Below are 130,096 nucleotides of genomic sequence, written 5' to 3'. Positions count from 1 at the left end.
TGCTCACATTGCATCAGCCTATGCAGCGATCGGGGCCACAGCGTTGGATTCTAAATTTAAGAACAGTGAATGGACTAGACTGGCAGCTAAGACTCTCAAGACATGGATTCTATAAGTATAAGTCTTAGGAATAGTTATTACGAAATTGTATAATAATTTCTTTTTTTAATGCCAATCAGGAATATATACACTCTATGGGATCTGAGGTGTCTCTGTCACTGCTTCGTAAACTTCTGACGGATGTTATAATACCCTCGGCAAGGGTATAATGAATGCGATCAAGAGTTTCCAAGAGCCTGTTGGCTGAAGGCAAGCGGACTTGCAACCCGAAAATGTTGCCCGAGTTGGCAAAGTTTCGCGTTCGAGCGGCACTCGAAAAGCGCTGCGTTTCCGTCGCCGATTCACCTGTTCTCTTCCGTTCCCGTCCGCTGCTCACCTGTCGTCCCGCCTCGCACCTTAGTTGGTCACACACACACACACACACATACACACGCACACTCGGCAGTTCTGCAGTTGGCAGTTGGCTTTTGGCCGAAGCAGAATTGAAGGAGGAGGGGGTGTCTGCTCCGGCAAACATTTTGTTGCCTTTGTTGGGTGGAATGTTGCTGCTGCACTGCAACAATATATTATGCGCTAAGCTCCTCAACTATGCAGCCGGCGGATGGGTGGCCATTTGGCTTTGGCTTTGGCTCTGGTTAACCGACTACCGTTTTGTAATTTATTTAAGTAATAAAATAAATATACGTACGTTATATGGTACGTACGTTGCGCACCTGCCCGTCTGGTTATCCGTGTGCATGTGGATGTGGATGCTACATGGCTATATGTGGACGTGGATGCCACCGGTCGGTCGGTCGGTCGGTCGGTCGGTTGGTGGGTTTGTTGTCAAGCGAAAGTGCGCTTCAAGTGCACCAAGCACCCACTTGGCCAAAGTGAATTTAGTGTCAAGTGCAGGAAAATGTGAAAAGCAGCTGCGAGTTAGTTTTTCATATTTAAGCAGCACTTCACCCAGCAACAACAACAACTACAACAAAACGAAGGGAGCGGTTCACACTGGTCGGTTGTCTATGCAAAACGGGACTTATGGTTTATCTGCCCATTAGTCGAAAACCCAACTGTTGGGTATAATTTTAGAGCACTTTACTTCGAATTATATATTAAAAATTATATTAAAAACAAAAGTAATTGTTTACTTGGAAAAAAATAAACAAGTTTTTAGGTTTTTAACACTAGTTCTTTCTTACGCAGCCTTCTACTTTGTGAAGCTAGATTTCATTTTCCACTTAGGAAACGTATTCCTATTATTAAGTGTATCCCTTAATATATTTGTATATCAATATCGCATGAATATTTATTAATTTATGATAGGCTGTTTGTTTATGTTATTGTTTAATTGTATAAAGCTTAAGCTGCACCACTGTGCACCACCCAAAAGCAGCGAGTGGTGGGTGGCAGATCGAGGACCAGGACTTCTGGGCCGGGATTTCAGCTGGCAGCTCCTTCAGGCCAAAACAATGACGCGCCGCATTTAGAAGCCTTTCGCTCTCGGTGCCCCACATGCCACTCCCCCTTCCCCTCTATCCCCCTCTCCCTCTCCCTCTTCCCTTAACCCTTCGGTGGTGCTGGCCCCCCCTTAACCCATGGCTGCCGCACGGTGTTCGTTCCGCAGCGGATGTCGTTGACTTTTCAAGTCGCATTAGATGCGACACGGCGGCGTCGTCATCGCGGTGGTTGGGTGGTTTCTAGTTGGGTGTTGGGGTGGCAGGGTGGCCGGGTGGCAGGGTGGCTGGGCTGAGTGGGTGGGGCATAAAAATACATGTAAGAGGCTTTCAGCTTATTGTTTGGCACTGTCGCGTTTTTATGATTGCACGCAAGCCTCTCTCTTCTCTGGCCATCGCAACTCCTCGTTGCCTTTGGCGTCTGGCTTTGGGCCCTTGTCTCGGCTTAATTTTATTGATATTACACGTACTTGAAGTCGACGACCAGGTCGAAAACAGCCATACCAGTACTCATTCCCATTCGCATTCCCATTCGCATTCCCATTCTCATTCCCATTCCCAGCGTCTGGCTATTAATTTTTACGGCTTACGACTTACGGCTTTTGGGAGAAGCGCATAAACGCCCGGTGGAAGTTGGTACCGCGAGGTTGATCAATTTTTTATATCTATTGGCACTTACTTGCCGCGATATATTACGTATTTATGCCGCCGCTCTGCTTCAGGCAAATCCAATTACCATTTCATAATCAACAATCAAGTGTCTTCACTCCATTCACTTCCTTTTTATGTTAAAAACAAAGTTATATTTAGAGGAGCTTTCAACACGTTTTCATGGAGAAGACGGCGAATGTGTCATTCCTTTGGGTATCTATAGTAAGTTTTTTTCTAAGAGAAAAACATTCCGCTTACTTTTGAAGATTTTTAAAGTTATTCTCTGTAATTTCTCGCGAAATCTTACTGAAATTCTTTTTGGACAAATGTTTCTTGCGGGCATTTTCTCGATTGGCTCATTCATTGTGTATTCTAACAACAACTATTCTTTAACATGTGTATTATATAGTTGTTGTTGTTGTGGGGCAATAAAAATGCTACAACTTAATTAATTAAGTGCAAATGATAAAAATGACCAAACAGCACGAAACACATACAAACAAACAGACACACACACACACAATGAAACACTCAAACACATATACAAATACACACTCGCCAAACAGAGAGAGAAAAAACTAATTAAGTTTTATGTGCAATTTTCGTGGCTGAAAAGTTTCGTTTGTGTGGCAATCGTGTGGTGGGCGAAAGGGGGAAAGGGGGCGTGGCTGGGCAAGGGGAACCGTTTGGCCAGAGAACGTGGCACGTTACGTTGCCGTCACGTTCCGTTATTTATTTTGATAGTTTGTTGTAGCTGCATTGTCTGCCCATTTCCCTCTTTGCCATTTTCCACTCTCGCACTCCTGGCCGTTCTATGTTTTTCCATCTCTTTTGGCGGGAAATCTGTGCGCTGACATTTGCCGCGATTAATGAAAGTTAAGCTTTTGTCCGAAGTCTTTAATTTGTGGCCATTAGAGGATGGCCAACACACAATCACATACGCTGTTTGGGGAAAATAGTGGAAAGGCAGAAATGGGAGTGGTACACTCACAAAGAAAGTAACAAAACTAATAATTAAAAAATAATAAACTTAAGGAGTTTATTTTGCCAAAAATTGTAATCGGGAAGCCCATAAAAATTTCAAAAAAAAATGTATTTTCCGAAATTTTAAAAAAGCTGGTATGCAACTATTTTATAAGCCTGGGAACATAAAAGAAAATGTCATCTCCGTTGATATAAATTGATTTTTGACCATTTTATGATGTTTTACTAAAAAAATGTCAACAAAATAAAAAATCAGATTTTGTAAAAATTGTAAGAAAAAATGTATTTTCCGAAATTTAAAAAAGCTGGTATGCAACTACTAACTAAATTTGCTCGTTATTACAAACCATTTCTCCCAGTGATCACCGCAAAACATTCGCCGATTGGGAAGCTCGAGTAGGGAAAAATCTATTGCCTACTTATGTGGGAAGCATCAGAGGGCCCCGTTGCCAAATTGAGTAGCACATTATGGCGCGCGGGTGGCTGACTGTTCGGGCTTTTCCGGCTGGGGGCTCTCCATCGGGTCTGCTGGAAAAACACATGCTTGCCCGGGCGCTTGTTTACATGCGTTTGGCGCACTCGCCAGATAAATCAGCAGCAACAACAGAAGAGCATCACAGCGGCGGCAGCAGCAACATCACAACATCACAACAGCTAGCTGCAACAACTGCAGCTGCAGCATCGAAAAACCAGCTCTGATTTAGTCAGCACTGATTGTTAAAGTAAGAACTGCAACCACGACACGGGTAAATTTGCAAAACAAACTCCTCCTTTGCGTTTTCACCCCACAGGTGTGGTCAGGATAATAGTGGCAGTGAAATGTAAAATAAATGTTTTTGCTGCTTGTCGGAATTCAGAAACGACTCCTATCCAAAGTGATCAATTCCAATATTCTTAGCTCAAAGAGCTCTATATACTCCTTTGTAATTAAAGAGAGAATGCCTTGTTATTTACTATTATTTCAACCGCAACTGTTTGTGCTTCTCGCATTCAAAGTCTCCGATTGCAGCCTGAATTTAGTTGCATTCAAAGCCCACTGGCAACATTGAGAAGTTGTTGAAAAATATTTGTCCTCTGCCATGCAGAACTTGCAGTTCACCCCTCGCTTTCCCAGCTTTTCCAGCTTTTCCTGCTTTCCCTCGGATGTGTGCGAAAACTTTCGACTTCAGTACACAACTTACCTCAACTTCTGCTGTGGCACAAAAAATTTGTTAACTTTGGCCGAAAGAAGGACGAAGGGACGAAAACTTTTGCATTCGCCTGCAGTTGAAGTTGGCCAGAGAGTAATTGAGGCACTCGAGGGCGAAAGGAGTCTTATTCTCGCAAATCGTCCGCTTTTGCAGGTGATAAATTTTGAAAGGCATTTTAATTGATTTCGACAAATGAAATTAAATTCGGTAGCGTCTTCTCAGGTGTGAGACTACATCAAATATTAAACGTTCTGCCATTTGAATTATCAAATTTTGTGTGCACCCCCTGTTTCCATGTGAGTTTCAATTAAAAATTTACTTATTTGCTCGACAAAGTTTTTGTGTGGCATTTAGCAGGAGGGCCAAGTAGCGGGGGCGGGGGGGCGTGGCATTCGGGGCGGAACTCAAATACCGAATTGCTCAAATACAAAACGACAGACAAATGAAGACAGACGGAGAATGCAGATGGCAAAGGACGAACGACGAAGGACGAAGGACGAAGGAATGGGAATGAATAAATTTCCAAGCAGTTGAAATGTTGAACCAAGCGAAGTTTCTGCTTTGTTTTGGCGCCTCAGCTCAAGAAACACGCAAAATGAGCAGGGGACAAGGCTGCACAGAAAAGAAAGGGATCTCTTACAGAACCAAAAGCCAATTAAAAACACAAGCTAAATTCAGATTTACAGAAGAGAAACATAATTGAGAAAACTAGAACAATACAAATGTAATTTAGGTAATAAAATGTTGCTGGAAATCAAGACCTGTGTCCATCAATTATTTTGATTTGTATTCAGGGCACAAATTTCCGAGTTTTTTTTCAAGTGCACTCGCATCTGAGGAAGATGCAATAGTTGGGAACGACTGGAGCTGCATGCGGCTTGCGGTGGCATCTTGCCTGCTGCAATAAAGTGGTAATAGGAATACGGGGGCGTAGCACGGAGAGCTTGGGAACTGGGCCTCTGTTCAAGTTGTGCAGCGAAAGCCACAAAAATAAGAAACGACGACAGAGTATGGCCTCTTCTTCCTCCTTTCAGCCCCCTTTCAGCCCCCTTTTCCAGCCGCCTCTGTGCGAAAAATTAGAACCGCAAATCATTTTGAAAACAATGCATATGCCATGTCATATAAGTGGGGGGAAAACGGGAGGAAAAGGGGAGTGGAGGGTCGGAAAATGACGGAGAGTTTTCCTGGGCGTTTCCAGGAAAGTGCACAAAATGCTCATCTATCTGGGAGCGAGCCGCAAAACAAGTCGGATATCCGAGATTCCCCCAATGCTAATTAGTCGGGCTGCGGTTTCTAATTGGGATTAGGACTTGCCGAAGGAGCAACTTTCAGGTAATCGCGAGAAATGCTCCTTGCCATAATCTCATTAGGCCAACCAAAAGAAGAAAACAATTATTCAGTCTTGCTAATGGTTATGACAGTGGGTTTTATATTAAGTTATTTCGGGTTCCAATTGGGCTGACTTCTTCAATTGCAAACTTTGAAAGCTTTCTTTAAAAAATAATCAAACCTATATTATATAGTTATATATAAAATATATATATTTACAATAGTTAACATATTAACATGAAGAGAGATCTTTAAACTAGTGCTTTCATTTTATCATACGCCTAACTTCCAATAAATAAGCCCAAAGAAGTTGGCAAAACCAACACCCTTTTGTGCTGTCAGATTTCCCAGTTTGGCAATCACGGCTATAATCATATTCACATTGTCCACAAAAGAAATGGGCTGAAAATGAATATGCGAGAAGGCCGAGTGAGAATCAAAGCCCGCAAAGAGTTTCTAAGCCAAGCCGTTGGAGGGTTCGACTTCGGTTTCGGTTTGGGCCATGTTAATGTCGGCTCAGACATGTCTAACACTCTTTGGCTAAGCCGGTTCCCCCTCCCCCCTTCCCCTTACCCTTCCCCTTACCCTTCCCCCTCCCTTGTTTCGCCACCACGCCTGTTGCCTTTTCCTTTACCCCACTTGCAATTTAATATTCATTTTGTGAAAAGCCCATTTACATTTTGCGTTTGCCCTTTTCCGTTTTTGTCCTGCCTTTCCACTTCCACCTCCACTTCCAACTGAAGCTCCAACTCCTTCTGCCGTTCCCCATTATGTTGCTGCTTCTGTTGCCGTGCATGTGTGTTGCACTTTCTTTTCTCGACCCCATTTTCCCGTACCCCCCAAGGACCCTCTGCTCAACACGGCGTATGCGTAATCTAAGCAGAGTTCTCCAGTTCCCCAACTTCCAGTTCCCAGTTCCCAGTTCGCAGTTCTCAGTCCCCATTTTCTGCCAGTGCCTTTTGTTTGTCTTAATTCAACCGCAAAGGCACAAGGATGCGGGATGTTGGGATGCCGGGATGTTGGGACAGGGATTTGCGTCCGTTGACCACTTGAAAAGATTTTTAACCCGCTGCCAGCCGCTGTCCCCGTTTTAACCCCCTAGTTGCCAACTCCTCTGCCTCGTCCTTTTTGTGGGCCGGAAAACCTGCTGCAGCTGTTGATTTATACGCACTGGACCATGTCAATGTCGATGCCGAGCGCCCTGAGGGAAGCAATCATCGCCGGGTGCCATAACCAGATGCCCATGGAGTCACTACACTGGCAGAAATACGCGGCTGATTTCTTACAAGAAACACGAAGGTCCTGGAAGACTGAAGGTATTCCTTGACTGTTTTAGTAAACTGCAAGTTATGGAATAAGTTAATCAACAACTTATATGTATTTAAGCCTTCTTAATATTGTATATAAATGCAATTTTTCTCTCTCTGTAAATCTAAACCCAATCCAAGCCGGCTCTATGTTTCCGTTTGGCTGGTTTTCGGTTGGTTTGAGAACGGCCAACTAAACTCCTACAATTAGCCGCTGGGAAATTGTTTTTCGGGGTGCCGAAATAGTTATTAAAATACTTACGGACAGCTAAATGTTTAATCAATGTCCCGCCATATGTGATAATTGGGGCGTGGCAGAGGGCGGTGGCACTATTTGCCCGCTGGCCACAAAAACCGGTTTTACTGCCGGCCAGCGCAAATGCAATTGAAATGCAAATATTAATTACAATCAAATGGGCAGAGCCAGGTGCAATCGAACGGTTAGTGTTTGTCAAAGGTTTTTCGATGGAGAAACTTGTGAGGCGACCCTCGCATTTTGCGCCTCATGAACCGTTCACGCAACGTGTCGCGTTGTAAATAGAATTTGTGCATAATAAAATTATGCATTCATAAAGCAGTCGCACTCGGAGTGCCGAACATGGCCATAAAACACTCACTGAATGCAATTTTCACCAGCATATACAGTGATACCTCCCTAACCTCACATTTGTGTGCATTGTGCCATGGCAACGAGGGGAAGCCTCTGTCTGATTTCCAGCCATTCATACGTAGTATAGAATAGTGCGGAGTCCTTTTCAAAGGCAGCGTCATCGACCGTGAGTCCATTTGGCCGAACTGACGAAGAAGCGACCCCCCGATGGTGTGCAAACCAAACCGCATGTGCCTTTGCAGCCATCATCATCATCGCCATCGCCATCATCATAATCGTCTTCCTGGCCCGAAGCATCTTTCCAATGCTCCACCGAATGATGGCTTTAACTTCAGTGGAACAACTGCATCCTGTCCGGGAAGACTTGATGGAGTTGTGGCAAGCGAAATTTAGTTTTGACCTCAGTACATGACATACACTTATATAATAAACAACAAGTTATTAATGATGTAAGTACATTTATTAAATCCTTTAAAAACATTTCAAAACAATTAATAAATACTTTGAAATACTAAATATCAATCAGCTGTTGTTAACATTAAAAGAAAAGGGCTTCAAAGGACACTTCTCGCAAATACTTCTATGTATGTTCGGATATTCACAAAGATAAAAGAATCGTGAGTCAAAGACCCTTAAAGCTCGCTTTCTGGGGCACCTGGATCTCCATTTCCTGGCTATCGGACACTCTAGACTAATTCCAGAATTCTGAGGGACGGCTAAGTCGGGTTCTCTTTCGGAACGGGTCTCGTTTCCTTGGATTTCAACGGGGATTTCGGATGGGGGAGACGTCCATAAACGGATTATAATGCGTGAGCCCCGCCCACTTTCCAACCGACCGACCGACGCCTACTTATGCCTACCCATTGCCGAGCAGTTAAACCGCTTACGGAAATTCTGCTCCCTGAACCCCAGATTTACTTTAAACGGTGCACTCAAAAAAATAACTAAATAATTTATTTTTGGAATTGAAAACATCTTTGCATCACAAATATTTCTTTTTTTTTGTAAACTTTTAAATGTTTTACAAGTTCTTGGGCTTTTATTTTTAAATATTTTTTTAAGCTAAAATTTAATTAAAAATGCACTTAACACAAAACAAAAAGAGTATCCTTTTGGCCAGTGTACGATCCTGCCGCCCAGCCGCGGTGCTTTCTGAGCTTTGTCGAGGCAAAAGTCCATTCTGTCACGTTTTATATTGATATTTAAAAAAACAAGACGGGAGTGGTGGGGCAAAGGGAGGGAAAGGGGGCGGCGGAAAGGGCGGACCGCCACAGCAACAACTAACAACTAAACAAAATGGCAAAACAAATTTCTGCGCGTTTTGCGCCGCTCAGCACGTAGGCAGAGGCGTGGCAGAGGGGATGGCAGAGGGGATGGCAGAGGGGATGGCAGAGGGGGTGGCAAAGGGAGCGGATAGGGGGTGCCAGAGGCATGGCAGGAGGGGGGCTGAAAGGGCGGTCGGGCACGATGGCTTTTCACGTGGCAGCCACGTAGCAAATGGCAGCGGCGAACGGAAATTGCAATTGAGTGCAAATTGCAAGAAGAAAAGGCTTTCTCCTTTCCCACTTCTCTCTTCTCTTTCTGTCCACCTCCCTTCCCCCTCCCCCTCCCGTTTGCTCCACTGCATTCTCTGCCCAATTTTCACCCACTTCCTGTCGCCGTTTCCCCTTCTCTCCCCTTTCCCCGCGCCGCCTTCTACTCCGATTTTCGTGTACTTCCTGCCGAGAGCTCACTAAATTTTTAATGCCCCCTCCCCTTTTCTTCTCCCCCTTTTCGCCACCACCCCCTTTCAGCCCCTCACCTTTAGCCCCCAGTGATTCGGCAGCCCCAAAACGCCGGGCTAATGAATAAATCTGACCATCTTGAGCCACCGCCTGAGGGGGCGGCTTTAATGATTAACCACTGGCAAGGCTCCGTTGCACCCACCAACCACCACCCACCACCCACTAAGCCCCACACACACACACACATAGCACCACCGCCCACTCTTCATAACACCCACATCATCGGTGGCTTGTACACATGGCTTGTTTGCTTACGGCGCCTTTAACTTCATCGTCGTTTGTCACGTTTTGCCTGCGATTTTTATCGCCCGCAAAGTTTAGCAGGAAAACAGGAGGCTTTAATTAATTTACACACCGAAAATAAGAAACAGTTTTGATCACACCAACATGTTATTGGACTACGTTTTAGCATCATAGAACTATATCCAATATATAAAAAAAGGAACTTGAGGTTCTATTCGGCCATCGGTAAACAAAATTAAACTTAAGGCTTCAGTTTATCACACAGTGTTTATTGTGTTTTGTGAAGTGTTTAGAGTAACTTTGTTCAATGTGCATTAGGACATTCTCACTATTTGTATTTGTTGTGTAGCATGTTGTTAAAATCGAAGTTTTAACTAAAACCAAAACTAAACGTAATCAAATGTAAATAAAATGGTATAGGGAAGATTTGATGATCCAGATTGTTTCCATTATTTCCTTCCTGTTGTCCGTTTTTTTAAAGCAACAGCATTCTTCGTCTGACGATTCAGACAACGAATGTTTAGGCGAGAACGATTTTCGGTCGACATCTAATTCCACATGGCGAAACCTGTCATTTAGCAGTACCAAGCTGTCCACCATTTCCTCCAGGGCTTCTTCCGACACCTGCCTGGAATGCTCCGATTGCACTTCCTCGAGCAACCTGAAGAAGTCATCCTTTAGCATGATCCCTGCGGCGAATAGCACGTGTGCGCGGCAGATCCGCGGCTGAGCGTCCAGCCAAAATAGGAAGGCCTGCCACGCTTTTGGCAAAACGAATCCCAGGCAGTAGGCTGTGAAAAAAAAAGGGAAAACAATAATTTAGCTAACTAAAATTTGATAGCGGAATCACACTGACCGAACTTCACGAAAGCGGAAAATCCCGCCCAGGAGAGCGAGCAGCGGATCTCCATGAGTGCGATGACCACCAGCAAGCTGGTCAGCAAGTGCGGCCCAAAGAGGACGAACTGGGCAGTGGCCACGCATCGATTGATGCAATTCGTCAGGCGGTGGCACACCCCGACGACACCTTGGGTCGACAAGGTCACATTGAAGCTGCAGTCCATCAGGTTCTCGTAGGGCTCGACCAGCACAAACGGGCGGATGATGACGGTGTAAAACAGTCCGTGGAAAAGGATCATCAGGCCGGCCATCAGCACCAGATTGAGGAGGGCATAGGTGGCCAGGATGTCGAAGAGGCACAGACCCAGACCCAGGATCAGCCAGATGACGCAGAGCGCTGGCTCGCGGCTCAGGAACATCTGGAGCACGAATCTTGGTATAGGTATTCCCGTTAAAGCCCGATATATCTCGCCCACTGTGTATATTGGTGGACTATTTGTCGGTTTGTTCTCTATGTCTTCCATAACAAATTTTTTTAACACTACTGTTTTTTTTGGCTTAATTTATCACACACTGTTGAAATTCTTAGGCACAAAACTAAAATATGAGTAAATTTCGTTTTCGTTGTTGAGCCGACGGAGTTTTAGTTACAACTGAATGGAATAGCGAGTTTAAACTGAGCAGTACTGGATTTATGAGTGAAGTATAACTAGAGGCATTCTTGATGACTTAAATCTTTCTTGTGATTGGATTTTGATAAAACTTTCCTTTGAGTTCTTCCGATTATGGCCCACAGAAAATGATGTTTTCTTGACAAGCTGCTGGCTGATTTGGGGCTGGCCAACTAATTTATTCATGGCCCTGGCGAGACGAGGCTTATCGCTTATCAAGGGAGCCGTGCTCCCGCTTTTCACTGGCAAATATTTGCCCAGTTAGACAAACAAAGGGAATTCACGCCTAAAACCAAATTTCGTCAAACGCCAGTACTTTTGGCAGGTAAAATGTAAAATTTTTGAACTACAACACTAGGCAAACAGAACCGCTTAGTAGGTAAAAATCGATCAGCTGATCAGCTTAAACTTGGCTTGTTCAGTGATGAACGCGTGACAAGTTATTCTTGTAAGGCCAACAACAACCACAAGGAAATTTATTAATTACTCGTGCCCGGCGTGCCACTTTCGTGACACGCACAAAGAATCAGCGTGGTTTCGCATCTCTGGTCTGATACGTACTTTAAAATAACGGAACCTTCCAGCGAGATGGCTTTCTTATTGGTCAAAAGCGTGCCCAGGGCAGCATCTTAAAAAAAGTACAGTTATTTGAGTAAATTCAGATTTACCAGCTGCAACCAGCTATGAGTTATGTTTGCCTGGTGCATAAAATCGATTTGGAAAGCAAAACAGGCTGTTTTAAACCAGGCAAATAGAAATTCAAAGAAGGTGACTACGCAGCAGCGCTTTATGTGCATATGAAAAGAAAAACACTTTCAGCAAGCGAAGTGTGACGATCTGTATCACAAACACCGTTTATTACGTTAGAAATAAATTCCAAATGGAAGCTGGATTAGAAGGGGGAGGAGAAATTCGAAGGGTGGCAGTGCGAAATTGTAAATGCCAGCGAAAAACTAAATGGAAACGGGAAATTGGAAATTGGAATCGCTGTTGCCGCTAATGAAATGCGATAAAATGAACCGAATTCGAATCGAAATAATGCACCCATTTCAAAGGCAAAAGAGGCGGCGACCACCGATCCTGTTTTTAACATTTTGAGCGAATTGTGCGGAAATTAGTAAAACTTTGGGGTCCCACAAAATTCAGGGGAGGGAAAAGGCGATGGTTGCATTTCCCTGGCTAATTCCCAGTGGCAGTTCGAAATGTAAATCAAAACTGCAGCTCCAAGTGGCTCACTAATTAGATTAACTTGGAACAGCAGCAAAAAACCGACGCACACACAGTGAGTCACAAAAAGCTGTTGACAATTTCAGGATTGTTTTTGCAGCCTGATGGGGAGATACGCACACTAAAAAAAATTAAACGAAAAGGCATTAAACTTTAACTGGCCTTTAAATGCTTTAAAACACTTTTTACAATCATGAATTCCATTTTATTATATTTATAACATACATTTTTTTACATGTTGCTACCATTTAATAAGCGTAAAATTATTTTTTGCTGTGCTTGAAATTTTTGACTTGGCGCCAACGAAATATGCTCGAGTTTCTTGCCCGTGTCTCCGTTGCTGCCATGTCTTGCTTAATTATTTCCTTGGCTAGAGCAAACAATCAACATAATTTCTGACACGCCTCCCACGCCCCTCCGGCCACTCGGGTTTTTCCATTTTCCAGCTCCTTTTCATTTGCGCCTTGTCTGCGACATAATGAAAAATGTGGAAAGTTCCAAGTTGTCGACACGAAAAGCGGATGGTGGACCCTTGTTATGTGCATTTGAAAAGCAATCTCTGATAAATCATGGCCTTTAATCACTAGCTATTTTCCTATTATAGATTTCCCATAACTAAATTCATACACAAACGTTTTGAGAAAACTCACCTGCGTCAGAAAGCGGGGTAAGAAAAGCTGACTTTCCCAACACTTTCCCTTGTTTGCATTTAAATTTCGTTTTCAATATTACCGAAAGCTGTATAAATTATCTACACAACCTCAGCTGTTTTTCCGACTTTTTCCGCATGTGGCCCCGTGTGTCTGTGTGCCCAACTATAACTATCGATCTCACTTAAGCCTCCTGGGTCCTGACTCTCCGTCTGTCCGACTGTCTGGCCCATATGCAAACTGGCAATAAAATTTAAATATTTTGCATATAAATCAAATCGATGGAAATTTTCGGGACAAAGCAAAGGTGCCATGTGTGAGTGCCACAAGCGGGGGCAGGAGACAGGGGCGAGTTAAAGGGGCAGTAAAGGACCCCTTTAGATTTGCCAATGCAGCTGGACGAGTGGGTGGCAACAGCAATTCCCAGTGCTGCCAACTTTAAATTGGGAAGAGTACATTGGCAAACCGTTCTTAATCTAGAAAAAATCTAATATCTCGTCAAACAAAAAATGGTTTCCAAATTTTATTGCAAAAATCCAAAACAAATTTTCAAAAATAATTCGGAAAAAATTTTTAAACCTGGTATGCAAAGTGTCAAATAACGAAAGAAAAACCTGGCAAAATAAAAGGATTTTCGACTGCTTTATGGTCATCTTATTGCTAAAAACAGTCATTAAAAAAATTATAACCTGGTATGCAGCATTTTTTAGTGTCACCAAAAAACGAAAGAACCTGCTCTTAAAGTAGCCATTTTTAACTAATTCCTAGCCAAGTGGCCAACTGCGACTGTGGGTGGTATTTCCGAGTGTTTTTGGGTCGTGGCGGCCACACTCCTGGATGCGGATATATATACAGATGCAAATGTCCCGACACAAATTGCGAGGAGTCGCGTCGAGTCGTCTTTTATATTTACCCTTCTAACTGGGCGATCACGTAGCCAGAAGCATGCATAACTCCCAATCTGTCGGGTCGATCATACGAAATGGTAGCACACAGTGCTTTTGGCAGGTCCTCGAAATGTCCTGCGACTACGTTCGGTAATCACGCGTGACGTCTCAATTTTGTACTGGATTATTTGCTTACATCAGCACGTATTGATTGATTGATGGATGGGGTAGTATTTTATTTTCACCGATTAAGCTCGAGGAAGCCCTGAAGCTTAGCGTTATTTCTTAAAGCCTTTGAAGAAGGCGAAATCCCTTAAAAATAAACTATCGATTCTTCAAGCAAATACTTTATTTGTGGGTCAACACTGCGTATGAGTTATCCGCTTATTAAAATAACGCATACGCCACAGTGTACGTTAAGTCGGCCCACTATACATTTTGAAATATTTTATAATCCTTTTGTATATTTTTTACTCTAAAATTAATTTGAACTACTTTAGGGTCAACACTGTGTATGAGTTATCGGCTTTGAAAAATTACTCATACGCCTCAGTGTCCGTGAAGAAAACGTATTTCTAATAGTTGCACTTTGCAACGTGCTCAAATTGGAGTAATTATTGGCTCCCTGACTTCCACAAGATTGTTTATAAACAGAACAATCTTAAAGCATATACAAAGCCATTCACTAAACAAATACTATAATAAACATATAATAAATAAAATAACCTCCTCTTCTGATGAATTTAAAATTTATTTGGTTTTTTTTTTTTTGAGCTACCTTTAAAGTCTTGGCCAAAAAGTAGTACAGGTCGGAGGATAATGAAGATCTCTGGCCAGAGAAGATATCCTGACAGACAACACCTCAGGCTTATAGCGCTAAAAGCCCACATGCACGTGCAAAAGCATAATGGATAATGGTCATAAGTTCGGGCTGCTGGTCCACCTTCATTTGCATCATTTGGTGGCTCCTAATGCAACGGACAGTCCTGGAAGCCCCACAATGGAAGGACTTTCAGGAAAAGGCAGATGGACGCACCGAGTAGATGTGGCATGCAACATTTTGTTTACGTCGAGTGCACTTTCGGTCACATTTATTACACAATTCCAATAAATAACATTTTGGAGGGCTTCCTGCTTGCTGGCTGCTGGCTGCTGGTTGCTAGTTGCTGTTGCGCCTTTTTTTGGCCAACTCCTTCCAGACGGCAATACACAAACACATGCAGAGTCGAAGGACTCGCAGGACACACGGACACGGACACCGCACGTCGGCAACGATTTTCTTTATGGTATTTACAACGACATCGTCAGCTCGTCATCGTTTTGCCGCTGGGCCAACCGAAGGAAAATCGGAGGCGGCGGGAAAGTACGGAAAGAAAAGCCAAAATCGGGGTGGAGACAAGAAGAGCATTTTATTTACGAGTATTTTCCAACACTCACACGCTCCAGCGCAAATAAAAAGGAACTCAAATTTGGGAGCATATTTGATTATGCCCTTCAAGTTAACTTTAAGTACTTCAACGCATATTACTATTTATATTATATTAGTAATTTTTTAAAGAAACAGAAATATAGATGTTGGTTTCACTTACTAAAACCCTTGCAGAGGGTATTATTTTTATATGTTCAAAAATAAATTAAATCAAAATCTTATGTTTAACCATACTGAAATCATCATTGATGTGAGGACGATTCCTGGAAGGGTATAAACAAACGGGAAGTGGAAAAGGAGATTTCACATCCGAAGGCTCCTGCAGGATGCTCAACTCCTCCGTTATCCCGAGTATGTTTCTGCAATAAATTTGTGTGCTTTATTGATATTTTATATGATTTTATTTTATGCTCATTCCATTCGGATATCGGAGCACTCTGCCCCGCATTTCGATTCAAATTGTGGTGCTCGTGCTGCTGCCACTGCTGCACTTGAAGTGCTGTAAACTTGCCATTTAATTGACAGCCGAATCATAATTGCATTGTTCTGCCTTGGCCGGCATTAAATCCAACTTTCGAATTTAAATTCAACAGCTATTTCTGCTGCAGTCTGCAGACTGCCGACTGCCGACTGCACTGCATATTTATGAAGTTATTGCAATGCCAACTGGCATAAACATATTCATCGGGTGATGTGGGGGACTGTTTGATTTGCCACTCTAACGAGCCGGCAGTGTGTGTGGGTGTATGTGTGTGTGTGTGTGTGTGAGGAGGGTGTGCACTGTACAGGGTGTGCTGCCAGAAGTGCACATTGTTTGCTATGCAAACTTTGCCAGTCGCTGCTGCTTCGGTGGCTTCTGCGACTCCTCTTTCTCCTCCGTCTTCTCCTCCACCACCACCTCCTCTTCCTCCTCTACCCCCTCCTCTTCCTCCTCCTCTTCCTCCTCCTCTACCTCCTCTTTCCCCTCCAACCCACCGCTTTTGGCCAAATATCAATAGCACGACGGGATGTGGAGAGCCAAACGGCGAGCCGCACTTCACTTGCATATTTATGTTGCACATGATTATGTTTAATTTTCAACCGATTCACCAATCCCCTCGCCGCTCCCGAGGCTAACGAATTTTCCCCCAGTCAGGACATGAATACAAAGTTTTCCCGCAGACAATGTCCGGAAAAGTCAGATGGAAAAATAAAGCTAAGACTGTATTAAGCTAAGTTAAAAAGCCGTTTGTAGTTTTCCATTTTTGACTACCGAAATACGTAAGTTATTATTCTTGGTAAAACTTGTTTAAACAGTTGTAAAACATGCCATCGATTCGCGATTTAACAATCTTAAAAATGTATTTTAAGTTTGCTACATCAAAGCGGTTTAAACACCTGTAATAAAAAATCGCAAACATTGGCTGCAAAAAAATATTTTTCGTGCAGCGACAACTGGCCAACAATCGAGTGAGTACGAGTGCACTACAGAATGGCAATCAAGAAGCTAACCGATTTCCCTGGCAGTTAAGTAATTGACCAATTCCAGAGCACCTCTCGATTGTCAGGCATTCGAGTTTGCGACAATATCGATAACCTGTCACAATATCGTTAGCCTTGATGGGCGTTGCAGTGCTTCCTCCATTTTTATGCTCTTTTGTTAACTGCCCGGCCCTCTGGCCATCGCCATCGCCATCGTTATCCTTGTGGCCATTGGCCGTATCGAATCGTTCAATCCATTTTCGCCAGCGCCATTGCCAATGTCACAAATTAAAATTTATTCCCTGACAATTTTTATTTAAAGGCTAGGCCAGCCAGCCATCCACCCACTTCGCTCTTGAATATTTAAAACTGGAGTGTAGGCAGCAGATGGCAACCTGCACCACTGGCGAATAAACAAATGCAAGCCGATGCAGTTCGGGCTTATTTCCAATCCGCTGAAGCTGATTTAAGCCCAGCTAAATGTTAACTGCTCTTTATTATGGTTTCAAGTTTGTTGCTAAAAATATTTTGCTGTCAATTTGCAATCCTTTCGATCGGGCGTTCCATTCTATCTAACAATATCTACACAACAAAGATGCTAAACTGTAAAAGCTTCTCGGTGAAAGAAAGTAACTAAATTGTAAGTCCTACACAATGTTTCTTTGTGAACACGATTTCGAGCTGAAATATGAGGTAAAATGTTATTTTCATAACACCAACAGGTTATTTATTCGATGGCCGATTGAAAGAATGGAAAATAAATTGGCATTTAAGTGATAACAGATTTAAATAGCAACTAAGTATAAGGATGCTATTATTACACAAATATCACTCACTTTTTCGACACAAATACCACACACTTTTCGCAGAGAAAGAGCATATCGAACTCGACTTGATCCTTTCTGAACATCCACACCCGTTGTTATCCTTTTTATTGTTGTTCTTGTCACATTTATGCACACTTAATGGCAGCGACAATCGACCTATGAATGTTCTTAGCCTTGGCCATTCTGTGAGTGTGTGTGTGTGGGCGTGTGTGGATGGGAAAGTGTGGGCGTGTGGTGGAAAAATGAGCGGGAAAAGGCGTCGGAAGGAGGAACAGGATCAGCCGGAGCGAGCAGAAGCTGCTGCAGCTCCACAATCCGCAATAATGGCAAGCAGGGGGAAATAATGGATGGAACAAATCGAGCAGAAGATACCCATTAATAAGTTTATCTGAAAAAAAGTTCTTTAGCAGATTTGACTATTAAAGGCAGATTAGGTGTCTTCGAGTGTTCCTTATAAATTAATTGTAATTAACACTTTTAAACAATTTCCGCCTTTTAAACTGGAGATACCCTGCGATTTTCCCCACCCACTGGGTATGCAAACAATAACGGCGGGAGCGACACTCTACCCACAAACCCGCTGAGCTACCCTTTTCCGGGTATTTTTTGGGCTCGATTTTCGGGGGAGGCTCTTTTGGTCATTTTGGGTTGGAGCATATTGAAAAATTGTTGTTGTAGGAAAAACCCATTTGGCTATTGTTTGTCATACTTTGGACGGCAGCCGTTGCCGTCGCTTTTCCTGCTTTTCCTGCCGTTCCTGTTTTTCCAGCTTTTCCTGCTGCAGTGGATTTTCAATAAATGACTTATGTGTATACACCGCGGGGCTAACTGTTTTCCATGTCCGTATATATGTGTGTATGTGTATGTGTGTGCGGGGGAGGGGGAGGGGGAGGGGGAGTGGGGTATGTAACGCAGCCCCTTTACCAATGCCACCCATGTTTTTCCGATCCCCCACCACCTTTCCGCCGCCCCATCTTTTAGTTGTTTGTGCTTTTAACGAGCCCAGCTGCGTGCCGGTTGCGAAAATCGCTTTTAAAAATAATAACAATGTTGTTTGCAACCACCGCAACCAGTTAACCCAACGTCGTCCTTACCACCGAATTTTAGAGAAAACTCGGCTAAGAGAGGTTAATAAAATTGGTCAAGGCATTTAGCGGCGTCTAATGGGGCTTTCTGGTTTCGTTGTGGGTCAGGGTTAAAATCGACTTGAGAAAGGAATAATATTTTAAAGTGTTTGAGTTTAAGAAGTATTGACAACTAGTATGGAATTCGGTGTACCATAATATATTTAATTGCATAAAATCATTATATATTTATAGTTCAACTTTATGTTGTATTTCTATTTATTTAAAAACTTAACTTTTAAAGAAAAACTAGTCAAGCTTGTTTTGTTTAAAAAAATGTAAACTCGTGTTGAATGTAGACCTCCATACCATTTTAGATGTTTGAGACTTTATGCGAATTGACTTTAGTTTTTAGAGTCTAAGCCTTCCGGTTGCCAACATGTTTATGTGGCTTTACGACTCCCAAAAGATCAATAGAAAGTGCCTTGTCTCTTTGGCCTTAATGGCAAAAGTGCAGGAAACTGAATCAGAATTCGAATCTGTTTTTCTTGGCCTTAAAGTCGTGCAATTATTTGTGGACTTACTCGAGGACCTTGCTCTCTCTTCAGCCTAATTGACTGGCTTCCCAGAAGTTTCCATTCATTTGGCTTTTTTTCCTGCTTTGCTCTTTAGTTTTTCTCGTCTGTGCTCTTTTATGTTTTCCCTCTGTTTTTCCAGCTAATGAAAACATTTGCCGGAGCAGAACGAATACGAGCAGTAGTTATTAAAATATTTTCGTCTGTGTCTGCCAATGACATTTACAGGCTCTGAAACTAGCAGTCCGTACAGGACACTCCAACACACACACCAACACACCAACACACACACACACAAGCATAACCACGTGTGCCGGGGACAGAAGCCATTTTGTTTGGCTGATGTTGATGTCGCCACAGGGGCGTGGGCCAAAAAGGGGGCTCCATATTTGGAGCCTGTTTGCTTTAAAGTGCAACTTATTTACCTGAGCCGGGAAAACTGAAAGCCCAGCTCATAGGCCCGCATAAATGACGCACTGCATGGTGCCCTTCTGCCACAATGTCCTGCCGCTCCCTCCGCTTTCCATGCCCTCCCTCCTTTCGCTCCCCCTCGGTTTTCCTTGCCGTTTGACATACCCTTTGATCTGCAGAGCTTATGGGTCCTACGTCAGATTTTCAAATATATATTATAGCATGTAGAGTAACACAACAAGATAATTAGGCATTATTTTTTAACGATTTATTTGTGTTCACATAAATGAAAAATAAATGCCATTTATACCATTTCATATTATTGTCACATCTTGCTGGGTATTTTCCAGTCGATTCAGCACACTTTGTTTGGCATAATTTTAGCCATTTGGCCCGCCTTCGCCGCCTGTTGCCATTTTAGCCTTTGTCCTGTGTGTGTTTATACTGATTTTAATCAACGATTTTAACGTGCGCATTTGTTTGTCATTTACAGTTATTGCTGCATAAACACACACACACACACACAAACACCCATGCACACTCGCAACACACACAAACACACGGGTAGTCCTTTATTGGCTCGCATAAACAGGTGAGAAAAGGAAGAGACTTTCGTTTGCATATTGCAAATTTTCACACAGGCATTTTTTTGATCGACATTTTTCATTGCTCAATATTAAACAGAAAAACGAGGGAAAATGTTTCGCTATTTTTTTTCCGCCCATCGAATTAAATAAAATTATTAAACAAATAAAGGGAAAACAAATTAAAACGCATTTAAAATGGGTTCCGCCAAATGAAATTAAGTACAAATTTAATAATAACTTTATATTTAATTGAAATGAAATTGGTAAGAGTGAATGATGTTGTTTTTTTTCTCTCCGACCAATTCGTGCATTTCCCGGTTCCGGCACCATAAACATAATTTACATGAACTGCCATAAAACGCAGACCCGGTTTTTCCCAGCGATTTCCATTTTCCAATAGTAAAATTTAAGTTGTTCCTTTGAGGGGAGTGTGGAACAAATGACTGCCAGCACAAGTAAATCAATTGGCTGCCATTTGTATGCGTAACATGGGCGGAGGGGCCGCCCCCCTCATTTTTGCTCCCATATTCTTCTTCTTTTTTTTCAACATTTTTCCGAACAGCTGCTGCCATAAATATGGCTGGGAAAAAGCGTTGGAAAAGCGGAAAGTGGGAAACCGGAACCGAAGGAGACCCGCACATGAGGGGGTCTTCAAGGTGTAAGTCAAACTAGTGGGCGTGGCCCCCTGCCAACGCCCATGCTCGCTAGTGATGTAGCAGCATTTTATGCGCAAATGCAAATTAAATTTTCACCAAATTGCAAAAGGAAAATCGCCGCGGACAGTCGCAAGAATGTGGGCGTAACAGAAAATCGGCTCTCAAGGCTCCCAAGTTGATTTTGAGAGGCAAAAATTTGATAAAAGGATATTAAAACATTGTATTATTTATAAGAAATAAAATCATGACTCTTTTTAAAATACACATTTTTTTACAATTTTTTTTTATATTTAAGTAAAGCAGAGAATCTATTAGTTAGTATTTCTAGCTTCCGTTTTTCACTACTTTCTTTTTCTTGCCGGATTCGTCGGCTTGTTTTTCGTTAGATGTTATTGAGGCTGACTCACGTTTTTGTGGCTGTGTTCTTGGGCTTTTCTTGGCCACCGCCGCCTATACGTTTTATTGTTGCTTAAAATTTACGCCAAGAGCAATAAAATATTTTAATGGCCACATAAAATGGTGCAGCATTTGTAAATAAATCGGGGAGCGAAACGAAAAAAGGGGGCAGCGGAGGGTTGTTGTCTTTGTAGCAGATTTTACATTCCCTCCTACATTTTTTATGGCCGCCGGAGCAATTTGCCAAATGAAAATCGCATACGCGCTTATAAACGCACCGAGCAGTGAATCTCGCTTCAAACACTTTCAGTTATTTTCGTTGTTGTTTATTTGATTGTTTGCCTGCTTGCTTTGTTGCAGCAACAATGGGGGATGTAATTAAAAAGTTTCCTCAAGAAATTCAATCAGCCAAACTCGCGACGCCCCAAAGGACTCGCCCACAATGTAAACAATGAAGCCAATTAAACGCTCATTAAGTGCGCAGTCCCAAGGATAAAAAGTCCTGGGTCGAGCCACATCCGCATCCGCATCCTCATCCGCATCCGCATCCGCATCCTCATCCTCAGCGCCATCATCATCATCATGAGCGTCTCAAGTTAATTTTTTAAAGCACAGCTTTGGTCGCTCAGGTGGATGAAATACAAAAACAACAGGTGAAAGCCAAGAGGGAAAAGGGTGATAAAAGCAGCAGCTAAAGTGCAGTGAAAGGTAAAAGTTTGCGCCGAAAACTTGTTCTTATCCCGCCGCTTTCTTTTCAGTCCCGTAAATTCGCTACCTACTCTCTCAGTTTTCCACCGTTTTCCAACCGAACTGCTCGGCGAAATGCAAACCGTTCTTGCTGCTTAAACACAAATGAAGTTAATAAACACACTCGCTGGTTGGCAAACAACAACGGCGACCGGAAACGGATATCGCAACCCCCCAAGATTCACCACGAAATTCGGTGCCTGGAGCGCTTTGATTCGGTTGCAATTTCAAATTTGCCAACGGTTCAATTTCAGGATGTGACTCATGCATTTAATTGAGCTGTTCGCAAGGCAGGTCAGATTGAGTTTAAGGAGAGAGCTAAAGTTGGCTTAAATATTACGTAATAATTACAAGCGAAATATTAATTTCATTCTTTCATTCATTAAAAAATGATAATCGAAAACAGTAAATTATGTTTAAAGAATAAGTTCAAGTTTAAATTTATTTTCATCTACCGCTAAGAACTATAACACTTCTGAAAACATTACCTTTCCTTTCGTATTAGCTGATGGGAAATGCTCATGCATTAAAGACAAAGGAATGTTCCAGCCATTTGGATACCGCCATTGTCATCCATTGTCGATGTATTACCTTCGATGCAGATTAGCATATGTCTTCATCGCTAACTCCATCTCCATCTCCATCCGCATCCTCATCCGCATCCTCATCCTCATCCACATCCTCATCTCCATCTGCATCTCATTCGCCAACTGAATCCGCCAGCGGATTCTATCAGCCATCCATTTGCACCCTGTCCCAAGTGCCACGCCCCCTTTGTGTCGCCTTGTTTGGCATTTAAAGGTAAGCAGCTAAGTGGCAAGTCACCCACTTCGACTTCCCTTATGGCTTTTCACACTCCCAAAAATGTTGATTAAATTGGGGACACCTTTGGGGAAATATTGTAATTTAAATGGTTTTTCCGCCTTGGGTAAGATTTGTGGGAATGGATTTAAATTTAAAGCCAAGGATCACAACTAATTTTTGGGAGCGCTTAAAACTGATGTTAAATATTTACTGTTATAGAATTGAGTGGTTTTTTAGAGCTTTAAGAAATGGATTAGGCAATGTTATATTTACTTAAAGCATTTAATAAAAAATTATTTTAAAATTGAGAATTTTCTCTCAAGAAAGCATTACATTATGAGGCAGGCAGGTTAAGGTAGATCTGTTCATTTTTAAGAAATTTCCATCAAACAATCTATGAAAAGGACATGGATTTTATTCAATTAAGATGAAAATTTCTTAGGTTGGTAGAACGTAATTGCCAGTTTTTTAAGTGCACTCCCCGAAGCGACTTGTCACTGACTTTGATGTACACTCTGCGAGTGAAGAAGCTGGCTTAAAGTGGGCGGAAAAACAGGGGGTTGGGGAACGGGAAAGCGGGAAAAAAGGGGGAAAGAGAGAGTGGGGGGGGGGGGTCGGCTGAAGAGGGTAGCAACTTACAAAGCGACGTCGTCAGCGTTGTCAAGTTGCATTTGGCTCAATTGAAATCGAAGTTGCATCTTCTGGCATTTCTTTTGTCTACGCGAGCATTCTATAGCTAGAAACCCCCATTCAAAGGAAGGGGCATCTTAGCCCCCCCCCTCCCCCACACACACATATCCAAAAAGAGGCGGATAAAGGTGGAAATGAAGGCGTGGCCGCGTGTGTGCAAACATTTTGACGCGACATCGCACGGATTTCTGCTGGCATCAATGCGCATATGGCGGGCGGAAAATGTGGAAAATGCGGAGCGAGGGGATCGGGGAAACTAAGGAAAAACCGAAAGTGGGAGGAGCCGAAGGAAGCATCCTTTTTATTTAAAAGTCGCAACGCGTAAAACGAAATTGACAAAATCGCATGGAAGTGGCTAAGATGCGGAGGGGGGAGGGCCTGAAAGTGGATAAAGGGGGGTGAAGGGCGGTTTCGGGAGGGCTGTACAATGGCAGTCACTTAAATTTAACTGTAACTGTTCCTTATGATAAGTAAGCAAGCTTATGCCACGCCAACACACACTGAAGCTGAGAAAAATATACTCCTATAAATGTATATACATCAAATATTTCTCGGGACTTAAACGGGGAAGGGGTGCTGCTCAGTGGGGGACTCTTAGGCCCCCGCAAAAAAAGAGGGGATTTGACGGGAGGCGTGGCCGGGGCTAAAGAGATTTGAAAGTATCCCGATTTGACATATTGATTGGTAGCTATCTATGGATGTGTAACAGCAGGATGACTTTGTAGAAACGACAGCAAATGGCAAGCAGGAAAATCGATACAAAAACAAGAAATATTTTGGCAGTTTATAGCAACAGCCGATCAACAAAATATATATATTAATTAAAATTCAGCATTGGTTGGTCAACAACAAAATATTTTGCCGAAAATGTGGAAAAGCTCTAAAGTCCCTGCGAATGAAAAATAAAATAAATTGATGTGGTGATTAAACAAGAGGCTCAATTAGTTAGCATATTTAGAATATTTTTTGAAAACAAAGACTTCATTACAAATAGCACAAATGTTATTGGCAATAAATCGAAATAAATTGTATATTTATTAAACAAATATTATTGCAACGAAATATTTCCTCATAAATTAAAGTAGTTGTATTTTTTTTTTGCCAACATGGTTTCAGATTTCTGTGCGGAAACTTTGCCAGACTTTCGAAAGAATGCCTATTTGGAGAAGGAGGTTCTGAGGGCCTTCGCCACTTTCCACTTTCAGATTTCTGTTCTCAGTTTGTTTGCCAGTTGAAAGTCGCCCGCTGAATGATTGCCATTTAGTCTGCCACTTGCGACTAATTCGAGATCGCTGAGAGCTGCAGACAGATTTCATTATTTATGCACTTGTGTCTGTGTGCGGGAAATCGGGGAGAAAACCAGGGGAAAACGGAGGGAAAACGGGTAGGGGTAGCAGAGCGGGAAAATCGGGGGTGGCAGCCGACAATTAACTTTGTTTTTCGCTTACATTTTCACGCTATTTTTTGGGCCAAGTTCCGGCGCGCTTTTATGCTCTTATTTATTTGCAAACTGCAGCTGAAGTGAAAATCAGAAGGTTGGCGCGCAGGCGGGAATATTTCCCTCGGGTTTTTCCACGGCGTTGAGTTTGCTTTTTGTTAGTTGTTTGTTCCCGGTGCTCCAGCACCTAGCACCTAGCATCCAGCACCCAGCTCCTTGTTCCTTGTTCGTTGGTCCTTGGTCCATGTCCTTTTCGTGTCCTTCGCACCTTGCTGCACTTCTTCATCAACGCGCCCGCTGCCGTGAAAAGTTTTGGATCGAAGAAACGAAGTTAGCGCCGGGCGAAACTGCCCCATTGGTCAGTAAAGAGAAAAAAAGAGGGAAAAAGGAGCGATTTGGGGGAAAGGAAAATTCTGGCAGCTCTAATTGAGTTATTTGTGCAGCTTGGCCCGCAGCGAGTAAGCAGCAATTAACCTGCCTCGCCCACTCGAAATAGTTGTTTAAATGTATACAATATAATTGAGTATTTGCAGGCTTTTTAAAAAGCAAGGAAAACAAGTTAATGATTTAAGGGCCACAAATACGTTTTTCGGCACACAAACAGGCTTAAATTGATTTTAGCTGTTAATACCTGCAAATCCCTGGCATTAAATCAAAATTTGCCGTCATAATTGCTTTTTGTTTTTCGTAAATCGTTGCTGTCACAATTAATTTGAATTTATGAAAACACCAATAACTATTTAGGTTCTGTTTGTAAAGCTCTCATCACGTTAAATAATCAGATTGATATGAGCAAAAACCAGATGAATTTATGAATTAACCTTTTTGTGCTCTTTTCTATAAAAAACTAGCAGATTAGGGTCACAAAGTATTGGGTGAACAGATTTGCAGGGCAATTTAATTGCAAAATCAAAAATTGTCTTAATTGTCAGGAGGAAATCAATTGAAAATTCAATGCAATCAGTGCTAAAAATGTGCAATAATCTTTGACCCGGATTGAAACTCCCCAGACTCATTAACCCTTATCAGGCGACCGCCTGGATCGACCTTGACCCCCTCCCCTGGCGTCATTTTAATTTTCCGTTTTCCATTTTCCGTTTTTTTTTTTTTTTGCATCGTAGATCCAGTTCCATCGCTCCTTAGCCCCATTACCAATTAGTCCGAATGCCAGCGCTGCCAAGGTCAATGGCCCGTACTGTTGATGTTCGGAAAAAAATGGAAACGGGACAGGGATTGGGATTAGGGATCGGGGATTGGGATAAGGACGTAATGGCATCGGACAGGGAGTCCTGCTCGTTGGCCATTAGGCGTGCGCTGCAGGCTTAATTAATCATGGCTAAGTGAGTCCGGGACGCAAAAAAAACTATTAGACATAAATGTGATTTTTCCGTTGCTTTTTCGTTTATCGGTTTCCTTGCCATCCAGTCTGCCTTTGTCTGCGTTTCCGGCCTACACTGGAAAACAACTCTACTTATTACTTAAATCGAATTTATTATAGTTCAGTTCCAACTAATAAATCTTTCCAGTGCTTTCGTTTGCATATTTGAAGTTAAACAATTTTACTAAAATATTGTTTAAAACTTCCAATTAAATGGAATATATTTTTGGGTGTAGCCAGCAGCGAAGGACAGCGCACAAATTACTTAAAGATAGATAGAGCGACCGGATGAGGTGAAGGATGTGGCTGGAGTCAAGGGACAAGGGGCGGAGGTTGGAGGTTGGAGGTTTGAGGGCGGGGCAACGACGCGTTATTTCCGTTTCCGGTCCAGCATTCAACACTCGCATCGAGCCGCATTGAGTGATGAAGTTCCAGAGGCGCCGTATCTGCCCCCCCGCCCTTTGTCACGCCCCCTTTCCCACCCCCATCCCTCCCCTTTTAGCCTGGCCTATTCCCAGGCATAATCATTTTTTCTTTCCTCTTTGGCGCTCGCCACCTTTCCCCCCTTTCTTTCTTTGGTTTTTTTTTTTGCACCCTGTTTTGTTCGGGGCAAGTGATAAAATGTTTTATGTGCTCGAGTGTCTGATAACAATAAATAACGCCATCAGGACGAAAAAGGACCCGAAAAAGGGGGGGGCGTCGGTTGGCATGTAAACAAATTGGTGTTGAAGGCATTTAGCCCTTTGTTGGTTAGAGTTCAGTGGCCAGTTCGTTTGTTTAGGCCTCGCAGTGCGACCCCATCGCTTGATGAATTGTAATCAGCCCCAAATTGGCAACAAGGCCAAGGACAGCGGCCCAAAAGGGGCTTTCGTATTAATCATCGAAGTTTCAATGGCCCGAATCTGATTTGATTAGTTGGCACAATATGTTTGAACAGCCAACGCAACAGTTTATCCCGAAAATCGATTTTGTGGTGATTATAATTTTATAATACCATCAAAATTGCGCCGAAATGGAAAATGGTCTTTAACAAAAGAAGAGGGTTTCAAAAATAATTGGATAATAAATTGTTGTCTCTTCAATGTAAAGATATATCCTGTTTTATTTTTTTGGTATATAATATTTTTCATACTCGTTGAAGTTACTTAGATTATGTTTTCTGGTTTTTAAAACAATTTGCATATCCGATGTCTGCGCATAATTAAAGCGGAAGAACAAACAAATAATTGCTTATTAATTTATTAGCATTTTCATTAGGGCCGCAATTAAATTGGTTTGCATTTTTTTCCATTTCCTTTTTTTACGCCACTCCGAACTTAATAAACGCATAATTGAATAATTATGAACAGAAAAAAAAACGATTTAATGAGAGGGCATAAATTATGCAGGAGGCTTTGATGATATATATATGTGGTTTGTTTAAATGCTAGATTTTGGAATAAATGTTCATCGTTGTCTTTGGCCTGTGGCATGGATTCTCCAAGGTGAAAATCCCGAAAAAAAAACAATAAAAGCTCACACGAACATTTTTAATTTGGTTATGCATCGTTTCGTTTTCTGCCTTTTGAAACGTGAAAATGGAAAAACGAGAAAATGTGTGTGAAATGGACAAATGAAAATACAGAGGGGGTAAAGCACCCCCGAACGCTTTTAATTATGTTGATTTTTCGCTGATTTAATTTTTACCTGCGTTCGTTAAGTTTGCAGCACAAACCAAATGGAATTTAATTTAATCCTTTTGCCCGAAAAAAACACCTTTTTTTTTTTTGTTTAAACTGACCAGCAAAGGCAACCGAAAGGCAAACGAGGGGAAAAAGAAAATCCAAATTATAAAAGCGCTTTGGCCGACGAATTTTTCCAGCACTGCCATGGAAAAAATACTTCAAAAGCGTCTATTCAAATGCCAAACTGTGATAGCGAAAATGGCGAGGGGTTTTCCGGCGGCACGTTTTGGTTAATGTTACACCATTTTGGTTTAATTACTTTTTGGCTTTTGACCCGGCAACTGCACTTTTTTTGCTCACTTCCAGAGCCATTTTGAAACGGCTTAATTAAATGCGGGGAACACGGCGAACTCGCTCTGTCTCTCGGATTTGCAACGATTGCAGCTTTTGTCGATAATTTAATAATTGCTCCAGGCTGATAAGCCGATTCAGTTGCATTATGCAGCTTTAACCGCATTTGAGCATATTATTTACCTAGCAAATTTGGCTTTTGATTCAATTTTGGTCGGCTGAATATTGCGCGTTTGCAAACGATTCCTTAAGCTTTAGCTGTCAAAGAGATTTAAGGCATCAATAATTATATTAACTACCTTTCAGCAATTAATAATTGACCAACATACATATTTATATACAGTATTTATTTAATCATTTAATTGCAATACAAAACTCCAGGTGGACAAGAACTCCGCCTTGACATATACACGTTTCTATATAGTTGTTTATATACAAGCTAGATTGTCTTACACTTCAAGCAGTACATATATTTTAAAGCTCTAGGGGAATAGTATTATAATATTTTTTGGGGCAAGGGAAGGTCTCTTACAGTCTAAACAGAACACCCGGAATTAAGTGAATTATTGCACCACAAGCACAAACTTATCACATCTTATCACAAAAACTTCTCTACTCGTTAAAAAAAAATTGAAAATGTAATAAAGTGTATAGGCCTGTGTCGGATAATTTAACAAATTTTTAAATGCTTACAATCTAACATCCACGACAATATAGTTATGTTTAAAAATTAACTGTAAAGCTACCGATATTATAATCACACAATTGTCTAAATAAGTAAAAACCGGAACAAGCCCTAATAAATGTCTACTTAGCCATATTCTCAATTCGATTTCAAAGTATTATTTTTGAAGGAAAAAAAACTTCAAATATCATTTCCAATTGAAATAATATTTGTTGAAATAACTACTTTCATTTTGAACATTTAAGAAAGATGTTTGTTATAAGTTTTTAAAATGTCACGAATAAAATCTTTTATTACAAAAAAAAAAAAAGAAGAAACCTTGGGGGTTTTGAATTTAGTACTTTTTGGTTTTAAAATGAGAACATGGCTGTGTCGCTCAGGTTCTTGTCTCCTCGTAGCCACAGTGAATGTATCCAGTTTCCAGAGAGCCACCCACTGCGGGCGACTTGCTGGGCAGATCCTTGCCGGCATCCTGATGCTGATTCTGCTGCTCCTTGTTGTGGACGCCATTAGTGCCATTCGCCTCGCAGCTGTCGAGGATTCGCTCGAAAACAGTTTCGAAACGGCAGCGACTCAGCGAAAAGCGCGCCACATCCACGCAAATATCCCGCAGGATGGCGAAGAGTTCAGAGAGCAGTGGGCCATCCGGCGATGATGGAGCTCCCGCCGATCGGGTTCTCACGAGGAACCTCAAGCTGTGTCCGTGGTGCTGCAGATCCCGCACGCCCGGCAATCGCTGGCCCAGGCTCCTAGCCAAAACGGCCTGCTGGGCGGGACCACAGAAGCAGGTGACGGCATAGTAGCCACCGTACTCGGTCTTCAGTCGCTCCGGAGTGTCGCTGGCGACGACCTGACCCGCCCGGAGCACCGCAACGCGCTGGCAGAGGTGCTCGATCTCCGACACCGAGTGGGAGGTCAGCACCACAGCGCGACGGGCGAGAAGCAGCTGTTCGATGGTGGCGTAGACCATGTCCCGCGTCACCGGGTCCATGTCGCTGGTGGGCTCGTCCATCAGCACGGTGGGCGTGCAGCCGCAGCAGGTGACGGCCACCGTCAGCTTCCGCCTGTTGCCGCCACTCAGGTTCCGCACCTGGACGTCCTTGTACGGACGCAGCTCGTACGTGTCCAGCACGCGGTCGAGGAACTGCTCCAAGTCGCGGATGCCGCGCAGGCGGGCATAGAACCGGATGCACTCGCTCGTCGTGAGCAGCGGGTCCAGCGGATTGCTCTGCGGGCAGTACGAGACTCCGGGCTGCAAGACCAGTATAAGATTGGCAATCAGAACACTTGACAAATATTTGAAAAAGAAATAAACTTATCTGAAGCAACACTGCGTATGAGTAATGTACCAAAACAGGATAGAACTCATTGGAAAAATTAAAAATTTAATTTAAGACATTTAACATAATGAATGAAAGAAATTTACTTCCGAATTTAAAAGCTAACATTTATTTATGCCTCAGAAAAAGGCAACCGTGCGTATGCGTGATATAAAAGTTAAGAGAAATAAAATCTCATTTCGAGATTTAAGAAAATGAGCAAAATGTAAGCAAGTGAAATTCCCTTTAGTAAATTGTAAGAAAAAACATTTTGAAAAACCAATCGAATGACTTACGAATACCAATTTAAAACTTTCGTTTAAAATGTATTCAAAATTACACCAAATTAATTTAAACTAAAATTGAATTTTGAATGGAATCAGTTGTTAAGGGATTAGAGACGCACCTGCTCGAAGTAGATGTGTCCCACGTTGGGCTGCAGCTGTCCGGTGAGCAGCTTGAAGATGGTGGACTTCCCTGCCCCGTTCTTGCCGAGCAGCCCGAAGCACTCGCCGCGTTGCACGCTGAAGTGCACCTGCCGCACCGCGTAGCGTCCTCGGCGGTAGGCCAGCCAGAGATTCTCCGCCCGCACCGCTTCGCCACTGGCCACGCAGCTCTTGAAGATGCTCTGGATGTTGACCAGCTTGAGCTGGCCCAGCTTGTCCAGCTCCCTTCGATAGGTGCAGTCGAGCATTCGCTCGACTCGCTGCCACAGTTTCCTCAGCAAGTGCCACTCGATGAGCACGTTGAGGATCAGTCCGAGCACTCCCACCACCAAAAGAGCGGTGAAGTGGCGCCCGAGGAGATCGCTCGCCAAGGGATGCTTGTAGGAATCGATGTCGTAGCGACGGAAGACCAGGGCCACCATGTAGTTCTTGCACAGCTCCAGGAAGCCGTCGCCCAGCGCGTGAATGGGAAAGATGAGGAAGGCGTGGTTGAGGGCGTGGCGCCAGCTGTCCCACGCCGGACCCTCGCCCACCACGCCCAGGATCAGGATGACGCCCATGGTGACCAGCGGGATGATGAGGTTGGCGCAGAAGATCGAAACGATGGCGATGCTCGAGTCCCTGAAGATCTTCTCCGCCACATGGACAGCAGGAACGCAGGCGAAACTAAGGGAACAACAAATTCAACTGAAGTAGCTCATGGAGGTAATCCAATTAGAAACTCACCTGAAGGCCAAAGAGAGACCTATGATCCCCACCAGCTGCTGGCGATCCACAAATACGGGCATTCCAAACATGAGGATCACGGCTAGGCAAACAATCAGACCGAGAACCATCACCAGGTAATCCCAGACGAAGGCCACCAGCCAGTAGGTCACCGCACTCACTCCGCACAACCGCTGTTGCAACTTCTCGCCGTTGACCCGCTCGTTGACCAAGTAAACCGAACCGGCGGCCACCACCAAACCGAAGGCAATCAGCAGGATAAAGACCATGGATCCATCGGCCGCCTGCCGCAGAATCGAACTGGTACTCAGTTCCAAGTAGCCCAGCTTCCAGGGTTCGTTCAGCGTGAGTATACTGTACTCCGAATCGTTGAGCGTGGTGCGCAGCAAGTCCGAGTTGAGATCGTTCAGCCAGGCCATCATGGCGTGGTAGCCCTTGTTGTTGTACCACACGGTCGCTCCGGAGCCATTCAGCCCGTAGCCGCCGTATCTCCGCTCGCGATACTCGTCCCAGGTGCCCAGCACCCAGTCGTAGGCCTTCTCGGAACCCTCGAACTCCTTGCACTCGTCCACGGCATCGCAGGAGCTCCTCAGCTGGGGATACAGTCGCCCGGTGAAGTTGGTCGCCTGCTCCTGCGACAGGAACTGCGCGCTCTTCGGGTAGAGCGATCGAGTCAGGGGCAGGACCGTATCGAAGTCGTCCTCCAGGCGATAGCTAACGAACCACATGGCGCACAGCTCGAAGAGGGCGGGCAGCAGGAGAACGTACAGCAGGAGGCGGTAGTTGCGGGACAGGTGCCGCAGCCGCTTGCCCATCAGGAGTCGGAATTGCTGGTAGGCCGTCGGTGGATCCTCGCTGATCATCGCAGGACCGGCGACCACGCCACTCCGATCGCTCATGGGTCGTCGGGATGAGGTCTCCTCGCCTCCGCTCCTGTTCAGCTGCTCGAACTCCTGCTCCAAACTGGCGCTGCTCGAGAGCTCCACATCGCTGATGGCCCCCGAAGCTTCTTGGGATTGCAAGAGTTCCAGAAACTCCACGGCTCCCGGTGTCAAATGGTCCGAATAACTGGCGCTGATCGTCAGGTTGTGCGGATGATCTGCCAGTCCCGATTGGAGCACCTGGCTTTGCGGCAGGAGCTGCTGGGCCCGCTGCACAATGTAGGTCAGTCCTGTGGCATCGGCACAACGCATCTTCACACTGTAGTCCGAGGTGCAGAGACGCTGCAGGGAGTCCCGACTGTGCTGGGCAATAATGCGACCCTAGAAGTGCGTACATAATTAATATATCATACATAGTATGACAGCATTAATTAGTTTGTAAATCAAATATTATTGTACTCACATTACGCATGATGACCAGCGAATCGCTGAGGTACTTGGCCTCGTCGAGGAAGTGGGTGGCGAAGATGACGGCTCTCCCCTGGCGCAGTCGCTCGATCAGCTGCCAGATGTCCTTCCTGGCCTTCGCATCCACCCCGTTGCAGGGTTCGTCCAGGATGACCACGCTGGGCGAGGCGATGAAGGCGATGGCCACGCACAGGCGTCGTCTATAGCCTCCCGAGAGTTGCCATGCGGGATACGATTCGTGCTGTCCGAAGTTCAGGCTCTGCAGGGTTCGGGCCACCTCCGATCGGATCTCCTCGGAGCCGCCACTCTCGCCCTCCGGCATCTTGATCCTGGCATACAAGTGCAGGTGCTCGCGAGCGGACAGAGTGGGAATGAGGATGTTGTCCTGCCAGCAGACGCCCACTTGATGTTTGCCAGCCAAAATCACCTTGCCGCTGCTCTGCCTGATTTGGCCGGTGAGCAACTTGATCACCGTGCTCTTGCCAGCTCCGTTGCGACCCAGGAGACAGCTCACCTGGTTGCGGGCAAAGTCAAGGCTCAGATTCGAAACGGCGCACTTGCTGCCATACAACTTGGTGACGTTTGCCAGCGAGGCGCCCAATTTGTCGTCTAATTGCGATCGGGTTACCTTCACAAAGCTGTAGTTATCTGGGGAAAGGGGAGGAGAGCCTCTTGTTTCATTTAATTGTGATATTTAATCGTTGCACTTACTCTTCTTAAACCTCTGATAGGCCAGTCCAATAACCGCATAGAGCAGAAAGTCGAGCAGGAACATCAATAGCGCCATTGCACACTCGCTCCTCGCCGGACCAATTTGGATGAGATGGCCCAGTGTTAGGCCCTCCTGCTGCAGCTCCATTCGCATCAGCTCACCCCAGCCCTTGGCAAAGGCCGTGGTCAAGGAGAGGTCCACCAAAAAGCTCTCGAAAACACTCAACTTGGCATCGAACATCAGAACAATTATAAAGGGACACAAGCTGATGAAAAATAGAAGCGCAGAAGCCACAGCTCCAATGTTCGCGGAGTTGAAGAAGTTTGAGCACATATAACTAACGTGGGGATTGCAGTTTTAATCTTTAATTGAATAATTCAATAACGAAATGCTTACCAAAACGAAATCAGACAAATGCCAAAGCTCAGGCAGTAGAACATCATGAAGAACCAGTTTGTAAAGGCCAGAATGCCGCCACTGTACAGAACTGCACTGATCAAAGCGAATATCGCACAGAGTTCGAGGAAACTGATCAAAGCCCAGGCCACCAGCTCGGATTGCGCCTTCAGGCCCATTGATCTCATTAGCTGTGGAGATGATATATTAGTTATATATGTTTCATTCCCTAACTGTAAGGGTATAGACTTTGGCAATAGGGGGTTTTTTGCTTAGGAGGATTTTAGGTATCGGAAATCTACTAAAAGATTGAAAATAAAATTCTTTATGGGAATAGAGAATTTCAAATGTCTTTTTTTAAGATCTTAGCTTCACTCACCATACTATTACGGCTTTCCCGCATCCAGATGCGTTCCCTCACACAAAGAGCGACGAAAACCACAAGACCCAATAAGTAAGCCACCTGAACACCTTGGGCCAAATACACGCCACGTTTAAAGCTAAAAATACAAAATGAAATAATAGGTAAAAATCAAATTCAGTTATAAACTATTACCACTTACACATCGTTAAGAAAAGCGGGATAGGGAAACTGTTTGGTGTAGAACTGCATGTTGTCCACTTCGAACTTGTTCTTTTTACTGGCATCAGAGCCTCCCAATCCCCCAAGCAAATCAAAAAGTCCCTGACGCTTCGAACGCTTGAGGACATCTTCGTTGTTGAGCAGCAGTAGATCGGGGTCACCATCTGCCGCTGGCTGAACCGTGGTGACTCCTTCCTCCGTGGCGACCTCAACCTCTTCTTCTTTTGCGGAAGGAGGAATCGTGGTGGAGTCTTTTTCAACTGCAGTTGAAGATGGCTTATGAGTGGCCTGCGCCTCTCCCTCCTCAAGGCTGAGATCCAGGTCATCGTCGTCATCCTCATCGGAAGAGTCGTTATCCACGTGCTTGATACTGAACAGACCGGCTAAGGATCGTCCACTTTCCAGGGGATCCTCCTCCGGGAAGCCAGCCTCCTCCCGTTTGCTCTTGATGATGCCCAAGTCGACCATCTGTTTCAGCTGAACGAATCCGCGATGGTACTTGAGATCGATGACCATTCGGTCGGCGGGTCCGGGGAACCAGAATCTGTTGCGGTTCTCGAAGGTCGGCTGCGTGTTATCCGTGTCCATGTGAATGCGATAGGACGACTGCTTCAGCGCCACATCCTCCAGATTCAGGGCGGCCAAGAAGAACTTGTTCTGGTTCAGTTCGTAGGCCCTCCTTCGCAGCTCCTCCACACTGTCCACCGCCTCAAAACGATCTGCCGAAACGCAGTCCATAAGATCCGCCACGGTGGTTAGAATGTCATAAATCAGCTGGTTGGTGCGGATGTACGTAAAAACCCTTTCGATCTCCCCAATATCGAAGTCGTCGCCAACCAAACTCTTGACCAACGGCGACTTGGCCAACTTGAGCAGACTGTCGAAGGCCTCCTGAAAGGTGGCATTCGTGTGCAGTTTGGTGACAATTGTGGCTGCCGCTCGGGAAAGTTGTTTAAGTCGGTCAACCTCTTCAAAGGTGGCATTACTCTGGGGTAAAATGGCATATTTCAACATGGTCTTTAGGGATTTTCAATGTATAACTTACAAACTTCACTACGCTTTCGGTCGCCGCATTTGCTGGCGTGTAAAGTATTTTACCCTGGATGATCGGCTTAATGGTGTTCCAGGTGAGTTTGCCCTGGTTCGTAGAAGTCACATCCAGATAAAGACGCTTGCAGTATTTGGCTAGAGGTTAAAAGGGATAAACATTTTTTAAATCAGCACCAAGATTAGGTTTTTGGCAGAAGCATTAATAGCCAAGCGCCTTTGCAAGTTAAAAGCGAATCACCGGATAACCGGATTACCCTTGTTGTTATCACATATACGAGTATATCACTTTTAGCAAAATTGGGATTTATGATACCAGCAATATAAGCAAATAGCACTTAAAATTCATACAAGCCATGCGCTTACGAAAGATTTTTAAATACATCAGCAATTAATAACTAGTATTTCGAAAGCTATTGAATATATATTTCTCTGATTATGCTCACTTGGCCTCCAGTCCGTGGGGAGATTTTCGGATCGACGACGACGACGGTCTGGAGGCAGAGCAAGGTAGGCAATTTGCAATTACTGGGTTTCAACTTGGGGATCTGTTCGTCAAAGGACACTACTCACTCGGCATGGCATCGAGTTCCGCGTCGTTGATCTCGCTAAAGTCCTCAGATTCCAGGATTTCGTTCACCAACGGTATCGTATCCGTGTTGGGAAATGGATGGCCACACAGCAGGACGCCCAACTTGACAAAGGTCTCGCGATCTGTGTGAGGATTCGATTGGGATTAACATATAATAGATATCACGGGGTTTGCTTTCAACATACTTGAAAACAAATGCTTGATGTCGAAACTGTAGTTCATCCGTCGCTCAATGTCGGGCACCAGAGATATTATTTCACTTATGTTACCTGTATAAAAGAAAATCAAAGAGTTATTAGTTGTTATTCCTCGGAACATAAATACACAAAATTACTATACAGAAAGTGTACAATGCAAAGGTCAATGATAGTTTATTGGATCAAGGGAAAACCAGGATCATGGTCACGCTTGCTGTATTTTATTTGAACCCCCCCGTTAATTGTGTTCTATGTTAACTGTTTATCGCTGCCACTTATAAATAATTATAAGCAAACGATATGTAAAGCCCACTACTTACTTCGTATTATGTCGAGTCGGTCGCTGGTAATCAGCGTGGTGATGGCCGACACAAAGTTGGCCTTCTCGGCCAATTCGACGACGGCCTTGTGGAGTCGCTCATCGGTCACGAAGGCGTTGACCACATCGATAACGGCGTGCAGTCTGAAATGTATATAGTGTTTCTAACTGGCTTATCGGACAATAAGGGATCAATGGAGGATGATCTTACGGGGCCTCCTCCCAGTCGGAGTACTCCTCGTAGGGATGCGCCTTCTGGCAGCGGTTCTCAATGCTGCAGATGTAGGAGAAGGCGGCGGGAACCACCTGGTTCTTGGTGGGCAGCAGACGGGTGGGATACTGGCAGGCGGCCACCTCCTCCGATCCGTACTTCAGACGGATCAGGTAGAGCAGCATGAAGACCAACACCGGCCAGGCCAGCAGGGTCAGGCTGAGTCCCTTTTGGCGCCATCGCACCAAGAGATCCTTGCGCAACAGCTCCCGCACCTCGCGACCACTCAGGTGCATCCGCATCCTCTCCGATTCGTTGAACTTTTCCCTCTGGCGATCGCTGATTCGACTCGATCACTCGGTCATCTTTGTCGTCTGCGCAAGAAAAACCAAAAACACTGTCAATTTTTACCATAGTTCCTCATAGCTGATCCGAAAGCCAATGATTAAAACGTAAAAAAGCCAAAACTTAATAAATATGTTTATCCAAATGTCAATTTGTTAGGGATTTTCTTTGACTTTAAATGCCTAGCAGAATATTTCATTTATTGAACTCTATTTAAGATCTTGTATAAATAGTTCCAAATTCCAAGAACACTTTTTGAAAAATTCTTTGGAATTCCGGTGCACTCTATAAAGCTCTAACATTATTAAAATGAAAACTTATTCAATTGACCATTTTTGGTGATATTTTTCTTGTTTTTCCAGCGGAAGAGAGTCGAGTGCTAATTGTGGAGGCAGATGGGTTCGAAAATCAACGGATATCGCTTCCTCAGCATAATTAACCCCTGTTCGCTTTGTTAACCGCCTTTGTCCCGTTTTGCCGCTTTGCTAATTCAGGCTATTTAGTGGTTCGCCTTGTCGGCAAAAATGCTTCCCGGTGGCAATCGAAGATTTAAGCACAGCCTGCAGTCCCCCGAATCCCGCAGTTCCACCTGGCGAATTAAATGCTATTTGTTGACAATTACTTTAAAGCGTGCTTCTGTAATTTGAATTAAATTATTCAGCGGCTAACTTTGAGTCACTTTTAAAACAGAAAAAACAACTTAAGTCGCATTCAATCAGTAAGCAAAAGCTAAACGCTTTAAATAAAAATGAGTAAATTTCTTTGTTTTATTTAAATGTGTATAAAAAGTATTTACAAATTGTAGAAGTAAGTCATTTCCGAAATCGTGTAAAAATAGGAACAATAGTTTTAAAAATTAAGCAACTTCGAAAACAGACTAACTAGAATTATAATTTACTTAAAATACATACATACTTGTTTCTAGTTTTCCGGAAAAACAAAGTCAACATAAAAACAAAAATATAAGATTTTATTTAATTTTTCAGAATAGTTAATCTCTGAGCAGTTTCCAAGTCTAAGCTGGAAGATCGGCCAGAGATTTACGGCTCGAACAGGAGCTCGACGTGGCCGAGGTAAAGGTGAATGAGATCGTAATAGCGTTATGGCGCCCAGCTGTCCATTTGAGTCGAGTGCGGATGAAAGATGAGCCGCATCCATTACCCGCCGGGCAATTGGCCGGCCAATTTATGACCCGGACAATGTCGAACTTCGCAAAACCAGTTACAAATCAAATAGACAGTCAGTCGGGCCGGGCAATAAAAGAGCGTTTATTCATCTTGGTTGCTCGTGTTTGGTATGCAAAGCTCGGACTGTGACTTTTGATTAACGCCACCCGCTGATCTTGCCAACTGGCTGACAAGTTGCCAAGATGCCAATCAAATCAACTCCGGCTCGATTGAATACACACAATCTGTTTATATAGACACGTAGAGAGCCGCTGAGAACCTCTGACTTATGACTTTTGGCTGGGCACTTCAATCAAAGTGGGAAAATCTCGAGAGGCGAGACAAAAGAATATTAAGATGTGGGGAAATACAAGCAGAAACTAAAATCTGGCTCAGGGTACTTCGAAACTTAATAAGCTAACGCATCTGATGAAAAAGCCCTAGGAGAGATACATATAAGAGCACGATTCTATGCAATAAAAAAACAAGTTTTACTGTGCATAAAGTAAAATATACTGACAGAATATACAAAGTCCAGGAAGCAAAAAATAAAAAGTATTTTAATCATCAAAAAGTAATGATATTTAAAGAGTTTTGAATTGTTTCTTAACAATAAAGGCAATTACAATTCGTTTCTAAGCATACCAAATTGAAAGACAACTCGACGACCGGCAACTTGTTTGGCAAATGCTACGGAACCAGATCTAGCAAACTACCCGATTCGGTTCCAGTTCAACATCCACATCCACATCCACTCTCAATTGCATTTGCTGATTAGTCAATGGCCTATAGCATAATGTTGCAGTCGTGCCAATGTCATCATCGCCGGGAATTATCTAATACTCGATTGATCCCCGGCTAATGTTGCGTGAACCGATCGCTCCAGTTTCCCGCCGTTTGGAAAACTGGGCCATATACCATATAGTATATGGTATATAGTATATATGATGTTTACGAGCTTATCAGCTGCATTCCCGCCCGGCAAGTGAGCCCGGCAAATTCGAACTGATAATTACAAGGTAGCCTCTGCGAAATGCAAATGAAAGTGACGGATTGCAGATGCTTTAATTAACAGGTAAAACCACCCACAACTATGGCACTCGATTCCAGTTTAAGGAAGATATCGGCCGTATGCAAATGGCAGGCAATTAGACACTTTCGGCACGTAATTCCCCCCAGTAACCAGTTACCAGTAATCAGTTACCGGCGGGTATTATGCCCCCTGGCCATTATAACCAGATGTTTCTCTCGTACTTTTAAGTTACCTGCAAACCGAAACTAATACCCGCTTTTGGGCTAATTAAAATAAAGCTGCGAAAATAAGCTGCGAATCTGAGATGCAGTTGCGAAACGGGTTGCCTCCCCTTTATATCAAACTCGTTTAGATCACGTTCAGTTACTCAAGATGCAAATGAATTCCTGGAATTACCCCAGACAGCACTTAACAGCCGCTCAGTCGAAAGTTCGTTCTAAGACTTCGCAGAGATTCCCGATTTCTATTCGAAAACCATCAGTCCGATTACAAATGTTTTATAACATCACGGCTAGCCGCATTCGAAATCAAGAATATTCGTTTCAACAGGTTTGCTTTGACGCTTTATTAATTAATGAATTTAAACTTGAAATGTTCAATTGAAACAAGACAGCTAACATTTTAGATCAGCACTTAATTCTTCTCAACATGAAACAAATGTTTAATATTCTATTGCATATTATTAACTTTTACTGTCTTCTAGTTCCTTCCAGTTCTACTTGTTCAACGATTTTTGAATACATTGTGTTAAGTTCTCTTCTATTGGCTTAAGTTTTACTACTGGCCTCAACTGACAGACGTACTAATTTAAATGAGATCTTGACCCACCTAGGTCAACTTAAGTGCTTCTACTCCCGCAAATGCAGTAATAACCAATCACATGAACACAGACAAAAATTTACAAATTTCTTTTTAATAAGAAAAAACAAAAACAAAAATAATAAAAGTTAAGTTAACCTTTTATACATATATTTGTATTTTTTTTAATAAAATAGATTTTAAAATGCATTAAGAAAAAAAACAAGTTTTTCTCCCTGTGTTTCTCAATCAGCATAGACATAAAACTCCGTCTGGGGGTCCGAGTGGATTCTAGCCGCAATATATCATCGATCTATTGGCAAGCTCGGCTTTCAGCGCGACCTTGACCATGAGTCTTCACTAATAGCTTAAACTAGCAAATCGCGCTAACGAAACGAAAATAGTGGTATCAAAGTAAATATAAATAAGGCGAAACAAGTTTGTCAAGAGATCGCCGGCGTGATCCCCTCACCCTTTAATTCGTTTTGTGTAATGCATTTTGTTTTGATGATTATCCCACTTAAATTTTACATGGAAATCTTTTAGCATTTAGTCCCCCTGGCGCCCTTTTTCCAGCCAAGCTGATTAATTCGCGTGTGGCCAAGCGTTTAAAATCGCACGCGTTTTGCCGGGTTGTAGTGCAATTTATGCACCAATTTACTTCTAGGTATTTTAACTGCATTCCAACTCATAAATAAATTTATTGCTTTTTTTCTTATTATTTAATTTATTTCCTGGCGTCTCTTTCATTAATTTCAATCGAATTAATTGTAGGATTTTCATGTATTGTATATAATTTGTATCAACTTCTTTAATTTTATCAACGTTTCCCCACCACTCTAACTGCATTTTGTCGATTTAACTCATTTATTAACAACTAATTGGCTTTTAATAAGCTGTCTTTTCAGGCTTAAAAGTCGCGGTTTTGTCAACCGTTTAAAGTCGCAAGCGTTTGGTGTTTAATTTATTTAACCGTTTACGAATTTAATTTGCTATTAAAGTGATTTTTGATTACTGTGCTTTAGCTACTTATATAATACCAAAAATAAAGGCAACTGTATTTCCTTTTCAAAGTATAAGGTAATATTTGCATTTAAAACACAAAATTAACAATAATATTTTATCAAATGTAACGGTAGTTTCTCTCCCACTAACAAAAAACGCGATTGACGCCAGTGAAGCGTTTAAAAACGCACGCGTTTTCCTGCTCAGACTTCTGATTTCTGATTCCACTTCAACTTTAACTCAAACTTCAACTTCAGCTCGGATTCGATCGTATCGAATCACATAGAATCGGTTGATCAACCGGTCAGCATGAGTTGGCAAGAACCGACGCAGACTTGGCTATAATTATATTCTCAGTCGCATGTAGATTCTGCCGCATATTTTATTTATAAAACCCATTCAGCTGGCCATAGGAAACGCTGCTCACTTTTTATTTATTTATTTATTTATATGCGGCAACTTGTTGCTGTTTCGCTTTTTAAGCCTGATCAGCAGCCAGCAAGGTCGCTGCTTACATGTGCAAAAACTTGCAATGCAATTAAGTCTGGATAAATAACCAGTCTGATAATAGCGTTCTGGGCCTTGGCAAGCGGTATGCTAAAAGATTTTATGGTAATGCCAGCGATAATGACCAGACGCTCAGGAAACGGAAGACGAACTAAGAATTCTAAGCGAAATTCTAGGTAACTTGTTTCTTTATGTTTTATAAAATTTTACAAAATGTATAAAATAAATTTAAGTTCCAAGGTTTCATTTATATATACCAAGTAATTATCTATGTGCACCTGAAACGCTAATGCATCTTATCTTGATTCTTTACCTTCCCTATTTCGCATGGCTAATTGTCAGAAATCTCACACTTCAAGTATTTGCAACTTTTAAACCTAACATTTGCCGCAAAAAAAAACTATGACGGATATCCCCTAGAGGAAAATCTCCGTATAGCACTCACACGTGATAATTACTTGGCTATGGAAATTATAGATTTCATGCGTTAGCTATACTCCATATCTCATACATAAATTGATCAGAATTGTTTTTAAGTCAATTTAGCAATTTAAAGTTTAAGCACTTTCAAACAGAAATAGATAATAACAGAGAGTACAAAAAAATTTTAGGATTTATTTTTTAAATGGTATAGCATTTAAAAATTGTAATTTCACATACTTTTTCTCTGCTTTCCGAGCAATTTATTTAAATTTAGGGTATTAACACTTCCTTTTGTTCGATTTGATTTCTTGGTGTTTTCACTTTCATTGGCTTTTGTTGCTGTTGCTTTTGCCACCTTTTTTAAAGCTCATTGGGCTTTAAACTACATAAATTAACAAATTTTGTTGCTGTGTCAAACATGGTATTTCGTATGGACAATTTGTCCAACGCTTTTGTTTTGCTACGCACTTTTTGTTTTGGACAGCCCTTTGTTAACAGCATTTACCAACAACAAAAACGTCAAAAAACGTGCCGAGCAAACCCCAAAACCAGAAACGTCAGGTACCAAGCAAAACACAAAAACTACACTATTAAAAATGTTCTGTGTTTTAAATTTTAAATGCAATAATCTGAAATCCTACCTCTTAAACAAAATGCATTAGAAAAGTTTTTACGAGGAAGTACCATTAATTTAATTGAAACCCCATGAACAAACATATGTATACTTAAGAGAAACAACTGTAGTTTTTTTCAGTGCACCAAAAATTGAAAGCGCCAATGACTGAAAACAGCTGTTGCTGATTTGGTGTTGCAAGTTGCAGCAGTGCAAATCAAATATTTGGGAAGGTGGTTAATCAAGTAAAAGAAAACAAAAGGGAAAATAACTTGGTGACTTACTAACCCGCTAAACTTGTTGTTTTTCTCGCTTCGCTTCTGGTTCTACTTCTTCGCTGGTATTTCTTGTGATCTTTCTGCTTTTAAAGGTTTTTCGGTCACTGCAATTGTTTACCTCACTCACGCTTCTTTTTTGTTTTTAATTTTTCTCTTTACTTCTTTTGCAGCTTTTCTCGCTGTTTCCCTCTCGTTCGCACAGTTAGCACAGGTAAAAAAAAATATAGTAGTGAGCTCAAGATGATTTCGGTTTAGTATTTGTTATAGTAAATGCCGCCTGAGACGTCCGCCAACAAAGCTGGCCGCAATTGAACTGAGCTTGACTAAACGCGCTTACGGAAAATTATTTAATTCCGCTCGCAGTTTGCCGCCGCTGCCGACTTTGCCGTCGATCGGCGACGTCGATCGCCAACTTCCAACTTCGTTGTTGTTGCGTGTGGGCGGCAACATGTTGCTGCCGGCCGTCACACCAGCAACATGTTGCTTCCCATGGGGATGGGCGTGCCCAAAAGGGGCTAGGACTTGTCCCCCCTTGAGAACATTTGTTCACATACCAACATGTCAGGCAAAAATGACATTTAAAACGATTAGTAAAAGCAAAAAGTGGTTATTGTCGTTGAATATACATAATATAATTATACTAAGAACTTTATTTTATGTAGTGTATCATGTATATTTATGTATAATGTATCTTTATAAGCAACTAAGAGTTCTGATGATCGAATTTTGGGGTATTGAGTTGGCAAAACATTTTACTAAGTAAGTCCATTACTATAATCTAAGATTCAAAAACCCCCCTTTAAGAAAAAAACCCATACGAACCTGATCTAACTGTTCTTTTGTTTCCGACAATGTTTTTAAGTTGCGTTTGCGTGACACGCAGCAAAAAACTAAGCCGAGCTTAATTAGCCTCTCTTTTCGGGAAGTACTAATTGCAGCCCTGCGCCGGCAGACAACTGTACTTATATTCAATGAAATGCCGAAATTCATGAAACCCTTTCCGAAACTCGAGCTCCACGAATTAGTGACAATTTGGAGAACCAGTCATCCGTGTAAAGAGGGCTATATCGTGCGTACTTTGTACCTAGACTGGAGCGATTCCGGGGCTTAGCTAATGGATCGGAACCCAAGAGTGAAATAAAAAATAAAAAGTGTCAGGATAAAATTTTAGATACAAGAAACACTTGAATTTGAAAACAAATCTTTAGAAGTAAGGTCATCAATAGTAAGGGTAATTAATCAAAACGCATTATTAAAATGAATATATATTTTATTATTAAATTTATTTTATCGTAAAATGCAATTTGAAGGGTAACAGAAAAAAGAGCAATAAAATATAAACAACAATTTCCATATGAATAACCTGCATTTATTTCGATAATAAGAATTAACTTTGCAAAAAATGGCAAGCAATCAAAAATAATTGATTGCACTTAATAATAAATGGGTGATTAAAACTCTAATTAAAAATTCAGACTATTAAGGCATTTTTAGGTAATTTTGTATCCATAAAAAACTAAAATTATTGATAAGAAACCAGACTTAACTTTAAGTTTTGGTATGAATAAAAGAAGAACCTTTATTATTACAGAATTGTAGCGAAACCGGATACCGGAAGGCAAATGCGAAGAATTCTTGTGGGCAGTACAAACAATTGTCAAGTGGTTTTTGATTTAAAATCAAGAGCCCCAGTGATCTGCGTCATCACGCACTCATTTTGGACCAAGTCCAAGTCCTCCCGCTCCTCCCCCGAAAATTTGCCAACCAGAACCGTTCTCATTCTCAGCCAGCTCTCCATGTCCACGTCCACGGATCTGAGCCACGTTGAAATGTCCAAAAGTTTCGCTTGGCTGCGTATCAGTTGCGCATAATGCCCAAAGTCATTATGGCAAAAATCATAAAAAAAAAACTAAACGCTTAAAATGCTGAAATTAAAATTATATATCTGAACTATGAAATTGTTTATCGGAATAAAAGCGAGGCGCAGAAACGGCCAACTAGCGATGACAATCACAAAATTAAATTGGCAAAAAGTTAAGCCGTAGTAATTATAAATTACAAACTAGCACGAAACAAAAGAACTATGAACCCATAGCAAAACCTTCGACATAACATTAACCACTTTAAGTAGAATAAAGAACATAAAGTGTATACTATAAATACGATCAATTTTTTTTAATTTATTCAATTTTAGAGATGTCTACCTGTAAGTCTCCTTGAAATTATTCCGGGTTCAATCTTTTAGGTTCATTCACAGCCAATTTCCATTAAGCCGCATCCATTATTATAGACTGCTCCGAAATAAATATAGATAGCAAGTCGGTTGACTCAGCTCCTGGTTTCCACGTGTTACCGCAACGCCCGACGTCACCTCCCACTTACAACACGCATCCAACCCCCTTGGAATAGAGAAGGGTTAATGGGGAAATGGGAGGTTCAAGTGTCGCTCACTTACTTCAACCTCTACTTAGCTGCTTTCCAATCAAGAAAAGCTTAAAACATTTTGAAATTGCCTTTTTATACTCGTATATAATTTATTCAAAGTAAAAAATTCTGAAACATCATTTCTTTGGACATGTCACTGGCCCTAGAATTATTCTTCTTTATACATTGTATCACAGGCCTAAACCTAAATCATGAAAACATAAGTTTAACAGCCATTAAAACAAGTTGTGAACTGTGATCCTAAAAGTATGAATGACTAATTTTTCACATCTGCTCTCTTTTCATTTCGAAGAAGCAAAGGTTTCCTTAAACCGGTTCGAACACAAATATCAAAGGTCTTATCCTGCAATGACCTTCAATTTTATACCCATGTATAGTTAAAAAATAAAAGGTATTCCTGTAATTGTGCTGGAAAGTAGTTTTCTTGTTGATGCTACTTTTTCTTTAGAAAATTGTGCGGTTGAGAAGCTGTTTGGTGTTAAAGATTAGTTTTAGAGAAGACCAATCCTATTTCACTTAATTTGTCAAGGGGATGAGCTTAGTGGGCGGCGCCCTTTGGCCTCGGCAAGGTCACGACTGGAGCCAATCAAGCGCTGCCGCTCGAGCCGGGTCGAGAGTCAAACGACATAAAAAAAACAACAAAATAAAAAATGAAAATAGGTAATTGCTGGAGGCGCTAACAAGTTTCAGGTGGTTCGGAAAGGTGGATTCTACCTCGGCTGTCTCGGCGTAATCACATTTCGCAGTTGTCAATAGAAGGGGCAGGCACGTACTTATAAATCTTTATATGTTACTATTTGCCGAGCTGGACAAACAACGACGAGCGGGGGGCGGGGAACTGGATGCCACTTAAGTGCCATTATAAGACTACGATTTGCGATATAGACAAGTCATGATTACAGTTATCTCCACAACCGGTTTCACGTTTATCTGCTTTGAGTGGAGATAGTGAAAAGTTAAGGCGAGTGCATATGTCACTGCTGCAGCAGGTTGAGATACTCGTTCAGGACCATCTCCTCCTGGACGAGCGGCAAGTCCAGGTAGTCCTGATCGTTCTGGCTGAGGTCGGAATTGAAGCGCTCGTAAGCCTTGTTGGTCTCCATTTCGGAGCGGGCGTGCTTCAGCACCGCTTCAATGATCGGCGACGGGGGAGCAGCCTGCATCTGACCGGCGGAGGTCGAGGTGGAAGGCCCATCCGAGTCGAGGCCCTCGATCATACGGCTAGCACGCTCCATGGTCTGCTTGAGCTCATCCTCGCTCTGGAAGGCGCGCAGCAAACACTCGATGGCCCGCTCGACGTCGTTCGATGTGGTCTCGAGGGCCACGCGTACGTTCTCCTCCTTGAATCCTAGCTGAAGGAGATGGCCCAGCTTGACCAGGTCGACGGAGGCATGCGTAGGTGGCACAGCGGAGCGCAGCTCATCCGGCTCGTTCTGCAGCAGTTCCACCTAAAAGAAATTCAACAGTGTTTTACTTTAAAGCAACAGTATTACACTTTAAAATAATTAAGAAATAACAAATAACAATTCGGCAATTTAATTACCAACAGTAGTAATTAATAAACATAACCTTTTTCTCAAAATGTACTTTTTCAAACGTAAAAATCGAATCGCCTTTAAAGTTAGTCAATCATAGCTTAATTTCACGTTTTTGGTTTCATAATCTTTTATAATACATTTTTGCTGGACTTACCGCTTTGGCAAGATCATTTTTGGAGCGCTTCAAGGCCACTGTAGCCAGAGCAACTTCAAATCCCATTTCGTTAAGAGTGCAGACACTGCGAGGATTCACCCAATTGCTATCGTTGGCATCGGACCGCATCAAACGACGTTGCAGTGCCCGCTCCGCTTTCGACTGCTTTCGAGCATCTTTGAGCTGCTGGCGACGCTCCTGGATGAACTGCACTGCCAGCTCAACGTTGCCTTCGCCGGAACAGGAGCGCAGGGCCAGACGAGCCTCGGTCACGTCGAAGCCCATCTCCACCAGCAGTGTCAGTTGGTCCTCGTTGATCTTGAGCTCCCGCAGCAGCATGTTGGCCGCCTCGAATCGCTCGAAGGCCTCGTCGCGACGGTTTTGGTGGAACATAACCACGCCCTGGAGCAGCTGAAGGCGCATGATCAAGGCTCGCTCTGGACAAGCCTTGCCCTTCAGGGAGTACAGTCTCTCGAAGTTCTCGCCGTAGCTGCGACGAAAGTTGCGTCCGCAAATGGCCAAACGACGCTCGGCATCAGGCAGTTGGGTTACGTTCTTTAGGCACAGATAGCACCACACTATGTCCAAGTTGAGCAGCGCGTAGTTGTCCACCGACTCGAGGAACTGCGAGTCACAGGTGGCAAACGCTTCGTCGGCCTCCAAAAGCAGGAGCAGAGCTTCGTCATAATCCTCACGCAGCACGGCTGCACGGGCCTTCTCGCAGAAGCCCAGACCGACGAGCAGGGCGCGATTCTCAGCGGGTGGCAAAAACACTGGGCTGCCATTTTGGTCCTCCATCTATGGGATAAATACCATTACCATCTGCCCAATAGTTATAGTATTGGCAGTTAACAATAAACCTACCTCTACGAGATTATTTTCCGAGGAGACCACAGCCTCCACATCGGCCTTGATGCGATTGATCCTTTCATATAGAGCCTCGCTACGATTATCCCCATCGCCCACGATCACAAGCAACTGCTGGTTATTCTTTAGCTGCTGGGAAGCGAGAGTGGCGTCGGTGGCCACCATTCTTCCGGCAGCAATGCATTTAACGTGATCAGCATTCGGCAGTTGAAGTTTGTCGGCTATGGCCATCTGAAGATCGGAGCCCAGGGAGTTCAGGTCGCACTTTATGTCCAGAATATTGGTGGTGCCGCTGCGATTGTCAATGCGGCGAACCTTGAACGTGGCCATTCCGGTGGCGGTGAACTCTCGACGAGCGGCCAGCTTACGGAGTGCATTCTCCTGCAGCTCCGTCAAAATGAACTTGCAACGAGTAACATCGAGACTTAGTTTCCGGGAGTACTCATTGGCCAGATTCTGCAAGCAAAAACGATTGTTTGTTAACACACTAAATGCATCTAGACTGAATTCTGGGAAGTATACTGATTTTACAGGTTAATATAAACTTTACATTAACATGCAAAGGTATTCAACCATCGGACTACTGAAATTTGTTTAATGCGTGTTTGAACTCGAACCTCTAAAGCTCCTTCAATGCTGCCGAGATCCTCGGAGTAGTACGGTTCCTCCCAGAGTTTTACGCCCTCAGATTGGAGGCGTGCCCGCACCTGGATTAAGATATTGTCTAGATGCGACATTCCCGCGATGACGATGCAAGTGAAGTGCTTCTGGTGAAATATACAAACGAATCTATAGATCTTCCGAGATACGACACAAAGAAAGCCATAATATTTACCAATGATGTTATTGTTCTTCTTCTTCCTCAACGGCGCACATGTGTTTTTGGGCGCTACACAAAGAAAGATGGGCAGCCAGCGATTTCAGCTTGTTTTGGCCTTTTATTGTAAATAAAAGAAAACAGTAACAAATCGAACTGCACCGAAAACTATTAGAAACTAATGCTTGAAAAAACCAGTTTCTTTCGGATGCTGAACAAAATTAGTTTATTTTGGAAAAGAAATTTCAACAACGCAACAGAGGGTGCCCGCGAATCGGACTTGGCCGAAAAATTCTCTCAGTGACTCTCTCTTTTTTAAATCGCCTATTGGCTATCGATAACCAAGAACAACTTTTGTACCAGTCAGCAAAGTGTCAGCTAACAACTGCACAAGGCTTAATCTTGCATAAGCTAACTGATGCAAAATAATCAAGGCATTTCGTGTTTTCAACTTGTTTACTTGTTTTTACATTTAATTAGTTTATTAAATTTAAATCGTTTGCCTAACTCAAATGTCTCAGAATGGCAGTTTCTTATTTTTTAGCTGGTGAAGATGTTAATCTGTTATAGCACTTAGTTTTTTGTTTGCCCAAAATCGATAGTCTGAACCGATTTAATTTAAATTTAAATTTAAATTCAAGTTCGAGCAAAGTTTCCACCAATAAGTTTGTAAAGACATTTCAATGATGGATTCCCTTATATCATAACTACATAATGGCTTAACAGTGAGTAACAGTTTGATAATTAGATAAGAGCTTTTTTCGCATTCGTCGAGTGCTTCCATGCAATTTTTTTTTTATTTTCTTGTAAAATAGGCTATCAGCTCGGAAAGGATCACCAACTGACGTTGTAAAGGACCCGGACCAACCCCTTTTTGGTCGACCCCCTCCCTCGTTTTCCAGGTGGCACGGGGCATGCCTCGTCGCACCTGTCACATTTCGCCGGTGGTGAGTGTTTCTCGCGCTCGCCTCACCTGGAAATTTCAGTTACTCGCACACGGCGAACGCACGCGGCCGTCGAAGGATATATCCCCGATATATGTAAAAATAGAGAGATCCGATTCTGAGAACCGATCGAACTCCCGTCGACATGAAAACCCGCCAGTTGCCGGCGACCACGATGACGGCCTCGTTCCGGGCGAAACAACGGGATGTGGTGGCAGGCGGTAGGCTGGGCGGGATTCCCTGCGAGCGGGAGCGGAAGCACGAGGCCGCCAAGCGGGAGCGGGAGGAGCAACTGAAGCGAGAACGGGCGACGGCGGCGGCGGCAGCGGCGGCACAGCGGGTGCGACAGCATCGCAGGATGAGCACCGACAGGGATATCTCCAAGCGGAGGTTACCAAATCCCAAGGAGCGTCCACAATCAGCGGGAGTTGGCAGGACAACCGGAGGTGTAATTGGAGGTGGAACCCTTAATTTCCAACAAATCTTCACCGAAATAATACAATTTCCCTTTTTCGCAGCTTCACGAGGATCATCAGCAACCGGAGCTCGCACAACAAGAAGACCTAGAAGAACAGAACCACCAACTCCCTTAGAGAAAGCGCAGGATCCAGAACAGAGTAAGATAGTCGAGAAGGACGACTACGATGCCAAGGCCGAGCGGCTGAAGGAACAGCTCGAGGAATTGGCCGCCATGTCGGAACAGGAATTCGAGGTGAAGTTCCGGCAGTGGTTGGATCAGGAGGGAATTGCTCGGGAAATGCACTCCCACCTGCGGGTGGAGCTCATCCACTGCTTCAATAACACGGCTCTGGGTAAGGTTTAAAAAAATAACTATAGCCATATCGTGATGATCGTACAAATTTAACAAGAATACTTAAAATTAGATACTTATTTTTTCTAAAGGAATGATTGTATTTTAATATAGTTTCCTTAATAAAAATTTCTCGTTTTTCTTGACGAAATGGTTTTAAATATTTTTGAAAATGCTTGTAGATATATTTTCCACTCCTTTATTTTGTTTTTAATATTTGATCTAAAATGTTTTTGATAATCTAATCAAAGATAAATAAAAACAGTTGTTTTTTTCACTAATTACAATATCCACTTTTATTTTCCAGGTCAGCTTCTAAGCAAAGCGGCTGCGGTGCAGATGGCCCACTCCCACGCGCTGCTCCTTTCTCCTTTGGCGATGATCCTGCACACACTGGTGGCGGAGTTCCTTCACTCCCAGAACTGCCACTTCACCTTGTCGGTGTTCTGCAGCGAGACGCCGCACCGCCACAAATTGCCCGATTTCGGCAAGCGACCGGAGTTCCGATTCCAGCCGGAGGAACTGCAGCAAGTCCTCACCGCGGTGGTGGGCGGCGAGGAGGCGCCACAGGACGTGGAACTGCACCGCATAGTGGATGCCCACTACGCGGAGGACTTGGCGGGTCAGACGCAGTGTTTGCTGTTGGCTCTCATGCGATCGCTGGTGGAGATTCGAAGAACAATTCCTGTGGCGAAAGAGGAGCCGCCTGCAGTGACCCTGCAAGACTCCGGCTGCCAAACGGAGCCGTCTGCCTGCCTGGAAGCCCGCCCCGAGGTGGACACCAGTGGTCTCTATCAGGCGGAGGAGCACGAGTTGATTTTGGGCGCCGACGGAAGGAGTGTTTTTGTGGGCGCCCGCGTTTCACAATCGCTGCACTCCGTGGAGCAGCAACTGAATCAGCTGATGAGGAATCTGCGCCACTTGGCCAAGTCTTGTGCGCCGCCCATCGAGGTGATCAACGCCTCAGGGTTCGAGGATCTCCTAAAGAAGGAGCTGCGCGAAAGGGAGCGTCTTACGAAGGCTGGTCAGTCTTTCAATCCCAGCGAGGCGGTGATCAAACTTCCATCCGAAGAGAAGAAAGCTGAGCCGGTGGCTAGTAGGGGGGTCAGGAAGACGTGGTCCACTCGGACCTGGGACCCATCCAACTGCCCGCTCTGGACGTGCCTGTTCCCCGGCTGCCACGCCTCCACCCAGAGCAACTGGCCAGCTTGGCTGTGGTGCGGCAATCCCTGGAAAAAGTGCAGAAGAAGGCTCGCCGGCCGCAGGGCAGGATGTACGTGTCCGTGGAGCGAATGGAGCACCTCATGACCGACGTCTGTGGATGTGTCCAGCTGCTGGGCAACGTGCTCAACCTTTCCATGGAGCAGGAGCACTCGGTGGGCGAGCACAAGGGCTTCAAGGCGGGCTATCGCGAGGGATTCGGACATGGTCACTTCATGGGCGTGCAGGAGGGCCAAAAGCAGGAGCAGTTCGACAGGCGGAAGCGGGAGAAGCCACCGCCCGAAAAGCAGGATACCGCTAGTCAAGTGGAGAACCCCAAGACCAGTAGAGCAACCCAAACCACAAGGAAGTCGGCTGGCAAGGTGAATGTGCACACGCAAACGGATGAGAAGATCCTGCTGGATGCTGGCAATCAGACCGTCTCACAGTTGGGGGCCGCAAAGAGATCCTACGAACAGTGGATCCACGAGATGCTGCACAGCTCCAGTGGCCAGGTGTTCCTCGAGCGGGTGGAGCTCTCCCTGAACAAGGCACTCGAACTGCAGAAGGCGCGGCTGGACGAGCTCTACCAGGTGAAGCTGCGACACCAGGCGGAGATGCTGCGACTCAGCAGGCGGCAGAACTCCTGGCGGGTGAGTCTCGTGCCAAGTACCACAACTTTAATTACTTCAACATATAATATTGTGTACATCATTTTTATTTGCAATTTCCAACTCAGACTCTCTGCAAACGAGTGGAGCGAGACTCGCAATCTTCGGTGGAGGCGAAGGATCTGGTGCAGAAGATCTTCCGGCTGCTGGACCACTACGAATCACACCACCAGCAGCTGGCGGAGAAGATCCAGCAGACGGAGCTCGCGGCGGAGCAGGCGGCCCGCATCCTGCCCTTGTGGACGGATGGATCGGCAGGCGAAGGTGGAGCACCTGGCAACTGGAACTCGGCGGAGACCTCCGAAGTTACCTCCAGCGAGACTTGCTCCCCTCTTCCTGGGAGGAATGCCATTGGAGAGCATCCTGCCGATGGAAATCCTGGTGCCGTGAACTTGGACAAGTCCTTTGTGGAACAACACTCGTATTCCGGAATCAGTTATCCCTTTCAACTGTTGGCCATCGCACCGCCAGGAGAAGTTCCGGTTGCAGGTGCCCTTGTGGCCGTGAATCCTCGAGTTTGCAGCAATCCCTTGCCATTGGTTACTACGACGACCACCACCAGAACCAGAACCTATCTTAATCCAACGCCTACTGTACTTCCTGGTAATAATCCTAAGGCACCCAGCGATTCTAAAGTTCATGCTGTGAAAGGAAGTAGTAAGAATCGCACTTCTCCTCCTGGCGGTCCTCCACCAAGGTGGGTTATTTACCTGATCCTAGTTTTTGATCTGCAACTAAGTATATGCATTCTTTTCAGTATTTCCAGAGATGCTGCTACTGCAAGTGGCAGCCTCAGTGCTCCAAAAGAAGATTCCGTTCCCGAAGGAGGTGGACCACCTGTGGAAAATGTTTTACCATCCGCCACTGCAGCCATCTCACTGCCAACTCAACCAGCCGAAAAGAGCACCACTTCACCAGAACCCGCTCCGCTTCCTCCCGATCCTGCAAAGCCTTCCATGCACTCGGTGGCCACCAACACGATAGCACCACTTCCAATACAACTTACTGCAGTCAATAAATCAGCAATCAAATCCTCAAAGGGTCCCAGTTTCGAGGAGGCATTACTGAGTGCTAAGTAATTCTTTAACAATTTTAACAGCAGTTCTAGGTATAATGGTTTAATTGTTTCCTCCAACAGAACGCGCATGTTGCAGCTGGAACAGGAGAGCGACCTACTCGAGCAGAGCTTTCTCAGCTACCTGGAGAAGGCCAAGTCGAAGACCTCCGGGCAGAAAGCGACGGAGGAGCCCTCGAAGGCCCGGCGAATCCGCTCCAGCTGCCTGCGAGAACGTGAGCAAATGAATCGCACGTTGGACAATTTCCGGGATTGGCATCGACGGGTTCGCAAGGAGGATGCAGCCAGCCTGGCGCAACTGGAGGAGCTTCAAGTCCAACGCGTTATCCCAGGCTCCATGCTGGACTCCAAGGTCTCGTCTCCATTGGGATTATCGGAACAGGAGGAGGAAAGCTATCCCTTTACGAATGCCATTTCCGAGGCGAGAAACAAACTGCTGGGCGAGATTATTCCGGAGAGAAGGAGGGAAACTGAGGAGCTCCCGACGAAGATGCAGAAGGATTGGCAGGCTATCGCCCCGCCGGAGATCCCAGAAGCCCTAAATCCCGTTAAGCCACCGGAACTGGAACGCCTGCTAACCGATATTACTCCCGACATGACGAGGAGCAGCAGCAATGGCGAAATGAGCTTGCTCCTCCAGAAGGCCAAGGAAGCCCTCGGCGTGAGGACGCCGCATCCGCTCCTGGACTCAAGCAGCAGCAGCTCCAGCATGGAGTTGCCCCCCGTGGAAGCGAACAAAGCCAGGAGCTCGAAGCTCCAGCAATCCATGGCCAAAATGCAATTGCTCTTCGGTGGCGGAGAACCAGCGAAACCAAGCGTTGACCCACCGATTCCCGCCAAGCGAACTAGCAGACCTCTGAGTGCACCCAACCCAGGATCGGGATCGGGAACGAAGACGAGGCTGCAACCGCCTCGTCCCCACACGGCGCCCACTCTGCAGACGATCTGCGAAAAGGAGCCACCTGTCCTCCACCTGGACATCTCCACTTCCAGCTCGTCGCAGAGCACCACCTTGCCCGGAAGATCTCCAGTTGAAGCTTTCGAGGATCTGGTCACGGGCGCGGTGGTCGGTGGCCACCACCGGGATTCCACTCCGGAGACCTCCTACAGCCAGGCGTTCTGGAAACGCATGAACCTGTGAAACGAATAACGCAAAACCTCAATAAATACTTGTAAAAAGAAAACAAATCTAATCGTTTTTCGTATTTCATTGCTTTACTAATTGCGTTTAGAGTTGCACTTTTTAAAGAAGGTTTCGAGAAATGTGACCCATTACTGAACATAAGTTAGAATAAAAGTTTTTTTTTGGCCAAAAGTGCGCATTTATTTAATTTCAATGACCTATTTTCATTTAAACTACGGTTTACACCTGCGTGTACTTTTGATAAATTTGATGAGACCAAAATTGTGCGCTTACATTTAACAATTTATGTAGACCTGTTGAGACCATCTATATCTTGATTGTATAAGTATACCCTTGCAGAAGATATAGGAATGAAAAAATCTGAACAATTTTAGAATTTAGTGATGACTTCTTTGTCGTTTAACATAAAATACATAGTTATGGAATTATTGAATGTATAATTTTTGAATTATTTAGACGGACGACTATTCCATTAAAAATTGTAAATTCCCCTTGTTCTTTAAAGATATATATTTCATAAGCATCATATGTGATCAAGAAGATTTAGTTTTAGCTGCAAGGGTATAATAACTTCGGTTACCCGAAGAATACTTCCTTTCCACTTCTCAATGGTTATTTTTTCTCATTTTTGCAATAGACATATATATTCCTTAATTTCTGTCACCTTCATCCAAAAAAAAAAGTACTTGCTCTCGGTTTCATTGGCCGATTGATGAGATAATGACTTAGACGGCGGTGCCATTGATGAGATCGTAGGGATCCCTGGATCCCGGAGCACCCAACCCAAAGAGGCTGGCGTGGGATCGCCGGCGCTCCCTCTCAATCTCGTCCAGATCGAAGGCGTCGCTCACGAAGCTGGATCTCCGCTGCTGATCGTCGAAGGCATAGCCGCGCTGGAACTTCGGCGGACCGGAAATCGAGACCGGCACTCCTCCGGTTCCCCCAGTTGCAGGGACAGTGGCAGTTTGGCTCCCCGGGGCGGGATAAATGGGCTGCGGATGCTGCTGGTAGCCATTCGAGTAGTTCGATGGGGAAGAGGGAATCGCCGGGGGCCACTGCACCTGGGCCTGGTTTGGCTTGGTAGCCGATGCCACCAGTGGCAAGGTCAGCGTGGAGGAGACGAAGCGATTATGCGGCTGCGGCTGCGGCTGCTGCTGTTGGTTGAGCATCAACTGGGAGAACCTCTGCTGGCTGGCACCCAATGGATAGCCCTGGGAGGCCAGCGAGTCGGACGACTGCCGCAGGAAGCAGCGCGGCAGGGTGCGACTCTGGCCGAGATCGGCGGCGAGTGGCAGGGGCATCCGCATCCCCGGATAGCCGCCCACTCCGGGGAAGCCCCCATTGGTGTCCGTGTGCAGCGACAGGTTCGAGTTGAGCCTGCGCAGCGGCTGGCCCAAGGAGTCCACGCACATGGACGACCGCCGCGGCACCACCAACTGGGCGTGGTCTGCAAATAGGGATAAAAACAATAAAAAAAAAAATAGAATACCATTAAAAAATGTTATTTTTCAATTTAAAAATATAACTTATTAAATAGAAAATTTAAAGAGGTTTAATCTCACCTCCCACCACGTAGAGGTGGTCCTCCTCCATGCGGAAGTGCCTGAAACCGTGATCATCCCCGTCGGCGTCGTCGTCATCATCGCGATTGGGAATCTCCGGGGGCTCCTCCCGCTTTCCCTGATCCTCCGGCTGCTCCTCCTCCTCGTCCGCCTCCTCATCCTCGCCGCCACTGATGTAGTAGATGTTCTTGGGCTTACTGCGCATCCCGGCCCGTCGGCAGAACTCCTGGAAGAGCTCATCCTTGGTCTTCCTTAGGCCCCTCTTCAGGCCACAGAGTCGCGACTGCTCCTCCAGCTGGGAGTGGGACTGCGGATTGTTGGACATCTTCGTGTTCGTATTGGTGGCCATGTTCCGCTGCTGTTTGCGCTTCATTTGGCCGGAGGCCGGATATATATCGGTGGCCGTGGACACGGATCGGGTGAGCGGAAACTCCTGTGGCAAGTCGGCGAAGAGCGGGGGAGCCGGCAGGGGGTCGGGTTCCAAGGGAAGAGCGGGCAAGGGGGCAGGAGCGGGTAGGGAAAGGGGAACAGGACAGGGAACGGGAACGGGAACAGGAGCGGACGCAACCGTTGCCTCTGGACAGAGCTCATTCAGCGACTTGGCGAAACTGCGCGAGTGAAGATTGCATTTCGACACCGCCGGCTTCTCGAAGTAAAAGCTAAAATGATGGTTCCACAAACAATTTTATTTATAAATAAAAAAAAAAACAATATATTTTAATATTGTATTGAAAAAGTATAAAAATGTATAGAACTTAAGGAAAAGAATTTGTTTCATCGAAGTAGGAATAGAATTTATTTATTATTTGACCATCTAAAGTAGATAGTGCTTTTTATATCATAAGTTGATTCTTAAAATGCAGAACAATTTATTCTCAATAAATAAAAACAAATAGTTAAATTCTGATTTCTGATTTAATTTGTGTAAGTGTGAATAAAAATAATTCATTAAAATTGTAACTGAATAAAATTTAGTTTCATTCTATTTTAACACGAAAATGGTATAACCGAACTCACCGCGTTTCCAGATCGTTGTGCAGATAGAGATTCAAGTTCGAGCCGGCATTGGGATGCTTGCGACAGGCTCCTGGAAGGGTCTGAGTCTGGCCGGGATGACCCATTAGACCGGGATTGCCATGGAGTCCACGACCCGCATCGTGGACCTGATGGAGTCGCGAGTTGGCGGTCCTGAGGATTCCGTGGGTGGGCTGGACCCCCGACTGCGGCTGGTGGTGACCCCGTCCCTGTCCCTGTCCCTGACCCGCACCACCGAGTCCTTCCTGGCTGGCGGCGGTGGTGCTGGTGGTGGTGGTGGTGCTGTTGGTGGTGCCGGGCTGCTTGTAGCGCTTGTAGGAATCGCTCAGCGGGCGCTGGCCCTCCTTGAACTTGGCATGGATGTTCGCCACACTGAAGCAGGGCAGGCGCTAAAGGAAGACGTATATATGCGGATATATATACTATGTACTATATGTATAGTAAGTTAAGTGGATAGAGTAGACAGGGAGCGGCGGATAAGTTGCAGATAGTCCCGGCGGACTCATCCGGCGACGCATGCATTTAACTTGAAAGGTTTCTGCAGTCAAGCGAGAGAATTGCGAATCAAGAGGTGGCCAATGTCATGGGGGATTCAAGGATGCACTAACCGAAAGCTAATTCACTGACAAATCAAGGTTACTTCAAAGGTTGTTACAAAAAAAAAAGGTGTTTTCATGATAATTGCAAGATGATAACTTGAATGGCAAAAAGAAAAAAAGTATCTTAATATCGCTTGTTGATTAATAATATTTTATACACCTAATTATTCATGGTTTATTTCTATTAGATTAGTCCATGGATTTATTTAAATCACTTACACTGTAGTAGCTAATCTCCTGCAAGTTGATGAATAGAAATATGTTCAGGACACCAACGAATTCCGTGACAATAAATCCAAAGACAAAGAGAAAGAAACTTTGGCCATAGGAAACCTTGATGAGAGCAGGCTGCAAAGTGGAGCGGGGTCTCAACTTCGAGCCGATTTCGGCCTTTAGTATAGATATATAGGCAATCAGGCCAATCAGCATCACCAGACCTAAAATCGAGTTAACTAAAGTGTGTTAATTTTTGTGAACTTTAACGTACTCACCGCTAACAATAAAGAGAATTCCGGCGCTGAAATAATACAGATTGTTCTGGTGCGAGCACGTCGGGATGAGGAAAACTATAAAGCTGATCACCAAAAAGATACCGGCAGCCAGGAAAATTGGGCAAGACTTTGTGACCGTATCTGTCAAATAATAATCAAGGAGTATTGCGTTTTTTACTTGCTTTTGAAAGAAATGTTAATAAAATATTGGTCCCCTGTTTGGTGTCCGTTTTTTAAGCCCTATAATTGTCTTTTGACTTTCAAACTTTTGTGATTTTAACAATTTTTTCCCCTTTGTCCTTTCGGTGAGTGGCAAAATATCCTGCGGCGAAACAAAAACTCGCAGAGATAAAGAAGGTACCTTTTAAAAACAAGAAAACCAAAAAAAAAATACTCGCACTCGGAGAGCATCGCCCTTTTTGGCCGACTGTTTAATAGTTTTATTTTCGAAATTGTTACCCGCGGCCAGTTTGAAATTAGTTTGACCGCTGGAACAAAACAAAATTAATGGGAATATTTGAAATCGATGGGGACAATTGTGTGAAAATTAATGGAATTTCAACTGGCCTTCGATATTGGTGTTTTGGCCGAGAAGAGAAAAGTGTTTGTGTGTTGTTTGGGGGAAGTTCATTTGGCCAGCTATGAAATGTGGGCAAAAATCTTATAATGGTTATTGAAAATGCTCAACTGTTGTCACCGCCTGACCCCGATACACATTTCGTTTCATTCTCGGCGAGACCACAAATCATTGGAACAAAACTTTGCCGACGAAGCCAAAGGCCTTTAATTAAAATTCATCCAACTAAAGTTGTATTATGTACATGTGCGTTTGTGGGCCAACTAACAACAATAAATCAATTTCAATTTGCTCTAGTCATCGAAGGGGAAAGTGCGGGAAATGAGGAAAGGAGGGGGACATTCACCTGGTTAAATGGCAAATGCCTGTTAAGCCCATTAGGATTTAGTTGAGTCTTAAAACGGGGCAGTTAAGATGGATTCATCAAGCGGAGGCCTTGGCAGCAGGCCAATTATTGAAATTGCACACGGAGGAAAATAATATTTTGTGCGCAGGGTCTTTAAAAATATACTCCTTTGTTTATGGAGCATATATTGGTTTCGAAGAAAAGCTGCTGATAGTGGCTACTTACAGGGTATCGCAGCTGTCGAGTCGTGCGGATCCGGTTGGTATCCCTCCTTGGGAAAATAGTCAATCTTAACGCAGTTGTACGAGTCAACATCCAGGCCTAAAAGTAAATATTAAATAAAAATACAAAAACATAAACAATCTTTGTATTCCTCACACTTTGAACCCATTTGAATTTTGTATAACCTCCCTCCTTTCCAAATTAGCAAAATATGGATTTCCAATAACTTTTTTAATTTTTCTCCGATTTACAAGTTGCATACATCCCAACAATACAATCCCAACACTCCTATAACCATAACTTTTCTAATTTTTATCCGATTTATATCTCTATGAATTTGTTATTCAAATATCTATCAAGTTGCATCATTAGTTTATTTTTGGTTTAATTATCGATGCTGCATCATTAGTTTACTTTTGGTTTTTTTTTTATCGATGTTTTGTCATTTTTTATTATGTCCCAAATCCGAACATTCCTGTGCCCATAACTTTTCTGATTTTATTCCGATTTACAAGTGGCACATCTCTATCAATTTGTTACTTAAATATAAAACATTGTCATTAGTTTGCTTTGGAACATGGTAATCCTTGAGTTTATAATCCCAATACAAATGTAGACAAAACAAAAAACACTTGCACTTAGAAAAGAGTATATGAAACCGGACTCCCGAGGAATCCCCCTAAAAACAGGATGCTGTTGGCCAGGAAGAAGCTCAAAGCGAAGGACCCATCGAAGCTCCACGAGGAGCCAACTCCTTCAAAGAAGCCAAAAGCTAAGGCCAAGCTACAATCGAAGGTAAAGAGCAAAGGAAAGGGAAAGGGGAAGGAAAAGGAAAAGGGGAAGGAGAAGGAGAAGAAGAAGGCAAAGGAGTTCGGATCGAGCAGCTCCTTGGTGGAACGAGGCAGTGGCGACGGACCCCGTCAGGTGGCGGAGCAGCCCAGCTTGGTGGCGCTCCACTTCATGGACATCTCGCTGCGCCACTCGGACATCCAGCTGCTCCAATCGCCGAAGGAGGGCGTCAATGAGCGCCTGGTTGGCTTCTACTTTGCGTATCTCCAGCAGCGGCGTTACCGCTCCGAGACGGACCTGTACTTCCTCAATCCGGCTGTGACCGCCCGACTGCGCCACATGGACATGCGGCAACTGTGGGCACTCGTCCGCGAACGGCGCCTCCACGAGCGGCAGTTCATCCTCCTGCCGCTGGCCACCCATCCGAGGTGGGTTCTTAGCTTTTCCAATTAATGTTTGCATGATTAATGATTGATTGGGTCTCTGAGCATTTAGCTAAGTGAAGTTCCTTTAATTAACACTACTTTATAATTATTTGGATTTGTATCAACCTAAAACTTTGATTTTCCAATACAGACATACATATTGGTGTTGATCTGTATTTAAATTTTTATTTAACTGCGCTTTTAATTTATTTTCTCCATATTTCCCTTCATTTGTTTAATATCTTTAATTTAATGGGGAAACAATTTAAATTAAATATTTAATATATATATTTGTTATCTTTCAAATATTATTTTTCAAATTTAACTAGAGCCCACGGACACTGGTCTCTGTTGTTGATTTCCCGGCCGGACGGCAAGTTCTACCACTTTGATTCGCTGGACAACTGCCACTCGCCTTTGGCCGCCGCGGTTTCGGAAACTTTGCGAGCGCCCCTCCAAGCCTGGAAGTTCGTCCTAGTGACCGGTCGCTGTCTACAGCAGCAGCAGGAGCAGTCGTCCCCCAACAAGGATCCGACCTCCGGCATCCACCTGATGTGCATGGCCGACCACGTGGCCGACTACGTTGCCCGCTGCGGATATGCCACCAGTTCGCTGCTCATCTCCTGGGATCAAATCGCCGCAATGCGCAGCCACCTGCTCGAGCTGATCCTCTCGCTCGGAGGCATCCTGCCCCCCAAAAAGGGACGCTAAAGCGGGATTTCTAACCCCAAGACGCCCCAAGTTCAGTTGACTTTTATTTGTTGCAGCAAAAATTAACGAGAATCGATTAAAGCCATTGCAAATTGTAGAGAAATGGTTCTTAATACGCCACCAACTAATACATAAATTAAATTGATTTTAAATCGGATAAGTTCAACAACTTATTATAATTTCTTGTTTAACCCACAAACATCATAAAAACCAGCTCAGTTCACCTGCATCTTTTCAAAAAAAAAAAAAAACAAGCATTAAGAAGACAACTGCCGGAATGCGCCTTATTTAAGCGAATGATTGATTGATTGTTTGATTGACTGGGTGACCGGGTGACCGGGTGACTGGGTGACTGGTTGACTGGTTGACTGGATGACTGGATGGCCAATTGACTGACTGCAGTTTAATTTGGTCAAATCCGGAGCCTTCGGTTATTTTAACCGCAAAAATCCAGGCGATGCGCACACGTCATTGTTCGTTCGTCGCCCAAGCGACCAAAATGGAGAACCGCAAGCCGTTCTCCCGGAAAAACATAAAGGCAAACCGGGAATGGGAATACCAAAAAATCGGACCACTCTGAACGAAAACGAAATCCCCGGAGATGGCACATCTGTCTTCATTTCGCCATGTGTGGCTCCACCATCATTGCATCGAGGGCTGGCGAGGAATGTGCGAGAGGAACTCACTCACCTGGCAGCGTGGTGCACAATATCCAGAGACTGGACTTTGTGTACTTGGTGATGTAGGCGCCATCGTCCAGGGCATTGAAGTTGGCCGTTCCATTGTAGTTGGCATTGGGCAGCTTCTCCTCCGTAAAGAGCCACTGGGGTCCTGCCAAAGCGGCGATGACAATGGCAACCGATATGCTGCAGGAACGAAACGAACGGAGTGCGAATTATACACTTGACAAAAAGTCGACTCGAGTTATGAATTTAGTAATCTCCTTTGCAACAAATGTAAATAAAAAAAACTTGAATCTTCAAAAGTTAACGATAAAAATCAAAAAAAGAACTGAAGCGATTAGGAAGACTTGGTTTTGTTTAAATAAAACTAATCTTTTGATATCCTAAGAAAAATTCTAGAAAAATATTGCCCATATTTTAATTTAAAAAAAATTTCATAAAAGTTATCATAAAAATATATACTTTTTGTTTTATTGAATTTATCTATTGTTGTTTTTATTGCAAATTGATTAGAAGAAATTTTATTAAAAAGTATTGCATTCAAAATTTCTCTTGATTTAGAAGACAGCGTTTTTCCAATTTTTTTTAGTGCTTTTTGAGAGAGAAGAAAGTTGCATTCTCTAAATCAAAATCGATGTGGGCGTCGAGTTTTGGGGTCGTGGTGTAATCAAGGGAAATGCCTATTCCAGGTTCTCCGGTCGCACCAAAAATTGTGTGAGGCTGCTGATTAAAAAATACTTCAACCTGTTTTGTGGTCGGGGGGGGCACTGCCAAAAACGAGGCCAAAAATCCACAAAAACAAAAAAAGTTAATGTGAGCGAGTTCAACCCACACACCCACCCACCCACACAGACGCTAACACACACGCACACACATACATCCACCCGTAGTGATATGCAAATAAATGTCGCCACCCAAAACGAGGAGCACAAATAAAAATGTTGGCGCTGAAAAATGTAAAAAAAAAATTGAAGCATTGGAAATGCGAAAAAAAGGTCAGTTTTTTTTTTAGAGGGATCGCAGTAGGAAGTCGTCGCCTCGTCACCCAGGTATTCGTAAATACATTCATGAGTGCACTCGAACGCCAATATTTGCTCAGTTCGACAGCGAGTGTAGTCAGAAGTGCAAAGATGGATTTTATGTGTTGTTATAGTACTCAATATTGTTTTAAAAAATTGCCAATTGATTTATTCAGCAAGCTGCGGGGATGTTCAACACATTTTTTTAATTGAATAAAAATCAGAGCATTTGCATTATTCCAATTAAGTTTCCATAAGGAGATAAATGGAAAAATATATTTGAATTTTTAGTAAAAAAAAGAGTTTTTTTTATTATAATAAAGAAATCATTTCGCTGTTTTCTCTGTTAAGTTAACAGCCTTAAAACTGTTAAATACTTTTACCACACTAATTTTTTTATGCGATTAATTTTCACCGAATAGGCCATGCCGAATGCAAAGCAAGTGTCAAAAACGCAAGTCACGCTAATCACCTGATTCTGCCCACTTTCATTCGGTCCTTTGAACCCGATAGAACAAATTCGGTTTAATTTGCAATTTTTTTGCAGCCACCTTTTTTTTAATAATTTTTAAAAAATAATCTATAATAGTATTAGTCATGCGCAGCCTACTTTCGCATCGGTATGACAACAAGCGCGAGGAATTCTACGAGCGTTACGAAGGTGAGTAAGCAAAAAAATAAGGGGAATAAAAAAAGGGGTAATTAGCATTAGTATTTGTAAGCGATGTATTTGTATTTGTATTTGTATTCGATGTTTGCAGAGGCTAGGAAACGTCACCCGAATTTGCCACTTTACGAACGTCCGTTGGAGCCGACGAAGCTGCAGGTTTTCAACGCCAGCAGTCGGCGCTTTCAATCGTATCGGCAATTTTCGAATTTGTCACGCGAGCAGTTGGAAAGCGATTCCTGGCTGTCGAGCAACCAGCTCTCGATTGTTTTAAGAAGTGAAATCGAACAGATAACCGGCACGCCGACAATGCCGCGCTACGATCCGTCGACGGCCACCCATGAATTTAGCCACAATGGCAAGCCCCGTCGTGGTCGTCCTCCATCGGCCGCCACTGTGGCCAAATCCATTTCGGATTTTGCCGTTCAGGTTGGCGGATTGCCTGTTCCCGTTCCGGTTTTCGACTCCGATGAGAGCGGCGAATCGCAGGAGGAGGAGGAAGAGGAGGAGACCGGCGAGTCGAAGGAATCGGAGGAGGAGGAGTCCGGTGTATCGAAGGAGGAGGAGTCCGGTGAGTCGAAGGAGTCGGAAGAGGAGGAAATAACCATTGATCTCGACTTCGACGATCCCGAGCTGAAATTGGAGCCAGAGCCAGAGATTGAGTATACTTTGGCCAAGTTTCAGTCGATTCAAGAGGTGACGAAGAAGAACAAGCCAGTTGAGAAGAAATCAAAAAAGAACTTGATGTTCGAAAACGAGGAAAACAAATTTGTGGACGAAAATAAGCCACCATTGGGCACTTACCCATGCCCAAAGCCAAACTGTCAGCAAGTCTTCAAGGGTCGGTAAGTGCAAGTCATACGTAAAAAAAAATTCATAAAAAAATATGAAAACTTGGCCTACATTAAAGGTTATGTATATATGCATATCTAAAATTTCGTAGAGTATGTAGTATGTAACGTAGGCATACATTGAAGGTTATGTACACATTCTGATCAAAATGTTCATAGAGAGTATGAAACCTAGGCATACATTCTTGTTTATACGTTTACATATTCATAACAGTGTTGCCACACATGTGAGCTTTTTACGTACGTGTGTGTTGCACTGCAGCGCTTTATTTGAAAGTGTGTGTGCCATTTGCCGTTTCTGCTGTGTGCGTGTGACAGCACGGCGAACTGCTTTGCCGACCACTGATTTATTACATTCATCATGGCGGCATTCAATTATTTATACACATTTTTTTTTATTATCATTTCAGCCGCGGATTGTACAAGCACCAGCGCGAGTCTGGGCACCACAGCTGGTCACACAAGTGCGTGGAGTGTGGCCAGGTCTTCCGCACAGCGGGCTTCAAACGCATGCACTCGAACAAAGCCTGCGAGCGCAATCTGCACAAGTTGCGAAGCTCAAAACCGAATGAATTCAAACAACTTGTGCTGGGAACAATCCAGAAATAAATCCGCCATACCTCTCTCACTTATTCCCCATTTGTGCCACACATCGAGAAATAATTTGATATTTGAATAAAGGCCTTTTTTTCATTTCAAAGAGTATTTTGTTTTGTCTATACATAACCAACACAAATACCACTTTCAAACAAAATAATTTTAATTAATATTAAATAAATATTTTCCTTCGTTATTTTAAAGCAAATTGCAATACACAAAACATATACAATAAAATTGTAAGAAAAATGTGTTTTTAGTATTTTTTTGCAGTGCACTTTCGTGCAAAATAGTTTGCGAACAAATTAAGCCCACTTTGCAGTGATTTGTGTCGCTAACACAATTATTTGTCAAGCAACAAGGATGAAGAAGGCGGCAAGATGTCGGAGTGTCCTCATGTCCTGATGTCCTGATGTCCTGGCTGCTCCTGTGACAGAAACGGGCTGCCTTTTCCAGTTGCGGAGCACGTGAAACCAGCTTTCCTTAGCTTCTTTAAAAATAAACCGAATGGGCGGAAATTGTGTGTGCGTCCTCTGCTGGAATTCAAGCTGCTGGCATTCATGTTGTTCGCCATTGCTTTAAAGGATTCTACTACTTAGTTCTCTCCCTATCGGAATTTCATGCATTTTCCTTCACAAAAAAAATCTGTGACATTGGATCCTTGAAAAAAATCACAATAGGAAGTAGCGTACAAAGTCGGATAAAGCTGTGCTGACTAAAAGAAACAACACTTGAAACTTGGCTAAAAATAAAGTAGAACAACTGGGACAAGCCCTGAGCAGAAAAAAGGTATAAACATATTTATAACACGAAATAAACCCAAATTAACCTTTTGTTGAGATATAATTAATATTTTATTTGAAGATCAAAAATTTTCAGGAATTTAATTAGCAAAACAAAAATGAATATATTTTAGATATATTTCATATTATTATTTTTTAAGGGTATCTTTTCTTTATAAGTTATATTTCAATATTTCCAATTCAATATATGGCAATGTTCTGTTTTTCTATTATATAGAGCCCTGATTCCGTACTAACCTTGCTGCAACAGGTGTGAGGAGCCACAGGTAACCTCCGTGGACACTGGTTATATCGGTGATGCCACCCTGTGGATCCGGAGCACCTGCAACACCACTGGCCAGGCGATGCTGCTGCCGTCGCTGGACATGTTGCTGCTTCGTCTGTTGCAGTTGCACCTCTCTAACCGACTGGTGGCGACTTGAAAAGGCCACCTGTCGCTGCTGTTGATTTTGGTGTTGCTGTTGCTGCTGTTGTTGCTGTTGTTGATGTTGCTGTTGCTGTTGTTGTCGCCTGCTGTTGTTGTTGCTCCTGCTGATGCTGTTGCTGACGTGATTGCTAATGTTGCTTATGTTGTTCAGCTGGAGATCACTGAAGCTGCCAGCCAGGGAATCAAATCCCGTCGCTGGAATGCTGCCAGAGATAGTGTTGATCAAACCAGCTTGCTGATGTTGCTGCGTTGCAAATCGCTGGCCTCGGGGCAATGTTGCATACGGTGAGTGTTGCTGGTGTTGTTGCTGTTGATGGTGCAGCAACTGTTGCTGCTGCGGCTGCTGCAGTTGCTGTTTCTGCTGTTGCTGCTGCGATGGATGACTGTGCTCGATGGATGCACTGGTGGTCAACTGGTGAATGGCCATCGGCTGGCGTTCGATGGTGTTGCTGTTGGCATTTGCTGGCCGGATGTTGTTGTAGGGATTCTCACTGTTGATGCTGTGCGTGGAGGCCACGCGAAACACATTGGGCACCGATGGATAATCCCTCATTTTCACTTTCAACTTTCCACTCCACAGAGAAACGAAACAACGAAAAAAAAAATGCAAAAAAAAGAAACTTAAATAAATTCAACACTTTGAAAGCGCGCCAAAAAAAGGATTTAGGTTTGAATTCCTGGCTGGCACGTCCGCTGTGCTGAAGAACTTTCACTCGACTAAGGGAAACTTTGGTCCTGTCCAAAAGGACTCGACTCGGAAGCGTCAACCGAACCGAAACGAGTCGCTTCGGCTGCTCCGGATGATGATGTTGCTGACGTGATAATCGTATTGGTGTTGCTGCTGTTGCTGCTGTTGCTGTTGCTTTAGCTGCTGCTCACAGGCACTGATTATAAAACAAAGCAGCCATATTTTATCTCAGCCTTTGATGGTCACCATCCAACAGCAATCCACAACACAACGATGTCCATCGCCAATCCCTGATTCGTCGCTTTCTTGGCAGACTTAAATTAAGTGGTTATGGCCAATAGAATATTAACTTTCACATTATCACGGACAGAAAGTTACGAATATCTTGGACATCAATTATTCCAAATATTAAAAACACAAGCATTACACAACCGAAATGTGTGCACTGAAATTATGAGAGTATTAAAATTAAAAAAAATCACTTGTGTAATTATAACAAATCAAATAAAATATTAATTTGGGAATTAGTTTTAACGGTTTTAAAAAATATTTTCAAATTAGTTATGACCAATCTTAACTATAGGGAATCTACTTGAATTACCACTCCTTTTTATTTTTTTATAAGCAAAGAAATTAATATTCTTTCTTCTTAATAATAAATGTTGAACGAATTTATAGCAGTGTGGTCCTGCGGCAACCAGGAGTGGCAACAACAACAACCAGCAGACGTTTGCAACTTCCGTTGTTAGCTAAAAGTGACTTCCGGTCGCTAGGGGATTCCCACTGTCTGTCTGTGTGCGTGCATGTGTGCAAGTGTTGGTTGGTGTGTGTCTGTGTGTGTGGCCATATGTGGGGATACGGATATGGGATATAGCAATCGGAGTTGTTGCTGCACTCGCCAGCAAATCCAAGCATTATTGCAAACCGCCCAAAAGCACAGCCCTCTCATCTCATCTCATCTCGTTTCGCTGCAGCTCTCGTTTATTTAATTGAATTCCCACATGTGATTGAGGTAAGTTCGTGCCATGATTGTGCCACATTAAAAGGGTACGGCCAACAAAGCTACCCCAAACCCCCCCCAAGCCCCAAGCCCCACCCCCTTTTGCCCCAAAAATAATACGCCCACTTCGTCACCCACATCTGCCTCAGTGAACCTGGTTAAGTGCACCTTGTGAAAGTGTGGAATTGCTGAGTGCAGGCACAAGAGCAGTCCGGCACAAAAGCTGAAGATTAAGCGCAAAAATCCGCACTTGGGAAAATTCCTAAGCTCATTTGGGCTTTTCTTTAATTTTTAAATTTCCATTAACCAATAAAATTCGAACGTAAGCTTTCTTAGAAAATGTTTACTTGGATTAAACATGATTTAAAATCAAAAAGAGCGAAACTAACGAAAGCTGAAATCGCATTAACTGCAAAAATGCAAACCCAAGTCTTCTTATTAAGCTCTTATTCTCCATTAGCCAAGCTAAAATGTAAAACAAAGATCAGAATCTCTTTCTCAGTGCACCTTATCGTACCATTCTCGAAGTCCAATCATATTGCATATAGACGGATTCGGAGGAAGCGTATTTCATCAAAATTGGATTGGATAATGGCGTAAATGGCAGATGCATATGGGAGACACGTGTAATCGACTGAATGGAAAACAAAAGCCTCCGATTATTGGACACACAAAGGGCGTGCCAGCTTATTGGCCAAATAAGTCGAAAAACCATTGACAAAGACAATTAAGCCACCAGCCGACAGCCTGCAACTTCTGAAACATATGATTAGATTCTGATGAAAAAGTTGATGAAAAATCTGACAAAGGGATTGTCGTCGGTCAGCTCAGCAAATAGCGTTGAAAAACTATGGGCCAAATTCGATTTGCCTTGCGTAAATAGACTCAAATATTTGCCTAGCATTTCCGTTTGACAAGCAAACAAATTAATTAAAACCTTAATTAAATGGAAATCAGTTAGCAAACGAAATGTGCTCATTTAATGACAACAAGTTGTTGGACGCGGCTTTAATTTGCCGTAGAATTAAGCCTTCTGCAATCTCTACTTCAGCATTTAAATACATAGAGCCCAGTTTACAACAGAGTTTGTAAAAGTTTTCATCTGAATGCGCTGCAAATGTTGGCAACACTTTTCTCGTTTTCTTTTATTTTTCCCCCTCGTTTCCCCTGTTTTTTTTTTTTTTTTTTGTTTTTTTTGTAGAGCAAGAGAGGACTAACAAAATTTTCGTTTTTTGTTTGTGTTGTGCCTTTTGGCAGTTTACTTTGCCCTTTTTTCTAGTTTATTTTCCCTTTTTTTTGTTGTTAATTTTTTGTTATTTTTTGAGTATCATTTTGTTGCTGTTGCAACTGTCAAATGTTTGCCAATGCACACAGACACACCCGCGTCCATGTTGTTAATATTGTTGGCGGTATGTAAATGGTCGCGTGTGTGTGTGTGTGTGCGTATGAGTGCTGGAGTGTATGTGTGGGTTGCTAATTTTACTCAGTTGTCGGCGAATATATTGCAGTTGTCTACTTTAATTTTGCCACCACTTTATTGCATTCTGTGTCTTACATTCATATGAAAATTCCTTAGAAAACAGTGGTTTTCCCTTTAATTAATTGCGTCGCCAAGGGAACTCGTGAAAATGCTTTTCACCACACACCAACACAAAGCTGCAGATTATTAATTTTTAATTTTAAACCTAATTTAGCATATCAGTGCTGGTCAACGCAAAATAGATTGAATAATAAGCTTCTTTCATTTAATTTGGGGTTGGATTTAAAAAGTGAATAATCGTTTATTTCTAAGCTACTTATTTTGCTGCGAAGGCAAAACTAATTCGCAAAACTTTTACTCGCAATCAAAGCTAAAAATAAATGTAGTTGCTATTCCTAAATGGTATTAATTATGGTACACAGCAAAACGTGGGTGTAGTTAAGCTACTTAAAGTGGTTTTTTGATGAATTTAGTTGCATACATTAATTGGTATGGGATGTTTTCCTAATTCCACGTAATCTTGTTACACAGCTGCAATGTGACCTATTATTTTTTGTGCTGCTGTGTTGCAAGGGCCTCTTGTTGCCCGTTGCAAGTTGAGCGGCTCAGTTTCTTAGCACTCTTTGCTGCGGTCGTCCATTGTTTGCGAAAGTGGACCCCTAAATCCTATTTTGGCCACGGCAACAGTAACATCAACATCAACATCTGACAAGGCCAAGGCAAAACTTTGCCCACTCCACTATTTGCTTTCACAACAAGATGGTGCGGGGCATAAGTTCTATATTCCATATCCCTAAATTGATGCTTTAAAGTTGTCCGCTTTTTGGACATTTTTGCGACACTTTGTCAGCTTCAATTTACGCCGGGATTAGTTCGTGTTGCTATTGGTGTTGCTGCTGTTGTTGGTGGTGCTGCTACTGTTGCCATTTACCAAATATTGATTAAATGCACAAGACCCAAAGACTCGGATATCGGATAGGAGGATATCTAACATAGTGACACACATCGACCGCAGGGACAGATTTGTTGCTGTTCTGCTGACTGATTAGCGCTTTGGCGATGTTTCTGTTGTCGCCGGTGTTGCTTGAGTTGCTACTGTTGCCACTCTTGCCACTGTTGCCGTTGTGAAAATTGATGAGCAATTAAGGTTATTGACCAATCGCTTGGCGAAGGGTTGCTGCCTTCCAGGGGGCGGGCCTCAACGCTCCGCTGCCTTCCCGACTGACCCAATCACATATATATACGAGTACGTATACCTAGTATGTGAAACACCACTGAGAAAAATCCGCTCCATATAAGTAAGAAGGAATATCATACTCATTAGGTAAATGTTAAACTCTTTAGCATTACATATAAACTTAATTTGTATTATCATTATTACAATTATGTATTATGTGTTCATATTGTGATTTATTGTTATTGTTAAAATTTAATTGTCAAGTGTTGCCTTTCGATTAATTGGATGTTTTTTTATTGATTGGTGATAGTCGATTATTTTTATTTATTGTCAGTGTTGCATGTTAAACAGAAATTGTTTATATAGTTAAGTTTTAGTTTGTTTATTTAGCTTCAGCTAAATGCATGATTTTGAAAATTAATTTTTGTTTGTATAACTACGTAATCTTTTCGCTCAGTGCAGCTGTAGTCGCAGATCCATCGAAGCGACAACAATGCCGACAGCCTGCCGAGGAGCAGCCATAACCAGACCACTTGCTCATCCTGCGCCGGATGGGAAGCGTCAAACGGAAACGGAAGCAATTGACTGAGTGACAGGTTCTCCGACCCCTCATCCTCTCATCATCTCTCACCCCTCGCTCCTTAAAACACCACCAACTGAAAGCACCCTGATTAACATTAACTGATTTAAGGTGAACGACTAACCTAAATCCACAGCAACTCCGGTGGCAACAGCGGCAACTTCAGGAGCAAGTGGAGCGGAAGGAGAATGTGGCCAACAAACGAAATGAGCAAAGGACCCGCAATTAATTTTGCACATGCATTTGCCACGCCCACCGCTACCCGCTCACCGCTCACCGCCCGCACGCCTACATCCATTGCCACCTTCGCCTGTCCGCAGGATGGCTCCCGGCTGGCTCATAAATTAAGTCAACAAAATTGAGTATTTAATTGACGGCTCACAATCCAATAAAAAGGTAGCTTGTGGTGGCCAAAAGGGAAGCGATTTATTTGATTTGCATTTCGTTAAAAATATGAAAAAATCCAATTTCATTGCGAATAATATCGAGCGAAAACATGAGTCAATATTTGCCCGACTTCGGGACTCAATCATTCGGCCGTGTTTTCCATTAAATAAGGCCTGGAACATATAGACAGTGCAGCCTGCCTCTATTGAAATCGTGAAGCCTTTGGCTAATTTTTCTTTAAACAAGAAAAAACCTATATTCATTTTAGTTTGTGTTCTATTTATTTATAAAATATGGCTTTATTTTCGTAGAGAACAAATTAAATATTCATTCACTTAAGCTGTACTGTATGTGTGCAGACCCCAGGGCACGTGACCAGGCGTCGGGTTAAAAATAAAGCAAGGACCTGTTAAATTGGGATTAAATCCTTCTGTTTGTGTGCCATACTTACAAACACACACACACACACACATACACGTAGGCAGCACTTTACACAAGGCTTTGAAGTCCCGCTTAGTTAATTAACCCTTTGGCCCCCCTAAATATGCAACAGTTTTCCACGCGACCTGCAATTGACTGCTTTTCGCACTGCTTGACAACTGCTTGTCTGAGTGATACACGTAATTAAAGTTTGTAGCGAATATTCTATGAAAAAAGAACTCTTCCACCCACACAAGTTGGCCAACCAGCGGTGGAAAGATGAAAAAAGTTAGAAGGCCTTTAAAAGCAGCACCGCACAATTTGAATACATGTATAAATAACGTGATGAGCAAGTAAGAGGCACTGAGGAAAATATTTGTTTTAAAATCCTAAAATAATAAATGAAAACTGAAACCATTGATATTGCTTTCTGCTTATTAACTAACAATCTTCATTAAATGTTATTAGTTTATTTTTGATATAATTATCATATCATCAAACCACTTTTTATTAAAATCCAAAACCTAAGTGTACACTTTTACTGAGTTTGGTAGTGAAACAACCCGTTGGAATCGCAGACAGCAGAGAAACCGCATCAAATATTAAAAATGTCGTTTGGTCAACCTTCCGAGAGTTTTGTCCTGGCCCACGGCTTCGAGCTGGCCAACTGAACATTGTCCTCGGCTGTTGGTCAAAAGTTAGGTCCGGATCTGTGGCCACTTGCATGCATTAATTGCACTCCCTTCGCTCCCTTCAATCCTCAGGCTTCTGTTTACCCACGAAGGCCGAAACTGAATATTCCCTCTACTTAGCCTAGAACTGACTATTTTCAACAGCCAATGTCTGTCGGGGAAACCTTAGTGGTCGGTAACTGCATACGGCTTTAATTGGCATAAATATGCCATCACGGAGGGTCAAAACCGAGCAAATCGTTCTACATGTAGCCAAAAGTATTGAGTTTCATTGGCGAAATTCTAATTAGTTATGCACTACAAGCGATAAACTCGCTTAACATAATTGTAATGGAATTTCTGCATTGAATATTATATGTATATAAAAGAAAGCACTTACCTTCTTGAATTACCACTTTAGATTTCATTTCTAAATATTAACAATTTCTTCTTCGTTTTTATTTCATTTCCAGTTTACTTTATTTTTAATTATGCTCAAAGGTACGAAATACATTGAACTATTTGTTTTGGTTTTGTTTAGTTCTGTTTGGTTTGGTTGTAGTTAGTGTATGATCTATGTGGATCTGGGAATCTGTCTCTCTGACCATTAGCATACATGAGACAAACGTTGGGATCGATACAATACAATGCGTTGCAATTAGGGGCGAAGTTCTGTGGGTGTGAAACCAAATTCCTGCTCTACGCATAATGGCAACGATTCTAATTAGTGGGGAATATCAGCTTGAAACCTCCTTGGGCGGTGGCTGATTGGGGTTTAAAGTTTTAGCCAGGTCGAGTGTATTATATTTCGCATTTTGCATTTAATTAAGTTTTTCTTTTGCAGGCGCTCACTTTTTTGTTATGTTGGATTGTGTTTTATTTCTACCTAGCTAATGTTTAGGGTTCAACAACGTTCATTTTCGGGACTTCAAGTTATTTAACTTTTGATTGATGCACATGCACAACTTGAGGCAAAGACACAAAATCAACGGGGTCTATCAAATATATATGGGAAAAGTAAACGAACTCTGCCTCTTTTTTAAACAGGAAGTGGTAATGTTTGAGGTGACAATTCAGGCGGGAACTGTATGTCAAATTTGTAATGACTGCTATCGGTTTTAATAGGTTGAAATAACGATGGAATGTTTTCTTGCCTTGCATCTAACGGGAGTAGCCACAAACACGTTATTTCGTTAACTACTATATATTCATGTACATATCGTGTATTTATACCAGTATATTGCACACTCAACGATTTTTGCGTTTTTTTTCACTTGTAATCACTTAACTTTAGGGTAATAAAAAAATACATTTTTTCTTCATTTAATTAATAAACATTTCACTTCAGTTGTTCTCCTTCTAATTCGCGTTTTGTTTCGTCGTTCGTCTAATCCATAGTTATAGCGTAATACAATTTGCAACTAGACTAGATTTAATTAATATATAATTTGTGTATATATATATTTTCATTCACTTTCTGCGGTATCCTTCTCATGTGGCGTTGAAAACTTTCAAATTAAATAAAGCTAGCTCTTTGTAAAAAAAAACCAATAAAACTTGACCATGCCGAATGTAATACTTAACAATTTTGGCTTCAATGTGACCCTAAAATTGTTTTTTTTTTTTTTTTGAAAACGCAAATCATCCTAAAATAATTTCCACATATGAGAAAAAGGAATACCCTTAATCATGTTGCTATTATCTCCGTATAGTAAATATAAATAATTCTGTATAACGACTCATGGCATTTGGTTTCGTTAGATCCTTTCTGTTTCTTTTTACGCCGTTTTCGTTCCTCAGTATTGCCTAAAATATACATCTAATAATACTCAAAAACACAAGTCTAAACATTCCGTCTCGATCCCTCTCAAACCGCCGTTTCGTGGTCCGTTTCGTCGATCCTTCCAAGGCGCCAAGAGTTAGGATCCCCAGCTATAAGATAAATGTAGAAAAATCGAAAGAGAACAAAGAGGAATGTTTAAAACATTAGTCTAAAAGGGTTTAAATGATATGAAGAAGGGCAAAGGCTAAAATTCCCAACTTTAACAAACACTCTATAAAAACAAATTGCTAAATGTATCCTAGAATATGGAAAACAATTTAAAAGTTTTGCATGCACAAATCTAAAAGCAGGCACACGGAACGATCACACTACAGAAATTTAAACACCGACTGAGAGAGAGAGCGAGATAGCTGTATAGACAGAGAAAGAGACGGGGACACACACAGACTAGCATACATACGCAGTGAGCTGTTGTCGTTGTTTCTAGACTCTAGACTCTAGACCCTTGCAGATAGAATTTTTATGATTGGAACACTCGTAAGGTCGGACCATAAAATAAATATATTTATCTCTCAGTTTTATAAATGTATTTCTGTATTTAAGAGCATACTTTTATGCTCATTTAAAAGTGATTTTAAATCTACAAATTTATTTTCTCGGTTTTAAGTTTTAAACGGACCAGCAATTCAAGCAAATTCCTAGACATCATCGGTCTGCAAGGGCTTTTGAGGTCTCGGTTTCCGAGACTCAAGATCCATTTCCATTTAGGACTTTCAACTTACCGCAATCGTAGTACTTCGATATCCTGGGCAGGGCTGTTTTCGTGGTTGTTGTTGTTGGTTTTGATTGTAGGTGTTGTTGTTGTAGTTTTGTTGTTGTTGATTAACGTTTATGATGAAGTTTTGGTTTGGAACGTTTACGTTAGACATACAACAAAATTATAGTCACCGAAAAAATAGAAAATCAAATACATAAATTTCATCACAAATCAAACGTAGATATATAACTTTTGTCGTTGTTGGTGAGAAATCAGTAGAACGTGATTAGCATAAAAGGGGGTGGAAAATCAGGCACATATATTTATATGTAACATTTGTAACACACAGAAACAATACAAGGGAGAACTATCAAAAAGATTTTGTGATAACTCCACCACGTAATTAAATATTTTACTAGTTAATATATACGCTATCTCAAAACTAGAACAGGTAACGCTCGGCATCTAAAAAAAGCCGAACGCTATTTTCAGACTCTCTAATCAAATGATGAGTATTTTTAGGTTCCAAGTTTACTTTTGCACTGCGAAGTAAAATTAAAACAGCAAATACTTAATTCCTAATACCTTCCTAAATGACAAAATAAAAAAAAAGTTTTCTTTGTTTTTAAAATTAAGCACTTTATTAACCCATATTTAGTTTTCTATTCGAAAGCAGTTACAACACTTAACAATTCCTTCTTTTGACTGCAATTCAATACGCGTTTCGTTCGTCGCCTTTAAACGGGTATTGCAAATGGGCGGAAGTGAGCGGGCAGGGGGCGTGACCGGGCGGAGGGGCGTGGCATGTGCATACTGCTGTCGGCTGCACTTTGTGTGTAAGCTTATGGGCATGCTGCTACTTTGTTTCCCTTTTTTTTTTGTTTATTGTTGTTTGCAAAGCCGTTCGATCAAGGCATGCCCTGCTAAAAAAAAAAAAAACATACCCTATACAAAAACGATCGCAATCAACACGCGGCGATCGCGACAACAGCCAAATTGTTTAATTAAATAACAAATATTGTTTTGTTTTTCCTCGTGGCGGCAGGCCAAATAATGCGAGTTAAAATAAAAAAACAAATCAATGCCATTAATGATGTCAAATGGCCGAACGCTCTTAGAAACAAAAATCGCCTCCCGAACAATTTAGTGTTCTAATCTCGAATACATCATATTGGTATTATATGTGTTTTTTTTTATTAGCTTTCGTTTTTGGCTTGTTTACATTCACATTGATTCCTTTTGTTTATTACACTTTCTTGGGGGAGCATTGGATTAGGGGTTCTCGGATTTATGGACAATTGGGGTTATGTACAGAAAATATGTATATATATATATATATACATATATATATATGTATGTAGATGTATATAGTGTATGTACAACGACTTAGGCTATGTATTGCTTAACATTATCAAATATTATTCGATATTAATTCTAATTAGTTTTCACGCTTTCTTCAAGCTCAATTTGTATGCAAATCAATCAACAAATCAACGAAAAAAAAAAACATATGCATATGGAAGTACAAAAAAAATAATGTGTTAATGGAAGATTTAGCGAATTGATGGATGTGCCAGCACAGTAAAATTCCATTAAATGCCAAGCGGTATCAAATCAATTTAATCAAATTAAGCCAAGAAAACTTTTGCACCAGCGGAAAAGTTAATTTATCGCCTGTCACTAGATCGATCGATCTTGAGATCTTAAATCTGTAACTGAAACTCAAGTGCTGTTGATCAAACCAGTTCCCTTGCCATTCATTATGATTACAATCATGTCAGAAGTCATCAAATACTCATTACTCAATTTAAAAAAAAATCTGTAAACCTATACTTTTTGTTTGCTTAACAATAACAACAAGTTTAAATAATAATATAGCATTTGCTCGTGGCTAACCATAAATCTTTGATCAACAGATCGCGTTAATTGTCCTCACATTAAATATATTTTCAATTTTTAATCAATTATAAATCTTTTTAATATAAACAATTATGAGAAAATAACACTAAAATTAATTTCAAATCGAAAACCATAATCAAGTAATCATAGAATTAAACCTTGGTTAATCGTGTTCAATCGAGAAACCCACTCAAACTAAAACTAATTCATGAGCAATCAGGTGTCTTGTTTGACTACAACTCAACATACAACCATGATCAGTCAAAATAAATAACATCTACAACTGGTTTGACTACAGCTAACGTTAGTTTTTTGCCAAGGATCCGGGGTACATATGGAATAATTTTGAATAGTGTTGCCAAGTTGATAAGTTTTCGGTTAGATTTCGCAGCCTTAAAATGTTTTGAGGTTTTTTAGTGGATAGAATTATTGAAATGAAATTACATAAGCTAGCTAATATATGATTGGGATTTAGGTTATTTTTTTTAGACCTTGACCTGGCAACACTGATTTGAAGTAGATTTCCGCTGGATGGAAAGTTTAGGTTGCCCAAGACGAAAAGTTTACACAAAAACTGAAAAGGCTGGCTGTTTGTTTAGGTTTCTGGGTGATACAAAGTTGGCTATTAGAACGATTAGATGTGTTAGATGTGTTTGTTCAGCTAGTGCTAGTTGCTATGCTAGATATGAGATGATGGTAGTATATATGGGGTTCAAGATGCGGATTAAGATGGATAGTTTCCAGATCTCTTCGACAGCTCCTTCTTGGATGATCGTGGTGTTGACTTTTGTTGTCTTGCTGCTTTGCTTGCTTGTGATTAATGACTTGACTGATGACTGATGACTGATGATATTGTCTGCTTGTGTGGGTGTTGTTCTAGTTGTTGTTGTTGTTGTTGTGCAGGTCAAAGGTGAAGGGACGGAGGAGTGCTCTGATTTTTCGTGGCAAGTTGAGCAGGAGCGGGCGGTTGCATAATTTCAGATTGCACTTTGCTCGATGTTGTTGGCGCTTGTTGTTGCCTCTTGTACGGATTGTTGTTGTTGTTGTTGTTGTTCTAGTTGTTGTTGCAGTAGTTGTTGTTGTTTGTACGTGCGACCAAGTAAAGGAACATGCTCTTCTAAAATTAGAGTTTTGGCGTAGAAAAGGTAAAAAGAAAACGAAACCAAAAATCAAAAATGCACAGAAAATTCTCAAAAATACAATAAAAATCAAAAATCAATATGTTAATTAAACTATATTACGGGTTTAACTCAAACAATGTTAGGTTTCTTGGCCATGCAGAAAGCGTGCAAACTGGGAGAGATAGAGACAAGGGGGAGTGGCACACAAAGGTCAAAGGTGAAGAAACCAAAAACCCCAAACACTAAGAAGTTTAATGAAAGCATAGGGAAGAGCTAACCACAGCAGCGGTTAAATAACTTGACGAATTCTTCGTTTAATTGATAAGAGGTTATTTGGTTTTCAACCAAATACAATCTCCAAATTATTATTTTTGATTACTTTGCTATTTACAGAGCCTTAAAACGGAAACAAATTTGAACATGTAAATCCAAATCTTGATGTGCTTTTTCGACATACAAATATGTAGGTATTTTCAATAAGGTAATTAATATTTTTTTTTAATTAATATGAAACCAGAAATGTTGTAGTTTATTGATAGATCCTAAAGTTAACCCAATTTAACTTTGTTGAAAAACGTGACAAAAATTGCTTGTGCCAGGGTGTTACTACATATTTTGTTAACCGCCACTGTACGAAATTAGGTAGGTAGGGTGTACATAGATAGTAGAGAAAGAAGGGCGGGTCAGGGGTCACTCACCCTGTAGCTGCCGGTTGATCAGGGCCGTCAGTCCGTGGCCCACATCCACACTCTTCTTGAGTATCAACATGGGCTTGTCCTCCGCATCCTCAGCATATCCTCCCGATGGCAGGAAGCCATTGCTGGCTATCGATTCGCTCACCTAAAAACAATAAAAATCGTTTTAATGATTAAATTACGTGTTTAAAATTCCATTTGCGAGATAGAAATTGATTGATTCGATTGAACTTTACAGACCTGGGTGACCTGCATCAGCTTCTTGACCACATCCCGGCCGAGAATGTGATCGAAGACGGTCTGCAAGAAGGGCTCGGCCATAATTGACAATTTGAGCTTGTCGCGATGCCAGATCAGCACTCGCGACTCCTCCATGGCCATAATGGAGACCTGATGAAATATACAAATTAGTATATAAGTTGGAAAAGTGAGTAGAGGATGTGCAAACTTACCTGAAAGTAGTCGTCGGTCGAGACGCCAAACCATTCCGGCGAGTCTAGGAACTGATGGGGAAACACAATGTGCAGCGCTCGCTGATGCTGCGACACCACCAATCTGCAGATAAAGCGACCATTATTACTATCCATCAGATATGCGGAAATTCCCTTTTAGCCACACTCACTTGCCACTCAGCACCAACGAGAGGCTGTCCACCTTGGTGACCTTCTCCTGGGCATAGACTTCCTGGTATTTCAGGGCGCGTATCACCTTCATGCAGTTGAGCACCTTTTTGAACTGATGGCGCGTCACGTGCAGCGGCTGGAAAAGTGCCAGGTAAACCTGCAAATGCAGTCCACAAAGGGGCATAAAGTTAATGATAATTGTGACAGCTATAGATCGATTAAATATATATTTATTCGCACTCCACAAATTAAATGTATCTATTGTATACGATAGCGTGTTTATCAAGGGTGAATGTACGATTGCTTAACTTCCGTTCCTAGCTAATGACCCATTTCTTATTAATCACTTAATGCCTCTGTGTTTGTTCGCCCATCCAAGGGAATTAAATGCACTTCAAATCGTTTACACAATGAATGTTTACAGATAGTTAAAAATATATAACGAATGGAAAATCAAAATGTTATTGGTCTATAAATAGCTTGAATGGCTTTAATGGGTTAGAAGCTTTATAAAATCTGCAATATTGACACCACAAAAAAAAACTTATCAGCTTCTACTCTTCTTCCCCTGAAAGACAATACTTTCAGTCCGATCATTGAGTTCTACCTGGTGAACATATCCAATATCAAGTTTATTTGCGCATAATTTACAAGTCTGTGTGCCCAATGAAATAAATTGGATAAGCAAATATACGATACAGAGTATCGGAAACTCACAAGATTCTCGGGCAAACGATTCCCATGGAGTTCAATCGCTTAACAAATCTCTGTTGCCAAGTAGACGTTACACTCAACGCTGGACAAACAAACAAACAACCAAACAAACAACAGAAATGGGCAAATATTATCGCTGATCGAGAGTGTTAACTACTTTGCATTGCGTCAAGTATAACAAAAGCACGCCCCCGTTTTCCACCTGTTTATCTGTTCTTATTTTTATTAGGGCCACACAATAAATAAAATAATCATTTCTAATGATTATTTTTTTATCAAAAAAGAAATTTTTTAAAACCAATAAAAACATTTATAAAATAAGGCATATAGACTTGATTCAAAATAATTTTTTCAATGTCTTCAACTAGCGTGGGCGTGGATGAGCTGTAGGCCACCAAGAAGATAATTTTGCGACCAGTTTTTTTGGGGCATTCGCTGGGGCCACCCTCCGCACCCCCTCAAAAGCCGAAAAGCCAAGACCGCGATCACATGGCCAAAATGTAAGACTCGTGGTGGCAATAACCAAGCGACAACAAAGTTGTTGCCATGCAAAAATAATGTGTGTTTTGCTGACGCAGCCGCTAAAACAGGCAAGCAAAAGCCCCCCACCTCCTCCCGGCTCCCCAGGGGGTCGTCTATAGATTGGGGCAGTAGCAACAACGACAACCACAACAGCTGCAACAACTGCAACAACTGCAACACCAACAACAGCAAGAGCAACACCAACAACAGCAACACCAACACCAACGATCACATCGAAGGCGATCACATTGCGTTGAGCCGCATAAAACGTTAGCAGTTTTCATTTTCCGCTACCCTAATTTTGGGGTATACACGTTCTTTAATTCTGCTTTATGAAATATGACCCACAACTGAACTTTCAGAGCCCATAAATCCACCAATTTAAATCCGATTTTGACGTAGCTTTTAAACGTTTGTGATCAAATTATAAAACAAATTGCGCTTAAATTTTTCATTTTGGCAAAGGTCGATTTATTGACCCCACTTCATGTCAAAATTTTCCAAGTTTTGAAGGTTTACAGAGTAGTGACCCATGATTGCTCTTCTAGAGTCTATACTTTTAACAAAATTTAAAGTGATATTTTTGTAGAGGCTTAGTTAGTCGACTAAAGACAAAGGACTTTCCCATCGGGCCGAATGAGGTTTGGTTTTGATGGGATTTCATCGTTTTTTTGTTGTTTTTTTTTTTTTTTTTGTTTTTTGTTGTAAACATTAAACGAGCATGGCTAAATAAATAAATAACATAATCAAGGGGCTTGCCGGGCGGCGGACAAATTGTGATCCGGGGCTGGTTTTGTGGCGGATCCAGCAGATCCAGTGAATTGTTTCGATTTGCAACAGTCGCCGGTTGCCAGTCGGTCGACGGACATTGCCGCGGATTCCCGAGTCACGTAGGCCACTCTCCACAGAGCCACTAAACCACTGAGCCACCAAGCGCAGCTCAGAGAGCCACGAAAAAAAAGCATTATAAATAAAAACAAAATTCACAGAGGCAGTGAGAAGAAAGAGTCGCAGCCACAGATACCGATACACCGACAAAAAATATCATCAATTCCATCGGAATGCCAATTTGCTCAGAGGATCAGCTGTTCGGCAAGCAAAAAAAAAGCTTTTTTAAAAAGGGATCGAAGTTCCCTATGGCTTACCTATAGGAAATCTTAACAATGGTAAGTCAACCGAACAACAAAGTATTATAAATTTAATGGCATTTTGCTGATATGCTTACAGGCTTTTGAGATCGTTCTTGGAATATTAAACATTTTGGAACATTAGTGTATAAATTACGTTGTGTGTAGAGATACAGATACGGCAGATTAGCGGCTCTTGACGATGATGAACTGCCGGCTGAACCGCCACATATACATGATGGACTGCCATCGAATGGGAACCCGGGAACTGGGAACGGGGATGGGGTCGTTATTCCTTTGCTGTGGGAAACAAAGCACAATTCCGTTGTGTCGCTCGCAATTTGCAAATTGAAATCAATGAAAGCGAAAGAATTTCACAAAAAAACTATATATTAAAAAACCGAAACAGAGCAATTTGCGAGAGATCGTCGGCCAGAGATAATGCTCTACTCTACTTTGGGCAATCTCTGAAGCCGATCGGATCAGATAAAACCCGAGGAAGAGCCAAAAGTGATTGCAAAAAAGGTTTGCTGAGCCTGAGGTCATGAATAAATGTAATTGGCTCAAGGATACCTTTTCTGGAAGATAAATGGCAATTTTAAATAAGCAATTTAACATAAACTTTTGACTTTTTAAATAATTGCCAAAAAGATAATGGATTCTGATATTAATATCAGTGGTTCTACGACTTTAATCCTATAATACTTGTGCCATTCCTGTCTTTTATTTTTCCACTATTCCCATTTTTTCTGTTGAGCAACTTTATAAATGTTTAATTGATAGACGAATGGAAAAATCTTGTGGAAGTCATAATCTGCCCACCCAGTCAAAGATCACTGCTAAGAGGAGAATAATCACTTAATTGCAAAGAATTCTCCTGGTGCATGCCACAGTTGACGATCGATCCATTATGGGAGACCACTTATGCGGTTTAATTATCACTGATCGGGTTTAATTATTTCCTTACTCGATCGGCGATTTTTATTACCTCTGTTTTATGTCTTTTTCCGCTTCTTATTTGCTCCTAACTGACCTGCCCAAATACGCATATAGATCATAGAGAGAGAGCGGAGAAGTGAGAGATCGATGAAGATCGGTGCGAAAAAAAAGCATTCAAGAGCCATTGAACCTGTTGCTTTTGTGATAAGCCCGCCGGCCAAAGAGAGAGAGTTTCTCTTTTAATTTGTACGTTTAAGAGAGGGATCCAGAAAATGAATGTTGGTCGGCAACAGTGGGTCGTAAAAAAAAATAAAATTAATACAAGTAAATGTCGATCAGTGCACACGACGGACTTGTGCGAACAAAACACGCTTGTAAACAAAACCTATTGCTGTCGTCAACAACAATTTCACATTGATAACGGAAGCTAAACTGCAATTGAGTTTTCTCTCTCAAGAGAGAACGCTTATCATTCGCGAAAACCGTTAAGCAAATGGTGAAATACCAAAATTGGGCATTTTCGACCGCTCTTGAAATATGAATACCCTAGTTCGAGGTATGATAAGCTTCTGGAAAAACAATGTGTTATTCAATCACGTACACAACTATTAAGAATTTGCATAAACAGAAATATTCAAGGATTTTTAAAGTTTTTTCAACTGGCAAATATTTTTGGTTTTGTTTGACCTCCAAATTGCATACTTTTTAGGCACTCAAGTGCTAATCGAGTTGTCAACAATCTACGTCTTGTTTGTCCAGGTGATTTAGGTGACTCATGTGACTCCCGCCAGGAGGCGGTGGGCGTGTCGGTCGGTCAGACAGTAGACATAACCTATATATCTGCACCCACTAAGTCCGCTCACGTGGCTCGCTGTTTTTGTACTTTTCCGATGAAGGGATTACGCCGCGATTCGGACAATGATTGAGCGAAGGCGCGTGGGTGGGTGTGAAAAAAGGGGGGCGGTTCTCTGGGGGCGGGAAATGGGTGGAGTGGGTTGGTGGGTTGGGTATGGATGTCGTGGAAAATGAAAATATTTGACTCTGTTGCCTCGCTGTTGGATCAATGCCACAATGGACAGCTGATGCTGATGCTGATGCTGATGCTGACGCAGACGTCTTTCATCAGCTCTCCTCAAACAATTTTTCGTGTGCGTCAGGTGGTGGGTGAAGAAGAAGAAGAAAACATCGCTGAGTGTCCCCCACAATCTATCGTCTCCCCTCGCCAATCCATATACCCCTTTTATCCACATCCACATTTGTTGGCCCATTTGACGCGAAAGCCGGCCGGCACGTCCGCATTTGAGGAGAAATAAGGTGCCATTTGCCATGGCGCCAACTTAGTAATAACAAACCAGACTTGGACCACGTACCATCCAGTCCATTGTATTAGACCATAAAAAATTACAACAGCTAAAACTATAATAGCAAACCTGAAAGTCCAAATACTCAACGAAAAACAAGATAAGGCAACGCCTGAAAACCTTTTAACATCTTCGTGCTCTTCAACAAATGTAAATGAATGAAAGAATTTCATATCAATTGATTACTCATCATAAACATATTAGTTTTATATTGCTTAAAATCATCATTTTATTGCTGTTTATGTTTAAGTTCAATGAAATCCAATTAAATGTTCTAACATTTAATTATTTTTATTTAGCCCTATTTGTAAAACTTAATTATTATTAACTTTAATTGTACCTTGGCCACGTGGTGAAAGCTATTAATTTATGGTTAAAATTCAATTAATCCGTTTTTGTATTAATTTATTACCCTATTATATTATTCACCACAACAAAGTGTGCCAAATAAATTAAAATGCAGTTAATGCCAACAACGTTCTATGAATAGTTTTACTTAATCGTTGCTTTTGACTTATAATTAACCAATGAAATAATTGATTTATAACTGTCTGTGTACAAAATATTGTATTGACCAAATTATATGCCTATTTGCGGTTGTTGTAATACAATGTCAATAAAACTTTTGTGAGGAAGATCGTGGGGACTTTGGAGATTATGTACTTTAAAAATGATTAATGGCTTAATTGAAAATACTTTACGTATTACAAAATCCAGCGATAGACTCCTTCATTGAATAATATCTTGGTTCAATTTTGTTTTGCTTAGCAACCTTTGAGCTTTACAAACATTTCCCCAATAATTTTCTATAGGTGCATTTGTTCGCAGACTGATTGATCGATTGACTGCCATTTGAAGAATTTCGACTTCAAGATTCATTCATTAACAATTTTTTTTGGGGCCGCCAACTCGAGGAACGTGCGCCACATGACAAGGGGATCTCCTCGAATCAATAAGATGTACATGGAGAGTGCTTTCTATATACGATTCCTGGCATTGCTGATCACGCCGATCGCCGATCGCCGATCGATGGCTTTGCCCACAAACTGCTCATTATCTAATTGCGGTCCCGCCGAGAAATCCCATCCACTTCATTCAGTTGCGTTATGTTTGGCCGGACGTAGATCTCTCCGATCGAGAATAACGTTTTGGCCGATCGCCTCCTTAAGGTGCATACAAATAATGACATTAATTCCGCATTTGGTCACCTAGTTTGGCTGGACATCGTGACATTGATCGTGATTTCTTGCCCACTCATCGTGGCATTCAAGAATCGCAGGGTCCGCGGATATATGTACATATATCCGGGGAAATGGGGTGGACGGGGATAATGCCAGAGTCCGCTGATTGGCCATGATTAGCCTTGGCCAGCCGGTTTAAGGGGCACAACTAGTGTGAAGTTTTAAAAAAATCAAAAAATTTTTTTTTCATATTTCGGTGGATTACACCTTTAAAAATAACATATTAAAATTTAAAATCGATATCTCAAATAGTTTTTGAGTTATAGCAATTTTAAGAGCAGCCGCTCTCATAGCAGTGCAAGCGATCATTTTATCTTTAAACGCGTTTTTCTCGAAACAGCATTTTCCGAATTTGCTGCAGTGATAACTCAAAAACTAATGATCCTATCACTACCAAATTTTTTTTACATGTTCTTTATATAGTTCTACGTACCATGAACTATCGGTTTTTTGATCCGATCAAAAATCGAATTTTGGCAGGCAAAAAACGACCGAAATTTTGGTTAAAATTCGATTTTTTTTTTTTAAACGCTGCCATTTTGTCATTTTTTGATATTTTTTTTTATCGTAGTTCATGGTATGAAAAATATTATCTAGTTTCACGAGAATTTTTCATTTTTTGATTTCGTCCACGGAGAGGGCCGGAATCACTGCAGCAGTTAAGGCACTTTTTTTTTTAGCGCCGTTGGAGATCGACTATAACTTAAAAAATATTTAACTTTTTTCTTTAAAAATTTCACTATACATTCTTAAAACATGTATAAATATATTCTGAAAATTTGAAAAGAATTGATCAAGTAGTTTTTTTTATAAAAATTCCCAAACATCACCATTTTTTTAGGCCGTCACACTAGTTGTGCCCCTTAATCAACTAACCATTCGTCCAGCTAATCTTTTTGTTTATTCTATTTTTTGCCAGCACGTTTGCATGTGCTTTCATTTTTTGCGCATTACGCGTGGGTGAAAGATCGATCTGGCAGATCGAAAGAAATGGTCAGTTTCTGGTGGGAACTTTGAGCCGATCTGGTCACTCTTTGATCCTCGACGAGCCCTCTGAATCACTAAGTGATTCACCCAGCCGATCCTTATCATTAGCATTTCCTATCGGACTTATTAAATTTAGATTCAGCGATATTGAGTGCAATTTGCTGTGAGGTTCTTTCCAATAATATCAAAATATTAAACAAGTTCTGTTGATTGTGAAATGACAAGTTTTAAATTCTTTGAATAGCATTTCATATTAATAATTATTTTCAAGTGTTAAAAATAAAACCAATTATCAGAAAACTCTCAGGTTTAATCATGCAGATAAATTCCTATACCCATGGAATCTGTGTTTTTTTGAAAATTTTTCCCCCCGAACAGGTAATGGATATTTCCCAGACACATAAGTATTAAATATCCGTTAGGGAGTTTCTCTGAATCGGAAAAAGAACGAACCATCCCAGCGGGAAAGTGAGAAGTAGGTTTTTATTTGACTGGAAAACCTCCTTCTTTTAGCAGGCGTAGGGGTAGGGATAGATGAAAATCTACTTCTTTTAGCAGGCGTAGGGAAGGGATAGACGATTTCGGACCGATTTCGGGGGTGGGTTTTTACCGAAAGAAGGAGGTTTTTGTTCAGCGGTAAGGGAAAAATCCAGTGGATTTTGCCCTGCATTCAGCAGCTTTAGGTCCACTGGATTTTTCCCTTTACCCCTTACTTTTGTGTGTCACCCCCGTGTATTTTGAAAGGAGAGACGGCAGATTTGTAAGGGGTAAAGGGGATTTTCCACATTCCGCTTGTATGAAGAAACCACTGGAAAATAGCATATTTTCCACAGGTTTTTTCCCGCTGGGATTCAACGTCAGTGATCGGAATCCATTCCCCGAATTTAGGCGGACGACTCATTCTCTTTAAGCCAGAATTCGTAGATCCAAAAGAATATAGAACGGGGATTGCTCGATCGCTGGTGACGTCGGAGCAAATTAACGCCATGTGCATTATAGAGAATTCCAAAAATTTTGCTCGCAACATTGTTGGAAAGTTTTAAGCAATGTCGGGGGGAGGGGGGTGATGGAGAAAGGAAAGGGCCGAATGAAGGTTAGCCCGAAAACTATTCACATGTGGCGCCCATTTGTCAGGTGCTTATAAGGAGGCATAATGCCAAACGATTGCAGCGTGACAGCCGCCGTTAATTGAACCTCTGCGTTGATAAGGCGACAGTTCTCTCTTAACTATTCGGATTCATTTAAGAGAACTTCTGCAGCGACCCAGCCTCCAATTATTTTACTACATATTTCCATTTGTTTGCTCTTCTGTGATAATCTCCTTTAAAAGCATCGCATACAGTGGGCTTCAGTCAGTTACCTTAATCAAAAACAGTAATTAACAAACATATTATTTGTACAATATAAATGTACTGCTAAAATTGAATTTAAAATCTTTTGTGTTTGTTGATGCAAATCCATCTTTTTAGACGTAAATCAATTGATTTATCTTATCATTTCGCAGTAAATAGTACTTTCCAAGTGTAGTCGGTTTAACGTCAATTGCCTTTAATGTAAAAATAAAGGTTTGTTTTGATGGACACCTATTGCCGTCTTATCTTTTGTTTTTTAATTCAATCCATATTTATACCACCATATGACATATAAATCTATCCTTGTCGTATGCACTCTCGTAAATAGAAAACAACCCGATCATGGTGAACTGGAATACCGGAATGCCATTTGGGCCCACTGTTGCATCAGCCCCCCCGTTTCGATTCGATTCGGATTCGATCCGAGTGCAAAAAGTGGATCCCGAAGAGCGAAGAGAGTGGAGCGTTCTCCGAAGAGAGCAGCGGAAGCAGCGACGTCGGCGCAAGAACTGGCGTTGTCGGCGGTATATATAAAACCTTATGCCAGCGCCGACTTCCCATTCAAAATCGCACACCTCAACGCGCCGCGTGTCGCACTTGGTCCCCCCGGAATCAAAAAATAACCAACCCCAAAAATTAACCCAACCCCAGACCAAAATCAAAGCCAAGCAACCCAACAACCCAACCCGAAAACGCGGTGTAAAAAAGTAATCCCCCAAAATAAAATAAAGCGCAAAGTTAACCACGCAAATCAAGTAACCCCAAAAAAATAAATTCATCCAAATTTTTTTGCTGTGCGAAGCGAGACAAAGAAGAGTGCCAAAAAAAAAAAACAGAGGAAAAAAATCAAATCAAGAAGGTTTCCATTTCACAAAAGGCAGCTAAAGAAACCAATGCAAAGATGTGCCACAATTCAGGGATCGTGGAGAAAAACAACGAGCAGCAGATCGAACGCTATATGGCCTGTGGAATGCCATCGAAGGCGGTGAGGAGTGTCAAGAACACCCTGAAAAAGCGCGAGAGAAAGGAGCAGCAGAGGCAGAAGAATCTCCAGGAACACCGCGAGCAGCAATTCCTGGAGGACCTCGAGCTAAGCAGCAGCAGTTGCGATTACTCAACCTCAACTGGGAGCGAAAGCGAGGATAGCGGTGTTACCGAGACCATTAAGTCCCCGCCAACTGTGGAGACTCCTACTCCAAGGGGCAGCAGCAGCAGCAGCAGCACCGCCACCACAATATCCACCACATCCAGGAGTAGTCTCCTCCAGTTCTGCCCACGCTTTCGCAAACTGCAGCAGGAGCAGCAGCAGCAAATGCTCAAAGAGATGGAACTTCAGGAGGAGGAGCCTCTGGCCGCCGCTGCCGCCTTGAAGGCCCAACAGCAGCGAAAACTTAGCTCCATGGAGCCATCGATGGATGACGCCCTGGCCATTGGCACCCAGATGACGCGGCAGGTGTCTGAGCGAATCACCTGCCTGGTTGCCCAGCTGCAGGCCAGCCAGCTTTACACGTGAGTTTTCCTTTCGAGCCTAGTTTTCATTAACTATCACTTCCAAAAACATCCCCAAGTTTCCAGTTAGAAACTGTAAAGATCAAGTTTTTTCTAAACTTTAATGTTTCCCAAAAAAACACCTAATCCTAATTAACTTAAAATAAAGTTCTCAAAATTTTGTAATTGTTAGTTTTTCGACTAATAGGGCCACATAAAGGTAATTTTATTACAATTTATGACCTAAAATGATAAGTTATTTAGTTATTTCCCTTCCTAACAAAGTGAAAAAACCAATTAATTTTAAGGAGCCTTCCCTTAGTTATAGGTTTTTCTTAACGCGAGAAAATAATTATATCCCTAAAGCTTGTCTACTTAAAAATGTTTTATTATAAGCTTTAAAAATTTATTTACAATTTACAACAAAAAATTCGAGGTAGCTATTTACAATATACAGACGGTTGATAGTTCCCACATTCTTTAGCGATCTATGGATTATATATAGCACGCCTCTCTATTAAATAGCCATAATTTCATCAGGTGACAGGGAAACCCTCAATGCTGGTGGCACTATCAGCTCTTATCAGTTCATTGTCACGGCTGAAAATCATGTTGATCACGCCTCTATATTGATATTTATAAATGCAAATACAACAACGAATCGTATAATTTTTCCACCGTCTGCAGTGTGCCTGCTGTCTAGTCCACAAAACCGTTATGCAAACAACGGACCCTAGAACTTAAAGGCATTCCTCTATAAAACAAAACGTGAAAAACTTGGTCTGGAAATGATTATCCAAAAAATATATAAAAGTTCCTAACTGATTTTTGATTAGCCAATGCAATTTGCTTGCCGAATAGCGAAATTCAACCATAACAATTTGGCAATCGACCCGCTATCATAAGGACTATTAGCACCCCAATGATAATGGCTGGCAGCAGACGCCAAACTCGTGACCTGCACGATATCAATCGTTACAGTGGAACCCCAAATAATTAAAATTCCGAAGCTATGAGAAATATATAATATAATATAAGCCCCTAACAATATTCATGACCTTACGTAATGGAGACCCCAATTCTTTAGGTGATTCACGAAAATTGGGTCATTAGGGTAGCATTACTAACCATAAGTTTGCGAATCTAAAAATACGATCAAGTGATATTCGCCTTGACCGTAATGCTGACTCAATGTCAAGCGATAAGTGATCCCTCTGGGGGGCAAGGGGGTGTGTCTGCGTCCGTTCGTTATCTTACGATCACAGTGGGCCGCTATGACGGCAATTGGCGAATCAATAGAGTTCCCTAAGATCCCCTTTTGAATCATTCGGCACCGTGTGCTATCTCGCTCTTACGCCCGATCAACAACCACCTGCTGGAGTCCAAAGTGCGATCGGGTCCTACGTCATGTGGGAGAAACTTTCGTAGACGTACAGTAGCGTTCACAAAAGAAAAGATACATTATAAAAATAATAATATATTTTTTTAAAATTGGTTCTTTTTATCTACAATAATTTTTAAAGGTAATACACATTAATTTTATACACAAATTATTTTATTAGTCTCTGCAATGCTAAAATTGTTCTAGTTCTATTTTTCTGAACTGTACCCGCTTTCTTTCTCTCTCGTTCTCTTTTGTCCATAAATCAGCTGCGTTCGTCAAGTTTTATCATTTTATCAGCTGGTCGCCAGCTGATTCGCCTGAATTCGCCCCAAGTGCAATTGCATTATCCACGCTCTTTTGTTTTATATGCCTTCTAAAGATCGCCAATTTCTGGCTTTTAGTTTTGGTCTCCACGAGAGCAACAGAGAGGGGAATAATGGGGGGGCGGCAAAAATATACAATATTTGGTTGCATGCGTTTTCGCACGTACGCCACTTTACTCTATTCGCCGAACGACAAAAAAAAAAAAAAAACGAACGGCGAAAAAGTGTGCAAAAAAGACATAAAAATCGTAACAGACGGACGGATATGCAAAATGGCAGGTGGGGGGAGGGAGACCCCACAAATGCGTAGACACGAAACGAAAGAGACACCGAAATTAAGAGAGGGGGAACGAAGGGGCGGAGAATTCGCACGATCGCAGTCGGTGCAAAAGATCGGCGCATTTCAAATCTAATCAGACATGAGGGCCACGTGGGTACGTAATACCCCCATAATCAAACCTCTTCTGCCCGCGGATCAGGCGGGTAGATCTCTTGGAGTTTGAACCATCGATTGCTTTTCAATTACGTCCATATATTAGACGATAAACTTTGATTTATGTGATTTTTATATAAAACAATCGAAATCGAATTTGATTCGGTGTGATCAATATTGTGGGGATACTTTATGATCATTTTAGGGTTCTTGCTTCGAAAGCTTTTTAATTAACATTTGATTTTTTCGATAAGGAAATCATTTATTTTAATTTATCGACGATTGCCATTTACTTATCGATCACTTTTCTAATTTATTGCAGAATTCTGACGCGTACAACACAACCAGCACACTTGATAGCCGTTTGCATATTGGCCTTTGTGCTGATGACTGTGGGACGCGACCTCATCGACCCAACGACAACAACAGTAACAGCAGCAACAGAAGACGCAGCAACAACTGCAACATCGACGAGAACAACGGGTGGCGTTCTGGCGGCCTTGGTCTTTCTGGGCGCCTTTGCCACCCACTTTGGGTCGCAGATATGGATGACGTTTGTCTCGGGTAGGTGTCCTTAAATACCAGGATCAAAGCGATCTTCACGGATTATACATACATATACCATAAAGCTTTAAAGAATCACTTAAAGAACATTGAATGTTAAAAGAATCTCTGCTGCTTCTGAAAATTAATAATCATAGTTCAAAATCCATGGATTGACGCTTAACAATTGATTGACCACATATGCATTTCATCTGCGATCGACTAGTTTCTTCATCCGAAAATCGTAATTACATTTTGTGGAGTCCCCCGAAATCTATATGATTACTAATCTATTCCATTTGATGGCATGTCCTTGCAGGTCTCTCGCTGTATTTCTCCCTGCCCCGCCACGTTTTCGGGCAGTGCCAGCAGATCCTGTTCCCACGATACTTCGCCCTGAACGCCATGCTCAGTCTGACGATGCTGGTGGTGTATGCCAAGTACTTTCTGAGTGGATGGACGACATCGGCGGGCATTCAGATGGGATCGCTGGCCCTGGCGGCGGCCATTGAGGTGGTGGTGCGTCTGTATCTGGTTCCGCCGATGCTGCAATTGATGCACGAGAAGTACAGAATCGAGGATGCGATCGGCAGCGGTCAGGAGGTGGGCAGCCTCGTCCAAGGCGACCTCGTCGACTGCCCGCACTATCAGCGCATCCACAAGGGATTCCGGCGCATCCACATGACCATCGCCATTGGCAATATGACGGTCATGCTGACCACCTGCCTGCAGTTGTATTTTCTGGCATCGAAAATACGCCTTAGCTAAGGCAAGCCCGGAGTGAAGAATTTATAGTTTAAGGGATTCCACCACATGCACCACATCATCTCCATCGCCACATTCGCAACGTATTTCAATGTTCGATAATTGTCTCAAATCTTGTATTGTTTATTGAACCATTGATTTGTTTTTTTGGGCTGGCTCAAACCCAGCTTTAAATTTCTCCCTCCGCCCCCTCCTCACACACACAAACACATACAGAAACAAAAACAACAAATATTTAATTTCTCCCGAGGACGCCACGTTTTCTGCGACCTTTTAATCTGATTTCCTGTGATAAACTCAGCCCGCCTCCCAGAATAACTGAACACCACCCCCTCACACACACACACACACACGCAAACCACAGCACACATTTAGCCCATAGTCTATAGCCAATAATTTACACAGAGTTATTAATTAATAGCCTATTGATAATTAATTATACTGTTTTTTTTCGAGCGGAAGCACGCAAATTTCATTATATTCTGTTATTTATTAATCCATCGAAAACTATGTTTTTCTCTGTTTTAAGTGCAGATTTTTTTAAGTGAATATGATTTATATTAAAACAAAAAGAAAAACAACAACAAAAGAAAGCAAAACAAAAAACCAAAAAAGTCAAAAACCAAAAGGCAAAAAAAAAACTAAAAAGAAAAACAAATTAAATCAATAAAAATATTCAATCAAAGTCAATGTGTACAATTAATATCATTGTTTTACTTGCGGCTCTTTAATTGGGTTGCCAATTTCAAATAAGTAGGGGTAATTTTGCTGTCAGGAAATCAATTTACTTGAATTAAGTGGCATTGCATGGATTGCCTACTTTTCGGCTGATTGATTTTGTCGACAGAAATAAATTATTTTGCGTTTGCAGAGGGATTTAATAACAGTATAACTTAATTACATTTCGGATATTTTTTGTTATTCTGTTTGGTTTTGAAATTCAGTGAAACGTTTTTGATCTATAATAAAACCAGTAAGAACTTATGAAAGTTTATTATTCTTTCCATTTGAAATAGCTTTCATTTTAAATATATTGTTTCTAAAATTGGATACCTAAATTTATGGACTTTAAGATATGATTCAAAATCACTTACCGCCTCGATTTCCTGCTCGAATCGCACGGGTCTCAGCCGGCAGAGCACCACGACGAGATAGATGAAGTTGACGAACAGTCCCATTCCGGACCAGAGGACCACGTCCGGTGTGCAGGCCACCAGATAGCCGTGCATGCCCATCATCAGGCAGCCGATGAGCAGCATGGCCCGCATCCAGAGCGATCCGTACGGACCGTGGGGCGCCAGGAAGGCCAGGAAGAGGAAGGCCCAGCCGAGCTGAAAGTAGAGCGGATGCGGCTGCTGCCAACCGAGGCACTGTTCGATGGACCAGTCGCCGGGATTGATCGATCGCAGGGTGCCGTTGTTGTCCCAGGTGATCGTACCGCTGCTGGCGGCGCTCGTTCCCGCCGTGCTCTGGGCGATCAAGGTACCGGCGGAGGCCTCTGCTCCACCGGAGACAGCCGCTCCAGCACCTGGTCCAGCTGCTGCTCCTGCTGCTCCGGCCGCCGCTGCTCCACCCAGGCCGATGCCCATGGCACCACTGGCACTGCTGCCGGCACTATTGATTAGAGCGCCCATTCCAACGCCCGCTGCACTGCCCGCCGTGCTGGGCATTCCGCCGATCCCTGTTGATCCCGATGATCCTTCCAGTGATCCTGATGATCCTGCTCCTCCCGCTGATCCGCCTGATCCTCCTGCTCCTCCCTTATCTGCCTTCGTTTCAGTCTGTCGCTCTCCTCAGCCTGATCTCTAAGCTTTCCTTCTGCTAAACCGCTGTTCAATCCTTGGGTTCGTGTATCCGATAGGTTGCTGTCCTCGCTTAAAATCAATGGTTTTCCTCTGTTTTTGAAGCGTAAACGAATTGTTCGTATTTCGTCTTTAACTCTGAATTTTTGTTTATTTCTGTGGTGTTTTGGTTATTGCTGCTGCCCCTTCTGTGAATTTTTGTGCTTGGCTTTTAAGCTCGCTAGTATAAAATTAAATTCAATTAAATTATTATGGTTTAACTGTTTCGGTTGTGGCTTTAGCTGCTCATCAATATATTGCTGTAATAGGATTTGCTGCCTTTTAAACTTTTTTCATTGCTGCTGCTGTTTTTTAATATTATGCTTGATGCTCCTGTAGTAATTTTTGTTGCCGCTGCCGGATAATCCGCTGATGTTGCACCTGGCAATATTGCTGCTGCTGCCGCCTGTCACATTGTTGCATCTTTTAGGCAGCTGCTAAAAGAAAAATAAAACACCAAACCAAAGTCAATATAAAATTCATACTGCATTAGAAATACGCAATCAAATGGGAGGCAATTAACATTCGCAATGCGTTTATAAATTATTCAACATTGCAATGCATTTAAAACCCTTTGGGAACATTTCCATGTGCTAGCAAATGTTCTCATTCTCAACGATCGCAGTAAACAAGCCGCTTCTCCGTTAGGAAATTGCCATACTTAAATATACTATTGGTTGTTACTTCGGGCTAAGCTATATGCCAATTATTATTTTCCGCCTAGTTTCTCAATAATAAACACATTGTTTGTCAACTTAGCTCTGAAACTCGAAAGTGGGTCACCGAATGCCAACTGTTTATTGTGATTGATATTTGTGAAGTGCTTACTCGATATCCCATAACTGCATTGCTCAAGCATTACATTTCCCAGTCGAATTCATTACGACTGATTAATGACAATAATTATGTGAAAATTAAAGTTAGTCATCGGAATAAAGGGAAATGTGTCGTTTATAAAATAACAAATGTTGGATATTGAACTCGGCTGACTAACCGTAGCTTGTTTCGGTTATGAATGGAAAATGTATTGCTCCCCAGACAACATCTAGTACTCCAGTGACCTCCTCTGTTCGTATCTGCAGATCAACGCCACCAGAAGTCCGCATTAATTCACGGAAATTCCAAGCACACACCTATATCATACAAAAATCTACACAAAACCACGGTAATCCGAAATAAATCATACGAAAATCCACAGAAATTCACGGAACCCAAGACTATCTGCAGCTTTTTGTTGTTTTGAGCGATAGAGATCCGCACAACCTGTTCCCGACTCCGACCAGGCCAACGAAACTTGGTCAAAACTCTCCAGAGAATATATACACATATAGAACAAAGCAAACAACGGGTGCGAGTTTTGTTTGCTGACCCCAATAGAGAACAGCCACAAAAACAAAAAAATAAAACAAAAAGGAAAAGGAAAATAACAAGAAATAGTGGGAAAGTGGCCAAAAGTGGGTGAGGGTATGGTCTATATGGCCTGTGGTCTCTGTATATTTTACAGTGTTGGGGTTGGTCTGGTGAGTGCGACTGGAAAACGAAACATTTCCGGCCTGGACATGAATAATAAAACAGAGCCAACGAGTGGGAAAGATAGCGTGAAAGGAAAAGGGAGAAACGCAGGGTAAAAGAGCGACAAAGAAGGGCATCAAAATAATCAATTTGATGTCGCAAAGTTCGTGGTCGCCAATACACAGAGAAAAAAGATACAAGATACAAGTAAATTTACCTTACCAAACATCATGCTAATTTTATATTCTCAGCTAAATTCTATGGCACTCAAAGAGATAATGAAAAATTGATATTGTGTTGGAACTGCTGAACAGATATTTTAAGAATTTTTCCTCAGTGCGATTATTGAAAGCGGTCAGCCAACCGTTGACAGACAGTCTGATGATGATAATGATGATGATGCAGAAGTGATGTCGAATATATTGACGATTACTCAACACTTTGCATATTGGCTGCACTGCAACAATGTCTTCTGCGTGTGGTTAATAATGATAATAATGATGATGATAGTGGCAAGTGACACACATCAGATACAAAAACAAACAAGGCCAACACTTCCTCATCATTATCACCAAAACTTTTGGGGGTGTGCAACATAACGAAGCCCGATGTAAATACAAATCGGAGATACCCTGGGAAACGCAACGAATATTAACCCCCTAAAAGAAGATACTCCACAAGAATTAAAAGAGAATATAAACTTGTGTCAGGCAAATCATTTTGCCCCTAAAACTAGTTTTACAACCCATCTTTCATATGATAATTAAAAATTATAGTCGTCAGTTGTTAATCGAATTTCTCTTGTTTTTGACGAGACACAGTTCTTCGATACACATTCGAAAATAGTTTACAATGTACAATTAATATATTAAAGGGGAGGGAACGGAAAATATGTTTCCAACAATTAAAACAACGCCGATAATTTCTAACTATTACCACCAATTATGGGTTTCTTAATGGGTTGAAAGGGTCGGAAATGCTTTCTCTAAGCGCGGCGAAATTCAAAAATTATAAATACCCTCTATAAAGGGTATACCCACACCAACGCACGCACACAGTGTGCAGCAACAACAAAACTGTGGGCAGAGAAGATGAAGTCATCGTTTTGTTGCCTTGAAAAACACACACTACACGAAAAACAAAAAACAAACAAATGCAAATACAACTAAGCGCGACTTCGCTTAAAAGACCAGAAATTAAAGTCCATAACCAAAAAGTAAATTGGGTACAACGCGAACGAAGCAAGCCAAAAAACTAAAAAAAAAAATATTGGGGTGAGAGGCGAAGACAAAAAAAAAAATAATACAATATGTAGTACAAGAAAACCATAAATAAGAATTAAGAATGAAAGTTTAACCAACTGTGGGATGCCCTTTTTAAAACACAAAATTCAATTTCCTAAATAAATTAAGATTAAAAAATAATAAATAATAAAGAAAACCAAAAAAAAAACTCGCAGAACTCCAAAAGTTTTAAGCACATTCCAAGAGTATTTGTCGGCACAAAAACATTTTTTTAACCCATGCTTGTAAAACAGTTTTGCTTAAAAGAAAAAACTGGAAACAGAACAATGGAAAAACTGGGAAAGTAGAAAAGCAGACTGGGAAACTTTTAATGCGAAAATGCCAATAAGTTGTGGCTGATAATTACCAGAAGAAAGGGAAAAGTCGCTGGGTGAAAATAGGTGAAAAAAGGGTGGGTTGAACGGACTGGGCATGGATGCCATGTCAATGGCCAGTGACAATATTGGAAAAGTTGCGGGTTAATGGGCGATATAGTGTCCCTCTCGGTTTCCCCATCTTTTATTCCCTTTATTTTTTGTTCGTGGTAATTTCGTATCGAAGTCATCGATTGCCTTTGTCCAGCAATTGATGTTTGCTCACTCGCAATCATCGTAAAATCGTCGAGGGGGGTCATCTAATGAGATATCACATATAGCTATTACATATAGACAGTATGTCTTTATTTGCATTTACCCACAAATCGACCGGATATTACTGGCAACGTTACCGATCCCTAAACGATAGGATGCGGTTTCTGTTTCCGATCTTAAAAAGGGTTTCTTTAAAAGTATGGGATTTCTTGTTAAAACCCGCTTTAAGAATTTCATGTTTTCGATTGGGAAAATTTAATGTTTAACATCTTATCAGGATTAACAAATAAAGGGGACTCAATCTGCCAGCATTGAATTTTCCGAAAACATAAAAGATTGGGTGTTTTCAATTAAAGCCGGTTCATTCAAGGGTATTCCGAAATCGATAAGAAGTTAAAAGCGACCCGCAGAGTTCCATGTCTTGCCCGATTCTAATTGGTATTTGGCCCGCAGACAAATTATGGTCGTAATCCAATTGGAAGCGGAACTTGTATGGCAACAATTGGAAATGGAACCGTCGATAGAGGGGGAAGAAAAACAGAGGAAAAAAGAGAAGATCAGACATTAAAGCCGTAAGCGTCGTAAAGGTTTAATTACAAGAAATAATTGCGTAAAATACACAACGATGGTAGTATTTCTGAAAGGGGTCCTCGAGTATTTCTCTTTGTTATTTGTAATTTTCTTTTACAGACGTTGGGAAGCCGAAAGTGAAACGTCGGCAACTTTTTTTCTGTTTTTCACTCGCCAATTTCCGTTTCCCACGTGTAAACAAAAATAATAATAACAATAACGAGAATGCAACGTTGTCCCGCCCTATATGCCATATTAAATTTTACATCGTTTTTGATCATAAAAAACGGTAAAATAAAATCTGAAATACAAAACAAAACTCACTTAATCACTCATTGGCTATGTAAATGGGTTACGAAATGACTGGTTTTAATATACATGCATAAAAATTGATGGATTACTAGATTGATGGTCTTCACTCAATTTTCGGCTGTGTCATAACTATTAGTGATAGTAAAATTTCAATTTTGGAAAACAATTATCAACTGTCGGGGCACAACTTTCATCTAGAGGCAATAACTGATAAGAAAAAATTTCCACTGTTCAGTTTTTTGCACACAAGGTCACTTATCTTATCTTAACAATTTCAAAGATGCGATATCAAGTAGCAGGCGTTATCCAACTTTATGAATAAGGTAGTATTAGGAAATAATAATTCAAATTATTTATTTTAAACCGTAAAATAGGTTTGTAATTTCAAAGTGGAATTCTCTTGAGTAAATATTTACTTGATGTAAATTATTCTGTTTTCTATTCTTCAAATAAAATCCTCTGACTTTGACGTCTGGAAATGTTTCTTATGCACCTTTCAACTTGGCAGCGTAAACATTTACTTTGAATGGGCCAATTTAATGTGCTCTACTTTACATTAATTCTAAAATTAATTTGCATTCAGCTGCATAGCGTTCTTGCCTTTCAAACCATCCCTTTTCATCCGCTATAAATACTTCAGATCCTATAATTTCGGCTACAGCAGCTGAAATTTTGGTTTCTATTTATAAATTATATTATCTTAAAAAACTAGAAAGGAACTCATATCAGACCCTTCTCTACATTTATATAGAAAATATTTAGAGTCAGCTCTATTTCTGTCTACTTTATTTTTTGACCAATTAAACTTAATATTACATTTCCGATGTTGAATAAAGTAATGCAAATTTTTTCCGAAAATTTGAAAGCAATAAATAATACAATTTTTGCAGCTTTTTGATTTTTTCTCTCTTTTGCACGCCTAGGCACACAAACTTCCATAAATACACACGCACACACACAGAAAGAGTTGCATGCCAGAAATGCCATGCAAATGCAAACACCCACACCCCCACATGGAGTGGGATGGGGTGTGGGGTGTGTGTGGGGGGCCAAGGAAAAGAAGAAAAGGCTACAGAAGTTGGAGTTTGTTGCTTTTGTTTTTCTTTTATTCCTTTTTCCCCTTGTACTTCTTCTTCTTCTTTGATGCGTGCTGGCAACTGCAACCGCTGCTTCTGCCGGCGTCGCTGCCACCACCCGCTCGCACACAATTACAAACATCTCAATATATATACATATACATAACACATGCATTTTTAAAAGCGTGTTGGGGTTCGATTTTTCACCATTCTTGCTGCACTTTACACACACACTCATTCTCATTTGTTATTATTTAATTACTTTTGGCGCGACTTCAATTAAAAAATCTAGCAACACCGCAAGTGTATATACACATACATATATAGGTATATTGCACATAACAAAGCTGCCACTCTAAAAAAAAGTAAGATTTTAACTAGCAAATCTAACACACACACAGATAAAAGCGCCTTTGATTTAAAAGAATTTGTTGTTAAATATTAAACACGTGAGTATGTTTTTTTGCTTTTAGTAAAAAATTTTCGTCTATTTACCAGCAGAAGTCAACTTGTATTTACTCCGACTTGGATTTTTTTTCGGGGGGTATTGACTTTCGTTTCGATGAGTATATATTTGGGAAATCTGATAAATATCATTAGTTTTTTACTGGAAACCGTGATTTTACTGCCCGGCGATTTATCCGATGTTTTTTTGTCATATTTTGTTCGAGATTTTTGTAAAAACGCAACGAAAACACGAAGCAGCGGTGCTTTTATATGGGAAATATATGGCAATATAAACGATTATCGCGCTCTCGCGAGAGGCAGCAATTCTCTCTTTCGCTCTCCCACAACGAAAACGAATTTTGCGGTGAACAGTAGTCAAACTAAATGCGTTTATGTACCAGTTTAATTCAAGCTTTGTTTAAATTATTTTCTTTTAAAAACCCTTAAAACTCATGAAAGTTTTCAAGTTGTTTTCCATTTTATATTAGGGTATTTATTTAACTTCGATCTATTTATTTCAACTTATTTAAACTTTTAGTTAGCTTGCTTTCGGTCCCACTGTGCGGGGGCTGAAATAAGTTTTTCTCTGCGTTCATTTGCGTAGGCTTGCTCTCGCTCTCCCGGAGAGCGAAAAACAGCTGGCAAATAAGCCAAGGAACAGCCGGTTATAAATTGCCGATTTAAATACCAGCTATGCTTTCAAGTGACTCACTAATAATAGCTAACCATAAATAAAGAATTAACAGTTGAAGAAACCGCAATGGACTAGTGCGAACGGAGGTTAAAATGGGAAACAATAAAACGCGCCCTGCAGCCAGAGTTGTCGCCCCAGCTGCCGATAACCAGACGATACACCGCGCGATAACGATAGCACTCTTCGCTCTTTGCCACGAATGGCAAGTTTGCAATTTCGTCGCATTCAATTTCTTGTGGTTATTTGTGCGAAAATAATACAAAAAGTTGTCACAGTAGTGCGGCACAAATAATTTTGGACATCCAGATTAAAGTTAACACAGCGAAAGGGTAACTTGCTGCTTTTAAACAGAAATCAACAACGCCAAAAAACACCGGCAGGCTGAACAGAAGAGATGACGCTTGACGTGGGCGGCGTCGCCCGGGGATTGCTCACTTGGGAAAAGCAGGAGCACCTGGTCAAATTGGCTATTCTGATTCTGGCAGCGGTCCTGTGTGAGTAAATTATGCGTACTTGCATTGTTTGAGTGGGCGTGCTGAAAAAAAAATCAAACATTGGCATTTGGTGTAAGCTTCTTCACTATCGATATTTTAATATCAGCCCTTTGAAAATATCGATAGTCCCGTATGCCACCACTAGCCGCGCGTCTTCCTCTTGCCAGCACCGAATCGAACTTCCTTTTCCTCTTTTAAATGAACAGCATTTGCCACGCGCTTGTTTTCCGTGCTGCGATTTGAAAGCGTTATCCATGAGTTCGACCCGTACTTCAACTACCGCACCACGCGGTTCCTGGCGGAGCAGGGGTTCTACAAGTTCCACAACTGGTTCGATGACCGCGCCTGGTATCCATTGGGCCGCATCATCGGCGGCACCATCTATCCCGGCCTGATGCTCACCTCGGCGGCCCTGTACCGCTTGATGTGGCTGCTCAACGTGACCATCGACATCCGGAACGTGTGTGTCTTCCTAGCACCCTTCTTCTCCTCGCTGACCACGCTGGTGACCTATGCTCTCACCAAGGAGATTCACGTAAGTTGAAAATATTAAATATTAAGAAAAATACTTTTACCGTTAACTGAAAACAAGTGTCCTTATTGCAAGGCTACGTTCCGCACGTGATTTTAATGATCTCTTCTCTTTTTAGAGCACTGGAGCCGGTTTGGTGGCCGCCGCTTTGATCTCTATCGTTCCGGGGTATATCTCCCGATCTGTGGCCGGATCGTATGACAATGAGGGCATCGCCATCTTCTGCATGCTCTTCACCTACTACTTGTGGATCAAGGCTGTCAAGACAGGCACGATCTTTTGGTCAGCCATGTCGGCCCTGGCCTACTTCTATATGGTATCCTCTTGGGGTGGCTATGTCTTTCTGATCAACCTAATTCCGCTGCACGTTTTGGCTCTGATGATCACCGGACGTTTCTCGCACAGGATCTACATAGCGTACAGCACGCTCTATTGCGTGGGCACAATTCTGTCCATGCAGATATCCTTCGTGGGTTTCCAACCCATTCAGAGCTCTGAGCACATGCTGGTAAGAACTTAATGCTACTTAGAATCTTTAAAGAGATTAGTGATTTATTGTGATGAATACTTAATAAATTCTTGATAGGAAGAGTATGAAACATAATGAGTACGAAAAAACCATGCTGATCTAATCACTTCAATTAAATAGTTTTAATTTACTTGTCAGATATCAAAAAGGCTTTTATTAAAGAAAATTATTTTTCTTGCAGGCATTAGGAACCTTTGGTCTTTGTCAGATTCACGCATTTGTGGACTACTTGCGCTCTCGCATTCCCAAGGATCATTTCGATCTGCTCTTCAAAACTTTGGTTTCTAGTGTGTTGACTGTGGTCTTTGTAGTGGGAACCTTGCTGACACTAACAGGAAAAGTGTCTCCCTGGACTGGCAGATTTTACTCGCTACTGGATCCGTCCTACGCCAAGAATCACATTCCAATTATTGCTTCGGTGTCGGAGCACCAGCCTACATCCTGGTCGTCCTTCTATTTTGATCTGCAGGTGGGTTAGTTTTTTAAGAGATTATTTTTAAAATCATTTATAAAGCGAAGCATTTCTAAAATTCCTTTTTTTTATAGTTTTTTAAATTTACTCATATTATTTGCTTTATTGATTGTTGCTTTAACATGTTAACATGTGTATTATATATAACCAAAGATATATATAGCCAAAGATGATAACTTAACCACGATGCGAATGAGTTGCGCCTTAATGCATTTTAATGATTACCTTGCACTTTGATCGCTGAGGCAGAGCTATATAAACTTATTTTTTCGCCTAACCCATCAGTTTAAAACTAATGTGTTTATTTTATTTCCAGATCCTGGTATTCCTCTTTCCCGCCGGACTGTATTTCTGCTTCTCCAAGCTCACGGACTCGAATATCTTCATTATTTTGTATGGCGTAACCAGTATTTATTTTGCCGGTGTGATGGTTCGACTGATGCTGGTCCTGGCGCCCGTGATGTGTGTTCTGTCTGGTATCGCCATTTCGCATCTTCTGGCCAAGTATATCAAGAGCGTGGATGCGGGTGGATCAGCGCGGCAGGGTGTTGAGAGCAAGCGGCAGCACAAGAAGCTGGAACAGCAAACTGGCGGGGTGAAGAGCGAGGTGGCAATTGGATTTGTGGGTGTAATCACACTAATGCTAATTGTCTACACGCTGCACTGCACCTGGGTCACCTCGGAGGCGTACTCCTCGCCCAGCATTGTGCTGAGTGCCAGGTCGCACGACGGCGGTCGCATTATCTTCGATGACTTTCGTGAGGCGTACTACTGGCTGCAAATGAACACTCCGGAGGTGGGTTTTCGCATTAAGTTGCTTTTGTACACAGGGCTTGCCCACTTAGCTTTATATACTTTTTATCTGGCTAAGTTTCCAACAAGGCATTGCCCTATTTTTGTGATGACTACTATATAAATTCTTAATAGGAAGAGTATGAAACATAATGAGTACTAAAACAACCAAGCTGACAAAAAAAATTGAGACCATTTCCTGTTACGATTTACCATTGAGCGGCCGAAATTAAACGCACCCAAATCTAATTTTCAGGATGCCCGCATTATGTCCTGGTGGGATTATGGCTACCAGATAACAGCTATGGCCAATCGCACGATATTGGTGGACAACAACACTTGGAACAACACGCACATTTCGCGGGTTGGCCAAGCGATGGCCTCGTCGGAGGAGAAAGCCTACGAGATAATGCGGGAACTGGATGTGGACTATGTCCTCGTGATATTCGGTGGACTCACTGGCTATTCGTCGGACGATATTAACAAGTTCCTGTGGATGGTGCGCATTGGCGGCAGCACGGATCGTGGGGCGCACATCCGTGAGAAGGATTACTATGCGGCCAATGGAGAGTTCCGGGTGGACAAGGAGGGCTCACCCACTTTGCTCAACTGTTTGATGTACAAGATGTGCTACTATCGATTCGGGCAAATGTACACGGAAGGCGGCAAGGCGCAGGGCTACGATCGCGTCCGAGCGGCCGAGATCGGCAACAAGGACTTCGAACTGGATGTCCTGGAGGAGGCCTACACCACGGAGCACTGGCTGGTGCGCATCTACAAGGTCAAGGATCTGCCAAATCGCGGCGTCTGAAGATGAAGATGAACTCAATATCATTCCACTCTATTCTGTGTTCTGTACATTAACATTAACTCGCTCTCTGTCTCTGTCTATCTCGAACATTCGGTAATCTCTATGGCTCAACGAGTATTAAAACCTGCTTTCGCCGCCTTGCATTTAGTTTTATACACTTGCACGCGAACCATTTATTTTTTTAATACATTATTTTAAAAATGTCTGAAGTGTACCACATGCGTGTAGCTCCTTAAACAAGAAACCAGTATGTAAGCGATCGAATGAAATATATATTATACAAATGTGAAAAGTGATCAGCGATTCTTATTTATTGGGTTGGTCGAAACTCCAGAATGCAACTACATATCAGGATTGGTGTATATAAAAGTGCTTTATTGAGAATAAGGCAAAATGCATGCGGGTATAAGTTAAACAGAGCGTAGATATAGTCGGTAGGAGGATGGGTTTCTCGGAAACCCTCTTGGTTAGTGGCTGCTGCCGTTGGTGGTGCCATTGGCCTTAGGATTCTGTTTGCCGGCGGCGATGAAAGTGGTCACGTCCAGCTTGCTGGCCACCGCTTTTAACTCCTCTCTGCCGGCAGAGTTTTTGCCCAGGATGAGCACACTGGGATCCACCTCGAGGACGCGGGCCAGCTTGCCCAGAATCTCGGACTCATTCAAGCGGATCACTCGCTTGTTAATGGCTTTGATTGCGGGATCGGACTGCTGACGGTTCATGCTCACGATTTGGGTGATCAGTGTCTCCTGGCCCACAACGCCCAAAATAGAACTAAGTTAAAAAATAAAAACAAAGGATTGTAATAAATGTCATAGAATGATTCAATTTCGTTGGGCTTACCCATCATCCTGATCCACAACGGGCAGCTGGTCCACGCGATGCTTCTTCATCAGGGCAATGGCCTCTCCGACCGTCGCATCCGACTTGAGAACTGCCGGCGGAGCGGGAAGCTGTAGCTGGTCGATGGTGAGACTCCACCACCAGTGATTGTGCTCGTTGACCGGTTCCTTGAAGCCACGCGCCTCCATCCAATTGTCCGAGACGAACTTGGTCATGTAGTTGCGAATGCCATCGGGCAGGATGACCACGCAGCGCTGGCCCTTCTTCAATTTGCGCGCATGCTGGAGGGCAGCGTGCATCGCACCGCCACTGGAGCCGCCGCACAGCAGACCCTCCTCCGCGTTCAGACGTCGGCTCATGGGGAAACAATCGGGATCGCCGATCTTTGTCCACACGTCCACAACGCTGTCATCGAAAACGGTGGGCGGGAAGTCATAGCCAATGCCCTCCACCTCGTAGAATTGCACATCGGTCTTGTTGAGCTCCTTCGGCCGCGCCAAAATCGAACCATACGGATCCACGCCGACAATCTGGCAATTGGGCGCCTGCTCCTTGATCTTCCGGCCAATACCACTTATTGTGCCAGCCGTTCCCGCAGAGACCACAATCATGTCGACTTGGTTGTCCAGCTGCCAGAGGATTTCGGCGGCTGTGCCATCGTAGTGGGCCAGCGGATTGCCAGCATTGCGATATTGATCCAGGACAATCGAGTTGGGCGTCTCCCGCTGCAGTTGCTGCGCCACGTATATCAATCCCTCCGGCGAATCGTAGGCGGCCTCCGTGGGCGTCCGAATGATCTTGGCACCCAGAGTTCGCAGCGCCGAAACCTTCTCGTTGGACATCTTCTCCGGCATCACGATGATGCACTTGTAGCCCTTGACGGCACAGGCCATCGCCAGTCCGATTCCCGTATTGCCCGACGTCGGTTCGATGATGGTGTATCCTGGTTTCAGAAGTCCCTGCTCCTCAGCATCCTGCACCATTCGATAGCCGATGCGGTCCTTCACCGATCCTCCGGGATTGAGGAACTCGCACTTGGCATCTTAAAAGGGAAAAAGTTGAATACAATTAAGTCTTGAAATATTATAGAGGAGATCCTTTTGACGTACACATCTCGCACTCGATTCCCTCGCTGACCGGAATGTGATTCAATTTGACCAGTGGAGTGCATCCGATGACCTCGAGGATGTTCGGGGTGATCTGCTGGCGGTGGGCGATGCCCCGCTGTGTGTGGGGCGACTTCTCGGTGGTTCCCAGATGCCATTTGCATTTCGATGGCTTTCCGGGATCGATGAAGTCCGCGGGCCTTTCGTATGGCTTCGGCTTGGGCATCTCTACAGGGAAAATAATGAGATGAACTTAATGAAGCTGGCTATTAAACAAAGGAAATCAAGTAGAAACTTATTTTGTTTCTAGGACATCATCAAATTTTGAAAAATGATAATCGTGTTTGGTTACCACTTGAAAAATGAGTCTGCTGACAAATACTTGTACAATTTTATGACTTTCAAAACGCCAGATGGTGCTGCTGGACCTCCGATGACCCCAGAGCCTATCACCCCAGATTCCGGTGGGATCACTTGGGGAAATATCAAAGAAGAACGCTGATTCGAAATATATTTCTTGTTGTCTCATTGCGACTGAGATTGTAAAATTGCGTGAGATTATTATTCAATCGAAAGCGAAAAGGTCGGGCCTTAAAACCGATGACGTGACAGAATTGATAGGCAGAAGAGCCATTTGAAAACAGGAAGGAAAGCTTATCAATGTTCTAACTTGCGCAATAAGATATAGTAATCCCCGTACATAATTAAAACATCAAGATCAGACTCATTTCATACTGATCAGAAATATTTACTCAAAGGGCGATGACGAGCTATTTTGTTTATTTTTGAACTCAAGGATTTTCTTATCAAGTTAAGTGGGGAAAGTTCAGCGAAATAAACAAATTAGCAATGTTGTGTGAGAATTTTAGTAACTGACAAGATCTTTCTTATTTCTGTGAATCTTTCTATTTTTCCGTTCACTGATCTCCGTTTTTATCTAAAGGTCCCCTTTTCTCTTCTTCTTCTCTAAGTTGAAAATCAATAGTAGTGCCTGCTGTTCAAGTTGCGGTGTATTTTTTAGATAAGGTTTCCAGGTGGCAGTGATTGATTGTATCGATACGCTACTCGAATTCTATCATCCACTAAGCAAACTCAAATAAGGGACAGTGTATACATATACGTATGTATGTTTATATTATATGGAAAGTAATGGTATCTGGCGCCACGTTTTGTGGGTATCTCTTGGATTTCAATTTTTTCTAGGGTAGGTCGGAATCTGTTAAATAAAGCTATCATTAAAAAACTAGTGTGGGGCCTAAAAAACTAGTGTATGCAAATAAAATTACAGGAGATTTAAAAAAAAAATACCTACATATATTTAATGTTGTTAATTTTTTCGTGTGTAAACTCTTCTCTACTTCCCTTCACCACCCACAGGAAAAAGGGGAGAATGAAAGAGAGGACTTTTTATTGCTCTTTCTTGTTTATCTCCCCCCTTTCACACACATGTACACTCCCAGCATGTTCAAGTCTCCATGTGTAAATACATATGTATTTTTGTATATATTTGTTTCGCAAGCACGCGGCTTCAAAATAGAAAAACAAAAATAACAAACGGAAAATAAAAAAATGAACACAAAGAATAAACGAGCACATGTTTCTCTCTTCTCTTTTCTGTATAGGTCTATTTTGCCGGTTTGAACTTTATTTCGAAGTCCGTAGGAAATAAGGGCGGGCGAGACAAAGTAAGGAACTTTGCAGGAAAAGGATGATGGTGAAACGTCTTTGGAATGTTTTTAGCTTTAGTTTTAGTTACTTACTAGTGGAGATAATGCGATTAAGGAGCAACTAACAGCAAGAATTGCGAGAAGCGACCGCCACGATGCTGCCAACGAAAGCAATTGGGAAAAAAATCCAACCAACGCAAACCACTTGCGGCTAACGGTCGTTGCCGACTGCGACGCCGGCAGAAGCAGTGGCAGCGCACATTGGGGCCTATCCCCCGAACAAGTTCCACCAACTGTAATTACATATGTAGTTCAAAACGAAAAGAATCCATTACATTTTTTTGCAATCCGTACAAACAAAAAAATAAACCATCTTATGATGATAAAAAGCAATATTAAATATTTGAGCATTAATTCTAAACATTTAAATTTTTCTTTTAATTTTGGTAGTAAGGTGAAGTCCACTGTAAGGCCGGGAACCAAAGAGAGCCATTGGCAACCGGTTATCTCTCTACTCAACCTAGCTTGGTCTGTTGTTTCTTGTAAGGCTAAAAAAACGTAAAATTTCATCAATCACACACACCAAACATCAGGTATGATGTTAAGAAGATACTTTTGTATCTCTACAAATTGTAAAGCAAGTACCAGTACCTAAAAGCTCCAAAGCCGAACAAAGAATTTAAAACTGTGCTCCCAAACTGCAAACTATTCAACCAGTGCTTCTCAACCTGTAATTGTGCCAAACAAATGTTTATTGTTCATAAAAAACACTTTATTTTAACAGTTTGCCATGTTGAAACAAAAAAACTTAAGTAAAACAGCCAAACATCGGTTTGTTTTAATAAGGAATTAATTTTTTGTTGTTTTTCTTGATGACAAAAAAGCTGCATACCAGTTAAAAAGGAAAACAAATTTTGAATATTTGTCGAAAGTTTTACTACTTATTTTCTTAAATTTTTTACGGGTTTTGGCATTAACCATGAAAAGTTCAAAAGTCGTTATATTTTAATGGGGAACTGATTTTTCGTATTTCGAGTCACATAAAAATGCTGCATAACACATTCTCTAAATTAAAAAAAAAATCCCAATTTTTTTAAAATATCGCAAGGGCATATTGTTACCATAAATATAGTACGATTTTAATAGTATTGTAAGGAAACACACTTCCAACTTTTTTTTTGCAAGGAATTTTCTTACATTTGTGACAGATCAGTTTTGGAAAATTTGTAACTTTTATTATAAAACAAAAAATACATCGACTAGACCTATGTGCTTAGAAGGCAGCGGCGGCGATGACCTGGAGAGCCATGTAGACGGTGGCGGCCAGGGCAACGAAGAAGGCGAGGGCCCGGGATGGCTGGGGCACTACGACCACGGCGTAAACGAGAGTGTGGACAATACGAGCGATTCCCACGGCCCGGAACAGATTAATGGCCAGGAAGGGAGCCGGATTGGTCAGAACATAAAGCAGACCGATGGCGAAAAACGGCAGGATGTTCTCTAGATCGTTACGATGGGCACGACGCACACGCTCCACATTCGGGTCATCGAACTTGACCTTCAGCTTGGGGGACATCAAGTCCTCAGGGTTGGCAAAGGTCTGTAAACAAAAAGGATATGGTAAGAATTTATTGTCCATTTTTAGTAATATTACGGCAGTCGAAGTCAGTGTAAGTCCAACCAATCTTATCTGAGTTCAAAACAATATACCATTTATTTTGGTTTTACATAAACTAATCATTGTGCTTGAGTATTCCGATTAAAGCAAACAACTAACGTGATATTTTTCCACTTAATTTAAATAAATTTATAAAGCTTGATCTGTTTTAACTTTCACTGGCTCGAGACTTTGACCCCACTGTGCGACCTCTTCTCCTTTGGCGCTCTTTACCCCCTCTTACCTTTGTCTTAAATCGCTGCAGGCCGGTCAAAAGGCTCATGAAAAGAATTTTGATCACCAAAACTCCCACCCAAAAGGTAAAACTCTTGAAGACGGGATTGGCAAGGCTTAATAATTCCACTGGGCTGGTCATTTTAATGTTTTTATTTTAAAATTGTAGTAACTTAGTAAAGAACTATATAAATTCGCCAACTTGCTCGCTTCCAGCAAAAAATTAAAGTGAGCGTAATCCGCATTTGCTCCCTTTTTTTATACCGGCAACCGAAAGCTCTCTCTCGTTCGCTCTCCATCTCGCTCTTGCTTATTGATTAAAGTGCAAGTCACTCTGAGACAGCGGATGCCAGATCGAGAGAGGAAGCGGTGAGAGAGAGCAAGGGAAAATTACAGCAGCAGCATAACAAATAAAACTGAAGCGTAAATATCATAATTAATTTCGAATAGGTGCTAATAAAAATTAATTTAAAAATTATATTAACAAAAATCTAAAATACAGAAAAAAATGGATGTAAGTAAACACCTAAATTCCTGGTGCTGTAAGGCTGGACGCAATTGTACGTGTAGAAAAATGTATCTCAAACCATTTCCATGTAGATGGCATGTAGATAACGCCGAAAAAAGAACGTAAGTTTAAGAATATTACTTACGGCCGTAATGAAGCGCATCAGACCCGTATAAATGCCCGTGGCGAAGATCTTGAGCACCAAAACTGCCGACCATCCCAGGTAGCATCGGAACACCTGGTTCTCCAGTGAAATAAGCTCGGGACTTAGCATTTTGAAAGACACTTGTTGACTGAAACTACTTGAAATCAGGTTTAAAACCGATTACGCCAATACCTTAGAAAGTTTATAATTGGGTATATAGATTTAATAAAACTCATCTTGTCCTTGAAATTAATTATTAAGTTTGTTTAATTGTTTTTATTTCTTTTATTTAAACACAAATGTTTGTACAATAAATGTTGTGTTTTTTGGTTGTTGCATATTATTCGATCATGATTTATAATACCTTACTATAGTTACAACTAGTTACAGTCGCATTCAAGTGCTGGCGATTAACATTAAATGAAACAACAAAAGCAAACAAATTGCCAGTAATTACCGGTCAAATTGCAAAAACAAAAACGCTCAACAAAGCTCAACTAGTTTTCCTACTAGTTATGTACATTTCAAAATCAGAAGATGTTCAATTTCAAAATTGAAAAACAAAATATGGATTAATTGGCCAATCAAGCGATAAGGGAAGCTAAATATAGGTTACAAGTGCACCTGTATTTGTTCAATCATATCAGAAGGTGTCTGAACTGATAAGGCACTATCGTAAATCCCATTAATTCGGTGGGTTTTTAATGAAATAATATTACTAACAATAAATGCAAAATATTTTCATTATTCTGAAGCAACATAAAGTTTCGCTTTCAAATCTCAAAAATTCCTCATACGCAATTTAAGTAATAGTTCCACATTATTCATTCGTTTGGGAACACATTTCCCAATGATTCGTTTTTCGAAACGATCTGTTTTCCATTATCCACTTGGTTGCCATCTGGAAATTGGCGACCCAAGCCGCTGGCCCCAATTCCGCGAAATCGCTTCGATCTTGGGCCTAACCTTCTGCCAGCGAATTTGGGCTAATGATAATGCAAACACACAATGATTCCATAGGGCGGGCACCCAGATCCGAGCATACATGCATGCCTACTATATATAGTCATTATGCTCCACTCAATCAAGTTGTAAGGGATGGGGGCTCGAGTGCAGCTTACAGCGGAAAACCCAGACGGTGTCCACTTCACGAACAGACCCGAGAGGCCCGAGTAAACGGATAAACAGAGATGGGAACCAAAAATGAAAAGCCTATTTCCTAAGTGTAATTAATTAATTTCGGTGGTTGTGGTGGATGCAGTTGGGCGGCAGCATCATCATTTGGATGCCAGCCATCCGCCGTCCAGTGGCATCCAATCGAATCAGTTTATCCAGCGCTCTGTCGTCGCGAGCACGTACCAGAAAAATCCGAACGGAATAAGTCGAGGCAGAGATTTTCGAAAGCTACGGCAAATAGTTTTTTTTCAAACTGGACCACATTTTCGAGGATTGTCAGCGACAGCAGTTTCACAAAATGTCTCACGGCGAGCGAAAAGGCCGCCTCAATGTGGTCAAGTTTTTAGAATTGGTAAAGAATTTTTTTTCAAGTGATCCCCTAAAAGAACTTGTGATGGAAAACTCTCTATAACACAAAAACCATGCCCTTGAAAACTTTAGTAAAACTATGATTTCTAAAAAATGAACATATTACTTTATGTTCTTTAAATAATTAAAAAGGATACAAAAAATAATACAAATTAAAATACAATTAATGTCTATGGCTTTATAGGGTTTTGCGGTAGCTTGTCTTGTGCTTCATTTCTACAGCTTCAACGATCGCGATATAATGACATCTTTCTTGGCCACAGGCACTTTTACTGGCTATATAATTGTGGTCATCGGGGTGTTTGCAGGTGAGTTTTGGTAAAAGAAAATCCCAAATACTTCAAAGAGATATTCAAAAAAGACCCAAACTGTGTGATCTCTTCATCTACTGATAATTAAAATATATTTTAGGTGTTCTAATGCGGGCCCCGATCCACAAGCGCATTGACATATTCTTTAGTGTCCTCGGCTGCACTTTGTTCGTGGCCAGCGGTGTGTTCATCATCGAAGCCTGGGAGTTCTCGTTCAGGACCCGAACTCGGGATCTCGCCCTCATCAAGGCCTCGTTGTCCATCGTCAATGGGGTGCTGTTCGGATTCGATGCCGTCTTCACATTTCGCGATAAGTGAGCCCACCTTGGCCACCAGGAGACCACCACTGTGCCAAATCTTCTCTCTTTCGGAGCTTCTTTCTTGTGCATTTAATAGTTGTAAGGATATATATTCCTCTTCCGGCTGAAAATCAGAATTCCATCGACCATACAAACACGCCAACTTTTAACGTTAATCATTATACTTAAGTGTTCTTTTTTTTTTTTGTCACAATAAAAAGTAATTCGCCATCATTCAATTAGTTATACAAGAAAGCAAAAGTCGATATTTCCGACAACATAACATATCTTCGTACTTGCTAAGCATCTTTATAGAAGGTGAGAGTATCATGAGGATTTATAAGACTCTGTGGACGAACAGTAAAGTAAAAGAAGAAAAAGTAATTAGCCCGGCACTCCGATTACGGTTTCAAAACTGGGAAATTCGTAGGAAACCATTTGTAATAAGTCTATCTAAAATTATTTCAATAAGTACATTCATTGTTGAATTCTAACACAATTGGGAGTATTAGACTTATAGAATTTTCACAAATCATTTTTTCTTATAAGTAGGTTGGTTAAAAAGTTCTATATTCCGGGGAAGATGAAAACCGAGCGCTCCTCGCAAAGCATATGTATACAAAATTTAATAGCCTATCTAAATTGGATCTCGAGATCCAGGTGTTTGCGAAATATACAATTCGATGGGCCCCCGTAAATCGAGAGCACCGGGCACAATGGGACGCAAATGAAGGTGAGCTGGCGGCCCAATTCGTTTACATCGCAATAGTAGTTAGCGTTTAATTTCTTCCTGTTGTGTGTGTTTGTTTTTTCCATTTTCATTTGTTGATAAACGTGAGAACATTCTGGCCGCCGTTTTGTTACTTTGTTGATTTCCATAGCCAGCCGTTTGTCGTTAGGCGCATCTTTGGATGTCGAGTGTGTGTGTGTGTGTGTGGGTGTGTGTTGCTGAGTGGTGTGGATACTACATGTGGTTCAGTTAGGCAGAGTTGTGGATGTTCAAACGGAAGATGTCGTGCGCCACGAAGAAGGTGCCGGCGTTGGCCTTCAGGACGAACACCTGCGAGAAGGCGTGTGGGGGATCATCGTCGCACTGCAAGGTAGTTAAATCACACATTAATACACTAACTATCAATCAATCATTGTGTTTTATTCCATTAATACAGCGTGCGAAAAACATTTGTAATTTTCGTGTTAGAAATGAAAGGGGAAAGCACACAAGTTCAAGCCAGGATCAGAGAAAAGGTCGTGTCAGCCAATTGGTTTCGTGCAGGTGGGGGTTCACTGTAAAGTGGTCGCCAGTTAAATGGAATAAAATGTGCAGAAAGTAAGATTCGATTTGAATACATTATAAACTGTATTAATAAATGCTTTAAAATGTATTGAAATATAACAATGGTGGCCCAGTAGTTAGTTTATATAACGTGTTCTTAATTACGATTTGGTTAGAAAATTTAAGCTCTTTTGCTTCAGATTTCTAAGTTCCATTTGCCAGCGACCGTCTGTGAGCAGAACCAATTTGAAATTAGGGAAAAACCATGCACGAAACGAAAGGCGCAACTTTTTGTGTTGGTTAATTGTTGGTTGGTTGGGCTTTCACGTACTGTGAGAGTGAGTGGAAGAAATTGAACTACGACGAGACGCCAAGGATATTCGCATTCTGTTTCATGTGGACTAAGCGACGGACTTATCGCTTGGATATAGGTTTTTCTTTTGATATTGATATTGAACTGGGTCTCGTCTCTTCGCGGCTGAGTGATATTTTGGCTGCTTTTCTTGATCTTGATCTTAAACAGTGATTGACTGGAGGCAGGGCTACACATTGTGCAGCGATAGTCGGAATATATCGCGCTCCACGTAGAAACCACAGCCGCCCGGTTTCAATAGGAAGGTCTGATTGAAGGCGAGCGGTGGATCGTCATCGGCCTGCGTCGTTTCAATATTTTAGGTTTATTATAACCAGGATTGCGATATACGATACGGTTGGTGTATGTGGTATATCCGATGCTGCGGCGGTCGGTTAATAGCACTGATTTTATTTTAAAGCCATGAAGAAACACTACATATGAATTTAATGCTTAGCGAGTCGTTTTAATTAATTGCCTCTCTTTAACTCACAGAAGTGGGCAGTATAATCAACATACTTTGATTATTTATTTCTTCTCTTTTAATAGCAATACCTTTTCTGCTTAACAGTTGTTTATATTGGTTTCATTAATAAACAAAACTTTATTTGTTGACAATATACAACTGTTTATGTGTTTAGGTACACATTCTAGGTTTAAATATGGTAAGATATAATCAAAGTTATACAAGAAATAAAAGACTGCAAGAGTGAAAACAAGCTAATACGAAATACAGATTAAAAAAATGCAAATATAAAATATTTATAGTGCATACATTTTTATAAGTGAGGTTCAAGACTGAATAATGTTACAAATATATAAATTTAAATGTTGATTTAAACACAAAAAATAAAAAAGGGTGCTATTATCCTAACCGCCACTGTACAACAGGCAGACTCTTCATTTTTTTGGACGGCAAGTTGCGGGATATATTTTTGGATGGTTGATGTTTTTTGTTTTCGCTTTAAAGTGTCGATTTGCTTACCTGTAGTCTTCCTAGGACATTAATTAGAACTCCACCGTCGAATGTTGGCTGCGAATCGACTGTGGTTATCACTCGTGTAATTTTTTGGAAGGTTAAGCTCTGTAAGAATTAAATATTTTAAAATATACTCAATAACGACATAATAATTCATATAACCATGACTCACCTGAACCTTTTCAAGAATTTTTGGTGCACCCTGTATTTGGTGGCCCTCAAAGGTCATGAAGGAGTCAGTTGCCTAGAAAAAAGACATGTCTGATTAAATGATTGAAATCAATATGTAGGGATAGTATAAATATCTTATACATGTATATATATGTATATCTAAATGCTTGTATAGCAAAACTGGATCATTAATTCGTTTTTCGGGCTGTAGTTCTGGACTTTATTAAAAAGTTGTCATTTATAAATAGGTGTCAAATTTTAAGCTCTGATTTCTTTCGATTTCTTTCTTTCTTTTTTATATTATTTATGGCTTTCTAAGCTTGTATTGCGTTGACCTCGTCTGTATGTTGGCCATATACTTCGCATGTGTGTATTTATTTATGCGAGCATGGGCGTAATGTGTCACTCGAAACTTCGAGAATCGATCGCTGGCCGGTTCATCCTATTACCCCGATATCTCGTTTTTAGATCCATCTATATCTCCAGGTGCGTTTTAACTATTTTCGCGCTCTTTTTGGTTTTGCGCCCGATTTTTTAAGGAGGCGGAATTTTTCAAGGGCGCGTCGCGCGTCACCTGTGTGTGAGCGGGACAGCAACAGATGGGCGGAGGATGAGCAAGAAGAAAGCGTGATAAAGGAGGCCAGCACAAGAAAAAGCGATAAATAGGCATAAAGGAGAGATGATAAACAACAAAACCTACGCTGTAGAAGTTAACCACATTTGCCCGATTCGCCGGGTCATCGAAGATTGCATAGTACTGCTGTACGAATCCCTTTCCAATGTCCTCGTACTGTGGATTCAGCGACATTTCTGTTTTGGCGGCGGTTTTTGGCGGTTAAAGGCTTAGAATGAAATCCGATCGCAACGACCCGATATTTTTAAAAAACTAAAATAATAATCAACTGAATTTTGCTAGAGATTGCACAGTGAGACCAGCGGAGTACTTTGTGAATAAGGCAAACAGGGCTGACAAACAAGTAGTGGCGAACTTGGGTATGCGTTTAGTCAAGCTCGAAACCCAGGCAATTTTGGTGGATTTTGAATTAGAATTTAAAAATAATTTTATAATGAATGTATATACTTAACATCTTTATAATAATAATTATAATAAATTTAATAAATAATAAATTAAATAAATTTAATTTCAAATAATAAAGTGAAGTCGAAAACAGTGACCGTTTAAGCAACAGGTGCCGATTTGCTCCGGTCACACCGGAAAGCACACCCACTGTTTGGAGGAGAAAAATTTCGGAAAATAAAACGGCTGGTTACCAATTGACGCGTCGCAATTGGTGCACCTCCATCTGCAGCGATGTTCACCGCATTCACAGACTTGGCCCGCCTGTGCAGGATCTGCCTGCGTCATTTGCGGGATCGGGAGAGCCAGTGTCCCGATCCGCGACTCATTGCGATGCTCCAAAAGTTTCTCGACATCGACATCCTGCAGCAGCCGCAGGGGTTCCCCACTGAAATCTGCAATCTGTGTCACAATGCGGTGGCCTACTTCGAGGAACTGTGCCAAGTGGCAAGGGAATCCAGCCAGAAACTCAGTGAATGGCATCACAAGGATACTTTAATGGACAGGGTGGATATATGCGGCTTTATAACTGCTTAAACCAAAATTAATACTTTCTTAGAACTTCCATAGGTCAAGGAGGAACCACTGGAGGATGGGCTAGAGGAAACTCCAAAAGAAAGCCAGCAGGATCTGGAGAAAGGGCAGGAAAACTTGGAGGATGATCTGCGAGAAGGGTTGGTAGAAAAAGAAGAGGTTCGAGAGGACCAGGACGAACAGGAGTACCCAGACGAGTACCAGGACAGCCAGGAGCAGATGGATCAGCCCTCAACGAACAAAAGGCGCGCCGGTTTGGCCTGCGATCAGTGCGGCAAGCAGGTGTACAAGCTGCCCTATTTGGAGGCCCACATTCGCAGCGTTCATCAAGGCTATTCGAAGCCCTTCCTGTGCCGCAGCTGTGACAAATGCTTTACGCGGTACGAACAGCTGCGCTCCCACATGCGCAATGCCCATCCGCAGCTGGAGCAACTGCAGCAGGAGCTGCGGGAACTCATTTGCGAGCTGTGCAATCGGCAGTATAGCACGAAAAACGCCTTGGGCGAGCACCTGAAACGGCATGCCCAGCACAAGGAGCACGTGTGCGAGCACTGTGGCGTGGCCAAGGTGACGCGAACGGAGCTGCTGACCCACCTGCGCACCCACAATCCCACTTGGGAGCGCTTCAAGTGCGAACAGTGTCCGCAGTTGTTTCGCCACAAAAGCGCAATTAGCCGGCATGTTCGCGTCGTTCACGAGGGTCAAAGGAGGTTCCAGTGCGGTCATTGTGAGAAGAAGTTCGGCACTCATGCCTCGCAGGTGCGGCACGAGCGGCTGCATGCGGAAACCATCGAGGGAGGCAGCGGAGCTCCTCCGGACTGGCCCTTTGCTTGTGTCCATTGTCAGAAGGCCTGTGTTTCGCGGCAGACTCTGGAGCTGCATCTCAGACGGCACAGCAGTCGAAGAAGTCACAGAAAAAGGAAGGATAAGCAGAATCAGGAGGAGGAGCGTCAGCAGAATCAGGAGGAGGAACGTCAGCAGAATCAGGAGGAGAAGGAGGAAGAGGAGGAGCATCTGCCAAATCAGGAGGGAGAGAAGGATCTAGAGGAGCCGGCGGACAGCCAGGATCATCCTCACAAGAAGAAAAAGCTAAGGAAGAGCAAACAATCTAATAAACCGCAAAAGGAGAGACAAAAAGATCAAGAGTTTCAGGAGCAAACGCAGGAGTTTAACCAGGATGCACTAGAGGACTGGCAGCACAAAACAGAACCTGAGGATCCAGAAGATCCACAATGGGAGCACAAATTGGAGCAGGAGCATTCAGAAAGGGAGAAATCAGAAGAGCATAACCACGACTATAAATTTAAGCCTTCAGTAACCTTATGATTAACAATCCAAATATGTACAAGAACAAGGCAGAATATTCCACAGTGTCTCACGAATTAGCAAAAATTGTTAAATAATAAGCGATTTACCGCGTGGTTGATTTTACAATTTATTAAAGAGTTTTTTAATCTGTTTACCAAAGTTTTGAAGTGTTTCGTATGGGAATATATATTTGGGTAAAAATGCATTTATAACTTACTCGTTTTGCTTTTACAATAATAATTATATATACATTTTAAATATATATATTTAATTATATATACATTTTAAAGCTGTAATTGGGAAAATGTTTATAGTTAATTTATTTTTTAATAACAATAAATGATGAATGAAGTGATATTTAAATTATGAGGGTTGATAAGCTTTATTGCAAATGGAAACATCGATATCTTCCAATCGATATTTCCAAAAGCTCAAATAAGTCTTTCTTTTGTGGCGCACTGCTTACGGTCACACTGCTGCCGAACGTACATAAACAAGGCCGAAATTCGATTGTAAACCATTTTCATACACTCAGCGCCAGTTAAATAAATCGCAGGGAATAAACTTTAAGATGTCGGCGATTTCGGGACGTGCACTTCACTATGTTTTCAAAATCGGAGATCGAGCTAAAAATGCATTTTTCTTTCGCCAAATCTTGGGAATGAAGGTGAGAAGAGGGGAGATATCTTCTAAAATCGGTAGACTTTCTTATCGTGATTGTTATGTCTGGCTGTAGTTTTATCTGAACAACGTGTCAACGACACACGACTGCTAATTAAAAAGCCCAGATGCCCGATAATGTCATATAATGACGATGTTAAAATTTTGTTTCTTGCTTTGTTTTTCTATCGCCATCTCGCTTGGCAACAGGTGTTGCGGCATGAGGAATTCAAGGAGGGCTGCGATGCCGCCTGCAATGGGTAAGTGCAAGGGAGATAAATATATGCTGGTAAATTGTGGCAGGACTAACCGGTAATTGCTTAACCCTTGTCAGGCCCTACGACAATCGTTGGAGCAAAACTATGGTCGGATATGGACCCGAAAGCTCGCATTTCGTTATTGAACTTACCTATAATTATGGTGTTAGCAGCTACGAAATGGGTAAGTTATATACACAAAAAACTAGTTTACATAAGGGTTAAATATCCTTAACCCTTAGCTTGGCAAATTGCAGTCTTAAGTCCTAATGCACTTGTAACGAATTTAAACGATTTTAAGCTTACAATAAAATCTCCAACAAAATTCAAATAGTAATATTGGTAACCTCAGGTAACCGTAAAGATTTTCACAAAGTTGTACCCGATTATATTAATTCGTATGTGGAAAGTACAAATCAGATCCTATCGTAACGCACAAATGGGTTTTCCTATCGTCGACAACTTTAAAATTAAGTGTTCTACTATTAATAGGTTTTTGATAAGTGACTGGGTATAATTTTGTAGAGATAGTAGGTTATTAATCTTTTTCTTTATGAATAAGCAAATCTTTATCTTTCAGACATTCGATTAGACTGCGTTTTAAAATCTTTTCAAACATTTTCGGTTATCACAAAATGAACTGCATATTTGACTTTATTATCTGTACTTATTCTCATTATTTCTTTTTGCTTTCAGGAAATGACTTTGGCGGCGTGACCATACATTCCAAGGATATCCTTTCCCGGGCCGCCGAGCACTCGTATCCTGTGACTAAGGTTGCTGGAAAAGCAGGTAGCCTGCTCACCTCCCCCGATGGCTATAAGTTCTTCGTGATCGATGAGGCGTCCGCTAGTGCCGATCCTGTTAAATCGGTTGAGTTGAATGTGAGCAATCTGGAGAACTCGAGGAAGTATTGGCATGACTTGCTGAAGCTGCAAGTTCTTGAGGAGAGCAAGGAGAGCCTGCGATTGAGTTACGGCGAAAAGCAGGCTTCCCTGCAGGTCACCCAGATCGCAGAGCCGATAAACCGCGCCAAGGCCTACGGGCGTATTGCCTTTGCCATTCCATCGGCCCAGCAGCCGCCGCTCCACGAGGCGGTGAAGGCAGCCGGCGGAGCCATCCTTACCCCACTGATCACGCTGGATACGCCGGGAAAGGCCACCGTTTCGGTGGTGATCCTTGGCGATCCCGATGGCCATGAGATCTGCTTCGTCGACGAGGAGGGATTCGGCCAGTTGTCGCAGGTGGAGCCCGATGGCGAACAGCGGCTGGACAAGTACATCGCAAAGGATCCCTTCCAGCAGAAGTGATCCGCCCAACGATCCTGAGCACTGATATTTGTACACACCACTTTGTATTTGGAATTCGTTTTGCTGTTACGGTTATTGGTTGAATTTACGGGCGATATTGTTACTGCACATTTTGTATGTTTTATATTGTATCACACATCTGTTGTTGCTGATTTTGTAAAATTCACATGGTGAATGAAAACAGGGCCTTAAAATACTTACATTTTGATTACATAAACTGTCGATAAACCAAGTGTATCCATTTCTTATTGTAATTAGCTTAAAGCATTTCAATTATTTTTATTTAGTTTTTTTTTGTTTGACTTTATCGTCAGTTCCATTTCTGTTTTAGGAAAGACAAATTCGTTTGGTTTCCAATTTTCTATTATTTTTTTTTACAATTTTTTTTGCCGTAGTTAGTTTTTAATTGTTTTTTTACTTGACCGACGAGGAGATAGGATGAAGGAAATGGGTCTATCGGCACCGGCCGGCGTTTTGCTGGCAAATCTGAAGCCATGGGAGTCCATCGACTGGCCGGCGGAGCAGCAGCGCTGGATCCACCGCAGCTGGGGTCAGTACTTTGCGCGGATGCGTAAGAACAGCGTCGCCGAGCAGTATTTCGACAAGTGCATCAAGGAGCACGAGGGCATCGATCACAAGGCATTGTATCTGCGCAGCAAGTTCCAGAGGTCGGTGGCCTTGACGGAATTCGCCTTGGAGGACAGTTTAAAGGCTGTGGATGCGAAGGCGGCGTGGAATGCGAACATATCCATGGAGCTGGCCGATGCCCTGTACGATCTGAATCGATTCGAGGACAACAAGAGTCTGCTGCACGACAATGTCCGGCGGCATGCGGGCACCGCGTTGAGGGGCTTCGAAAATCGCCTCCGTGTTGTCGACGAGAATCTGAAGGATTGCACCGGCTACAGTATGGCGAACTTCTTCATGGAGAACTCGACACAGTTGCCGGGATTCTACGAGTACAAGCAGCAGCAGCAGCGCAAGGCTGACAAGCGACCGCTGTGGAAGATCCTCAAGGAGCAAAAGCAGTGCGATGTCCAGAGCATTATCGATCGCAAGGAGGTGATCCTCTCGCCGCTGGAAATCGAACGCCGGCGTCGCAAGACCAAGATCTACTATCAAAACTATTTGGGTCGCAACTGGACGGATTTCATCTTTCTGAAAACGCTTCGCCGCAATCCCAATTGTCTGCTCGACAATAATTTCGGCTCCTCGCCAGCGCGAACCGAGCATCTGGAGAGTTCGTTTAAGCGGCTAAAGACCTTCACCCGAATGCTTCAGGCAAGGAGTCCCATGTACAATGAGTACTACCAGCGGAGTCCACGAATGGAGTTTTGCATGCGGGAGGCGAATCTGTTCAGGATTCAGTACCAGACCAGGCGCAACATGTTCAGTATCCTTCGCACCATTCAGGTGCTGAGGAAAAAGAAGGACATCAAGGTGGGTTTCGGATAGGAAATATATTCCTTTATATTAACTATAAATTGTTTTTAACTATATAATTCCTTCTATTAATTAGCGTCTTCGCAAGTTCGTGGAGGACGTGATGGGCAACTACGTGGTGATCAAGACGAACCGCCTGATGCCCTGGAAGACGGAGTTCATGAACGAGGTGTACAACAACTTGGCGTTGAGCCTGTGCGAACAATACCGCCTCCCATCCACGCGGGTGACCCCATACGACAAGAGTGCCATGTGCCAGCTGCTCAATATACCGATTGCCAAGCCACTGGAGCACACGGAATTCATCTTCGGGGACCGATCCACCTACTCCACCTATGCGGGTCCCGAAAGACAGACCACCGATCGCCTGGCGGATCAGTGAGTGATTAGATTGTGATTAGAAAAATTCCAGAAAATCAACATCATTATACGCGTATATTTTCTGCCACAGAAACTACATTGATTACTTGGAGAAGAGGCTAGTGTTCGCCCGACTGCCGATTGAAAGGAGCTACTTGCTCCACGAACTCGCCGATCGACACATGCTGAAGAACCACTTCATCCAGAGCCTGTCGTATGCCCAGAAATCCGTGGACGAGGCGCGGGGATGCAATAGCCGGATCTGGGAGTTCCTCAGCACCATGCTGATGGCCAAGTCCCATGCGGTGCTGCATAAGTACGAGCGGCAAACGGAGGTGCTCAATTCCGCCTACGCGTTGGCCACCGAACTCAAGTCGCCGCCACTCTGCACCTTCATCGAGTTGTGCCGCATGCTGAACAAGGATTACCTCACGCTCCGCAAAATGTCACAATTGGTGACCAACAAGCGACTGCGCACGAAAATCTCCAATAGGTCTAGTTTTTTCACCTCACCGAACTTTTCGCCCAAATTTCTCGGAAATGAAGAAGAACGAGAATGATCTTTTGGTTTCCTAATTCGGCGGATCGGATGTCAAACCAGGATTTCAATCACTGTTTTTCATTCGATCTGTCGGCTTCGATAACCCAAAAAAGCAGTCTCATTCAAATTAAAAAAAAACAAAATAAGTAAATAAATTAAAAAAAAATACACAAAATCGTAAAAATATATAAAGAGTAAATGTAACAAATTATAATAATACATTAAGAATTAGATCTTAGATATCCTAGATAAGATAGAAGCATTCAGAAAACCTTAAAATTGTACAAATAAACACATTTTTATTACAACTAAAATGTAATGGCTTATATTATAAACTTTATTTATAGCAAATAATAAATATAACAATTATTGCTTATCTTTCTATATTATTGGGTTTTATTTCTCTGTTTGCTTACTGTAATTAATATGTTAACTATTACAGAAAGGGAAAATAAATGTTTACCCAACTTATGTTCTATTTAATAAAGACCTTTGAAAAGTTACGATTTCAGATCGAAAAGCTTAACTTTTTGGCGCTGAAATTTTCCGAAATAAAAATGTCACTGCCCCGTATTTGAATACAAATGAACGGCATAAATAAATTCAACAAAGTGCAGCTTGTGTAAAAAGTTTTGAAATAGGCTAACAGAATCAATGGCAATGACACAAAACTAGCAACAAAATAAAATCATTTAAAAAAGCATAACAATTAAAAATCACAATATCGCATTTTAACGAGATTATAACAATAACAAAGCTCTTTTTTGCTGTAATTATTTTCAGTCAACCGAAATACAATCTAAACAAAATTCCGGTCGAGCCAGGCGCAAAAAAAAAAAAAGAAAAAAAAGAAAAATGTAAAAAGAAGAAATTTGTTTTCACACTCTTAAATTATTTATGTTCGATGGGGCGGGAATACGATTGCACTTGACTCCAATTTGGCCAATAACCCAAACCCCGTGTGCCTGACCTCGCCCAACTAGAAAGTACGTATACGATTTGCATATTTTGTTGTTACTATCGTTGTTATTTTTGCCATTTTTCGTCGTTGTTGTCAGCATTGAATTGTCGCATGTTGGCCAGGGTTGGGAACTGCAAACTGCTAACTGCAAACTGCAAACTGGAACTGGGCCTGAAAGAGAAATTACATTTTATTTTGTCGCATGTCGCGGAGCCCCAACAACAACGGCAAAAAGCGAAGAGAATTTGGGGGATTCGAACTTTTCGAAAATAGTGGATACTCTGCGGATTTCTAGCAACTCTTTGGAGGGATTTTGGTGGAATTCGAATGCAAAGTTCAGTTCACCAATTTCAGATAAATTCAAAATAACTTTTATTGATCTTCTATTTTATTGGTGAATCTTTAACGATCCATGTATTTATTGGTGAGTAGCAAATGTGTTTGCATTGGTGTTTTTTTTATTAGATTTGTAGTCTTGTTGATTTACCAATTTAATTCAATAAATCAACAATCGCTTTTTTTAAACCTAATTGATTTAAGGGTATTGGTGTAATTTTTATTGGTGTAACTTTGAACTCTTTTTCTTGGGTTGCAGTTTTGTTGCCATAGCATTTGATTTATTAACTGGAATATAAATGTAGTTAGCCTTAGTAAGAATAAAAACATACCTTTTAAAAGGGTATGGTTACATTCAAAATATGCAAAAGAGCAAATGCGTCAATAAATGCAACGACAACAAATATTTTATTGTGTCAATGCTGGCCAAAAGCCGGGGTAAAAAATTTGGTGGATGGAGGGAGGGGGGAATGGGAAATGGGGTAGAGGGTAGAGGGCTGATTTTCAGCCAGGTCCCAAGTGGCCAAAACAAATGCAGCAAGTTCGAGTTTGGCCTGGTGGCACATGGCACACATAGCAGCTCATTATGCCAGTTGCCATTAAAAGTGAAAGAGAAACCCGCCCAAGGACCCTCTTATTTGGCCCCTCCATCGGTCGAGTCCGTGTTCATCCGTCGATCGAGTCCGTTGATCGAGTCGGTCCTTCGTCCTTTCGTCCTTCCCCCCTTCCCCCACTTTCCCCTCTTTACCCACTACCCCATCCGCCTCACCTTGCACTTCAATCAGCTGCCATCGCCAAGACGCGAAGGCAATCACCAAGCTCGAAACTCAAAGCTTGCGGCTCCCCTTCCCTTTGTATTTACCTTTTTTCCTTATTTTTTTTTTCGTTCCTTGCTGTTTTGTCGACAAGGAAACCTTATTGGCCAAATTGGGGTCAGCGCAAGAAGGTCGCGATAACAGCGCAAATAATTGGTAATGGCAGCGCCACCAGAAGCCGGCCAAATTGCATCGAACGTTAAGGCTTCAGAGTCAGATTTTCAGGTTTGTCTGCAAGTCGTTTTGAATCGGGCTGATGGAACGAGTATTTATGTATGTGCTTTTTTTCTTTTTTTCTTTTTCCCATCACATTGGGGGTATTTTCCTCAACTGTTTAATGTGGGGAAAAATAGTTTTTGAAGTGGCATATAATATTGCATTGATGGCCGTGATCGCTTTTGCTTGGGGTCTTAAACTATTTGTATTGTACCTGCGGCTGGTGAAAGTTGTTATTTGGGGATTTGTTTATTTGTTTACAAACGCAACTTAGCTTAGATATTATGATTATTGAAAGACTTTGTTATAATTGAAGATAAGTTAGCAAATAATAGTTTGTGTGTTTGAATTTCAAGTTTCTAAAATGTTTAATAATTAAAACTATCTATTTGGATTTCATGTAAAACAACTTTTTGGTGTAGGTATTTTGAATTCCATGTGGATGTGTTTAATTAGAACACTCTCGCTCGAACGCAAACAGGTGCACCAATTTAAGGCAACCGCAAATTTTGTGGCAAGCACTTAATAATAATTTCACCTCACACTTTTTCTGAACTTTTCCTTTCGACTTTTTGAACTTTTCTCCCTCTGCACGGTGCAACTTTTCAGTTGTATTTCGTTTAGTTATTGTTATTGTTGTTCTTGTTCTTGTTGCTGTTGGTGTGATTGTTGTTATGTGGTATAGTTGTTGTTATTGGTGTTGTTGTTGTTGTTGTTGATAGTGTTACTGGTGGCATTCGCAACTAATTTACGACTGCCCGTCGCGCTGGGAAGACTCTCCAAAGACTGCGGCAATTGTCGGCCAATCCCTGCAGCAACTAACTGACCCCTGACCTCACTCCTCACTCCTCACTCCTCACTGCTCCCCTCCTCTCCTCCCCCCAACCCCATCGCCCTCTTCAACCCAACCACTCTTAACACCCCACACCGCAAAGTGAAATGAATGTGGCGGCCAGCGAAATATGCTACAAGTAAACCATGAAAATAAATGCCCAAAAATGCAACTGGAAATTATAGTATGGAGCCCCCGCACGAACAAAGAGGCGTGGTCGGTTGTAGGCGTAGTTCGCATTAAGTTTCCCCAATAGAGCAAAGAAATAAGAAATAGCAAATAAAATTAAACAACGATGAAATGTCGGCCGATGACCTCAAATTGTGTACACAATCGGTTTGGGGGCAAAATGGCCACCAAGGTGCCATTAGAGGAGCCATTAGGATTGGCTAACTTGAGCCGCACCACCATGCCGATGATGCAGCAAAACTAATAAAATTAAATTATTATGTAAAATGCAAATAAAATAATATGCAAATCGAATCGAAACCGAGCCACCCCGACGGGCAAGCAGGGAGCCATGGAGCCATGAGTAATCACAGACGCAAAGCCAAAAACAAGGCAAATAAACACATAAATAAATCAAAAATGGACTACGACAAATCTCGGTTGGCCCAAAGCAGACGGAGCAGCGAGAGCATTAAAATATGGCCAATAATAACCGAAATATCCATGTGATATATCCCAGTTTACCCCCACAGAAACGCCCAACCAACCCCCAAACATAATGCCGCAGTTCGGGCTGGACTAAAATTGGTAATACGAGTAAAGAGCGAGAAGGTGGGGGTTAAACTAAGATGAGCCAACGATTGCCAGTATTTCGACGGGGTAATACTCAGTAAACTAGCTTTCAACTTTTGTAATTTTTATATTATGAAGTGATGAGTCCATTTTCAAAGACTTCAGTAAATCTATGTATTTTAAGGGATTGATACTAAAAAAATAAAAAAATGTATAATACCACAAAAAATATAAAATATATAATACTTTCCAATACGAACTATGTTTTAAATGAATATATATTTTTTGAGAATTTTTACACGACAACTAAGATTTGGTCATCAATACCCTACTTTCTACCCCTTACCACACTTTTGCCTAATTTTTTCAGGGGAATATAAAAGATATCTGTGCAAAGGCAAAGCCAAATATTCGACTTACACACAAATACAGTCGCAGACATTTTCGTAATCAACATAAAATCCAATCATCCGTCATGGACAGCAAAGGGCTGTCCATTTCCCGGTTCTCCCCAAAAGTCGCAGGGAAAAAATGAAGAGGAAGAGGAAAACCCCCACCCTTTGGTAAAAGCCGCACTACCCAAAACTCGACTGTTAGTTCTATGGCCTTTAAAAATGCCAAAAACGAAAATTTTGATTTATGAGCAGACGAAAGCCAAAGTAAAAGAGGAGCCAGAAATTATGTGTGCTTGTGTATTGGACTGGCTCATTTATAACGCGCTTAAATCTAATACGCGGACAGTACTCAAGATGGGGCAATGGCTGCTTGGGGAGTGTCGTGTTACTGGCTACAGTCTCTAGTCTTCCGCATCCGCATCCGCATCCGCGTCCGCATCCGCAGCCGGCAGACGTGCGTAAAGCGACGCGTGTCCGCTTTATGATTAATATGCGCGACAAAACACAGAATGCACGGAACAGGGATCGCTCGATAAACTCGATTTAGCAATACATAGTCTATATATCTAAACATATTTTTTCACTTAACCATTTTTATGTTTACTTAGTAAGATTTTGTTAACTCCGCAATAATACATATTAACTAGTAATTATAATTCGTTGAGAGCTAAGAATCTCAGTGATCTCTATGGATTCTTGTGATAAAACAGAACTTTTTGGGATATAGCTTTGTATTACTTTAAATTAAGTACTTCTATGCTCAATAGGGCTCTACCTATATCTATAAAAAGTGTAAATATCCTTTAAAAAGAGTTGAGGTATTCATTTTACTATAGCTATATTTTTAAGACTAAAAACTTATAAAATGCAAAGTAATTTTATTTAGTAAGAGCATTTTATTTGTAATCATTTTATCGAATGCCCACTGTAATTGTCATGAGTGGGAGGGAGAGCGCTGCACAAATTTACCGTTTGACACGCAGCCAAAGCCAAAGACGAACTAACGGGAAGCGGAAAATGGGAAACACAATGCCCAGACATGGACACTCGTCCCTCATTTTCCCTCCCACTCTTGGTGCTTCTGTCTCTTTCTATTAGATCTGATGACCAGTTTGGCAAGCAAGGACTTTTCTCAGCTTTTTCCGCATATTTGGCATTGCACTCTTCGGGACTTTTCTCGCTGGTGGAGAAAAGAGCGTGAAAAGCGGGCGAAAACAAGTGCGTGCCGTGGGTGAAAGTGAAGGGAAACTGTGTGTATTAGTTTATGAAGCTGATAATGTCCAGGATGTCAATTTATAGGGATTGGTTTAAGAGATCGAGGCGGAGGCAAAACCAAAAAGTTCGTGACCCATTAAAAATTATAGCTAAAGAACGTTGAATTTCTTTAATTTAACTAAGATGTTGACCTAATCATCACAGTGAGTACTTAAATTTACTCCTTTTTAATTTATTTAAAATACATTCAAGCCTCGTAAAATATAATAAATAAATTAAATTCTATATTTGAGTATTAATCCCTCAAGGGAAACAGCTCAAGCCTTGTTAGTGACAAAGTCGATTGCTGGCAACGCGATATATAATATTTATGTGGGTCGGGTCAAGACTTTAATCCGGCTATTAACAATTTTAGCTCACCTTTCTCCGGCTGCATGTCCTTCTGCTCGACTTCCTATGACACTGGCTTTCTCTGTTTTCGCTGACCTCTTCCTCTGGCTGTCGTTTCGCTTTTGTGCCTTTGTGCGGCTGTCTGGGACAAAGGATATGGGCAAAGGGGCGGCCATATAAAGTGGGCAAAAGTGGGCGGGGTGGGGTGGGGTGGCGGTGGAAAATGATAACGACAAACAAACAAATTAGCACAACTACCGCAGTAGCATTTGTGGCCTGCTGCTCCACAAGGTGTTGCTCTGCTCCCTTTCTCCTCTTTCTCTCCTTTCGCCTTTCTCCTTTTGCTCCTTGCTCCTTCCCCATTTCTCCCTTTGACTGTGTGACTGTAATTCTGTGTGTTTGCCTATGTGTGTGTGTGTGTGTGTGTGTTCTTGCTGGCAAAGTGGCACACTAACACCCATTTGCTCACCTTTCAGCCTCACCTTTCACAGGCAAACCATCCAAGCCCTCGAATCCAACACTCCCCATCCCCCCACCTCCCCGAATCCGACCATTTTCTCTCTCTTTTGGTGTGTCTCCGGCATAACTTTATCGCCTGCATGTCATATTCCATATTCCATTGTACTATTTGC

General features: G+C 42.1%; 17 protein-coding genes and 2 non-coding genes across 26 annotated transcripts; 11 read left to right on the top strand and 8 right to left on the bottom strand.

Moving 5' to 3' along the window:
* Nucleotides 1-9,845: 9,845 nt before the first annotated feature.
* Nucleotides 9,846-11,078, bottom strand: LOC108097894. Its single transcript, XM_017200433.2, has 2 exons — nucleotides 10,454-11,078; nucleotides 9,846-10,388 (listed from the first exon to the last, which is right to left on the bottom strand). The coding sequence occupies exons 1-2, from the start codon at nucleotides 10,959-10,961 to the stop codon at nucleotides 9,994-9,996; spliced, it is 903 nt and encodes a 300-aa protein (XP_017055922.2). The 5' UTR covers nucleotides 10,962-11,078; the 3' UTR covers nucleotides 9,846-9,993.
* A 17,600-nt stretch (nucleotides 11,079-28,678) lies between these two features.
* Nucleotides 28,679-43,465, bottom strand: LOC108098045 (ATP-binding cassette sub-family A member 13). Of its 2 annotated transcripts, XM_017200709.2 has the most exons (15): nucleotides 43,111-43,465; nucleotides 36,933-37,306; nucleotides 36,723-36,865; nucleotides 36,391-36,474; nucleotides 36,187-36,327; nucleotides 36,060-36,107; nucleotides 35,612-35,751; nucleotides 34,547-35,553; nucleotides 34,363-34,483; nucleotides 33,984-34,174; nucleotides 33,587-33,924; nucleotides 32,871-33,523; nucleotides 31,527-32,788; nucleotides 30,761-31,466; nucleotides 28,679-30,287 (listed from the first exon to the last, which is right to left on the bottom strand). In XM_017200709.2, exons 2-15 carry the CDS (start codon nucleotides 37,232-37,234, stop codon nucleotides 29,412-29,414), a joined length of 6,012 nt encoding a protein of 2,003 aa, XP_017056198.1. In that variant the 5' UTR covers nucleotides 37,235-37,306; nucleotides 43,111-43,465; the 3' UTR covers nucleotides 28,679-29,411. The 2 variants fall into 2 exon arrangements, with proteins under 2 accessions (XP_017056198.1, XP_017056200.1); XM_017200711.2 differs by lacking the exon at nucleotides 36,060-36,107 and having other exon boundaries at nucleotides 43,111-43,464.
* Nucleotides 43,466-45,609: 2,144 nt separating this feature from the next.
* LOC108098111 (NEDD8 ultimate buster 1) lies at nucleotides 45,610-49,208 on the bottom strand. The gene is made up of 5 exons (XM_017200825.2): nucleotides 48,940-49,208; nucleotides 48,722-48,871; nucleotides 48,102-48,560; nucleotides 47,238-48,035; nucleotides 45,610-46,993 (listed from the first exon to the last, which is right to left on the bottom strand). Exons 2-5 carry the CDS (start codon nucleotides 48,839-48,841, stop codon nucleotides 46,520-46,522), a joined length of 1,851 nt encoding a protein of 616 aa, XP_017056314.1. The 5' UTR covers nucleotides 48,842-48,871; nucleotides 48,940-49,208; the 3' UTR covers nucleotides 45,610-46,519.
* A 329-nt stretch (nucleotides 49,209-49,537) lies between these two features.
* On the top strand, nucleotides 49,538-54,810 carry LOC108098128. The gene is given in 7 exon segments (XM_043207324.1): nucleotides 49,538-49,646; nucleotides 49,737-50,677; nucleotides 50,984-51,778; nucleotides 51,781-52,529; nucleotides 52,616-53,244; nucleotides 53,305-53,622; nucleotides 53,686-54,810. Coding segments are annotated over 6 exon segments (4,236 nt in total). The 5' UTR covers nucleotides 49,538-49,646; nucleotides 49,737-50,010; the 3' UTR covers nucleotides 54,764-54,810.
* Nucleotides 54,811-55,461: 651 nt separating this feature from the next.
* LOC108097868 lies at nucleotides 55,462-67,123 on the bottom strand. The gene is made up of 8 exons (XM_043207326.1): nucleotides 66,381-67,123; nucleotides 62,214-62,389; nucleotides 59,602-59,697; nucleotides 58,454-58,594; nucleotides 58,182-58,399; nucleotides 57,346-57,752; nucleotides 56,329-56,987; nucleotides 55,462-56,213 (listed from the first exon to the last, which is right to left on the bottom strand). The coding sequence occupies exons 1-8, from the start codon at nucleotides 67,121-67,123 to the stop codon at nucleotides 55,492-55,494; spliced, it is 3,162 nt and encodes a 1,053-aa protein (XP_043063261.1). The 3' UTR covers nucleotides 55,462-55,491.
* Nucleotides 60,103-61,680, top strand: LOC108098136 (sentrin-specific protease 8). 2 transcript variants are annotated; one of them, XM_017200859.1, is made up of 3 exons: nucleotides 60,103-60,178; nucleotides 60,241-60,815; nucleotides 61,142-61,680. In XM_017200859.1, exons 1-3 carry the CDS (start codon nucleotides 60,176-60,178, stop codon nucleotides 61,521-61,523), a joined length of 960 nt encoding a protein of 319 aa, XP_017056348.1. In that variant the 5' UTR covers nucleotides 60,103-60,175; the 3' UTR covers nucleotides 61,524-61,680. The 2 variants fall into 2 exon arrangements, with proteins under 2 accessions (XP_017056348.1, XP_017056349.1); XM_017200860.1 differs by lacking the exon at nucleotides 60,103-60,178 and having other exon boundaries at nucleotides 60,186-60,815.
* Nucleotides 63,714-65,436, top strand: LOC108098135 (zinc finger and BTB domain-containing protein 47). The gene is made up of 3 exons (XM_017200858.1): nucleotides 63,714-63,886; nucleotides 63,987-64,737; nucleotides 65,154-65,436. Exons 1-3 carry the CDS (start codon nucleotides 63,823-63,825, stop codon nucleotides 65,350-65,352), a joined length of 1,014 nt encoding a protein of 337 aa, XP_017056347.1. The 5' UTR covers nucleotides 63,714-63,822; the 3' UTR covers nucleotides 65,353-65,436.
* A 6,305-nt stretch (nucleotides 67,124-73,428) lies between the features above and the next one.
* Nucleotides 73,429-101,294, bottom strand: LOC108097960 (blood vessel epicardial substance). 4 transcript variants are annotated; one of them, XM_017200572.2, is made up of 8 exons: nucleotides 100,710-101,294; nucleotides 94,125-95,308; nucleotides 79,851-80,008; nucleotides 79,681-79,783; nucleotides 79,469-79,618; nucleotides 79,232-79,373; nucleotides 75,539-75,571; nucleotides 73,429-74,905 (listed from the first exon to the last, which is right to left on the bottom strand). In XM_017200572.2, the coding sequence occupies exons 2-8, from the start codon at nucleotides 94,698-94,700 to the stop codon at nucleotides 74,841-74,843; spliced, it is 1,227 nt and encodes a 408-aa protein (XP_017056061.1). In that variant the 5' UTR covers nucleotides 94,701-95,308; nucleotides 100,710-101,294; the 3' UTR covers nucleotides 73,429-74,840. The 4 variants fall into 4 exon arrangements, with proteins under 4 accessions (XP_017056061.1, XP_017056060.1, XP_017056058.1 ...); XM_017200571.2 differs by lacking the exons at nucleotides 73,429-74,905; nucleotides 75,539-75,571 and adding an exon at nucleotides 76,685-78,526 and having other exon boundaries at nucleotides 100,710-101,288; XM_017200569.2 differs by lacking the exons at nucleotides 73,429-74,905; nucleotides 75,539-75,571 and adding an exon at nucleotides 76,685-78,529 and having other exon boundaries at nucleotides 100,710-101,099.
* On the top strand, nucleotides 88,640-93,643 carry LOC108097959. The gene is made up of 3 exons (XM_017200567.2): nucleotides 88,640-89,603; nucleotides 92,045-92,286; nucleotides 92,585-93,643. The coding sequence occupies exons 1-3, from the start codon at nucleotides 88,996-88,998 to the stop codon at nucleotides 93,031-93,033; spliced, it is 1,299 nt and encodes a 432-aa protein (XP_017056056.1). The 5' UTR covers nucleotides 88,640-88,995; the 3' UTR covers nucleotides 93,034-93,643.
* Nucleotides 101,295-101,518: 224 nt separating the features above from the next.
* LOC108097957 (dolichyl-diphosphooligosaccharide--protein glycosyltransferase subunit STT3A) lies at nucleotides 101,519-105,281 on the top strand. The gene is made up of 6 exons (XM_017200565.1): nucleotides 101,519-101,849; nucleotides 102,056-102,384; nucleotides 102,500-102,889; nucleotides 103,092-103,379; nucleotides 103,699-104,178; nucleotides 104,431-105,281. Exons 1-6 carry the CDS (start codon nucleotides 101,750-101,752, stop codon nucleotides 104,983-104,985), a joined length of 2,142 nt encoding a protein of 713 aa, XP_017056054.1. The 5' UTR covers nucleotides 101,519-101,749; the 3' UTR covers nucleotides 104,986-105,281.
* On the top strand, nucleotides 102,932-103,015 carry LOC122319726. The gene has a single exon (XR_006245299.1). It is a non-coding gene; the product is annotated as a small nucleolar RNA Me28S-U3344 (small nucleolar RNA).
* Nucleotides 104,274-104,358, top strand: LOC122319731. Its single transcript, XR_006245304.1, has one exon. It is a non-coding gene; the product is annotated as a small nucleolar RNA Me28S-U3344 (small nucleolar RNA).
* A 58-nt stretch (nucleotides 105,282-105,339) lies between the features above and the next one.
* Nucleotides 105,340-108,816, bottom strand: LOC108097958 (cystathionine beta-synthase). Its single transcript, XM_017200566.1, has 4 exons — nucleotides 108,692-108,816; nucleotides 106,935-107,159; nucleotides 105,826-106,867; nucleotides 105,340-105,756 (listed from the first exon to the last, which is right to left on the bottom strand). Exons 2-4 carry the CDS (start codon nucleotides 107,155-107,157, stop codon nucleotides 105,453-105,455), a joined length of 1,569 nt encoding a protein of 522 aa, XP_017056055.1. The 5' UTR covers nucleotides 107,158-107,159; nucleotides 108,692-108,816; the 3' UTR covers nucleotides 105,340-105,452.
* A 991-nt stretch (nucleotides 108,817-109,807) lies between these two features.
* Nucleotides 109,808-111,271, bottom strand: LOC108098142 (microsomal glutathione S-transferase 1). 2 transcript variants are annotated; one of them, XM_017200868.2, is made up of 2 exons: nucleotides 111,143-111,271; nucleotides 109,808-110,198 (listed from the first exon to the last, which is right to left on the bottom strand). In XM_017200868.2, exons 1-2 carry the CDS (start codon nucleotides 111,269-111,271, stop codon nucleotides 109,872-109,874), a joined length of 456 nt encoding a protein of 151 aa, XP_017056357.1. In that variant the 3' UTR covers nucleotides 109,808-109,871. The 2 variants fall into 2 exon arrangements, with proteins under 2 accessions (XP_017056357.1, XP_017056356.1); XM_017200867.2 differs by lacking the exon at nucleotides 111,143-111,271 and adding an exon at nucleotides 110,500-110,721.
* Nucleotides 111,272-112,378: 1,107 nt separating this feature from the next.
* Nucleotides 112,379-113,531, top strand: LOC108098118. The gene is made up of 3 exons (XM_017200838.2): nucleotides 112,379-112,670; nucleotides 112,872-112,995; nucleotides 113,099-113,531. The coding sequence occupies exons 1-3, from the start codon at nucleotides 112,617-112,619 to the stop codon at nucleotides 113,314-113,316; spliced, it is 396 nt and encodes a 131-aa protein (XP_017056327.1). The 5' UTR covers nucleotides 112,379-112,616; the 3' UTR covers nucleotides 113,317-113,531.
* LOC108098119 (probable nuclear transport factor 2) lies at nucleotides 113,462-117,026 on the bottom strand. 2 transcript variants are annotated; one of them, XM_017200839.2, is made up of 4 exons: nucleotides 116,773-117,021; nucleotides 116,074-116,145; nucleotides 115,908-116,006; nucleotides 113,462-114,390 (listed from the first exon to the last, which is right to left on the bottom strand). In XM_017200839.2, the coding sequence occupies exons 1-4, from the start codon at nucleotides 116,878-116,880 to the stop codon at nucleotides 114,277-114,279; spliced, it is 393 nt and encodes a 130-aa protein (XP_017056328.1). In that variant the 5' UTR covers nucleotides 116,881-117,021; the 3' UTR covers nucleotides 113,462-114,276. The 2 variants fall into 2 exon arrangements, with proteins under 2 accessions (XP_017056328.1, XP_017056329.1); XM_017200840.2 differs by lacking the exon at nucleotides 113,462-114,390 and adding an exon at nucleotides 114,909-115,223 and having other exon boundaries at nucleotides 116,773-117,026.
* Nucleotides 117,027-117,281: 255 nt separating this feature from the next.
* LOC108098141 (oocyte zinc finger protein XlCOF28) lies at nucleotides 117,282-119,124 on the top strand. Its single transcript, XM_017200865.1, has 2 exons — nucleotides 117,282-117,657; nucleotides 117,721-119,124. The coding sequence occupies exons 1-2, from the start codon at nucleotides 117,385-117,387 to the stop codon at nucleotides 119,008-119,010; spliced, it is 1,563 nt and encodes a 520-aa protein (XP_017056354.1). The 5' UTR covers nucleotides 117,282-117,384; the 3' UTR covers nucleotides 119,011-119,124.
* A 335-nt stretch (nucleotides 119,125-119,459) lies between these two features.
* On the top strand, nucleotides 119,460-121,451 carry LOC108098117 (glyoxalase domain-containing protein 4). The gene is made up of 4 exons (XM_017200837.1): nucleotides 119,460-119,659; nucleotides 119,863-119,912; nucleotides 119,987-120,093; nucleotides 120,606-121,451. The coding sequence occupies exons 1-4, from the start codon at nucleotides 119,564-119,566 to the stop codon at nucleotides 121,217-121,219; spliced, it is 867 nt and encodes a 288-aa protein (XP_017056326.1). The 5' UTR covers nucleotides 119,460-119,563; the 3' UTR covers nucleotides 121,220-121,451.
* Nucleotides 121,452-121,522: 71 nt separating this feature from the next.
* LOC108098116 lies at nucleotides 121,523-123,877 on the top strand. The gene is given in 4 exon segments (XM_017200836.2): nucleotides 121,523-122,659; nucleotides 122,739-123,040; nucleotides 123,114-123,546; nucleotides 123,548-123,877. Coding segments are annotated over 4 exon segments (1,788 nt in total). The 5' UTR covers nucleotides 121,523-121,657; the 3' UTR covers nucleotides 123,599-123,877.
* Nucleotides 123,878-130,096: the final 6,219 nt, after the last annotated feature.

This window comes from Drosophila ficusphila, unplaced genomic scaffold, assembly GCF_018152265.1.
Source record: "Drosophila ficusphila isolate 14025-0441.05 unplaced genomic scaffold, ASM1815226v1 contig_197, whole genome shotgun sequence".
Classification (NCBI taxonomy): Eukaryota; Metazoa; Arthropoda; class Insecta; order Diptera; family Drosophilidae; genus Drosophila; species Drosophila ficusphila.
Note: the sequence above shows the minus strand (reverse complement) of the source record. Positions and strands in the feature narration are given on the sequence as shown.

Coding starts and splice junctions, on each gene's coding strand:
- LOC108097894 (XM_017200433.2), bottom strand. CDS start 10,961: ATGGAAGACATAGAGAACAAACCGACAAATAGTCCACCAATATACACA. Junction 10,389..10,453: donor TTCCGCTTTCGTGAAGTTCG/GTCAGTGTGATT, acceptor TTTTTTTCACAG/CCTACTGCCTGGGATTCGTT.
- LOC108098045 (XM_017200709.2), bottom strand. CDS start 37,234: ATGCGGATGCACCTGAGTGGTCGCGAGGTGCGGGAGCTGTTGCGCAAG. Junction 33,524..33,586: donor CTATCAGAGGTTTAAGAAGA/GTAAGTGCAACG, acceptor CCCTTTCCCCAG/ATAACTACAGCTTTGTGAAG. Junction 31,467..31,526: donor GGTCTCTCTTTGGCCTTCAG/GTGAGTTTCTAA, acceptor TTGTTCCCTTAG/TTTCGCCTGCGTTCCTGCTG.
- LOC108098111 (XM_017200825.2), bottom strand. CDS start 48,841: ATGTCGCATCTAGACAATATCTTAATCCAGGTGCGGGCACGCCTCCAA. Junction 48,036..48,101: donor CGGAAAATAATCTCGTAGAG/GTAGGTTTATTG, acceptor TTTATCCCATAG/ATGGAGGACCAAAATGGCAG. Junction 46,994..47,237: donor AAAATGATCTTGCCAAAGCG/GTAAGTCCAGCA, acceptor AATTTCTTTTAG/GTGGAACTGCTGCAGAACGA.
- LOC108098136 (XM_017200859.1), top strand. Junction 60,816..61,141: donor CCGCTGGCCACCCATCCGAG/GTGGGTTCTTAG, acceptor AAATTTAACTAG/AGCCCACGGACACTGGTCTC.
- LOC108098135 (XM_017200858.1), top strand. CDS start 63,823: ATGCGCAGCCTACTTTCGCATCGGTATGACAACAAGCGCGAGGAATTC. Junction 63,887..63,986: donor ATTCTACGAGCGTTACGAAG/GTGAGTAAGCAA, acceptor CGATGTTTGCAG/AGGCTAGGAAACGTCACCCG. Junction 64,738..65,153: donor CAGCAAGTCTTCAAGGGTCG/GTAAGTGCAAGT, acceptor TTATCATTTCAG/CCGCGGATTGTACAAGCACC.
- LOC108097868 (XM_043207326.1), bottom strand. CDS start 67,123: ATGAGGGATTATCCATCGGTGCCCAATGTGTTTCGCGTGGCCTCCACG. Junction 58,595..59,601: donor CTCGACAGCTGCGATACCCT/GTAAGTAGCCAC, acceptor ATTATTTGACAG/ATACGGTCACAAAGTCTTGC. Junction 57,753..58,181: donor AGGAGATTAGCTACTACAGT/GTAAGTGATTTA, acceptor GTCTTCCTTTAG/CGCCTGCCCTGCTTCAGTGT.
- LOC108097959 (XM_017200567.2), top strand. CDS start 88,996: ATGTGCCACAATTCAGGGATCGTGGAGAAAAACAACGAGCAGCAGATC. Junction 89,604..92,044: donor CAGGCCAGCCAGCTTTACAC/GTGAGTTTTCCT, acceptor AATTTATTGCAG/AATTCTGACGCGTACAACAC. Junction 92,287..92,584: donor ATGGATGACGTTTGTCTCGG/GTAGGTGTCCTT, acceptor ATGTCCTTGCAG/GTCTCTCGCTGTATTTCTCC.
- LOC108097960 (XM_017200569.2), bottom strand. CDS start 94,700: ATGCCCAGCACGGCGGGCAGTGCAGCGGGCGTTGGAATGGGCGCTCTA. Junction 79,619..79,680: donor CGACCGACGACTACTTTCAG/GTAAGTTTGCAC, acceptor ATATTTCATCAG/GTCTCCATTATGGCCATGGA. Junction 79,374..79,468: donor AGCTGATGCAGGTCACCCAG/GTCTGTAAAGTT, acceptor TATTGTTTTTAG/GTGAGCGAATCGATAGCCAG.
- LOC108097957 (XM_017200565.1), top strand. CDS start 101,750: ATGACGCTTGACGTGGGCGGCGTCGCCCGGGGATTGCTCACTTGGGAA. Junction 102,890..103,091: donor AGAGCTCTGAGCACATGCTG/GTAAGAACTTAA, acceptor TTTTTCTTGCAG/GCATTAGGAACCTTTGGTCT. Junction 104,179..104,430: donor TGCAAATGAACACTCCGGAG/GTGGGTTTTCGC, acceptor TCTAATTTTCAG/GATGCCCGCATTATGTCCTG.
- LOC108097958 (XM_017200566.1), bottom strand. CDS start 107,157: ATGCCCAAGCCGAAGCCATACGAAAGGCCCGCGGACTTCATCGATCCC. Junction 106,868..106,934: donor GGGAATCGAGTGCGAGATGT/GTACGTCAAAAG, acceptor TTCCCTTTTAAG/ATGCCAAGTGCGAGTTCCTC. Junction 105,757..105,825: donor GTTGTGGATCAGGATGATGG/GTAAGCCCAACG, acceptor TTTTTAACTTAG/TTCTATTTTGGGCGTTGTGG.
- LOC108098142 (XM_017200867.2), bottom strand. CDS start 110,631: ATGACCAGCCCAGTGGAATTATTAAGCCTTGCCAATCCCGTCTTCAAG. Junction 110,199..110,499: donor TGCAGCGATTTAAGACAAAG/GTAAGAGGGGGT, acceptor TTTTGTTTACAG/ACCTTTGCCAACCCTGAGGA.
- LOC108098118 (XM_017200838.2), top strand. CDS start 112,617: ATGTCTCACGGCGAGCGAAAAGGCCGCCTCAATGTGGTCAAGTTTTTA. Junction 112,671..112,871: donor TGGTCAAGTTTTTAGAATTG/GTAAAGAATTTT, acceptor ATGGCTTTATAG/GGTTTTGCGGTAGCTTGTCT. Junction 112,996..113,098: donor GGTCATCGGGGTGTTTGCAG/GTGAGTTTTGGT, acceptor AATATATTTTAG/GTGTTCTAATGCGGGCCCCG.
- LOC108098119 (XM_017200839.2), bottom strand. CDS start 116,880: ATGTCGCTGAATCCACAGTACGAGGACATTGGAAAGGGATTCGTACAG. Junction 116,146..116,772: donor ATGTGGTTAACTTCTACAGC/GTAGGTTTTGTT, acceptor TCTTTTTTCTAG/GCAACTGACTCCTTCATGAC. Junction 116,007..116,073: donor AAATTCTTGAAAAGGTTCAG/GTGAGTCATGGT, acceptor TAATTCTTACAG/AGCTTAACCTTCCAAAAAAT.
- LOC108098141 (XM_017200865.1), top strand. CDS start 117,385: ATGTTCACCGCATTCACAGACTTGGCCCGCCTGTGCAGGATCTGCCTG. Junction 117,658..117,720: donor AGGATACTTTAATGGACAGG/GTGGATATATGC, acceptor GAACTTCCATAG/GTCAAGGAGGAACCACTGGA.
- LOC108098117 (XM_017200837.1), top strand. CDS start 119,564: ATGTCGGCGATTTCGGGACGTGCACTTCACTATGTTTTCAAAATCGGA. Junction 119,913..119,986: donor TGCGATGCCGCCTGCAATGG/GTAAGTGCAAGG, acceptor AACCCTTGTCAG/GCCCTACGACAATCGTTGGA. Junction 120,094..120,605: donor TGTTAGCAGCTACGAAATGG/GTAAGTTATATA, acceptor TTTTGCTTTCAG/GAAATGACTTTGGCGGCGTG.